Raw genomic sequence first — 136,055 nt, 5'->3', positions numbered from 1 at the left:
ACGCCTTCTTAAAAGACTAAATAGGAGCAGAGAATGTAGCTCAGTGGTAGAGTGTTTGCCTAGCATGTATGCAACCCTCAGTTCAATCCCCAGCACTATTAAAAAAAAAAGACTAAATAACATTCCATTGTATGTACATACCACATGTTGTTAATCTACTCATCCCTAGATGATATCCAGGTTATTTCATTGTTTTGGATGTTGTGAATAATGCTGCTACGAATATGGGTATATAAATGTCTGTTCAAGCCCCTGCTTTTAATTCTTTTGGAGATATACCCAGCAGTGGAACTGCTAAGGTATATATAACCATAATCAATACTCTCACTGTACCCTATGGTGGAGATACTGTATAGTGGCGTGCTATTCATATTTTTGTAGCTCTACATTCATGAAATCTTGTCAGTAGCTTGAAATGGGCCATGATGGGAGTATTTGCACCATGGAAATAGGAAAATGCTGCAAATTAGGCCCTGGTCTATACCCCCATCACAGAACTGGTTATACATTTGTCACCTGTGTATAGGACAGGTGATATACAACCTTGGGGTGTTACTAATAACTTCAAAATGTTCTTTGTTTTTTTTTTTTTTTTAAATATTTTTAATATTTATTTTAATACTTATTTTAGTTCTCGGCGGACACAACATCTTTGTTGGTATGTGGTGCTGAGGATCGAACCCGGGCCGCACGCATGCCAGGCGAGCACGCTACCGCTTGAGCCACATCCCCAGCCCTCAAAATGTTCTTTGTATATCCCACAACGAAAACCATAAACATCTGTGCAAAGCAATTCTCAGGAACCACTGAGATGAAATTCATCCATTCAGCCCTGGGGGCCTTGCCGAGTCTGGGACTAATTCATCTTTTTTTCTCCCAAAACAGTGAGTGTTAAATGAATGTCAACTGAAGAAATGAATCCAGGGTTTTATCAAGGGGAAAAGTTAAACCTAACCGGATGGAAAGCCTTTTGGATTGTACAATGTCTAGCACTTCTATTTTCTGTATAACTGTTATAATGAAAATTATTTCAATTTAATTCTTAATTTCAATCAATAGAAAATGTTTCCCAAATATTATCAATTACTATAGTTGTAATTATTACTATAGCCCACACTCAATCCAAGTCCACTGGTGTATCAGTAGCTGTTCTTTATTAGGTATCTTTTTCCTAGAGCAAAGTATGGGAGTTATTCACATTTTGAATAATACAATATTGTGAGAGGTTTTCTTGTCTTAGCTTTTTATAAAATTTCCAGCAATCACCAAACCAACTTAAAATTTTCATTAGCAATCAAAGACAGGTATTTTTCTGCCTTTTCTATATGACATTGAGAATTAATTGATAAAGGAGACATTTTTATAGAAACAGAGGGGATGATAGGATTTTTTACAACAACCTTTTTGTAATTTCTAGCAGTACAATTGATTCAAGGCAAAGGTCATACGAAACTGTTAGATGAATGGAGAGAGAATCAGGTCCTACTCCATGTACCTTTTGGTAAGTCTTAAAGTCTTTGTTTTCTTTGGTGGGGGGGGGTGTTTGTTTGTTTTGGTACTTGGAATTGAACGCAGAGGCATTTTACTGCTGAGCTACATTCCCAGTCCTTTTTAATCGTTTTATTTGTTTGTTTGTTTGTTTGTTTGTTTATTTTGAAACAGGCTGACCTCTTCCTGCCTCAGCCTACCCATTCGCTGGCTGTGATTATAAGCCCATGTCACTGCACTGTCTTAATTGAGGGAGACAGGGAGATCATGTCACCAACGTGCTTTCTGATAAGATATAAAAAACAATACATAGCACTATTTTTGAATCATACTTGCCAAAGTGCTTCACTTGGGTCTCATTCAGCGTTTATACCCACCTTCCAGTTTATTTTTAAAAAATTAAAAGATAAAAAACAGAGATTAGAGGAACAAGTTGAATGACACCACAAGAAAGCTGACAGATATTCGCAGAATCTCAGGCTATTGGGCAACGGAAAAAGTGGAAGAGTAAGGAGTGCATTAGATGAGAAGAGACTTAAGATTTTCTTACAATATTAAATTACACATACACTATGATTGGCTTGTTCTACTGGGTGTGGGGAGGGATTTTAACCTAGTGAAATAAAAACATATCCACACAAAAATTTTCACAGCAGCTTTATTCATAATGACCCCAACTGGAAACAATCCAGTCAGCAACAAGAGTATGAACAAGCAAACTCATGAACATTATGGTAAGCGTAGGAAGCCATACATACAAAAAAAGTGCACACTGTAAGTTTCCATTCTATATGACGTTCTGGTTGGGCAAAACTTATCTATGGTGAGAGACATCAGAGCAGCATTGACTCAAAGGTGCAGGAGGACTTACTTTCTGAGGTGGTAGAAATACATGTTCTTTATCTTTGTAAGGGTGTGTTATCAAAATCCATCCCACTGCATGCTTAATTCACTTATGTAAGGTTATCACAATTGAGAAGGAGGGAGGGAAAAGAGAGAGACACTTAAAGAGACATCACTAAACATAATATGTAGACTTCTAGGATCTACAAACAACTGCAAAAAGTTTTCAAGAAAACCTAAATGCAGACTGTATAGGCATTTGGAAGGGGCCAAGGAATTATGTGTCTTTTGATATGATAATGGCATGTATAAGAAAATCCATATATAATAAAATCCAGTTTTAACAAATGCATACTGCAGCATTTAGGGTAAAGGGACACGATGCTCAGATGACAATACTTAACAGGGGGAAGCAAAGACAGCAAGTGAGAAAATCTTGATACTCCAGAACCTGCGAGGAGGTACTGTGGTGGGTGGGGAGAGTGGGTAATTGTCATTTTGGCTATTTATGTATATTTGAAAATGTTCATAATAAAAAATTAATTGGTTTAGGTAGATAGAGAATATAATACCCACAGTGTCAAAGTTAACATTCTCTTAAGATATCAGAGACCACACTTGCCTTGTTGGTTTTTCTAAGTCTTTGGCTGCTTGTTTCTTATATATATATATTCAATGCATCTTTTATTTTATTTGTTTATATGTGGTGCTGAGGATTGAACCCAGGGCCTCACATATGCTAGGCAAGCACTCTACCACTGAGCCACAACTCCAGCCCTGATTGTTTCTTTTTACTAAAATTGACACATTCCAAGACCACAATTAAGGGTGTCTTATACTAATCAACTTTATTTATTTTATTTTATTTTATTTATTTATTTTATTTTATTTCATATTTCAGTCAACAAAATAGAGTTCTTTACTCTCCATTCTGGCGCTCCGCAGAACGGTTCTTTCTGCCTGCTTTAATCTTTCGCTGCCACCAGGGGGCGCGCCCTCCCTGAACTTGCTCCGCGGAGGACCGAGGAGCGAGAAAACCAGCACTACAATCGGAGGAGTAAGTGGTTACCAATCTTTTTGGCATGCCCGTGACCAGGGGCTGTAATTGTTTAGGCACGTCTCTGGTGACCTCATCCCACTACACCTGAGTCTTTTTAAAGAAACAATTAGCCTGTTTGAACAGAACAGGTAAGGCAAATTAGTAACTGGAAAATTACTAAGTCGTTCTACAGGACGTGTTGGGACATCCTGTACTCCCTTGAGGCTCAGTTAGGGTGTGGCCTCTTCTTCCTCTCTCGATGGCTGGGAAAGGCGGCAAGTCCCTTCTCTGCAGGGCGCAGTTCCCTCTTTGTCCTGGGTGCACTGGGCGGGCCGGAGTGCAGTTGGCCTTTAGGGACAGAGGAGGGGGGTGGGACAGACATTAAAAGTCCTAAGGGACTGCTGAATGCTGCCGCGTGCTCCACAGGCCCCAGAACTGATGCTCCAGCACTGCTCCTGGGCCCTCCTGTTCCTTCTGGCCACATGCGGAACGCCCCCTATGTTCCATGCCATGTTCCCACTCCATGAGTAAACCTTTTAGAAGAGGATGAAGAATGAAGGATCTCTCTCAACTGCAGTTTGATCCTGCGACTCCTGCTCAAGAAAACCCTTCGGAGGGGATTTTGTGAAAGAGAATGTCATACTTACAATGTCTGTGCCATGAGCCCCTTCCTGACACTGTGCCCCATGTTCCTTGCAACCAGTCACATGGTCTCCAGTCCTGGGATGCCCTGTGCTCACCAATAAGATGTTAGCTCCATCTGAAACCCTCCACACCCACATTCTCCTCATTCCCAGCTCAGGACGTCCTGTCAGTATTCTTCAGGGACCCTGAGCTACTTCTTCAAAATTTTTACCTTTGTTTCTGACTCCCTCGCTAGACTCTAAGTGGCATAGAAACTATTTCCATAAAAACTTTTGAGGTGCCAGGCACAGTGGCATGCCTGTAATTTCAGTGGCTCAGGAGGCTGAAGAAGGAGGATCGGGAGTTCAAAGCCACCCTCAGCCAAAGTGAGGCACTAAGCAGCTCAGTGAGACCCTGTCTCTAAAGAAAATACAAAATAGGGCTGGGGATGTGGCTCAGGGGTCGAGTGCCCCTGAGTTCAATCCCCAGTTACCAGCCCCACCCCCCAAAAAAATCCTTTTGAAAATCTGAAAACACTTCCCATCACTTTGTAAGAAAGTGGCACCAGGGTGAAGGGAGTATTTGAGAACAAGGAATCTTCCAGAAGCTCTTCACATCGCACGACAGAGGTCACTGTCTTCTCTCAGTGTGTAAAACTGACCCTGGGAAGGAGGGAAATGGGGACTTACGGGAGGCAGCAGTGAGGGTGTGGAGAGAAAGTTGGAGGAGCATAACAGAAATAAATAGTAACCAGCTTTTCCAAAGCTGCTTCCACACTCTGACTGTCGTTCTCTTCAAGAAACTCTCAATCCCTCCCTGCCTCAGTTCTTCTACCAGAGCCATCACCAGAGAGGCCTCCAGATGGGAAAAAGAATCAATTTGAGAATTAAATTCTGGTTACTGTTCTTTATACATGCATGGGTTCATTTGACAGACACCAGGGAGGTAGGGTGTGTGCCAGGCCCGAGGATGGGTGTTGGACATACCTTTGAAGAACTCACACCCAGCCATGAGAAAGGGGATGCCAACCATTGTGATACTTCAGCTCCATGTACAGAGAGGACTCTGTGCTAACTCGGAGGAACAGAACTCTGGACACAGTGTGGATGGAGAAGAGGAAGATGCAAAGTTTTTTTAAAAAATATTTATTTATTTATTTTAGTTTTAGGTGGACACATCTTTATTTTATATGTATGTGGTGCTAAGGATCGAACCCAGAGCCTCATGCATGCTAGGCAAGCACTCTACTGCTGAGCCACAACCCCAGCTCCAGAAGATGCAAAGTTTAAGGAAGGTTTACAGAAGAGGTGGGCATTGCAGGATTCTGCCAGCCAGTGGGTGTGCCAGGGCTGGGCCCTGAGACATGTGCACGAAGAAAACAGTGAAATCCCTACTTTCATGGAGACAGTATTCTGGTGAGGGCACAAAGCATTAGTAATAAATGCAATAAATATATTCTACAGCAGGTTAGAGTAACTACAGGGGAAATAGGACAGGGCAAGTGGCCAGGAGTTGGGAGGGGGTGGAATGTATGGAAGGGCCGTCATGTAAGCTCATTGAGAATTGACACTTGAAGGAGGACTTATAAGACAAGGAATAGGTAAAGCCTGGGGTGTGGGTATTTGGCAGACATGCTCCAGGCACAGGAAACAACAGGGCAAATGTCCCTAAAATAGAGTGTGCCCGCATATTTAGGGAAAAGAGATGAAGCCAGTGAGACTGGAAAGCAAATGGGAGATGAGGTCGGAGTACAGCAGACAGATTATAAAGATGTGGGCATTTACTGTGAGCAAAATGGGCCACCATTGGAGCAGGGGGGGGGGGCTGATAAACTGGGTCTCAAAAAAAAAGTAGATTGTAAAAACTTTCAGTGACAAACCTTGCATGATGGTGTACTCCTGTAATCCCAGCGACTCAGGAGGCTGAGGCAGGAGGATCCGAGACCAACCTGGCAATTTAGTGAAATCCTGTCTCAAAATAAAAAATAAAAAGAGCTGGGTGATACAGCTCAGTGGTAGAGTGTCCCTAGATTCAATTCCCAGCATCACGAGGGGGGAAAAGTTCCTAGTTTATAGCATTTGCCAATCTCTGTGGTGTAAATCTTACTGCCTTGGCCTATTTCAAACTATCAGTGTGACATCACCACACACAGATTAGGGAAGGGAGGTGCAGTGCAGGACTGGCTTCACTCCTGCTCACCACAGCTTTGGAGGGTTTTGAGAAGAATTGACATGATCTGAATTGTGCTCTAAGGCCCCTCTGGCTGCTGTGTGGAGAGTAACCCCTGGGGCTCCAGGAGAGCAAGGGCAGAAGCAGGGGTCATTTAAGAAGCTCTTGCGGTAATCCCAGGGCGAGAGGACCTAGCCATAGCCCAAGGGGTTACCAATAGTGGAGGCAGTGGGTTGCAGGCAGATTTGGGGGTATGTTCCGACCCAAATCTGTAGAAACCTACCCGGATTTCTTGGCAGACTGAAGAGAAAGTACAATTCACTGTGGCTTCAAGGTCAACTGGAAGTTTGGGGGAAAAATGAGAAGAAAGGCATTCCACATGTGAAAAGCCACCCTTGAAAGCACATATTGTAGTTGAGGAAAAGAAACAAGGGCCAGGGGCTGGTGAACCAGTGATAAGAAGAAGCAGACAGGGCTGGAGAAGAGGTTCTGCTCCACAGAGAGGAGCCAGGTCTTGGCTGCAGGCTAGGCAGAACCACTGATGGAGCTTTAGCTGAGAAGTAAGCAATTACATTCACACTATTAAAAAAATAACTGGAGAAACGGGAGGCTGGGAGACCAGTGAGGAGGCTATGGTGTCATCCAGGGGAGAGAGCAAGAGCCCCATCAGGGTGGAAGACAAAGACATGACAGAGTCCAAAGATCACAGCACCAGGATCACAGGCATCATAAAACCCTTGTCAGCCCCCCATCCCCTGCACCTTCCCTACAGGAAATTGACCTTTTCTGTCCTTCAAATCACTTGCTGCTCAGGAATGCCTTCTCTTATCCTCTGAGGCCAGGAGGATGGATGATCCCTTTCTACACACAGACCCATGGACTTTTCTTGATGCACCACAAAGTCCAAAACCCTCCTAGACCACCACAGTGGACAGTTATTACTTACTCAAATGCAGTTGTTTTTCATACTTGAGTTTTTATTTCCCCAGGTAGGCTGACTGTGAGTTGAGGGGCTGACCTAGCAAGTGCTGGGCTCGCATATATACTGTACTCAAATGACTCAAGTTCCAGACAACAACAAAATTCACATCCAGCTTTTCTGCTTAGTCTCTAAATCGAGTCTCCAGCCATCTCTGCCATAGTTGGGATTTCTGTAAAAATGGCCAGAAGTGTGCATATGCGTGTGTGCGTGTGCATAGATGTGTATCTCTACAGGTGTTGTGTTTCTAGTTTTGAGGGCATAAACTTATTAATAATAACTGTTACTTATTAGATGCCTACTGGCCACCCAAAACATGATATTCTTATTGAAGTTTCTCGACAGCACAGCATGGAATGTAATTCGGAAATTGCTGGTTGATAAATCAGCTACAAGCGAGTCATGAGAAGGACATGTGACTCCCTGATTCATTTTATCTTTGGAGAAATTTGATGATTTTTACAGCTTATTTATTTGCAAACTAAATTTCACAAATTTATTCCACTTAGCTTTTATGAGATTATAGGGTCTGTAATTTAGACTAAGCTATTCATGATGAACAAGCTTAATAAAAAATACATTTCTGGGGCTGGGGATGTGGCTCAAGCGGTAGCGCGCTTGCCTGACATGCGTGAGGCCCGGGTTCGATCCTCAGCACCACATACCAACAAAGATGTTGTGTCCGCCGAGAACTAAAAAATAAATATTAAAAAAAAAAAAAAAAAAGAGAAAGAGAGTTTTTAAAAAAAAAAAAAAATACATTTCTGCATTTAAGCATTTGTAATGAGTGGTAATATTACTAGATGGATAGCTCTAAGCCAAAGGATTTTACTAAAGGAAAATGTTCCTTTGAATAACTGCTGGATCATGAAGAATAAATCTCGAGCTAAAAGCAAAATAATAAAAATAATATTTTCAGTTACAAACATGTATTCAATGTGTTATGGCAATTTGCCATCAACTCTCCCTTAAGAGCACAATTTACAAAATGCCTGTATTGCTATGGTGATGCTCAGGGAGTAAAGAGACTTGCCCAGGGTCACATAAACTCAACCATTTGACTCCTTCTGTTTTCCTCTCATTGCAGAGAGAAAGTCACGCAGGAGTACCACTGTCTCCATTCTGCATGTGGATGAGAGCTGGGGCCAGGGTTCCTTGCAGGTCAGATGGTGATCCCCAGGAAACACCATCAGGAGGATGAAGCTTTCAAAGGAGATGCTCTTCCATAGCTGGTGTGTGAGCACACACGCACGCGCATATGAGTTGCTGTGGAAGAGGCATTGCAGACTGACCCTTGCTTCCTTCCTGGATCTGATCATAGTTCACAACAAAGGGTTTTCCAAGTATGAAGTTTCCAAAAAAGAGCTGGAAAAGCGCCTCTGACAATCATGCAGTTGGTCATCAGGCAAACACTTCCCTCACCACATCCTCAGAAATTGTGACAGCCCTGCTGGTGTTTGATGTCTGTTGTCTTGGCAATGGCCACCTCTGCACAGTCCCTCCCCTGGGGTTCCTCTGAAAAAAGTTGGGCAAAGAGCTGGGGGGGGGGAGGGGTAGGTTTGACCATGTGTCTCAACCCGAAGAGAAAGTGCTGGAGCTTAATCTGGGGAGAAGGTGGAGAGGTCAGCAGCCCTGCAGGGGTGTTTATTGTTAGTATTTGCTTGTTTCATCCCCCCTTCCTCCTCTAGGAGTCCATGCAGGGCATAAACCCAGGCAGGGCTGTATCCACGGAGGAGGCATTCAAGCAACACATTTGTGGATTGCATGGAGTGGAGTAACAAGATCGTAACATTCCGTGGGATGGGGTGCGCACGCCTGTAATCCTAGCTACTCCAGAGGCTGAAGCATGAGGATAACCAGTTTGAGGCCAGCCTCAGCAACTCAGTGAGGCTGTGTTTCAAAATAAAAAAATCAAAAGGACTGGAATGTAGCTCAGTGGCAGCATCCCTGGGCTCAAGCCCCAGTCCTGCAAAAATTAAGAAATAATAATGTATGGGTTTTGTTTTTTGTTTTGTTTTGTTTTGTTTTGTTTTTGCTTTTTCCTCATTTTACAAATGAACAAATGGACACGGAGAGGTTAAATTACATGCCCCAGATAAGGAAGCAGCTTCACCACAGAGCCCAGCCCTAGGGCTCCAGGCCATCGTCATCTGTTCCAGCCATCTTCCTCATCCTGCACACCGAGGTTCCTGAGGGGTACTGGTCGGTGGGCTTGCACAGAGCTCTTCATGCCCCTGCTCTGACCAGGCCAGGCTCCACAGGAGACACTGCCGCTTTGTGTTGCCCTCCTTGGCACCAAATGAAGTCAGGTGGTCCCCATTCTTCCTGTTCCACTTTGCCAAATCCATCTGAACACATTTCCTGTGCACAGAGCCAGCTCACCAATTATCTGCTCCAATTAAGGAGAGCGAGATGTGGTTAATTCAGTCCCTCCAGTGAGTTGACCAAGACGAAGGGTGAGGTTGGCAATGCTGGCTGTAGGTCCCCCGGTGGCCCTGGGCATGCTGTTTCCCTTGGCACTCCTTCCCTACCCCCAGATGGCCAGTGCAGTTTCTCCCTCGCCCCCTCCTTCCCCCTGAGCGTCCCTGGAGTTCCAGAGCTGTGTCTTGGCCCTGCCTCCCCTCTGTCGACAGAGTTCTGTACTGATCTGTGTCCCCTGATCAACAAACACGCAGGAGAATTAGTGATAGATCCTGGATTAGCACTAACTCTCAGAAAGAATTAGCTCTCAAATAACATTTGAGGCATCTTCTGTGTCTATGTCCAAATCTGGGGTTGACACAGACAAATGTAAAAATCATGCTTGTTTTGCTCTGAAGTACAGACCCCAAACACTCAATCCTTTCTGCCTCGAAGACTAAGGAAAAGAAGGCGGACAACGGCTGAATGTGTATTCACCTGTCCCATCAAGACCAATGTCCCCATCCCATAAATCTAGAGAGTAGATATGATCCTGAGATGAAATTTACAGGTAATATAACCTACACACACTCCTCAAAAATAAAATCAGTAGGCTAAAGATGTAGCTCAGTGGTAGAGCGTTTGTCTGGCATGCAAAGCCCTGGATTTCATCCCTAACACCACACACACACACACACAGAATAGAATCTGTAAAATGCCTTGCTTGGAAAGAAAGAAAGAAAGAAAAGGTAACTTACATTAAAGTAAAATGCATTTCAGTATGGAAATGCTGGGGCCAATTACACTACAAGACACAATGAAGGTGTCAAATGCTGTACTTATCCATACATTCTTCATGAATGGGACTATACACAGATTAATACAAGAGTGTTATATTGGATGCAACTGGTATTACTGATGGGTGATGAATCTTTGGAAATGGTAAACAAATCCTAATAAAGTTCCAAAAAGTAAAATACAGAATTTGTTTTATGTGGAAAAATTCCTGGAAAATTAGGAATGTATAATGCTGTGCAAAAAGAAAGAAAGAGAGAGAGTTGACTACATATAAATATAATTATGTTGAAGGCGTAGTTATTTGTAAATATTTTGCTGTCATTGTTTTAAATCTATAGGAACATCAGGACAGGATGTCCTATGTTCTTTCTACTAAAAATAGGTAGTATGCTCATTCATTGTAGCTACAGAAAAAAAAATTGTAACCTTTCTCCCAAGAAAATGTCAAAATGTCCTTAGTACTCTGCCTTTTACCCCATGGAAAGCCATTCGGTCAGCTGTTAGTTTTGGCCACTACAAATAGAGTTTCCAAGTGACAATAGCTTAAATAAGATAAGGGTTTGTTTTTCTCTCAAATTAAATAAATCTGGGAGTAGGTCTTGGGATGGATTGTCCAAGTTTTCTACCTTATCTTTTCCAACATTCCTAGCATTGATTTCCATCCTCAAGTTCGTGATCACAGAAGGATTGCTGAAGTTCCAGTCATTGTGTTTGTGATCTAGGTAGGAAGAAGAAAACAAAGGAAAGCAGGAAGAGCAAAGCCACCGAGTAGATGATTAACCCTCCTTTAACAGAACCTATGGAAGTCCCCCTAACAACTCTGCATATCTCTTTAGCTATCCTTGTCCTCAGGGTAGACCTGGAAACTATCTTTTAGTTAGACATATTGTAGTCTCTAATAATATTGAGTTCTGCAGTGAAGAAGAAGGAGTGATGGGATTGGAAATCAGCCACTTTTACCACATTGTTCCACCCACCGCAATGTCCAGGGATCCTGTCACAGCCCCAAATGCAGACTCAACACACAGGTCCTAAGAGAGGACCTTGTGTGCGCCTTGGCTGCCTTGGCTCAATGCGTGAGGGCTCCATTTTTGGCTGCTGCTCCAGGCAAGAAAGCAGAGGGAAGCCGGCAGTGGCACGCGCCTGTAATTCCAGCAGCTCCAGAAGCTGAGGCAGGAGGATTGCAAGTTCAAAGCCAGCCTCAGCAACTTAACGAGACCCTGTGTCAAAATAAAACATAATAAAAGGGCTGGAGATGTAGCTCAGTGGAAAAGCACCTCTAGGTTAAATCCCCAGTACCAAAAAGCAAGCAAGCAAGCAAGCAGAGGGAAGCCTCATCACAATGATTTGGTGTGACTAGATTCTGGTACCAAACAAATCTGGGGACACCAGATCCATGTTAGGTTGAGGGAATCCAAACCCCAAAACTGCTTGAATCGCTAGTTGAAGAAATCAAGATGACAGTGATTTAACAACTTCAACTACTTTTCCTCCTCCTCCTCCTTCTCCTCCTCCTCTTCCTCCTCCTCCTCCTCCTCCTCCTCCACCTCCTCTTCTTCCTCCTTCTTCTTCTTTTTCTTTGCCCAGGATTGAACCTAGGGATATATTTTTACATATTTTACAGGATGTCTCAATTCATACTAGTCATAATTCAACACCCATATATAGCTATTAGCTACTCTAATTAGACAGTGCAGTAATATATATTCATTTCTACATCTCTATCATCTACATATATCATACATACATATACATATATTTTATTGAACTTTTATTAGTTCCTTGTGTGTGTGTGTGTGTGTGTGGTAGCAGGGACTGACCCAGGGATACTTAACCACTGAGCCACATCCCCAGCCCTTTTAATTTTTCATTTTGATCTCATTAAGTTTGCTTAGGGTCTCACCAAGTTGCTGAGGCTGGCTTTAAACTTGTGATCCTCCCGCATCAGTTTCCAGAGCTGCTGAGATTATGCATGTGCACCACCACACCCAGCAGCTTCCTACCTTTGACATGAGTCATTCAAATGTATATGAGTGTGTGTTTCCAGAATTTATGCCAAACCTTTTGGAGTTCTCTTAGAGGAGTTCTGTTTAGTTCCACAAACATGAATTTCACCTATTATGTTTCTCCTGCTGTGTACCAAAGATGCAAGGAGAAATGAAGTTTTCTTCCTTGGAGAGCTGACCATCTGGGCATGGGGGAGAGACAGGCCACTGCACTCTGGTCAGTGCAGTGTGGAGGAATTCCACTCTGACAGCAGCACAGTGCCATACCTAGGAGATACTCAATATGGTCATATTGCTTAGCAATTTTCTGAGATGCCTAGAGAGGAATCTGTTGTCTTCTGGGCTGAGTTTTCTTGAACTAAGAAGTTACTCACAGCTGCTTCCACTGCTGAATGCTGTTTTCCCTTCCTTTTCATCCAGTCAACTATGTCTTAGAAAATATTTTATTTTCAACCTTGCAGAAATCCTTCTTGGGATAAAGCCATGCCAAACTTTTGGAACTGGAAGTATCCAGCGTTAGGGAAAGATAATAAAAATAATCTCTGTATTTGGAAATGTTTATTTCTTGCTTAGCCTCAAAATCTCTCTCCAGAGGGCAACTTGACAGCAATTTTCAAAGTTTCAGTAAAACCACCATGCCCTTTGACCTAGCAATTTCTGTCCTAAGAATTTATACCAAGAAAATAATTAAGGATCTACAGTACGCAGAGATGAAAAACTAAGAATGTTTGTTAGAGGCTTGTTTATACTCATGAAAGACTGGAAAGCATCTAGGTGTTGTTGTTTCTAATGTTTCTAATCAATAATAGAAGATCAGGGGCTGGGGCTATAGCTCAGTGGTATAGTGCTTGCCTAGCACATGTGAGGCCCTGGGTTCAATCCTCAGCACCTCATACAAATGAATAAATAGAATAAAGGTATTAAAAAATTTTAGTTTAAAAATAAAAAATAAATAAATAATAGAAGATCAATCAATAAATATGGTACGTGCCATATAACACATTGCTTCCACTAATAAATTCACTTAACAACTGTTTACTGATGATCTGCTACATAATATATTAGCAAGTAAAATTATGCAGCACTCACAGTCTAGTTATGTACCATAGTTATATTTATTTATTGACATGAAAATGTATTTAAGATACATTGGTTTCATTTGTTTATTTGTTTATTTTGGTGTTGGGGATTAAACTCGGGGTGTTTTACCACTGAGTTACATCCCCAGTTTTTTTTTGTTGTTGTTGTTTGTTTGTTTTTGAGACAGGGCCTTGCTAAGTTGCTGAGGATGGTCTCCAACTTAAAATCCTCTGGCTAGAGCCTCCCCAGTCTCTGGGATTGGAGGTATTTGCCATAGCATGGGATAAGATACATTGTTAAGTGAAAAAAAACAGATTAGGAAACAGTAGAAATGATGTTAATAATAGCTAACAATTCTATGAGCACTTATTATATGCCAAACATCATGCTAAGACACTTTATATCTACTAAGTCATTTCACTTATGTAAGAATCTAGTATGGTTCAATAATTTTTTAAAAATATTTTTTGTATTTGTTACTTTTTTACTGAGCAAAGTGGGTGGGCCCAAGTGTAATAATAAAACAACTCTTTTCTTTTTTCCCACATTTACTTCAACCCCACTGTGGAGATTCACCTTTTCCCATCCCTGAATGAAATCTCAGGCAGATCTCAAAGCTGGTTGGCCCTTTAGCCAGATGGATTGTCTTACTTCAATAAATGGAACCTAGTCCTAACTTCAGTTGAAAGGGACTGTCCTCCTTCAGGCCAAACTGCAGCAAGCATGAAGCAGCAGGGTCATAGGGTCAGTGGTTGCCAATTCCCCTCCACCAGATCCTCCTCTTCCTTGGCTCTGATCCTTCTAGGTTGGGTGCTGAGCACCTGGTCTGGTGGAAGGGTGTGGTCTTCCCTGCCAGGCACTGACATCAGCCACCGGTGGTGCCTTCGAGGGGCACCTTCACAGGCTCCCTCTGGAAGATGCTTTTTGTGAGATCCTTGGTTGAGGATGCTGCCTCTCCTCTGGCTGGAGCTCCCAGGTCTCCCTCAGATAGTTTGCAGCCATCTCCCTTACTCTATTCCTCTCCTTTGGTCCCTTTGCTCTCCCATTGAAGAGACTTCTTGTGCAGTTCTATAAAATGAGCCCAGAGGAGCCAGGCATGTTGACAACAGGCCTGTTTCAGGAGGCTGAAACAGGAGGATCAAGTTCAAAGTCAGCCTCAGCAAAATCGAGGCACTGAGCAACTCAGTGAGATCCTGTCTCTAAATAAAATCCAAAAATAAAAAAGGGCTGGGAGGGCTGGGGTTGTTGCTCAGTGGTAGAGCATTTGCCTAACATGTGTGAAGCACTGAGTTCGATTATCAGCACTGCATATAAATAAATAAATAAAGGTCCATTGACAACTAAACAATATTTTTAAATGAAATTTTAAAAAATGGACTGCGGATATGGCTCAGTGGTTGAGTGCCCCTGAGTTTAATCCCCAGTACCAAAAGAGAGAGAGAGAGAGAGAGAGAGAGAGAGAGAGAGAGAGAGAGAGAGAGAAAGACCCAGGCTTGCTGTCTCCTCAGTCCTGCTGTCCCCAAGGAAAAGTCAAACAGCTTGGACTGCCTGCCATTTTTTTTTTTTTCCTGTTGTGCAACTTTGATCCAGGCGTGATCTCTTACCTATAGAGACTTGTTTTGGCAAAAGCAGACACTAGTTGCCAAACCCCAGCTGCTCAGAGGAAGTCTCTGAAAGTCCCTCTCACTGGCTGGCAATGAGGGGGTACACTCTCTGTTCCTTCCCAGGGAGAGAGGTGAGACCACCCCTAACCCTTCTGTGGCTTTCCAAGAGCTCCAGACTCTTTGGCCCTCATTCTTTATAGACTGGAGGAGTGACTGCTTAGTGCCTGCAGGACCAGTTTCATCATCAATCTGCTCTGTCTGAAAATGAAGCTGGTTCCAAGTTCAAGGCCAACTTCAGCAAGTTAGAGACCCAGTGGTAGAGAGCCCCTGGGTCCAATGCTCCAGCACCAAAGGACAGGGGACAAAAAATAAATCTGAAAATGGCCTCCCTGGGCTAGGTATGAAGGTTTTGGCAGGGCCTCCAGAAGGTTTTATGCCTTCTAGAAATTCTAACAGAGAATCCGTTTCCTGCTCCTTTTCAGCTTCTACAGGTGCCACATTCCTTGGTTCTAGTTCCTTCCATCTTTAGTAATCCAGTAATGATGGGTTGAGTCTTTTTCATATTACACTCCTCTGACATTCACCCTCCTACTGCTCCCTTCCACACAAGGACTCTGTGATTACATTCAGCCCACCCAGATAATGTAGGAAAAATCTCATTACCATTAGTTGAGAGCTAATGATTCCATCCACTACCTTCATTTCCCCCTTGCCATTAACAGGAACATATTTGCAGGTTCCAGGAATTAGAACATGGCCATCTTTGAGGTCACATACCTGTGTTTCTTTACATACTCCCAGAGTCTCTGCATCACCAGTCTCTTTTACTGTTTCTACCAAAAACACGGAGTGAAAACTCTTCAACAAGGAAAGATTGTTGTTTTTAATCATTATTTTCAGAATTTTATTGTGTATACACATTATATTACACTTTATTATATTACATTATTATTATATTATTATATTACACTATATTATATTACACATTAGATTACTCATAATCTCAATAATCAACCATTTTCATCCAATATTTTTAGGTTTTTTTGTTTTTGCTTGTTTGTTTGTTTTAGTTTTTTTAAGGTGGACACAATATCTTTATTTTTTATTTTTTATGTGGTGTTGAGGATTGAACCCAGCGCCCTGCACATGCCAGGTGAGCGTGCTACCGCTTGAACCACATCCCTAGCCCCTATTTTTCAGTTTTAATGAATTTCAAATGAAGTAAAATAAGCCAATTTTGCTTTTTTAGCTTTGACTGAGATGATTCTTAAAAATAACTGCAAAAGAAGCCAACTTTGTGAACCAGTGTTTTTGTAGTGGTTATTAACAACTCCTTAAATTATCCAGGGCTTTGTCATCAGAATTAGAATCCATTCTAACTGGCATAAGCAAAAAGAATATATTGTGGGGTTTTTAATGACTTAAGAACCACTGGAAAAACTGAAAAAACAGGAAAAAAAATTCAGGAAGACTTTGAGGACAATGACTCAGAAATGAGACATCAGATGAGCTACTTCCTCTTCCTTTCTGTATCCCTAAGAAGAGGAATTAATGAAAGGAAGAGAGAAAGCCAGCAATATTGGTAATATGGAAATGAGTAAAATCGAGGCTGGGGATGTGGCTCAAGGGGTATCACGCTCACCTGGCATGCGTCTGGCCTGGGTTCGATCCTCAGCACCACATACAAAGATGTTGTGTCCACCGAGAATTAAAAATAAATAAATAAATAAAAATCTCTCTTTCTCTCTCTCTTAAAAAAAAAAAAAACTCTCTTCATCACTTTAAAGTTCAATTTCTCAAGGATTGTCTGTATTTAAAAAAAAAGAGAAAAAGAAATGAGTAAAATCTAAAATTCTGTTGATCTTAATGAGTAAGAGCAGAAGACAGGAAAACTTTAATAGCTTTATTTATTTACTCTTCTAGGTAACCATTTATTAATTTTTGTATCTACCCATCACCTACCTACTCATGTGTTTGCAAAACTGATAATCTAATCTTATGTTTATCTTTTATGCTCCTGTTTCTTCAGTTAAAATTCAAATCACACAGAATTATATCAAGTGCTTTCTGCCAGCTAACCTCATAAACCCCAAAGATAACCCCCCTCTCTATTTATATATACATGTGTGTGTATCTCTCCCTCTCTCTTCATTGTATTTATTTATTTATTTTTAGGAATAATGTCTCTTAACAATTTGTTTAGACTTTCAAATGTATAAACACACACATAAGCTTAACAGGTACATGCTGCATATTCTATTCTATAATCTCCTATATAACAATAAATAGTAGATCTTTTAAATGTCAATATTTTATATATCCTAATACTTCAAAAAATATATATCCCTCTTGATATTTTCATAATCTTTCATTATAATCAACATAATTTATCTTTTTAAAAACTTTTTATTTTACTTTTTATTTGTTCTTATTGGTTATATATGACAATAGAATATATTTTCACATATTATACATATATGTAGTATAACTTCCCATTCTTCTGGTTGTATAGGATTTATGATTACATTGATCATGTATTTATATATACACACAGGAAAATGTCCGATTCATTCTTTCTTTCCTATTCCAATTCCCCATTCCTTCCCTTTATTCCCCTTTATCTAATCTTATGTATTTCTATTCTTCCTCACCCCTTACCCTTATTTCTTTCTTTTTTTTTTTGATTAAAAAAATGACAGCAGAATGCATGTGGAATGTGATAAGACATCATTATCCAAAGTACATATATGAAGACACGAATTGGGTGTCAACATACTTTATATACAGAGATGAAAAATTGTGGTATATATGTGTAATAAGAATTGTAACATAATTTATCTTAACATTCCCAGTTGATGGATACTAGGGTTATCTTCATTTTTTTCTCTATTACAAACCACATCGTAGTGAACCTTTAAATTCTTCTATGATTTTGCACACATATTCTATTGTTTTCTTGGGACAGAATCCTTAAAATTGAATTTTAGGTTAAATAGGAACACTCCAAAAATTGTTGAGTGTGATGGCACACATTTGAAATCCCAACTACTCAGGAGGCTGAGGTAAGGAAAATAGCAAATTCTAGGTCAAACTGGGAAATTTGAAGAGACCCTGTCTGGAAATAAAAAAAAAAAAAAATTAAAAGAGCTAGGTATATAGCTCAGTGGTAGAGTCCCTGGTGGTTCTAATCCCAGTATCAAAAAAATAAAGAAAGAAAGAAAAGAAAAGAAAAAAGGAAGAAAGAAAGAAAAAATAAAAAGAAAGGAAAAAAAAAAAAATAGGGGCTGAGATGGTGGCTCAGTGGTAGAGTGCTTGTCTCGCATTCGTGAGGCACTGGGTTTGATTCTCAGCACCACATATAAATAAATGATTAAAATAAAAGTCCATCAACAACTAAAAAAAAAAAAAAAAAAAAAAAAAAAAAAAAAAAAAAAAAAAGAAAGGAAAAAATGACACCAACAAACAAAACAAAAATTGCATCATAGACATCCCTCCAGAAAGTTGTACCAACGTACCCACCTACATCACCAATATCAAGTGACATCAGCCTTGTAAATCTTCTGTTTTGTGATGTTCTGTTGGTTTTGGCATCAGGAGTTTCTTTCTTTTCTTTCTTTCTTTTTTTTTTTTTAAGGAATTTCTAAACTCATAAAATAAACTCTCCTCCCCTTCTCCCCACACATCCTTTAGAACAATTAAAACACAAAAGAAACTCTCTGTCCTGCTCCCAGAGACAGGTCACATTCCCCTGTTGAAACATTGGACTGGGGTTATGTTGAGAATGAAGGTGAGCAGGGCTTTGAGCAGACTTTTCCATTTGTCTATTGGAATTGATCTATTTGGATTTTTCAATTAAATTACTCATTTTATCTGCATAATTATATTATTCACATAAAGGTATGGATATATGTGTGTGAGTGAACCCACTTTTTTTTTTTTCAGTACTAGTGACTACACAGAGGCAATTTACCATGGAGCCACTTCCCAAGGACTTAATATTTATTTATTTATTTATTTATTTATTTATTTATTTATTGCCACAGGGCCTCAGTTGCCGAAGTTGGCCTGAGCCATGCAATCCTCCTTCCTGCTTCACTCTCCCAGTTGCTGGAATTACAGGTGTGTACCACCATGCCTGACTAGATTCTACTTTTATCCTTTAATTAATTCTTATTTCCTCCTTCATACTATTTTATTGTTCTTTCTACCTTCTTTCATTTATTTAACCTTTCATGTTTATTAATAAAAGAATTTAGCTTTATTATTTTTTCCTTGACTACATTTTCACTGAGAGTTTTTGTTTATTAATATTTCCTTTTTTTTAATTGGTTGTTCACAACATTACAAAGCTCTTGACATATCATATTTCATACATTAGATTGAAGTGGGTTATGAACTCCCAATTTTTACCCCAAATGCAGATTGCAGAATCACGTCGGTTACACATCCACAATTTTACATAATGCCCTATTAGTAATTGTTGTATTCTGCTACCTTTCCTATCCCCTACTATCCCCCTTCCCCTTCCCTCCCATCTTCTCTCTCTACCCCATCTACTGTAATTCATTTCTCTCCTTGTTTATTTTCCCATTCCCCTCACAACCTCTTATATGTAATTTTGTATAGCAATGAGGGTCTCCCTTCATTTCCATGCAATTTCCCTTTTCTCTCCCTTTCCCTCCCATCTCATGTCTCTGTTTAATGTTAATCTTTTCTTCCTGCTCTTCCTCCCTTCTCTGTTCTTAGTTGCTCTCATTATATCAAAGAAGACATTGTTTATTAATATTTCAATTATCTCTATTTCAGTTTTGTATTTCTCTCTGACAAATCTATATGACTATTTCCAAGTAATTTAATCTGGTGGGAGGGAACATTGCTTTTCTTCTTAATTTCTTGTATTATTTTACTATGGTCAGAGAATATGACAGTGTAATTTTTACCTTTTGAAATATATATTTAACAAGATATGTATTTTTGTAAGACACAAAATCTTACACATTTCTATTGATCCAAACTTACTAAGTAATCATAGTTTAAATTTTCTTTACTAAGTTATTTTTTTCTGTGTACTTAATAAATTCTGAGGGAAATTTTTTTTTCTATTCTGATTTTGATTTTGTCAAATTCTCTACATATAATCAAAATTTTGCTTTGCTTATTTTGTCCATGAATATTCACAACTATCATAACATCTTCTTGGTAGGCTAGACTTCTGTCAAAACAAAATCTTTCTCCTTATTGTAACTTATTGCCTTACATCTGGCTTGTTTGATTTAATTGCAATACCCACCTTTATTTTCTTGTTTGATATGTTAGCCCAGCCCTTGATTTTCAGTGTTTTTCTTTGTAAGAATGTCTTATTAATAACATAGTACCTAATTTTCCTCTTTAAAGAAATCCCTTGAACCTGGCACAGTGGTGCACACCTAAAATCTCAGTGACTAGGGAAGCTGAGGCAGCAGGATTGCAAGTTCAAAGTCAGCATCAGCAATTTAGCGAAGCCTTAGATAACTTAGTGACACCCTCTCTCAAAAAAAAAAAAAAAATTTAGAAGGGCTGGGGATGTGGCTCACTAGTAAAGTGCCTCTAGGTTTACAAAAAAAAGCTCTTTTAAATAAGTCATTTGAAAATCTTTAATGGGGAATTTAATTCATTCACACTTACCATAGTGATTTTACATTCTAAGTTCCTGTGTGGGGCTCTCCCTTCATGCAAGGATCTTCTGGCTCACTGGGGATACAAATAAGTAATGCAAATGATTTTAGCTCATGTAATGTTGGCCTTCAGAGTTCTCCTAATCCAATCTGCTCTTTGACAGATGAGGAAAGATGTGTCAGGTCACACTGATCAGTGGCAAGGCTTGAACTAGCAGTTAAATTTGAACACAAGACTGTAACTTCGAATGCAATTTCAGGAAAGTCTCATTAGGATCAAATGAAATCAGCCAGAATCAGTACTAGCTCGTCCCAGCCCTGTGGGACTACCCATAGCGATGGTTGGCACTTGATTATATTTCACTGCCATTTAAAATCACAGTATTAGACCATTTCCTTAGTAATGACATGTACTGCTAAAGATTTCTGAACCTTTTTTTTTTAAGAGAAGAAAAGGTTAATTTAGGGCCTGCTGTTTTAGGGGTCTCAATCCATAGATGACCAACACTGTTGCTCTAGGCCTGAGGTGGTGCAGAACATTATGGCAGAAGAGTATGGCTGAGAAAAGCAGCTCAGGATATGACACCAGGAAGCAGAAAGCCATACTTTTTTTTTTTTTAGATATTTAATATATTAACACTTCAAACATATGTTACTAAATATATATTTGTTTTAATGCACATTAGGAAAAATGTATATTTGGTATACCCATTAGGGGTAGTACAACTTAGACTGACACCACCACAATTAAAAGTGGATCAGGCTGGGTGAGGTGACACACCTGTAACCCTGGCTACTCAGAAGGCTGAGGCAGGAAAATCATTAGTTTGGGGCTAGCCTGGGCAAATATCAAGACCATGCCTCAAAAATTTTATACAAAAAGGGGTGAGGGCTGGGGAACATAGCTCAGTGGCAGAACACTTTCTGGATTCAATCAATCACCAGTATCACTTTTGAAAAAAAAGTTAATCAGTTTGGGCTGCGGATATGGCTCAGTGGTAGATTGCTTCCCTGGCACACGTGAGGCACTGGTTCAATCCTCAGCACCACATAAAAAAAATAAAAGTATTGTGTCCACCTACAACTAAAAGAATACATAAAAGTTAATCAGTTTAAAGAAACATGTTAAAGAAATAATAGTATAAGTAACAGTATAAAAATGTAAATGACTGAAATTTGGGAATATCTATTTTAAAATAAGAAAAGCTTTCAGAGTAAGATAATGGTGGTTTTAAATCCTAAATTAGCCCCTTGAAAGGATTAAATAGGTATGTAAAAACACCTGGCTGTGTTATTTCTCTAATTTATCTTGTGTTAGTCCTGTCTCCTTCAGTAGGTTTGATAAAAGCTTTAAGTGACAAAAAAAAAAAAAAAAAAAAAAACTTTGTAAAGCAAAAATCACTGTTAATAGCTGGACATAGTGGCACACACCTGTAATCCCAGCTACTCTTGAGCCTGAGGCAGGAGGATCACAAGTTTGAGACCAGCCTAGGCAACTGAGTGAGGCCCCGTCTCAAAAAAATATAAGAAAGCTGGAGATATAGCTTAGTGGTAGCTGGATTCACTCCCCATACCCCCCCCCAAAAAAAATAAAAAAAATAAAAAATTAAAAAATAAATAATAATAATAATAATAAATAAATTCACCATGAGATTCTTACATTTCAGAAGAAATGCAACCCCTGTGAGCCAAGTACAGCCTATTTACTTCTGAACTGTATTTGAGTTTTATTTTTTTGACCTCTAGAACAGGTTTAATGACACTAGATAAGGCATATAGCAAGGTTAATGGAAATGATCTTTGATCTCTGCATGATTGCAATCTAAATTAGTCTCCACATTGGCCTGGATATGGAGAAACCTTGCTATGCTTTTAACTAGATGTAAGAATTAGTTATTTGGGTTTCCATTTCCTCTGCTGCAAAATGAGTGTTGTACTACATAATCTGTACAGATCCTGACAGTTCTAATGTATTATATAACTCATTCCTGCTGGATCTCCTCCATGTGAATACCATTAATTAATTAACAAATTGATTGATTCATTCATGCAGAGAGAGCTGTGCATTTACTGTGCCACCAGGCACTGTCAGAGAAAACATGGCAACTGCTCTCCTCAAGGAGTTCACCTCATAGTGCCTGCTAATTGGCTTATGATCTGCATAAAATCCGGTGGAGACTTCTCTTACGGAAATCATACTGTGTAACTGCTTAAGGACAGAAAATAAGGTTAAATGTTATTTTAACTTTATTTTGTACTGTTTAAAGTGAAAGTTAAAACATACATAATGCTAAACTTAGATCTCTCAAATTGGCAAAAACTTTTGTTTCATGGGAAAATGTCTAAAAGACTCTCCCCTCCCCCATACAAACCAGAATGATCTGAATGCATTGATCCTGGAAATTCAGTTTGGAAACAATATTACAAGTCCACATCTGGGTCTGTCCAGTCCTGTATTAAATTCTATGGCAGAGTCATATGAAAGAGAAGGGACAATCTTGCAGGACTTTTGACTCGTTGGAAGAATAAGATGCATCTGCAGGATCCCCATCAATGAGCTCAATGCAGCCACTGCTCTAGGCAGGAGGAAGCAACTGCTCTAGGCAGATAAATTACAGAATGGTGCCCCATCAGGGCAACACACTAGATAAAGACTCCCATCTCCCCTCTGCCCTACCCAGTATGTATCTTGGTGAGAGAGGACAGACTGATTGTAGCTCCACTCCCTTTTTTTAGCATGACTTTGGATAGAGTCCACACTTTTGTGGCAGCCTGGTTTATGAGGAGCAATTAAATGACTTCAAACATACTGGAGAAGATACTCATGTGGCTTAAACAGTGACCCTTGTGAAAAAGAGGTTTTAAAAATTGCTAACTTCTCCAATCTTTTCAAACTGAGCAAGGCTCTTAGACCAAGAAGGAAGTTTCCTCCCATTGCCGGGGGAAGCACAGCTTTAGAAGCAAGCTGCATTATTCATATTAGACCTTTGTCCATTTCAGCAGCAAGAAGCCCTGACATCGTGAGGGTTAAATGTTTTCAAATTCTCTTCCACTGAAGGCTGGATCTTGTTGCCTAGTGACTGCTGGTTTGCTCGCTGCTGTCACTCACCTTGTCTCCATTCTCATGAGAGGTTATGATTGGACAAAGGTGACATCATAGCACATAAAGAAATAGCATCTCTTTGTCAAAATAACACCAATAAGATGACTCAAGAGTTGTTAGCAACATGTCTTGTTTCCTTTGCTTTGTTTCTTTCATGTAGAGCTAACAAATTTGGTGCACGTTTTCTCCATTTATTATAGAGTCAATATTGTGGGTGCTAGTAGTGGATTTTTTTGTGTGTCATAAAAATATTCCGTGACAGTATATGGATTATTTTCTCATCCACTGAGTCAATGCTAGCCCAGCCAAAGCCTTTCCCTGCCATGCACTTGGTCAGCACTTGAGAAGCTGAATAGATTACAGGCAGAAAATGACTGCCTGGTGGCTCATTATCACACCAGTGGTTTCAGAGTAGAGTTTCTCACAAGGCAGGTTCTTCTTGGTGCTTATCTGAGAAGTACCTAAAGTGGTTCCAAAGCATCAGTTTCAAGGACAGCCTCATAATAGGGCTCAAGGTACATAAAGGAGGCATCAAAAGAGTTAAAAAGAAAAAGAAAAAGAAAGAAAGAAAGAAAGAAAGAAAGAAAGAAAGAAAGAAAGAAAGAAAGAAAGAAAGAAAAAAAGAAAGAGAAGTAATTAAAGTTGAAAACATACCTACTTTTAAAAATCAAGCAGTTGGAGAGATCGCACACATTTTAGATAATAAACAAACATAAGCTCTCTGATTACTTTTGAAATTGACATCACACATGTTTGCACTGCTTTGAAAATTAAGCCTGATAGTCTTTTTGTTTTATATTTTTACTTGTGCCATGTACTTGAATATTTCAGCCATTGAAGACATCAGCTATGTGATTATAGTGTCGGTTGCAGATTCATTATGCCAGGCTGCTATATTAAATCTAAATGCTTTCTTTTCTTGGTAAATATTCAGTATACAGCCTAGTCACAGCTGGTATAATTGGCTAATTGCTTCCAATTAATGCTCTGTTTCAAAAGCTGCAACTGCATGTAAAGCTTAGAGTTGAGCTGCAACAAAGGCGAATCCCCATGGGAAACAGAAGGGTGTGAATTCCTCTCTGCTATTCTACTGGAAAGCCATTAGAGTGAGGGAACTAATAAATTATATATGGCCCTGCTTTTACCTTCATTGATAGGTACCTGCATTGTGTCAGCCAGAACATGTGAGTACTCTGCTGCCTCTCCCCAAAGCTGGCTGCAGTGTAGTTGAACATGATCTTTTTTCATTTGAACAATCAGCATTGTCTTAAAGTGAATTAAAGAGGATGATACTTTTCCTAGGCATAATTCATCAGAAAGAAGGGAGACAGAGTATTTATACAGAATCCAGTTATAAGAACACACTCTAAATTATTGAACATGTTCACTCAGGAAAAAAAAAAACTATTTTTAATGTGATTTCCTTTAAGAATTGAGATTGACAAGTGGGGCGAGGTGGCACACTGTAATCCCAGTGACTGGGGCAGGAGGCTCAGGAGTTCAAAGCCAGCCACAGCAACTTAGAGATGCCCTAAGCAACTTAATGAGACACTGTCTCAAAATAAAATATAAAAAGGGCTGGGGTGTGACTTAGTTGCTAAGCATCCTGGGTTCAATCTGTGGTACCAAAAAGAAGAAGAAAAAAAAAAAAACCAAGAATTGAGATATGTGTGCAAGAGGTGGCAGAAAGTGGGTGAGGGGTCATTTAAATGGAACCCAGGGTCGAGCAGGTGCTTTACCACTGGCTACACCTGGAGCTTGAGATAAAATCCTAATGTGAATAGAAGTTCTGCTGACATAGTTCTTACTTTATTCACTAGAAATATACAAACATCTGAGTTCTTAAAGGCGTTTAGTGCAGTTTCTGGATGGATTAGGATGATTGCAAAATCAAGCCCAGCCTGGGCAACTTAGCCAGACCTTGTCTCAAAAATAAGCAAATAAATAAGGCTGGGGTTATAGCTCATTAGTAGAGCGCCCTGAGTTCAATCCCCAGAACCCCAGGGGAAAAATTTATGTAACCACATGTGTGTGTGCTTTTGAGAATGGTTTCTTATACATTGTTGCAAGGTTCAGGAGTTTGTTTCTTTTTTCATTTCTGAGTAGTGACAGAGGGATTCACCATAATGGATTTATTTACTTGTTGATGGATAGACTGTTTTCAGTTTGGTGCTGTTATGAATAAGAGTACTATGAACATTTGCGTCTATAAATATTCAAGTACAGGCTTTCATTTCTTTTCAATAAATACTTAATATTGAAATTACTGGATGTTATATATTGAATGGTTTGCCTAAATCCATATATTGAAGCCCTAATTCCCAGTAGCTCAGAATGCGACTGTATTTAAAGGTTTGGGCCTTTACAGTGGTTATTAGGATAACATGAGACTATTAGGGTGGGTCCTCATGCAGTCTAACTGGTGTCCTTAGGAGATGTGAACACACACAAGAGACCAAGAATGTGCATACAGAGGAAAGAACTTGTGAGGAAACATAGCAACAGGTATTCCTCTGCAAGATAAGAAGAGAGATCTCAGAAGAAACCAAAACCTGAAGATAACTTGGTTTTAGATTTCTCAGCTTTCAGAACTGGGAGAAATAAAACTCTGTTGTTTTAAGTTACCCAGCCTGTAGTATTTTGTTTTGAGTGCCCTGGAAAACTAATCTACTGGGTCATAATGATTGTATGCTAAACTTTCTAAGAAACCACCAGACTGTTTTCCAAAGTGGTTGTGCTACCTGGTTCCACTAGCAACACATGAGCTTTCCAATTGCTCTACCTTCTTAAAAACAAACACCAGTATTGTTAATCTTTTTAATTTTTGACATTCTAATTGAGTACATATTAGTATCTCATTGAGCTTTTAATGGACATTTTCCTGATGACTTAGGATTTTCAGCCTCTTTCCTTTGTCTTTTTGTTTATTCAAATATCTTCTTTGGTTAATGGGCTGTTCAAATAGTTTACCCGTCCTTACTTAATTTGAGTTGTAGGAAGGAATTCTTTATATATTATGAATACAATCCTTTATTAGATGTGTGTACTGTGAATATCTTTGTACAGTATTTTATTTAACTTTTCACTTTCTGAATGTTTTTGGAGAGCAAATTTTAATTTTGATGAAATATATATATATATATATATATATATATATATATATTTTTTTTTTTTTTTCCTCTTATGGTTTGTGCTTTTTGTGTCCTAAGAAATCTTTGCTTGTCCCCACATCAGAAAGATTTTCTCCTGTGTTTTTGTCTAAAAGCCTTATACTGTTAGCTTTTTCATTTAGGCCTACGGTTGATTTCAAATACATTTTTATGTATGATGAGAGGCAGGGATTTAGGGTTATTTCCAATATGTATATTGTTTTGGCACCATTTAGTGGAAAAATCATCCTTACATTTTGCAAGACTCAAACTTCATGCATATTAAACAATTCCTCACATTTTTCTCCTCCTAGCTCCTGGCAACCACCCTTCTACTTTTTGTCTCTATTAATGTGACTACTCTTAGGTGCCTCGTTTAGGTAGAATAATATAGTATTTTTGTCCTCTTGTGCCTGGCTTATTTCACTTAATATATGTTCTCAAGGGTCATCTATGTTATAGCATGTGTCAGAGTATTTCATCGTATGTATGTATCTTTTTTTCAGTTCTGGGGATGAAAGTTGGGGCCTCCCACATGCTAGAAAGCCCTCTATCACTGAGCTACATGCCTACTCATCCCACTCCCATATTTTCTTTATGCATCCATTGATGAATATTTGGGCTGCTTCCACCTTTGGCCACTGTGAAGAATGCTACTATAAATGTGGGTATACAAATATCTCCTTGAGACCCTCCTTTCAATTCTTTTCTAAAATTTTACTTTATATCACCAAGCTACATCCCTGACCCATTTTTATTTTTTTGAGACAGGGTCTTGATGAATTACCTAGGCTGACCTTGAACCTGTGATCCTCCTGCCTCAGTCTTCAGAATCACTGAGATTACAGACATGGGCTACTACATCTAGATCTATTTTTAATTTTTGATGAATTTCATTGTTCTTTGTAGTGGCTGCAATCATTTTTTAATTTCCACTAATTTCAATTCCATACTGCTTTCCATAGCACTTGCATCATTTCAAATTGCACAGGGTTCCAATTTCCCTACATTTTCATCCCATAAATGATAATGTCATTTTGTTTTATTTTTTATAGGAGCCATCTTCATGGGTGTGAGTGGTTTCTCATTATTTTTAAAAACTTTTTAAATTATACATATTATGTGGTTTTGATTCACATTTTCCCAATCAAGTATCTTTTCATGTGCATCTTCTTTGGAGAAATGTCAATCCTTTTAAAAATTGATATTATTTATTATTGCTGAATAATAGTCTGTTGTCTGGATGTACCAGTTTATCTGTCCATCTACTGAAGGATGTCTTGGTGGCTCCCATGTTTGGTCAATTATGAATGGGGCTGCTATGACAATCGTCTACACCTTTTTTATGGAATGCTTTCAACTCATTTGAATACATTCTAAGGAGATGGATTGTATGGAGAGTATGTTCTGTTTTGTAAGAAACTGCCAAACTGTCAGTTTTTTTTTTTTTAGCCATTCTAATAGGGGTGTGGTAGTATTTTTTTTTTTTTAGTTGTCAATGGATCTTTTATTTATTTATATGTGGTGCAGAGGATTGAACCCAGGATCTCACACATGCCAGGCAAATGCTCTGCCACTGAGCCACAACTCCAGCTCCTTTATTGTTGTTGTAACTTGCAATTTCCTAATAATGTATGATGTTGAACATCAGTACATGTACTTATTTGCCATTTGTTTATCTACTCTGATAAATTTTCTCTTCAGATATTTTGCTCATTTTGTTGTTTGCTGGTATGTTGCTTGTATGTCTTTTAAGAAACTTCATTTTCTCTAAGTTGTAGACTTTATTCATATAAAATTCTTCATATTATTCATGTGCATCCTTTCAATATCTGTATAATCTGTCTATAGGTACTGTTTCGTTTGTGTCCTTTTTCTATTCATTAGTCTGGCTATAGGTAAAACATTCTTATGGATCTTGTTAAAAAATATTGTTTCAAATATTTTGTCCGCTTTTGTTGTTGTTAAAGACGCACTTAAATTTTGTCCTGCCACTCCATTATGGCTGCAAGTGAAAGTCTTAAGGTGATCTCTTAAATTGCATACAGTTTCAAAGTCTTTCCCAGATGCTGTGATCCCAGCCTGAACTCTTTGTACTCACACTAACCTTTAATTCACTAAAAGTTTCATGTTTTCTGGTATCACAAGGATCTTTCTGAAGCTACCCTTGCCCAGAACAATTCACCACGTTTTTATTCCCAGATTAACATGTATCTTTCAGATCCCAGTTTAAGTCACATTCTAGGGGAAACCACCACTAAAATCCCAGATTATATATTATATGTTCTAGGCCCTATTCTTGTGTAGCAATCACAATTCACAATTACATATTTACATGTTTCAGAGATTGTCTATTTTTGTTTCTTAGCACATATTGTATGTCACAGATTTAAAGCACAATGCTTGGGATTAGGCACACAAAAACTCAAAAGTGAAAAGAGGCTCTCAAGGTGTGAAATTTTTTCTCAACTCCTTTCTACAAATTAACATATGAATTTAGCTACATTGCAGTGTCTTTAGAATCCTCAACCAGTAGACAGCAATTGTGCTTCAGCTTCATAAATCTCCTCTAATTCGACTTCCTATGATCTCTTTTCTACCCAACTCTTGGTTTCCTCTTTTATTTTCAAAGACTGACTTGTAAATATTTACTGGAGTCCAAATCTGAAGGTTGAGGAAAATGTACAATGGAAGTAAATCCACTTACACAAAAATTTTGTGTGAGAATCACTAAGAAGGGATTATTGCTTTCCACATTAGGAAATAAGCCCTTTGAGCTTGCCTTGATGTTCCCTAGAAAAGGTTACTTTTTCAACAGATTTGTAAAGATACTTTTATAATTCAAACTTTCCATAAATATTCTGTGTAATACAGAGCTATTTTTCAGTGGAAAACGTATAAACTTTCTCTATTTCAAATTTCATGTAATATACTTATTTTTTGACAGCCTTTCACCATTTTGCCCAGGCTGACCTCAAATTCCTAGGCTCAAACAATCTTCCTGCCTCAGTTTCTCAAGTAGCTGGGACTACAAGGCATACACACGGTGTCCAGATAATTACTGTTATTTCTGAGATTAAAATTAATTTTTATTCCTGAAGATTTTTCAGTGATTTGAAATCTAAGTTATAGTACATTTTGACAGTCTTATTTCTATATTTTAAAATCACATCAAGTTAGTATGTCCTGAAATTTTTGAGAAAAAGATTTGTGTATTTCAAGTCCACTCTAATAATTTATTTTGCTAAAATATATTTCTCTATTTCAAGACTAGTATGAGCTAGAAAATGAATGCAATAATGAGAATAAAAGTATTTCAGAATACATCATGACCCCCGAATGGTTATTATTTTAATCATTTTCTATTTCAAGAGGATGCCTTAAAAGGCAAAGGACACAGAGTGGTAGTAGTTTAAAATCAATAGTTGTCTCATTTGACTCATTTCATATAAATAATTCCATGTAAAAAAGACTAAATTATCAGTACAGAAGTTAATGGGGGTTGAAAACTTAAGATCAAAACGTTGCTTGTAAATTAATCCATTTTATAATACATGTTCCAATTTTCAAACAGATGGTATTATTGATATTTTTGAAGTAACACCACTGCACTTAGTGTGTGTGTAGAAGTATGTGCCACCTTGCATCTACACTGTCCCTCCTCTCACCCCCCAAAGAACAGAGAAAGCACAAAAAATGTTACAAAACAAAGTTTACTCTGCAATACTTTATCATAATGAATTGTATCTCTTTGGTAAAAATAAACTTTATAAACATTTTAATTATCAGAGATTAGATACAAAAACTAAACATTTGTAAGTTGTTTTTAAAATGAGCAAAGACTGGCAACTAAGAAGTGGTTCACTTGTGACTGGTCATCTACTGGCAGTTACAATTCCAACTGAAGACAATTTTTATGCTACATCAAAAAAGAGAAAACAGTTTAATAACAAATTTCTTGAAACAGAAAGCATCTTTATACTTTCATTTAAAAATAAATAGTAGTTATAATGAATTGGCAATTATACATTTTTATATACTATCTGATGGCAACATAATACTTTAAAATCAAGCACTTAGTTTAATAAAAAAATGTACAACAATTTTAGAAACAAGTTTTGACAACGGCACTGGCAGTTAGATGCAAAGAATGTACTTTAAGAAAAAATGGCAGGTATAACATTAAAATATTCTATTTTCCCTTTCAATAAATATTTTGACTACATCTAACATACTGAAGTAAACTTTGTTTAAATCAAAGCTTACACATTTCAAACTAATAAAACTATAAAGTATATATAAACCAGAAAGCCTCAAAGTCTCTTAAATGAGTCTTCACAAAATGATGTTAAATTACTGTAGTATTTAAGACAAAAGTCTTTACACTTTGTGAAGTATTCACATCTGTTGCTTAAATTGCTGGGGAAGGCTTCCTGGCCTACCAAGACACACACATTCCCTCCTTAACACTTTCTCTAGCTTTGAATTTTTTGCTAACGTATATTTGACTGACCATCTAATATGAACCCTTTACATAATGCCTCAGAAAGTAGCAAAAGAAAAAATATATATATATACTAAACTTTACAATATACAAAGGAATCTAATTTAAGAGAAGTCATGCTGACTATGAGGACAGGAAAGGCTCAAAGGTGGAAAAAGGGAGGTATCCACCAATAGTTAGCTTTTCCACAAATGCAGGTAATCTGTTTTCTTCTGAATTTGTAAAGTAAAATATTAACTAATTTAGTAATATATTGCACAAACAAATGTCAAAAATACATATTCGGGAAACACAGATTCTTCATCTTCACAGATGAAGATTAATCATGCTGAGAAAAAACTCTCACTAGGGATCTAGTATAAACTGGAATAGGTTGCAACCAACTTTCTATTTTTTTGATGTAAGGCAAATTGTATGTTAATTTAAGTCACAGTTATTGAAAAATATGTAACTTCTCTGGGGTTTCCAAATTGTTCTGACTACAGCAAAATTAATTTATTATTGGGAATACAATTTCTAGTCCACAGGACTTGGAATGACTTTCCTTAATTGTATGGCTATGAGACATGTTTCTATCTCCACACACCTTAGGAGTGAGAACAGCGGGACCATAATTAAAAAGCTGCTCCCCTTGAAAATAACTGCTATGTTGTATTAGCAAATAGAACATGACACACTAATCCTGTACAAGACTTAGGTGTAAATAAAATGTCTAGCTTCTCCCTGGTAGATGTTAGTACAGTGTTTATTGTCCTTGCTAATGATGAATGTAGCTTAAACATTTAAATTTGTTGGATAAGTACAGAGGGAGAAAAAAAATCAAAGAAATTAAGGAGTTACATATATGAAGACATTTTGAAGATCCCTATTACAGCGGTGAATACATCCATTTTTGTAATCTCTTTACTATTTACACCGTGGTAAAAGGTTTTTTTGGTTTGTTTTTGGTGTTTTATTCACTGTCTATAGTAAAAGAGGTTAACCTGGCTTAGCTATTTGCTGGAGATGTGACATTTATGAAGGAAAAAGTCCAAATAACTCATCCTACATTATCAACAAATGAAAAAAATTACTGTATTTCAACAGCACCAATTGTATTAAGGTAGTTATCTATAATCAATGACAACTAACAGGGAAACAGGACAGAAAACATTAATGCTAGTATCCCTGGATAAAAATCTTATCAATTGAAAGATACATTTGTTATTATTCTTCTCTTTTGACAGTTTTGTCGAAATAAAATTTAGAAGCTAAAATAAAAACATTTATCTCTTTAAAAAAAATCCAAGAAAATGTTTTATAGTCATAAACACAGTTGAAAGCAGGAAATTAACATCTTGAGTTTGACTCTGCATATGTGTGTGTGTATCTACGTATAAAAATTATGGGGAAAAATGAAAATTAAGTCGTTGTCTATGACATAGAATGTATCATAAGAATGAACTTTTCCAAAGTTGTTCCCACCATTGTAAAAAAAAATGTAATAAATTATAGTATTAGTATCCCTGTTCCTTCTCCATAATGTAGTCAAACTATATAAATGATATTATGAAAAACTGTCTCATAAGCAGATTTGTTTAAATACTTAAAACATTTTAAGACAATGCTGGAATAGTAATATAAAAACCTTTTAGCATGGATTAATGGCACATATAAGTATTACACTGCCTCCTCAAAAAGTTTTGTGTATGATCTAATTTTATATGAGTGTTGAAATCCGATATTTTAGCTCTACAGTTAAGCCTTTTAAAATTTACTTCATATACATTCAATTTTAATTCATACAAAGTTTGAAAAGTTTTGTTCTTTTTTTTTTCCTAAATGACCTACTTTCATTTATGATAACATAAGTAATAAGTATTCCACTCCATCTGGTTATAAGACTCTTAGAATGCAGTGTATTTAGGAAAGCAAATGAAAGATTCTTATTGCAAAAGTATGTCAAAATTGGTGTTACTCCATAACACTCTATGGCTATATCCTCTGAGTGGACAATTTCCACTTCACATAGACAGCTGGTGGCTTAAACAGTGGTTGCAGAGCACTTTGGGAAAAAATAAAAGGCCCCAGTGAATGCTATGCGTCATCCATGATGTAAAAACACTTCAGATACTACTGTAATAGGAACTGTAGTCTTCTTAGATGAAATCACATCCCCGAATTTTCTTTTCTAAATCTTACAACACTCTGTTGGATTTTTTACCTATATTATTAACTGGAATTTTCTAGACATCTAGGATCTTTTCTGATTTATACTTGACTTTGCTCATGTTCAACAAATAATTTAAAACAAAAAATAAGACACAATTAAAATAATTCAAATCTTACCCTACTAGGTCATGTGGCAGGGAGGAGTATATGACAAAAATATCAGCAAAAATTTTAGTGGGATCAGTAACTATGGTTAGTTACAGATTGGAAAGGAAAATAAAATTAAGTTATATAAAGTTGCCAATGTTACATTTTTGACATATCAATAGAAAAGATTTTTTTCCTACAAGGTTAAGACAAAGGCTGGGGATTTCCATATATAACAATTTCCAAATCTTAAGAGACACTTATCACAAAAATTATGCTCTCAGGCTTTTTTATCACATGTTTACGATTGGGCATGATCCTTACAGCAATGGTTAAATTTTAAAAAATAAACAGAAATCAAAAATGTTTTGAAAGGAACAAGTAATTGGCACCCCTCCTCACCTTAAAACTAAAGTCGATTATGGCTTTGATATCCCTTGTAAAGAATTAAGTAGAAGAGTATTGCCACACTTTAAAATAATTTCACACTAAAAAGCATTTCTATTTTTTCCGTTGCTTTTGACTTTGTGTCTTTGCAGTACTTATCAGGGAACCCAGACATGTACGAATTCCAGCAAGGTGGAGCAGAGATCCAGCTGCCTCTTTGAGCTCCTCATCAATTTCTTGACATGACTGTTTTCGCATCTTTTTGCCTGGCTGCCCTTTCTGAGAGGTATCTGCACAAGCCTGTGATGCGTAGCCACTGTCTCCAAGAGGATCATCTTCATAATCAACATCTGTGTCTTCTTCACTATGAAATCCTTCACTGCCATCACTTCCCACATGGCTACTCTTTGGGATAAATTCATAGACCTCATCCACAGAAGACAAGGAAGACACACTAGATCTGGACGCACAGCGCTGTGCTGCCATGCTACTTGCACTGTAATTATGATCTTCTTTTGGATCAATGCTGGTGGTGGAAGAATCACTCTCTTGTAATCTTATAGCACTGGGATGATTAAATGCATTACCATAATTCCTCTTTTTCTGCAATGATGTTTTAAGAGGAAGAGGCTTTTCACCTGTGGAAAAGAGAACTTCTATCACTACTAGGTCAAAAGCATTTGATTGCAAAAACACACAACTAAAAACTGAGCAGTAAGTGCCTTAGACTAGTAATGTTTAGTAGTTTTTTTCTTTTTTAACCAGATCATACCATTCTATAAGCATTAATCTGAAACATTTTAAAACCATTTAATAGTATGTCTTGACCTTTCCATGGAATATACAATCATTTTTAACTACTTGCACAGAATGCCCCAATATAAATATACCACTGTTTAGCTAACCATTTCCTTGTCGATATGTAAGTTGTTCCTAGCTTTTCACCTGTACAGTACAAATAATGATGCAATGAAAGTTCTGAATAGTTTCCCTCATGCATATGCAAATAATTTACTAGGATTGAGACCAAGAGATAGAAGTGCTAAGTAAAAGGATATATACATGGGGCTGTGGCCATGACTCAGTGGTAGAATGCTCGCCTAGCGTGCATGAGGCACTGAGTTTGATGCTCAGCACCACATAAAAATAATAAAATAAAGATTAAAAACAAAGATATATATAAACACAAAGTTACAATTGGTATTCCTCAACTACCCTCTGAAATGGTAGTACCATTTAACATCCAACAGTATTTGACAAAGCCTATCAATCATTTTCATTTCTTACAATCTCCTAGACAAAAATAGAATCTTCATATTATTTTATTTTGCATTTCCTAATTTCTAGAGGAGTTATACATCCTTTTTACATGGGTATTGTCTATATTTCCTCATCTGAGACCTACCTATTCATATATTTTGATGACTTTTCTGTTAAACTGTTTTATTATTTCTTATTTAGAGGATCTTTTTATATAGACTGGATATTAACCCTTTGTCTATCACATAGTGAAAAAAATTGTCCCATTATTTTATTTGTTTATTGTTTTCTTTCTTTCAGTGGTGCTGGGGATCAAATTCAGGGTCTCACACATGCTAGGCAAGCACTCTACCACTGAGCTACAACCCTAACCATTCATGTTATTTTTCTTATAGGTATCTTTTGCTGTCAGAACTCAATATGCTTTCCTGTATTTTATTACATACACCTTTCATTTTTACTTTTAGCTCAAACTTATTTTCTAAATATAATATTTTTCTCCATTTCTTGTTTAATGCAAAAATCTTTCACAGCATTAACTTCAATCTTTCAATTACTCTAATAAATTAATGAAAATATAATAAAACAGAATAAGTTTTTCAGATTAAAAGAAAATTTAGTTGAAGAGAAATAATTTGTGTATTTCTAAATTAAATTTGAAAATGTTTCTTAAAAACAAAAGCATCATGACTTACATTCTAAAATCCCCTGCTCTATGGAAGTATTTAAAAGCATCATTGCAGCGGCAGCATCAATATCAGATTCTGAAAAGGGAAGAATGGTAACATTAATGTTCTTCATAAGAGAGGCTATTGTTAAATATTTGCACATACCTAAAGATTAAGGTTTTGGTGTATGTTCTCCTACTTAAAAAAACAGCTTCTACTATACACCAGATATTGGTTGGGATGCTTAATCAGCACAGAGAAAGTGATTGTCAATCTAAATGAGCAAATAGTTGCTTATGATAAACAAATGTAATCAGCAATTTTTTTCATAGGGTACAGACAATGTACTGACGGAGCTGAAAATACTTCATATAATGTTACTTTTCATTGATAAAGCATTTTGACTATTTTAAAGGAGGCTGTTTTTTAAAACAACAACACTGCCAGGTACAGTGTGGCATACCTGTGAGCCCGACAAACTGGGAGGCTGAGGGAGGATTGCAAGTTCAAGGCTAGCCTTAGCAATTTGGTGAAGCCCTAAGCAATTTAGTGAGACCCTGTCACAAAATAAAAAGAACTGAGGATGTTGTTCAGTGGTAAAGCACCCCAGGTTCAATCCCCAGTCTTCCCAGCCCCCCACTCCCCAAAAAAGGCAAACAACACTATTAGTTATATTATCTAACATATCCAGTTCACCAGGAACCAAAATTTGGCAGTTCAAAACATGCTATTAATTTCATAACTGTTCAAATGAAGATCTATCAAAATTGTTAATTTCCACCTCTTGATTTATATTTCCTTAGCTTTAATCCTGAGAAATTATTAACAATGATTGAAAAAAAAAATTAGGACACAAGTTTTAGCCCTATGAAAGTAAAGGTTATAAGACAAACATGATTCTATTGTCTGATTCTCGGTCCCCATGCTTAAAGGATGATATTAAGATTGTAGGAATAGAAGTCAAATTTGAAGACACATCCCTGTAATCCCAGTGACTCAGAAGGCACAGGCAGGAGAATCACAAGTTCAAGGCCAGTCTCAACAACTTAATGAGACTCTGTCTCAAAGTAAAAAGGCCTGGGAATATAACTCAGTGGTAGATTGACCTCAAATTAAATGTCAGTATCCACATCTAAATAAAGTAAAAAAAAAAAAAATGTAGAACAGAATTTGAAGGGTTATAAGTTCACTAATAAAATATATGAAAAGGGGGCTGGGGATGTGGCTCAAGTGGTAGCGTGCTCGCCTGGCATGCGTGTGGCCCGGGTTTGATCCTCAGCACCACATACAAACAAAGATGTTGTGTCTGCCGAAAACCATAAAAATAATAAATATTAAAAAATTATCTCTCTCTGTCTCTTTGTCTCTTTAAAAAGTGAGGCACTAAGTAACCCAGTGAGACCCTGCCTCTAAGTAAAATACAAAGTAACAAGGCTGGGGATGTGGCTCAGAGGTTGAGTGCCCCTGAGTTTAAACCCCAGTACCAAAACCAAAACCAAAACCAAAACAAACTAACATGCACATTTATAAGGCATCCAAATGAAGAGGCTGTCTCTTTCAGTAAGATAGCAATTTAAATAAACTACCAAAGCTTTAAGCTGTTTGGTCCATTGGTTTGGTCTGGACTCAGGTTAAGACAGAAATTATGCTAATTTTCAACATTAAATTTGAATTTCAATTTGTGCTGAGCCCCTAACATCATTTCCAACTGCCTCAATTTTATATTTGTTTGTAGTATACTAGGTGTTTCTAAAATTTACTAACCAGAATATGAGTTCCATTTTTATCTGTTTTGTTTACTGAGGTACCCTGTGCCTAAAACAGTGCCATAGCACAGCCCAGTAATATTCTAAAACAGATGAATTTACCCAAACCCACACCAAGCCAAAATCTTGACCAAAAAGTTTTGTTTTGCTATATCAGTATGACAGTCCTGTGTTTCCTGCTACCTATTATAACAACAATGTAATATAGATATTGGCACATAAAGTTAGCAAGTTGAACAAGAGACAACTATACTTCAAACAAAGTGCTATATCAGTTTTGGCTGATAGTGGTTCTAGAGTTCCTAAACCTAACCTCCATTAATCTTAAATGTTTAATGTTACAATGTAATGATCAGAAAAGATGATTCTATGAAGTGAGAGATGAATGTATAAGGTAATACTGCAGCCAACAGTAATACTAAAGTGATCTTTATAAAACCACAAAACGGGTAATGTCATCTCCATTATTTAAAGCTCTTCAGCAGCTCCTCCAATGGGTCATATCTGGTAGGAGGTGCAAGCTTTGAAGTGAACCTGGACCTGAATCCCTCTAAGTTTGTGTGACCTTGAAAAAGTTAGTCAACCTCTCCAAAATTTAGTTTCCTAATTTGTAAATAAGGGGTAAGAATACCTTAAAGGATGGTTGCAGGGAATGAATGAGATAATGCATGCAAAGCATAACAGTAAGTCACAGAATCCTTACTATTAGAAGTTCAAACTCTTCATCCTCTTAAAACTTCTGCCTCCTTTGTTTTTTGCCCATGCTAAAAGACCACATCTACCTGGTCCTCTCCTAGGTTTCAGTCACACCAATCAATCTGCCAGATTGATTTTCAGCAAGTGCCAGACCACTTTCTCTATTGCCATGATTCTGTCAAGTTGGCATGCCCTCCTCCAAACCTCTATTCATGGAAGTTAAGTATCTGCCCAACTTTTGAGGCCTGGTTGAAGTCTTACACTTTCTTTGCTAAGAGGCCATTCCTGCCCTACCTCTAAGTTTAATTTGCCACTCATTACCTTTCTCCACAGTGTACTCTGTATAAATCTAGTCAACCTTTTCTAATTAATCTGTATGCTTTCTAAGAACAGCCAGAGTCTCTCATCTCTGCATATCCCAAGCATCTTCTTCAATGCCTGGCAAGACATAGGAGATCAATAATTACTTGTTATGAAAATTCAATCTTCTCTCTAGAAATAATGTAAAGAGAGGAAGAGGAGCAAATTTTCTCAAAAATCTATGAATATCCTAAAGCATCCAGATTGAGATATAAATTTTATGAAGTTTTTGCAGGGTCTTATGTTTTTCTCTTTAAAACCTGTGAGACTTTACTATTCTATTCCAGAATGGACCCGCAGTTGTTTTAAAACCTAGAATACCAACTTCTGCACCTAGTTAATTATAATCAGGGGACCAGGCCCAAGATTTCTGAGTATAAAAAAGGAAGGAAGGAAGGTTAGCAGTACTGGAGAGGTGATGAATACTATGTGTAAGTCATCAGATGAAGAAGAAATACCTACTTATTGTTATGAAAAACTATAGCTAAAACTTAAGAGAAAATCGTGAAACTGTCTACTCCCCAAAGGAAGAAACTGAATTTAGATGGAATGGAACAAGTATAAGAAGAGATGTTAAGTAAGCCCAAGAATCCACAAAGAATATGTTCTCAACATGTATCTGTGAAATGAGCTTAAGAACAAAGGGTCAGCATTTATTGAGGCAATAAAAAAATAATGCAGTTTTAGCAGTATCTAAATGTAAAGAGAAACCACATTTACCCACAAAGTAAAAGAAAACTGAAGCCTGCCTTATGCAAAGGAAGAACATTATCCAAAACCAATTCCCTATCCACTAGACTTTTTGCAGAGTTCTCTAAAGCTTTTTCACTCTTTCCCTCCCATATTTTTACAGACATCAGTACAACACTACTGAGGTTCAGCTTAGTATATCATTTGAAAGAGCCAAAAATGTCTGTTACACAGAAAGGCTTTAGTCTGAGAATTTTATTTTCAAAGTTCATGGAAATGTCTCTAGGCATCAAAGCAACAATGTTAGAAAAACCTATTTTAAAAACCACTAATCTATAACATTAATTATGAGAAGGAAAGCAAATCCCTTATTCAAATTTTTAATTTGTTTTTAATAATTAATAAAAAATTTTTAAAAGTCAACTTAGCTTGCTCAACTAAAAAACTCTTCACATTTAAATAACCTATTAGAGAAATATTCTGAACTATATTCTAATCCAGGGAATGGCAAACTTCTTCAGTAAAGAGTCAGAAAGTAAATACTTTATGCTTTGCATAAAGCATAACCAAGGAGGAAAAACCAAGGAAATAATAGATCTCTTTTGCAACTACTCAACTCTGCTGTTACAGCAAATTCTGCATGCTTTGAAACAATATTGTTATTTTGATTTTTCCCCCAACCATTTTATAAATGTAAAGCCATCCTTAGGTAATTAAATGGACAAAAAAAAAAGATAAAGATAACTTTATTGAAGATGTTACTAGAAACTAAATCCAATTTTCAAAGAAAAATACATATAAAAGTAAATGAGGGCTGGGATTGTGGCTCAGCAGTAGAACACTTGTCTAGCAGGTGCAAGGCCCTGGGTGTTCAATCCTCAGCACTACATAAAATAAAATAAAGGTATTGTGTCCAACTAATTCTAAAAAAAAAAAAAAAAAAAAGGTAAATGAAAAAAGGACTTAAAACTATACACACATCAAGTCCACTGTTAGGAGGAAAAAAATGTGTGTGTATATGTGTGTATACACACACATAACATATATAAAAGACCGAAGGAATTATATCAAAACATTAACAATAAAGGGTGGCGTTTACCTTCTCTTTTATGTGTTTTAATTACTGAAACTTCTACAATTAACATATAATTTATAATCAGAAAAAAAAATGCTGAATTTTAACTTTTAAAATTTTTTTTTTAATTTAAAAGACTGATCTTTACACTTACCTTTGAGGGTTCGCACCTGGTTCTGCTTGAAAACAGAGCTTAGGTAGTGAGGTGATAAAGAACCACTGAAAAATAAAGACACAAACATGCTTAATTTATTTTGCTTTTCATAACTTTACTCACAAATAGAACTGATTTGTACCATAAAAAACACTGTTTTTACCTTGTAATTTTGCTAATAATACTCAATTTAGGAAGAGTCGGCCAGAGCATAGAGTACATACTACCAATATTGGCGCTCAACCAATATTAAATCACAATTATTTGGGTGCTCTTAGGCCAAATAATTAATTACACACAATTGTTGGGCAAATTAAATAAGAACAATACATTTAAAATGCCTGGAACAGGACTGGGGTTGTGGCTCAGTGGTAAAGCACTTGCCCAGCACTACATCAAACAAACAAACAAACAAGCAAACAAATAAGTAAGGTTATTATGTCCAATTACAACTAAAAATATATTTTTTAAATGCCTGCAACAGTAATAGTTATTGGTTTTGTGTTATATGTATTTTTTACATATATGTATATGTTTGATATAGTATTAACATAGTTATTACCACAGAAATCAAAGCATTTAAAAAACTAGTGTTTAATGAAGACTAATGATACCAGTTAAGTTCCTGATTTTATTAAGAATTATCAATATCAAATTAAACTTTCTTTGTGAAGAAAGACATACACAGGTGGGTTTCCACCCCTACCTCCCATTCCATAAATTTAAATATTTTTAGGGAAAAACATCTTCTGTTCTTTGGACTTTTTGCCAGTACAAAATAATCTGTTTTGTTAATGGAATGAAAAGTTTATTGCCTTCCTAATCAACTTTTACATACATTGCATTTTATCCATCCTTTCTCAGATTTGTAAATTATAACATGAGAGGGTTATACAAAAGTCTGTCAGATGAACCAAAAAGGGAGGAAATATTTCATTTTACATTAAGGTTTTAAAGTTAAAGATTTATAATCTCTTTGCTGTCAGTTAATCTATTTTTAAATCACAAAACCACCTTTGTTTAACATCTACAGTTATGATAGCGCTAAAAAACATAAACATGAAAATGCAACATATCAAAGGCCCAGTAAGATGCATTTGTGATGGTTTACAAAAAAGTAGTGCCAATTATCCCAGTTATTCTTATTTTTAAAAAGCACAGTTAGGGCTGGGGATGTGGCTCAAGCGCTCGCCTAGCATGCGTGTGGTCCGGGTTCGATCCTCAGCACCACATATAAACAAACAAAGATGTTGTGTCTGCCGAAAACTAAAAAATAAATATTAAAAAAAAATTCTATCTCTCTCTAAAAAAAAAAAACACAGTTAAATAAAACACACAAGTGAACATTAACTAGAACTTTTCACTAGTTTCTAATGTATAACTTAACTAGAACACCTCATAAACACCAACATTAACTAATACCGAAGAAAATAACTCCCAGATGAAGATACAAGTAAGGATAACTTCTTTTCTAGGTTTTACTTCACAAGGAGAAATCACTCTGTAGTTTTTTTTAAAAAATGATCCATCTAATCTTCCAATATGGTAAAGACTTAAATTCTCAATTGGTGTGCATATTATTAGCATTTCAATTCTAGTTTTCCTAGTTTTTTACAGTATTCAATTGTAACCATTCTTCTATATCTAATAATACCTTAAGAATTCAAATGAACCATTATATGAATATTAATAACTGTTGTATCTCAGAGTTCATTATAATGTACTCCCTTACATGTGTTTGAAAATTTTCATTTATTATATTATTAAAAACCTTTTTTTTTAAATTTTTTAATATTTATTTTTTAGTTTTCGGTGGACACAACATCTTTATTTTACTTTATATGGTGTTAAGGATCGAACCCAGCACCCCACGCATGCCAGGCGAGCGCGCTACTGCTTGAGCCACATCCCCAGCCCCTATTAAAAACCTTTTTACAGTTTTCAAAATACAAGTTAAGCATCACAGACTACCACTACAAGTATTTAAGGAGTTCACATTATTTTTAGATCTAACTTAAAAAGAGAAAGCTAGGAAAAAAAAAAAAAACATAGGAGTAGCTGGGTTTATTATTTGTTTTTCTTGCTGTACTGGGCATTAAGTATAGGGCTGCTCTACAATGAGCTACATCCTCAGCCCTTTTCCATTTTGTGAAGGTCTTGATAAATTGCCCAGGCTGTCCTCAAATTTGTCATCCTCCTGCCTCATCTCCAGAGTAGCTAGGATTATAGATGTGTGTCACAGTACTTGTCATAACTGGGTTTAAAAATAAAAGCCAAGGGAAATTATAGGAAAATACATTATAATTACTTTTACAAGGAAGGGGGAGCCTTCAAAAAAGTATTCTACTTGCTATTTAAACTTTTAGAACTAACAAAACTTTAAATATTAAAATTGCTATTAAAGAGGAAAAAAATAAAATAGGAACTCTAAAAATGTATTTAAAAATGTTATAATGACAAACTGTTAATAGTCTTATTTAAAATTTTAAAATATACTTTCACTTTCCTATGGTCTGAGTAGTATTGCAAACAATTAAAATGATTTAACCTTTCTGTGACTAAAATTATAACTTTCTTTAGCATTTACTCATCATATATTATACTGACTATATTTCTAATAATTTATTTGTTCTCAATTATCCAATTTCTTATTTCCTAGACATAAATTCAACCATAAGTAAACATAAATGCTTTAGGTTAATGTCATACACAGATACCTCTCTATACAATTAAAAAGTCGAACAACTTTGTTAAGTTTCTCCAACTCACACAATAAAACCATCTAACTCACCACTGACAGTTATGAGGCTCTGAGGAAAAAGGTTGCTTCTTCAGTGCCTGCATAAGATTGGGTTTATATTCTGGATCAACACACCATAAGGAACCTTTGCCATTAACCTACAAAAAAATGCATATGAATTAGTAACATGGAATTTTTAAACATACACAATCAGTGTCAGAATGTTTTTAATAAACGTTGTGGAGGGGAACCCTCCAGTATCTTTTGAGTACAATACAAAAGTTGAAGTGAATTAGTGATTGTAGTACCCATGTGATGTACAAAATTTCCTCCAACTCACAATACTAGAGAAGTTCAAACTAATTTTCTGTTTGGTTGTGTTTTTGCACTGTGGATTGAAGCCAGGGGCACAAACAACTGAGCCACATCCTCATCCCTTTTTATTTTCTATTTTGAGACAGGGTCTCCCTAAGTTGCATTAGGGCCTTGCTAAATTGATGAGGCTGGCTTTGAACTTGTGATCTTTCTGCTTCAGCCTCCAGAGTTGCTGGGATTACAGACGTACTTACGACATAATTTTTACAGAACAATGGCATAATAATAAAAAAAAAACCATGGTTCCACAAATTTAAAAACTGAGAAACTAAGAGCTGGAGTGTAGTTCAGTGATAGAGTGCTTGTTTGTGTGAGCCTTGGGTTCTAGCCCAATCGTCAGAATAAGAAAACAAACATAAAACACAAAACAAAAGACTGAGATCCCAATCATTGCTTATTGACTGGCTATGTGACACTGGACAAATATTTTAATCTCTGAGAATTAGACCTCCTAACACATTTTATCCACAAACAAAACACTAATCCACGCCACTTCACTAAGGTGGGATGAGATTCAAAAAGGTAATTTATATGTAGATGACACAGCTGCAAAATAAGTGGGTTATTCCAAACTTGGCACATAGAAAGGTTTATTGAATATTGGTAAATAACATTATATTCTTATTCCTTTACTCCTAAGAGATAAGAGAGTTTAACAAAACGAATAATAAGAACAAAAATAAATTAATTCTGACCATGAGACACAAGTTAGATAATAAATAGGGATAAAAAAATTTAGAAAGGAAACAAAAAACTCCTATCTGTGAAAAGATACAACAATTGAGTGTAAGGCATTTTTAAACATCCCAGCAATTTAAATGTAAAGGAAAAGAAAAACTATGGATATCCTATCACATTATCATATAGGAAGAATGTATTAGAATATCAGATCAATCTTTCTGGTATTTAGTAGCAAGATATCACATAAATTATACCAAGGAAGTATTCAACATTATGATTTTTGGTTTAAAAAAAGTTTTACAAATGTTTTTTGGATTAAGTGATGAAATTTAGATATATATTTGGTCATGTGAACCAAATGATAAATATGCTTTAAGGAAGGGAAATAAAACTTTGAAATGTTAGCAACTATAATACTCTTTGTCCCAAAGCCAATTCAATTGAAGAAGAAAGATGAAAGAAGAAAGAAGAAGAAGAAATAATAATAATGCAAGGAGCCAGGCACAGTGGTAGGTACCTATAGTTCTAGATACTTAGGAGATAGGTAGGAAGATCACTTGAACCCAAGGAGTTTGAGACCAGCCGAGGCAAGATAGGGAGACACTGCCTCAAAAAAAGAAAAAAAAAAAAGAAAGATATGCAGGCATTATTTTTCATACACTGAATGAAACAATTCTTTTAATAATTTTAGCCATATTCTACCTAGGTTTTCCACTCCTAGAAACAATTTAGTTCAAGTCTACTTTTCAAATTCTATTGTGAGAGTACTGCAAATTGTTTTTATCACAGTAGAATTACTATTTCCTTGAAATAGCAAATTGCAAGATCTAGTACTAAAAACTTGCAGTTTCAGGGCAGTAAAGTATCCTGAGTACTGCTGCAAATAACAGTCTGGCTTATGTTACCATGGCAGCATTTCCTCTCACTGGTTCTGTTCATGAACTATCACTAACAAAATAAAACTATGTATTTGCTAATCTATGTTTTGGAGTCTTTGTACAAAAAGCAACTAATTTTTAACTAACTCTCACTTAAAATTTTTGATTCTATATTATTGTGCTTGGATGATAGAACACAAGAGCCTTGGTTAAGTACTGCTTTTAAACTAAATTTGTCTATAAAAAATAATCTTTTGGGCAATGGAAACAGGAAATATGCATTCTCTCATTTACTGTTTTGCATACTGGAACTCTAAAGCTTCTGGACTTATTTGGTAGAAAACCACTAAAGTTTCTGAAGAAATGAGAAGTATATCAAAAGCTGAACTTAATACAATTTATCTTAATGGAAATTTTAAAGAATAAATTGAGAGAACATGCAATGTTTACTATTCCTGAAATGTTTTTATGTTCTTCCCTGACCTGTCTATCTCTTCAGTGGTTTTTATAAGTACTGAACTAAAAAGAATTAAGTAATTGACAAATGAGGCAAAATTTTAATTCCATGTTTCTGAACTAAAATCTCAGTTATAATGTTTTAGTTGGGCTTTATAAATTTTTAGAAATACCAATATATTATTTAAATGTGAATGTTTAACATATAAAGCCCAAATTAAACCAAACCAAAACACTACCATGTCTATCTTTTGTGATTTTAAAGTTCTGAGACAGAACACAAACTAATTAGATCTGTTTTTTGGCAAACTAACTATGGCATTGATGATATGAGAAAAAGTCTAATCAAGCACTTTTGTCAGATGGTTGAGTATGATCACTTTGGTTTGTTTTAGACCGTGCCATCTTGCCTTCCTTTAGGGACTACTATCTCTAGATAACAGTTAATTATCAGAAAAGTGCTGTCAAGATTTCCAAATTCAGGGCTGGGGATGTGGCTCAAGCGGTAGTGCGCTCGCCTGGCATGCGTGCGGCCCAGGTTTGATCCTCAGCACCACATACTGACAAAGATGTTGTGTTCGCCGAAAACTAAAAGATATTAAAAAAAAAAAATTCCAAATTCAATTTCAACATTTAAGGGAAGAAAGAATAACCTACTTGTCTTCCATGGATTAGGAAAAAAAACCAAAAAACTGTTACTTTGAGATACTAACTCAAAACGGAATTCATAAATTTTTTTAAAAAACCATATGAATTCCCCATTCTCTATGAATGTATCTCTCTTTTTTTTTTTTTAAACAAAGTGATCTATTGATTTTTAGGAACACCATCATCTATAAATTCCTTCTCTCCTACCCTAACTTGTGATAGCTTTCCAATTTTTGTTCCAATGTTATAATTTCTGTATTTATCCTTTTTTTTTTTTTTAATTGTAAGATTTCTCTTCCTTTCCTTGATCAAACTACCCATACTGTGGGCAAATATATCCCTTCCCATTCTCTACTTCTTACTTCCTGAATTCCTTTCTTTCTCTAAACACTCAAAAAAATGCTCAGATTATATAAATAATGTACACAGGACTAGGTTTTTTTTTAGCACAACCACAATATTACCACTGGATATATTGTTCTGTAAATTTTATTACAAATAATACCATAACGAATATATTCATCTTCTTGTGTGCAAGTAAGAATACCACCCCAAAGGAGAAATTAGAATCTGATTTGCTAGGTCGAAGGAAAGCACATTTCCAATTTTAATAACTACTGCCAGGATGTTCTCAAGAACAGTTACACTAATTTACACTCCTGTCAATGTGAGACTATCACTATTTCCCTCCATGTCCTCACCTAATTTGATATTATCAAACACTTTTGCATTCTAATGGATAAAAACAAAGGTTTTGTTGTTGTTAGTGTTATATTTTTTATTTGTATGTCCCTACTTACTAGTAAAATAAACATCTTTGCATATATATTGACCATTCATATTTCCCCTCTGTGAACTGCCTGTTCATATTCTTGCCCATATTTAGATTAGGTTTTCCTTTTCCTTATTGAATAACATGAATTTCTTATATGTAGTGGTACACTGCTGGTTGTAAACATCTCTTCTCTACTCCAGATCTAATGACAAGATGTTGGTAGCTTAAAATTAGCCATAATAAAAATATTTTTACCACAGAAATCTGGAAAAACTAAACCTCTGACCCCCAGCCAACTGTTAAATACCATTATGTGTGTGTGCATGTGTGTATTCCTAATTTTTTGGTTGCTAACTTGTCTCTTCTTAGCCAATCATTTAAGGCTTCTGCAACACTGAACACTGTTGGTCATTCACACTTAAAATACCTTCCTTGGTTTCCTTTATACCACACCTTTCCTAGATTCTCCTCAGTGCTTATGACCTTCAAATTTAACTCTTTAATCTCACTGTATAACCTTTATTCCAATCCCTTATTTTCAATTTTAAATACCCAATACTTAATGGGGTGGGGGAGTTACTAGAGATTAAACCTAGGGCCCTTGCACATACCAATCAAATGCTCTAACAAGGAGCTTTACTCCCCGGCTCTTTTTTGAATCAGGGTCTCACTAAGTTGCCCAAGCTGATCTTGAACTTTCAATCTTCCTGCCTCAGCCTTCCCAGTAGCTGGGATTACAGGCATGAGTTAACCATGCCTGGCATAAACAATTACCTGCTATAAGTGTAAATACAACAGTTTCAAAAGTAGAAAAGAATTAAGCAATATAATTCAATAACAAAATTTAACGGTGCACTTTGTAAAGTACATATCCAAAGTTTCTAACAATAAAATAAAATGTACACTAATCTCTAACTTCCTCCCCTACAATCCACTATTACAAGAAAATCCTTTCCCTTAGAAAATTGATTTTTTTTTTTACCATGGTGTTTTAAAATTACCACGGCAAGTTTTTAAAAACATTTTACTATATATATTTTTCTCCAATACTTTATATATAGAAACCATTTTTACCCAGTAGCATATTCTAAAATTGATTTTGTAAAAGGAAAAAGAAAGAGGAAAATTTTTAATCTAGTCGGAAATTAGGTAGACCACATATTGCAATTAGAATATTGCTAGAAACTTGGAAGAGGAAAATATTACAATAGTCCTTAAAATTTAAGTCGTGAAAGGCAGACAGACTGCTATGTCTATTATGAAATACCAGACATCTCCCATTAACCCCATCTAGGAATCTCACATAATGCACTTACTCATACATCCCACTAAATTATACATACGTTAACTGAGCCCTCCTGTGCATTAAGCTTGACGTTACATGCTAAAGGCATAAAAATGAGAACATGGATCTTATCCTCAAAGAAAATGTTCATAATCTAGCAAGAGAGAGACAGTAAGTACTTTGGTTGCTGTTGAACTTCTGGTTTTTAAAAATGTATTTAAATAAGATTTCTTCTTTTATATTTTTTCTTCACTTTTTTTTTAATCTAATGCTATAGCTTATTCCCTAGATTGTATGATTTTTGATAACAGATCTGGAAACTATGATTCTGTTTATATGATAGAGTAAACAATATGATGGACTCCCTAACAAAAAATCTAAAATCATGAAAAATAATTTTTAAAAGATTTTAATTATATCACTAGGTTTGCAGGAAAGGGAGTAAAAAAGCCAAAAATAAACAGAAATCAGGAATTTTAAGTGTCTGAAGCTTGCTTTGTCCTAGAGGTATCTGTTATAATATGATGAACGTGATCTTCCATGTTGACATCTCATAGGACAGAAAGACCATGAGACCAAGCAGAGAAACAGAAACAACAGATGCCTACCTAAATGGGTACAGACATTAGGATTATGAAATATTATGAAATATTTTTCAAAATTGAAGGATAAGTTTGAATATAATCAAGAAGACACTATTAAAAAGAACCAAAGAGAAGTACTACAAATAAAAGATAAATTAACTAAAATTAGAAGCTCAATGGATAGGGTAAACAACATATTAGACATAACTAAGGAAAGAACAGGTGAACAAGATTGAGCAAAAAACTAACACAAAACTCAGAAAGATTTTTTTTAAAAGTGAAGATACAGTGAAAAGGTTTAACATAACCTAAACGTGGTTCTAGATAATACAATGATAAAGACATTGTATTCAAAAAAACAATGGGTTGAAATTCTTCAGACATTATTGAAAGAAAAAAGACAAATTACTATTAAGAATAAAGCAATTATACCATGAATGCATATTCATAATTAAACTATCCTTTGAGAGCAAAATAAAAGTAATTTTTAAAAATTTTAATTGTAGATGGACACAATACCTTTATTTTCACTTATTTATTTTTATGTGATGCTGAGGATTGAACCCAGCTATATAAAAATAATAGAGAATTATATAGTGTTAAATAAGGCAAGTGTTAACATTCCCAAAGTCATAATGAAAAACAATGGAATGACTTAAGAAGTGAAGAGAATCTATTCAAAAGAAGTCAAAATGAAGGCTAGGCCGATGTTATAAACTAAACTGGGTCAACTTTTCTCCCTCCAATGTGACTATATTCGGAGATAGGGTCTGTCAGAAGGTAATTAAGATAAATTAATTGAATATGATTAACATACAATCATAGATCATAACAATTAAACTTGAAAAACGTACATTCTCCATTATACATGGAATATTTATGAAAACCAACTATATTCTAGGCCATAAAGGAAACTTCAATAAATTTCCAAAGATCAATATCTGTCATAGCCAACTAGACAATTAATGTTTGTTGTTTTAAGTCACTTATTTTATGGGTAATCTGTTACACAGCAATAGATAACTGATAATATCATAAATATCATTACAATGTTATTAGAAAGAATAGCAAAAAAATGCCTCAAAAAACCTATTCATTTAAAACTGTTTAAAGTATTTATTTTTGGGGGGGGAATTTTTTTTAATATTTATTTTTTAGTTATTGGCGGACACAACATCTTTGTATGTGGTGCTGAGAATCGAACCCGGGCCGCATACATGCCAGGCGAGCGCGCTACCGTTTGAGTCACATCCCAAGCCCCTAAAGTATTTCTTAACAACATATATATGCACACCAATGTTTATAGCACAATAGCTAAGCTATGGAACCAACCTAGGTGTTCTTCAACAGATGAATGGATAAAGAAAATGTGGTATACATGCAAAATGGACCGTTAACTCAGCCATAAAAAAGAATGAGTTTATGACTTTGGCCAGTAAATGAATGGATCTGGAGACTACCATGCTAAAATAAATAAGCCAATCACCAAAAAACCAAAGGTTGGATATTCTCTCTGCTATGCAGATGCTAACATACAACAAGGGTGGGGGGAGGGAAGAATAGAAGTTCAGTGGATTAGACATGAAGGGAAGAGAGAAGGGATGGGAATAGGAAAGACAATGGAATGAATTGGACTTAACTTTTCTATGTTCATATATGAAAACTCCACCAGTGAAACTCCATATCATGTAAAACAACAAGAATGGGATACTAATTAAAATAAGTTATACTCCATGTATATATGTCAAAATACACTCTACTGTCATATACATCTAAATAGAACAACAACAACAAAAACTTATGGATAAAGAGAAAAGCAATATAAAGTAGAAAGTATTTAGAATGAGTGATAATACAGAATACAACTTGTTGGTATACAGTTGCACCTATAAAAATATAGAGCTTTAAATAATTATATTAGGAAAAAAGCTGTGTCTACCTTATAAATTTTGAAAACAGAAAAGCAAGATGTATACTTAACGAGCATTCATATATACATATGATTTATTTCTGGCTCTCTATTCTACTCCACTGGCCTGTCTTGAATATCCTAACTTCATATTAACTCTTACAATCTTGTTCATCTTCACAAGTGTGTTGATAATTCTTTGTACTTCCATATAAATTTTAGAATCAGCTTGTTATTATACTAGTTTTCCAGCCTTCCATACCTCTCCCCCCAAAACCCCTCTTGAAATTGATTAGAACTACAGTGAATCTAAGATCAATTAAGGAAGAACTGCCTTCTTTTCATATAGCAGCTTTCTTCATTTACTTTAATTTTCTGTCTCTATAAAGGTCTTATACATCTTTTGTTAGTTATTCTTATTTAGTGCCATTACAAACACCATCTTTAAAATTCTTTCATTTTCTAACTACTGTTAATACAACTGAGTTTTAATTATTTTATTTTTTTGTAGTGCTGGGGATTGAACCCATGGCCTTGTGCAAGGCAAGCACTCTACCAACTGGGCTATCTCCCCAGCCCCTACAACTGAGTTCTTAGATGTTGATTTTGTATTGAGTAACCCTGTTAAATTTTACATCCACAATGATGACCATATGATTTTTCTCTTTTAATCTGAATTTCTGCTATTAAACCAACTTCACATTCCTGGTATAAATCAGTCTGGGAATGATATTATCTTGTACATGCATTGCTAGATTCTGTTTCTTAATATTTTGTTTAGGATTCTTACATTTATATCCATGAAGAAGACTAGCTGGTGATCTTCCAGTTTTACAGTCTGTATTGAATTTTGTTATCAAAATTAACTCAGTTCATTATCATTTGAAGAGTCAAGACTGGAACTCTTTGTTTTGTCATTGTGGGACAAAACTTAGCTATAAGACCATTTGGTACTAGGGGTAGTGGAGCACACCTGTAATTCCAGCTACCTGGGAGGCTAGGCAGGAGGAAGGCAAATATGAGGCCAGCCTGGGCGACTCAATCTGATCCTCAAAGGAAAAAAAAAAACACAATTTTTAACGTTGAGGGGTGTAACTCAGTGGAACTGAGTGTCCCTAATCCCCAGTACCACGGGGGGGGGGGTAACAATATGAAAAACATCTGGTTTTGATGAGTTCTTTGAAGGAGAGGGGAGAGTTTTGTTTATGTTTTATTTATTAAAGGATGATTTATATTTTCTACTTTTCCTTTAGTTTTGAAAAGTTGTATTTTCTTTGCTTTTATTAACTTCATTCTCTTTGCATTCCTACTATTATTTATCTCTAACTTTTGCTTTTATTCTTTTTCAGTTTTGGCAGAAGTTAACAATTTAGTTAGACCTTTTAAAAGAACAACTTTTTTTCTTTTTTGATCCTCTATGTTTGTATAGTATAATGGTCAAGACTCCAAACTGGCCATGGTGGCTCATTCCTGTAATCCCAGCAGCTCCAGAGACTGATGCTGGAGGATCACAAGTTTGAGACTGGCCTCAGCAACTTAGCAAACCTTGTATCAAAATAAAAAGAGCTGGAGCTGGGTGCAGTGGCACCTGCCTGTAATCCCAGCAGTTTGGAGGCTGAGGCAGGAGGGTTGCAAATTCAAAGCCAACCTCAGCAAAGGCAAGGTGCTAAGAACTCAGTGAGACCCTGTCTCTAAATAAAATACAAATACAAAATAAGGCTGGGGATGTGGCTCAGTGGTTGAATGCTCCTGAGTTCAATCCTCAATACCCACCCTCAAATTAAAAAAGAGAAAAGAAGGGCTGGGATGTAACCATATCCCCAAAAACACAAGAAAAGAAAAAAAGAAAAAAAAAAGGAATATTGGAAAACAGACTCTGATATAAGACTACCTGGGTTCAAATTCCAACTCTTGTACTTACCAGTTATATGAACCTGGGCAAAGTACATGACACTCTCTATTTAAATGTCTTCACTTTTAGAAGAATGATTACAACACTTATTACCTCAAAGAGTTATTCTGCATGTTGAGTTAATAAACAAAAGATATTTAAAACACTATACAGCTCATAGTTAACTATATGAATATTTGCTACTATTAGTACTAATAGTGCTATTGCTAAAAAGTGAATACATTGACAGATATTTAGTTAAGATGGCACAATAAAACAGTTAAGCACATGGATCTTGTTGGTGTGTTATATACTTCATAATGTAGCTGCTGTTGTTATTAGCAAATTTACTTACCCAGCAAATATGCTAAAAATGTTTTAATTTATATGACAAAGGAAGAATTAGATACCAATAGACAAAGATCTCTAACTAAAAAGAAAAAAGAAAAACAAAGCTGGGGTTGTAGCTCAGTGGTAGAGTGCTTTCCTAGCTCCTGAGACACTGGGTTCAATCCCCAGCACCACATTAAAACAAACAAACAAAAACTAAACAAAATAGAAATGTATTACTTTTCATCTAATTGAAAAAGACTGAAAGGCAAATGGATAATATGTATCAAAAATTTTAATGTGCATATTCACCACTGCAATAATTTGACTAGAAATTTAGCCTTAGGAAGAAATGAGACAAGCAAGCAAAAATCTATATGTAAGATTTTCACTGTTAGCACTATTACAAAAAAAAAAAAAAAAAAAAAAGAAAAGAAAGAAAGAAAAGAAACAAATGTCTGTCCACAGGTCACCATTAAATAACATGAAATAAAATTATTCATTAAAGCCAGGCACAGAGGCACACACTTGTAATCCCAGTGACTTGGGACACTGAGGTAGAAGGATAACAACTTTGAGGTCAGCCTTAGAAACCCAGTGAGATCCTAAGCAATGTAGTGAGACCCTGTTTCTAAATAAAATACAAAAGAGGGCTAGGGATGTGGCTCGATGGTTTAGTGCCCTTGAGTTCAATCCCAGGTACCAAAAAAAAAAAGGAAAGTCTGACTTTTTATTTATATTTAATGCCATATATTATTCACTAAAACTGAAATAAAAAGGGGCTAAGAGGTCAAGTCAAACCTGGGTCTAGGAACATCTGATTTTCTCCTTCATACAAACTCCTCAATTTATATTTATATAATAGTTCAATCTGATGAAAAATGAGGGAGATCTGATGTTATAGTTTATAGAAACTATAAAACAATGATCAGAATAAAAAGGAGGTTCTTAGGTATTTATAGGTGGTACTAAACACTGAATTTTTTAGACTCTAACCATGGCTTTGCAGACAAGGGTCAATTAACTTTACCTATCTGGATCTCATTTTCCCTGGTTATGAAATTAAGATGTTTATCAGGATAATTTCTAAATTCCTTCTAAATTTAACATTCAAAAAACTAGGCACAGTGAAGGGCAGATATACCAGATGACTGAGATTTCTAGATTAGAATATTAAACTGAAAAAAAAAAAGGAAAGAAAAAAAAAAGAAAAAAGCCATAAGCAGTGATACATGCTTAGAATCCCAGCAATTTGGGAAACTGAGGCAGGAAAATTACAAGTTCAAAGCCTGCCTCAGCAACTTGGCAAGACCATCTCAAAATAAAAATAAAAAGGGTTGGGGATGTGGCTCAGTGGTTACGCACTCCTGAGTTCAATCCCCAGTACCAAAAAATTTTTAAAAATCAATCAATCAATAAAAAGAATCCTAAACCAGCCTTAGAAGAAAGGAATTAAGTTCGGTTCTGTATAAACTGTAAAGATATCTCTAAATCTAATAATTAGCTACAAATTTAATTCTGGCCTTTAGAAGAGAAAACTGGGAGTCACTAGAATCCTGGTGAAATATGAAACCACTGATGAGATTACTGAAGAAAAGAAAACATGGGAAAAACAAAAGAGTGAACACTAAAGTTTAAAAGGTAAATGGTAGAAGAAAATGATGGATTCAAGGCAAACATGAACAAAGTAGAATATAAACAAATCAAGGAAAAAAAATAATTTCTAAAGCTAACCTTATGCTATCATGCAGTATCATATTGGAAAAGACAAAAGAAATCAATGGATTTAGATATAAGCCAGGCAATGATTACCAACAGATCAAATCCCACATGTTTATTGAAACTACCTGTTTGAATGGTACTAATTGTAACTTTCCTCTGGTAAGGAATTCAGATGTTGTGTAAGATAACTTGACTCTATCATTCACACCTTCACAAAAGTAAAATAAAGAAAAACCTCATCATAGTTTTGTTTCAAAATGATCTGGGGCTTGATATCAAAACTGAGTCCAAACAACTTAGTGTGACATTCATCTTTCATAATCTATCTTTCCACCCACTCTCCTACATTCCTCACCCACAGAGAATATGCCTACTCCCCCAAGCTGCAAGAAACATATACTATCGCCCTTACGTACCTTCTCTACCTGCAGAAAACCTATTCTTTTTTTAAAAAGCACATTTTAAAAGCAAACTTTTAAAAAGAACACATAAAATAAACACAAAACAAATATCAGGGTATAAGATTTCAACCCAATGCTATCATTTACATTAATGCAAATGGTCTATCCATTGACTATAAGGCAGATTATCATATTCAATAAATAACAATATATACTGATACAGTTATAAAAACACTACAGAAACTAAGAATTTAGAGAACAATCCAGGTACCTAAACAGTGAACATAATTCTGCTAGATTTCTTTCAATACTTAAAACTCCTAAATATCTCAAATGAAAGCAAATGATGATATAATTAACCTCAAAATGAAGCAATATGGCATTGTCTCCCTTAATTGTCCCATATTTTAAGAGTTCCATGTTAGTTCCTCCACCAAATAAATAAATTCCATAAACACTGACCTTGCCATGGCTTCTTTCCACTTTCTGAAAACACTTATTTAGGGACAGATTATGTCGAACAGAATTCTTCCAGCCTGTAGGTGCAGTAGCAAAATATGGAAAATGGTCCAGAATCCAGCTATAAATTTCTTTGACAGGCAAACATTTATTTGGAGAGTGTTCAATAGCCATATAAATGAGAAGACTAAAAGAGTATGGGGGCTTTGAAGTTGTTGATTTTTGTTCTGGGCTCTGGTAGCAAGATGGTCCAAAGATTGGTACATCATCTCCTTCTATGTCATACAATGGACTAACCATTGGAGGACCCTCACTTCCGAGGCTGAAGTTTGTTAGAAGATTAGTACTTTCATGAAGCCAGTTCAAGTTTGTGAGCTCATCATCTGCGGACTCATTGCCTACTAGAGTGGCCTTTGGCCTGGCAGCATCAACAGCTTCAGGCAAACTTCCCATTTTATAAATCTGACTTAGTGCCGCAACCTTTTCAGCTCCCGGGGTTTCAGCTGTCTTATCTGGAGTCATTCCAATTACTGGACCCATTTACTTTAATAGGTCTGAAACAAAGGAAAAAATGATCAGTCAATGTAATACTGACATTCTTAAACTTTGGAAAAAGCAAATACAGATTTAAATGTTCACAAATCAAAAAATTTATAATTATCCCTCCTAATATTTAAGACAATACTTATATAATAAAGAGTTATTATATAAGTAACAGATTTATATTATTTGAAACAACGGTTAAGTACATTTTTTCTTCTTGTGGTACTAGGGATTTAAGCCAGGAGCACTCTACCACAGACCTACAACCCCAACCCTTTTTTATTTTTGAGACATGAAATCTCTAAATTGCCAAGACTGGCCTGGAACTTATGATTCTTCTGCCTCAGTTTTCATAGTAGTTTGGGATTACAGGCATGAAGCCACCCCACACACCTAAAACCATAAATAAAATAATGAAAATAAATTAAAATACTGTTTAAATGATAGTTCCAAATAAATGCTTTCATCAGATCTGAAATATTTACTATAAGAAGATTAACCATTAATTATATTTTATAGCATCATATAAAAATGATTTTTAATTGAAAAATTATAAATATATATATTTGGAAGGTACAATGTGATATGGTACATGTATATACTGTGGTAGGATTAAATCAAGCTAATCAACATATCCATCAGCTCATTTTCATTGTAGTGAAAACACTTATCTACTGTTTTGGCAATTCTGAAATATATGGTATGCTATTATTATTAACCATAGTCATCATGCTGTGTGATAGATGCCTAGAACTTATTCTTCCTGTGTAACTGAAACTTTGTACCCATTGACTAATATCTGTCCTTTCCCTATCCACCTTCCCTCACACCCCCAATAGTAATTCATAACCACTGTTCTGCTTTCTGAGTTCAACATTTCCTATTCACCAAATTCCTTATCACCTAAGTTGAATTTACTATAAATTTATTGTCCTTTATAAACACTAGTATTTTAAATTTTGCATTCTGCTGGGTACAATGGTGTATGCCTGTAATACTGGTGACTTGAAGAGATTGAAACAGGAGGATTTAAAGTTCAAGGCCAGTCTTATAAACTAAGAATCTCAGCAACTTAATGAGACCTTGTCTTTAAAAATAAAAAATTACTGGGGATTTAGCTCAGTGATAAAATACCCTCAGTTCAATCCCCAGTATATACATACATACATAAATTTTGCATTCTCCCATCTCAAGTGCTGACATTCCCCTAGTGGTATACACTGTATTACCACCAAGAGAGGGGGAAAAGCTGTTTCTAAACTATCCTTTTTCATTTGTTTTGTCAAATGATTTGTTTTGCTTTTAAAACACATTTAAATTAAAAATAACACCATGGGATAATAACTAAACAGAGGAAAGTGATAGAACTAATGTGCTATTTCATTTTCTTTTCTTTTTTGGTACCTGGGATTGACCTCAGGAGCCTTCAACTACTGAGCCACATCCCCAGCCTATTTTTATTTTTAGATTTTATTTAGAGACGGGGTCTCATTGAGTTGCTTAGTGCCTTGATAAGTTGCTGAGGCTGGCTTTGAACTTGCAATCCTCCTGCTTCAGCGTCCAGAGCTGCTGGAATTATAGGCATGTCACCATGCCTCATAAAAAGACCTTATTTCTGAATGCAGTGAAAAAAATAGGGACAAGTACCTTCAGAGTTTTATTTTGGAATACAGCTGACATGTTACTTCAAGAATTATGCAAACTGTTCAAACTGGTAGCTACTAGCTACCAGAATTCCGATGGACATCTAAACTAGCAATAGCATCAGCTAAGATTTTTGAGGCCACACATTGTGCCAAACACTCTACATACCATCACTCAATTAATCATTAATTAAACCCTAAAAAATTGATACTATTATTAATAATCATCTTTTATAGATAAGGAAAACGACTCAGAAAGGTTAAACACACTGTTTAAAGTTTGTAGGGGCTAGTAAATGGAAATATCAGAATTTAAACCCAGGCAGATTAAAATCTTATCATCATTCTCTTCATATCTAGTTTCTATCTTTCTATGACTTGAAACATCAAGACACTGTAAAAAGGAAAAAAATCAAACTATAACAAATTAAGTTTTTATTTCAATCAATACACATACAAAAATCTACATTTATTGTGAACATGTTACAATAAATTTCAGAGCTGACCTCATGTTCGTTGTAACTCACTGAATTATTCTTTTTACCAAAGTCTCTAATAACAACAGAGACTTAATATGGTAAGAATTCATTGATTTCAAAGTCTTGCTTCCCTTTTAAAAAACAAAACTCTTTAGTGCATCCAGAGTCCAATTAAAAATAATTAATAAATAAAATAATTCTTTACCCCAGCCCCAAGAACTGGGGGTTGAACCCAGTGGTGCTCCAGCCCTTTAAAAATTTTAAGACAGGTTGTCAATAAATTGCTGAGGCTGCCTCAAACAATCTTCCCGCCTCAGCCTCTGGGGTCACTCCCACCACCACACCCAACAAAGTATTTTACTTTAGACATGAATTCTTAAATGGAAGGAAACCTTCTAAATGGTAACAATCCAAAACCAGAACTTCATTGTCATGAATAAGAAAATGGAAGTGAAATAAACCAGTTGCCTAAGGTTCAAAAGTTAATGAAAAATAAAGCCAAAATTATAACCCAACTGAATTCAAGTTTTTTTTAAAAGAGAGAGTTAGAGTTAGAGTTAGAGTTAGAGAGAGAGAGAGAGAGAGAGAGAGAGAGAGAGAGAGAGAAATTTTCAATATTTATTTTCTAGTTTTCGGCGGACACAACGTCTTTGTTGGTATGTGGTGCTGAGGACCACACGCATGCCAGGCGAGCACGCTACCGCTTGAGCACATCCCCAGCCCCTGAATTCAAGTTTTTGTCCATTAGAGTTGCACCCAATCTCCTAACCCATTAAGTCTCAATTTTTCAATTCTGAGAATATAATAAATATTCAAATATTATTTCAAAGGTACCATAAAGGTGTTTGGGGGTTTGTTTTGGGCTCAGTTTAAGTTTTTTTTTTTTAAAGGAGAGAGAGAGAGAGAGAGAGAGAATATTAATATTTATTTTTTAGCTTTCAGCGGACACAACATCTTTGTTTGTATGTGGTGCTGAGGACAGAACCCGGGCCGCACGCATGCCAGGCGAGCGCGCTACCGCTTGAGCCACATCCCCAGCCCCTCAGTTTAAGTTTTAAAGGTGTTGCACACCTAGGACAACTGGACAAAATGGGTTAAGGAAAGTATGTTTTTAGCAATATGGAATCAAAGCACTAAAGCATGCTAGGCAAGTGCTCTACCACTGAGCTACATCCCCAGCCTTCTTAGTAACTACTGGTTCAATATTCTCATCAGAAACTAATTTAGATGGTGGCAAATATGGTATTATTCTAAATTACAAGTTTATAATAAAATTCTATTGCTTTAATAATGCAATATGATGCCAGCAAATATTGTCACACAAACTGTGGATCCACACAAATTTTAAAAATCAAGTATGAACACTGAAAGGCTAACATTCTCTTAGTATACTACATCTGAACTGTCATTTTATTTTCAAGAAGAAAAAGAATCATTTCTAAAGTATCTTTTCTGAACACTGTAGAACACTAACTTTTAGAGCAGCAAGTCCACAAATGATAGACAAATGACTTTCTCTTACAAATTAAGTAAACATAAACATCAAATAAATACATTAGGATTACTCAAGTTCACTAATGATCAAGAAAATGAAAAACAGAAATGTGATATTATATATAGTGAACTAAACACAGTCTGGAATGTACTAAGATCAGATATCAGTAATATAAATAACTTTATTTTTGCAAATAATTAAAAATATACATAATGTACAACTTGGGGCACAGATCTATGACCATTTTGGAAAAGTTAACTGACAATAAGAATCATTAAAAATTTTACATTCTTTGACTAGTAACTTTTCCAGTCACTTTGATAATATAATCCTACATAGGGAAAAAATACTCCCCTTTCCCTCTCCCCACACATTGTCCTTCCTTCCTTACCCAACCTCATTGTCCACAGAATTTTTAAAGATGATGAAAAACTATTAATAACTACAATGAGAAATGGTAAGCACACATATATTCAATCTAATATTTAGCAGCCATTAAAAATGACTGTCTAGCTGGGTGTGGTGACACACGCCTGTAATCCCAGTGGCTCTGGGGGCTGAGGCAAAAGAATCAGGAGTTCAAAGCCAGCCTCAGGAATTTAGCCAGGCCCTAAGCAACTCAGTGAGACCCTGTCTCAAAATAAAATACAAAAAAGGGCTGGGGATGTGGCTTAGTGGTTAAGAGTTCAATCCCTGGTACAAAAAAAAAAAAAAAAAAAAGACAAGTTTTCAAACTTATATAAACTGTTAAAAAAAAACCTAATGGTTTCTTATGTTACTAACTGGGTAACTCTTTTCTTTGTTGTTTTATTTTCTAGTTTTTTTTAGTGTGTTTATATCTATTCATTAGACAACCTTTTTCTAACATGAATTAGTTCATCAGTGAATAAGGCAATAATTTTAGTATAATGCAAAAATAACATTGGTTTATTATTTTTTTCCTCAGCCTCTTGTTTGCACTACCAAATAAAAACAGCTAAACCCCAAATAGGTTAACACCATGGAAAGCATCAAGCTGCTGAAAATACAGTGCTGTACACAATTCTCATTCAACCCATGTTCTTCCTCTTGGCACAGCTTGGCCACATGGTCTTTCTTGGAAATGCTTAGTGAGCTTTTCTCCAAATCTTTATGCATTTTACCCTGGCCTCTTAAATGCTGTAGCTTCAACCATCCTTTCACACCTTTTTTTTTTAATCCCAAAATGACTGTAGTATTAAAATATTTAGTATTCTTACTAATGTATTTTTTCCTTAACATTCTGTTACAAAGTTGCAGTGTTTTAGGCAAGCTGATCCATCAATTAGGCACAATTTCAGTATTTTTAGGATAATATGTAATATTGCTACAAAACAATATGTTCACAATAAAAATCAAGAAAACTTAGTTTTAGTTATTTGGAAAATTCTAGTTTTATGCGAAACCATGTCTTAAAATGAACCGAAATTTTCCACTAGCAGAGTGTTAATAATATGCACGATCAGTTTCCTTCATAAAACAAAATGTGTAAAGAACAAAAGGGAAACCTGAGCTAGTGATGTAATACTTCCTTTTTCTAATCGTTTAAGAACAGTACTTCAACAAACCACATACAATCGATATATATAAAACATCACTCAAAATAATTATTTAAGGCCAAGAAAATATAATGGAGAATATTATGTAGGATTTGAAAAATATACTTCAAAATTTTTAGAGTATAATTAGCTTAATTCAAGTAATTAATACAACTACTAAGAAACCAATTTCTAAAGCCAAGTCATGGCTACCAAAAAAGTACATGAATGTTTTAGATAACTGAGGAAAGCAAATTTGTGTCAAGACCTTCAATCTTCTACAGTTAAGGAAGGAACAGACTTTGTTCTCACAAAGAGATTCAGAACTGAAGAATTTAATAATCCTGGTACACTCATTCATTGGTTGATATTAACACTGATCAAAGAGGAATACTTTGCAGAGATTAAATGAAAAAGGAAATTAAGTCACAGAATTTTATTATCTAAAACATTCATGCTGCAATACAGAGAATAAGGTGAATTACATTGACAGCCTTTTGACCCAATAGAACAAAGGAACCTACTAACCATAAATCTTTGATTTAACCACACACATTTATTAACCTATCTTATTTTCCCATATTTTTACCTCATTGTATTGAAGACTAAATAAAGAAAAGTTTCTTTTTCACACATGCTACATTCCCAAACCCCTTCAATATTTTTGGGGTGGGGGGTACTGGGGATTGAACTCAGGAATATTTTATCATTGAATTGCATCCCCAGTCCTTTTTTGAGATAGAGTTCTTATAAGAACTATTTACTGATACCCATTTTCTTTCCTTTCTTTCTTTCTTTCTTTTTTTTTTTTGGTACCAGGGATTGAACTTAGGGGCACTAAACCACTCAGCCACATCCCCAGCCCTTTTTTGTATTTTATTTAGAGACAGGGTCTCACTGTGTTGCTCAGTGCCTCACTAAATTAATGAGGCTGGCTTTGAACTTGTGATCTTCCTGTCTCAGCCTCCCAAGCCACTAGCATTATAGGCACGTGCCACCAGTACAGACCTGATTCCCATTTTTCTATAGGACTGCTTTTTGAAAAATTACTTGCAATATTTGGATATTAATTTTTTTTAAAGAGAGAGAGAGAATTTTTAATATTTATTTTTTAGTTTTCGGCGGACACAACATCTTTGTTTGTATGTGGTGCTGAGGATCGAACCCGGGCCGCACACATGCCAGGCCAGCACTCTACCGCTTGAGCCACATCCCCAGCCCCTGGATATTAATTTTTATGTCATGTAAATATCTTTCCCTAGTAGATGGCTTGTCTTTACTGATTGCCTTTTACTAAAATCTTTCCTTTTAGTACTGGAGATTGAACCCAGGGGTTCTTTACCATGGAGCCACATCCCCAACCCTTTTTATTATTACTTTTAAAAATCTTGAAACAGGGTTTAAGTTGCTTAGGGCCTTACTTAGTTGCTGAAGCTGGCTTTGAACTTGGTATCCTCCTGCCTCAGCCTCCAAAGTTGATTAGATTATAGACATCGACCACCACATGCAGTTTTTGACTATTTCTTAACTTCCATATGGCAGAATTTATTAACTTTTCCTTTATGGTCCACTGTTTCATAATTTTTGCCTTTTACCTTTAGTCTTCGATTCACCAAAAATGCACATTTATTCAATTCTTTGAAAATATATGGATATATATTATTCCAACACTAGTTATTAAAAATCTTACCCTTCCTGTTGAGAACCAATTTACCACTGGTCCTCAATATCCATGCACATGCTCACGCTGGATGTCAAGAAGGCAAAGCCTTTATCTAGTCCATTTCTCAGTTTTGTTTGCCATAAGCGAGCTTGAGGGATGATGACTTTGATGTTTTCCCCTAAACAAACATTTCTTCTTTCAATCTTAACTTATTTAGAATAAATTGTCTTAATTTATGTTATTTTTTCTTCAAAAGATTTTTGTTACTGACTTCTTAACAACTAAATTGGTATTACAATGGTTTGCAAGATAATATATCTCTGAAATCAGTACTTGGTTGCCCTTCATGATTCAGTTGATGTTTCTATGGTGACTAGATGAAATATATGTTCATTGGATCAAGATTGTTAAATTTCAACAAGCAGTTTTTAAATCAAGCACTGTTTAAATTTTCTACATTCCTACTGATTTGTTTTTGTTTTGGGGGGGTCTGCCTTCTTTATCAAATATTGAGTAAGATATATTACAATCTCACCATACTGGTGAGATTTGTCAATTTTCTCTTGTAGGTCTGTTTATTTTTGCTTTTTTAATTTCATGATTATGATCATTATTTGCATAAAAATTCAAATCTATATTTTCCTGGCAAAATGAGTCATTTACCATTTTTTAAAATTTTTTTTATTATTGTTCAAAACATTACAATGCTCTTGACATATCATATTTCATACATTTGATTCAAGTGGGCTATGAACTTCCATTTTTACCATGTGTACAGATTGCAGAATCACATTGTTTACACATCCACATTTATACATACTGCCATACTAGTGTCTGTTGTATTTTGCTGCCTTTCCTATCCCCTACTATCCCCCCTCCCCTCCCCTCCCTTCTTCTCTCTCAACCCCATCTACTGTAATTCATTTCTCTCTCGTTTTTTTTTCCCCTTTCCCCTCACCTCCTCTTATATGTAATTTCGTATACCAGTGCAGGTCTCCTTCCATTTCCATGCAATTCCCCTTCTCTCTCCCTTTCCCTCCCATCTCTCGTCCCTGTTTAATGGTAATCTTCTTCTCCTGCTCTTCCTCCCTGCTCTGAGTTGCCCTCCTTATATCAAAGAAGACATTCTGCATTTGTTTTTAAGGGATTGGCTAGTTTCACTTAGCATAATCTACTCTAATGCCATCCATTTCCCTGCAAATGCCATGATTTTGTTATTTTTTAGTGCTGAGTAATATTCCATTGTGTATAAATGCCACATTTTTTTTTCCATTCATCTATTGAAGGGCATCTAGGTTGGTTCCACAGTCTAGCTATTGTGAATTGTGCTGCTATGAACATCAATGTAGCTGTATCTCTATAGTATGCTCCTTTTAGGTCTTTGGGGAATAGTCCGAGAAGGGCAATAGCTGGGTCGAATGGTGGTTCCATTCCCAGCTTTCCAAGGAATCTCCATTCTGCTTTCCAGATTGGCTGCACCAATTTGCAGTCCCACCAGCAATGTATAAGTGTACCCTTTTCCCCCACATCCTCGCTAGCATTTGTTATTGTTTGACTTCATAACGGCTGCCATTCTTACTGGAGTGAGATGGTATCTTCGAGTGGTTTTAATTTGCATTTCTCTGATTGCTAGAGATGGTGAGCATTTTTTCGTGTATTTGTTGATTAATTGTATATCCATCTCTGAGAAGTGTCTGTTCAGGTCCTTGGCCCATTTGTTGATTGGGTTATTTGTTATCTTATTGTTTAATTTTTTTAGTTCTTTGTATACTCTGGATATTAGGGCTCTATCTGAAGTGTGAGGAGTAAAAATTTGTTCCCAGGATGTAGGCTCCCTATTTACCTCTCTTATTGTTTCTCTTGCTGAGAAAAAACTTTTTAGTTTGAGTATGTCCCATTTGTTGATTCTTGTTTTTAACTCTTGTGCTATGGGTGTCCATACTATATAAGGAATTTGGAGCCCGATGCCACGAGATGTAGATTTGAGCCAACTTTTTCTTCTATCTGACGAAAAACTGGTTTGATATCAAGCTCCTTGATCCATTTTGAGTTAACTTTTAGTTTCATTTTGTTGCATATGAATTTCCAGTTTTCCCAGCACCATTTGTTGAAGATGCTATCCTTTTTCCATTGCATGCTTTTAGCACCTTTGTCAAATATAAGGTAGTTGTAATTTTGTCATTTACCATTATGTATCAATTCTTTTTGTATCTAATGATTCTATTTGTCTAAAAGTCTATTTAAAATGATAGACTAGCTTTCTTTCTATTAAATTTGCCTGGTGCATCTTTTTCCATCATTTTAGTTTCAAAATTTTTTACCTTGTTTCCTTGCAGGCTCTGTTTTAGTCCATACATAACTGAACATTTTTTAAAATAAGGCATGCAAATATTTGGATTTACTTCTACCATCTTACTTAGGATCATGCTCTTACCACATCAATTTTTCTGTTTTCATTTTTTGACTTTTTTGGGGGTGGGGGGGATTTCTTTCTTGTTTCATTCTTTACTGCCTACTAGTATGGAAGTTATATACTTATTATTGTTGAATAGTTACCTTAAAGTGTTTATAAAAAAAAAACACTAAATCATGTTTATTTTGCTTCAGGACAATGAAAAGATCTTTCTAAACACTAGCTCCAATTATTACTTCCTGGTTTCTTTTTTCCTTTTTTTTTTTTTTTTTTTTTTGGTACTGGGAATTGAACCCAGGAGGGCATTTTATCCTTGAGTTATATCCCTAGCAATTTTTATTTTTTACTTTGAGAGGAGCTCATTAACTTCCTTAGGGTCTTTCTAGTTTGCTGAGTCTGGCCTTGAACCTGCAAATATGTGCTCCTCCTGCCTCAGCCTCCCAAGACTCTGGGATTATAGGCATGTACCAATATGCGCAGCTCCTTCCGGTTTCTATCATATTAACTGATGTTTCATTCTACCTTTTTTTTTCTAAAAAGAAAATTATAATAATATCTTAGCACCCCTAAACAAATATTTCTTCTTTCAATCTTAATTTATTTAGAAGAAGTTTTCTTAATTTATGTTATTTTTCTTCTAAAATGTTCTGTTACTGATTTCTAACTTAACTGAATTGATATTACAATGGTTTTCATCATAGGATACTATCATTATTTCTTCCAGTCAATTTTTATTAATTTACCCCTATACTTGCCATTCTCTTTGATCTTCATTCCTTCTTAAAGTTTCAGACTTTATGACTATGATCATTATCCTCCTACTTAAAAACTAGCCTGGAACTAGTATAGTTCAGTAGCAGAATCCATTTGAGAGGCCTTGGGTTTAAATCCCACCAGCACACACCTACACCTACACCTACACTTACACACACACACACACACACACACACACACACACACTTATTTTATTTGTCTGAGCATATATTTATTTTCTCCTTGTTCTTGAAAGAGATGTCTGTTAGCTATTGAATTATAGGTTGTTACTTTAGCTTAGTATGTCATTTCATGGTCTTCTACTTCAATTATTGTTATTGAAACTAGATATTCCTTTGAAGGTAATTGGTTTTCCCAGATTTTTCCCCAATCTTAATCTTTTATTTTCCATTTTCTTGTCTATGTTGCATTATGGATTTATTCAGATGTGCCTTTCATAACACCAATTTTTCTTCAATAGAGCCTATTTGTTTTATACTCTCCACTAAATTTTAATTTCAATGACAATTTTCATTTCTAGAGTTTGATTCTTTTTCCAAATATTTGTTCTTTTTTCTCATTAAGCCATTTATTGAACATATAAAGTGTACTTATTTCTATCTGATAATTTGAAATATGAACTCTTTGCAGGTCTGACTACTTATTCTCTTATACTGCCCTATTTCTTTGATTGGTTGGTAATTTTTATTAAAAGTTACTTATTTCCATTATAACTTTCAACAATGGGAATTGTTGGATAATAATGATTATATTAAGTTTCATTATTCCCATGGTAGTAGTAATAGAGCAGGATTATTTTATTTTAGGTATGATGGAATCCAGGGGCACTTAACTAAGCTACATTCCAGCCCTTTTTATTTTTCAGTTTGAGACAGGATCTAGCTAAATTGCTTAGGACTCAGTAAATTGCTGAAGCTAGCCTAGAATCTCCTGCCTCAGCCTCCTTAGTCACTGGGATTACAGGTATGCACTATCATGCCCAGCTCAGGTTCATTTTAAATTCTTAGCTTGGGATTTTACTGTGGACACATGCTGTAAATCAGTTTAAGGGCTGATTCGTGGTAGTAAATTTTCAGTGAGATTTTATTTTTCGAATTTGCAGCAATATTCTCAATTTTCTACTGACATGAAGGAAAAGAATCTGTAGAGAGCACAAAGCACTTGGAATGCTCTGCCCTATAGGGCTCCAAATTAATAAAGAAGACTATTCCTGCAGAATGTTCTACCTTGACTGAATCTGGACTTTGCTTCTTAACCCTTGAGCCCCATAAGGCCAACAAAATAGAAGCTCACCTGATTTGACAAACACCCTCAATGCAAAAACTAGTTTTAGAACTCAGCTTACCTCACTGGGTTTAGTTTCAGCCTAAGTATTCTTTACTTTTTGCTACAGCATTGACGCATCTAAATTATTTATCCAGTATTTTAGGAAGTTTTCAGCAGAAAGCTGGTCATCATGCTGCTGAAAACAGATGTTTACAGGGCTGTGGCTGTGGCTCAGTGGTAGCACACTTGCCTGGCATGTGTGAGGCACTGGGTTCTATTCTCAGCACTGCATATAAACAAATAAAACAAAGGTCTTTTAACAACATATACATACATACACACACATACACAGATGTTTACGTTAGTTTCTCATGGCAATGCAGGAGAGTACACTATTCTCTTTTTTAAACTCACCAGTTTTTAAGGGTTTTCTGCCTTAGCACCTTGGATAAATTTGACATAACTCCCATCCACCAATAACAGTTGCTTGTTATGATGGTACTTCCCAACTAGAAATATGTATAGGCCATAGTTGTGGAGGTCAAGGTAACCATACACATTTTTAAGAAAGTAAGACAGACCTCTGTCTCTTTTAAAAATCATATTATTTGAATATAAGAAATATTTTAACCTGTTAATTATTATTCAAGCTTGTGATTTTAATCAAAGTCTGCCTAAAGCATAATGCTTATAGAGACTGCTCTATTATGTGGGACTATTTGCCACTGTATCAGTGTTTCTCAAATCAGTCTGTTCCATGGATACATTCTGGGGGTTTATAAGTGTTATAAATTTTCATTTTGTGATTTCATTCCAATAACAAAATGAAAAATGTACTTCACCATTTACAAAAAAAACAAAATAAGTGACTTTTTAAAGAAAACTTTTTCAGAACTAAAGATGATGATATTCAAAATGATTTTTTTTTTAAGGGATTCATGCCTTATACAAGACTGAGAAACCGATTCACATTTAAAGGTCTCACAATGCTGTGTTCTTTTGTTAAAAAAAAAAGATATTTATTTTTTTAGCATTAGGTGGACACAATATCTTTATTTTATTTTTATATGGTGCTGAGGATCAAACCCAGTACCTCACTCATGCTAGGCGAGCGTGCTACTACTTGAGCCATATCCCCAGCCCCTGCTGTGTTCTTTACTGGATTAAAATGCTTAGTTCTCAATCTTAGACTTCATTTGTACTGTGGTCACTGTACCTGAATATATAGGTCTACAATCCTTTCTCTAAAATCCCCAGACTCAGATATATTTTAAAATTCAGAATATTTTGGATTTCAAGAAAGTAATACAATGTATTTATGAAATGTTATAACCCAGTGAGATCTGAAGCAATATTTCATAATAAAAATGTTAACTTGGGGGGGGGGGAATGTATACTTACACTAAGGCAGGTACAAATAAAGATCCTCAATAGCCTTATTAGCTTAGTTCATGATGTACCATTAAAAAGGTTAAGAAAACTTTCAGTTTTTAGCACATTTTCAACTTCTAAATCATAGACATAAACTTATAGATTATCTGCTACAGACTGGAAATCCAAATAAATTTCATTAGAATTTTATAAAACACCGAAGATCAGATTAAGATATACAAAGGCGGAAGAGCTCATCTTAAGATTTATGAACTTAATATACAAACTTTGTGATATTTTTCCAACTACTTCTGAGTATCTTTTTGTGTACTGTGGCTTGATAGCTTGGGATACAAAATAATAACTGCCTGATAAGAACTATGTCATGAAAAACTATAATATCACAAGTACCTAAATTTATAGAGAATTTTAAATACATTTCAAAGCTGACATATTACCTACATTGGACTATGATGTTAGTATCTCTACATCTATCAAGGTAGATAAAAAAAAAAAAAAGAAAAGTCTGAGAATTATGCACTTCAGGACATTGTCCTGATTTTTTTCCAAGGAGTTTCAAGCAGAAACCTTTTTGCTTGTCCTACAGTCACGTCTCTATTATGAGAGTTGTTAGATTCTATAGTAAATAATGCCCACCTATAAAATGAAAGGCTTCTTCCTTGAGAAAGGAATTAATATGCATAATACCAGGATATATGAAACAGAACTTTAAGGAAATTGTGAACTTGAAGTTAAAATGAAGAAGGATAAACAATTTCAATAATAAAAATATTACAAAGGTAAAATTTAAATCACTAGCATTTATGTTAATCTCTTCTGGAGATGATGAAGTTCAAGAGAAGGAGTTGTGAAGAGATACTGCCTGTGTTCAAACCCTAGTTCTGTCAGTCACCAAATTAGAATTACAATGATACTATACCTACTTTCATAAGATTTTAATAGAAAATAAATGAGAACCCTAAAAAAGCACTTAGAACAGAGATACAAAGTAAACACAATGAATACTAGTTGCAGACATGGTAATTATGCCAAGTTACCATTGTTATCAACTTTAAAATTATGACTTTTCTCCATATAAAGTAGATTCATACCTGTTATATTCTTTAATACAAAAATTAGGGTATAGAATCAGTAATAATATATTGGTGTTTTGAAGTTGTGAAATTATACAAGAATTTTCTATTAAGGATGGGTCTCCCTCATGACCAATAGCATCCACTGGCAAGGCAGCCAAACGTAATTAGGACTTCTCAGAAGAGTGCTGCAATCGCTATTTCATCATATATTTTTTTTTTAGGACACAACTTTCACTTCCTTATTCTATTTGTTTCCTTTGGCTATATTTTGCTATAATCACGCGATGTATTGGAATCCTGCTTCAAATATTTTTTAGTTTAAATAATATAAAACAACTGAGAACTTTTAATATTTTATTATTAATGACCCTGAAAGACATAAATTCCTTTATAAAGTGCTGTGCCTGATGCCAACATTCTCACACACAAAAGAATTTATAAAAAATAAAGAGAATAACTACAGTACCTCTGAAATTTGTTTAAATATTTATTTTAACAAAAAGACAGCAACAAGTGTAATGGTATAATATAAACAGGAATATAAGTACATACATATAGTTACATTAATTCATATACAACTATATAGAACCTACTATCCTATTTCAGAATTCTTATCAAGTTAAAATACTAAATATAATAATTTCCTATCTACTTCCTAGATATTACTTAGATCATGAATTTCAGCATAGTGTCTCTAGTACTTTTAGTTACTTACTATTTTCAAACCCAGGGTCTTGCTCATGCTCTATCCTCTGAGCTACATCCTCAGCTCAAAATAGTACTTTTAAAATATGTGTTCGGGGCTGGGGATATAGCTCAGTTGGTAGAGTGCTTGCATAAGGCCCTGGGTTCAATCCCCAGAACCATAAAAAAAATTAAAATAAAAATTAATAAATAAGTGCTCATTAATATAATGCTTATTTAATGGCCCTCAAATCAGCAATTCTCATCATAAAGGAGTACACTTTAATAAATTATAAAGATCCACAGCAAATAAAGAATAACTGCAACTAACTCAGTTCCATTTATATGTTCAATTTTTTACAAGATGGTTTTTAAATTATTGAATCTCTTCATGCTACATTTTCAATTTTAATTAAGCATCTATGTTACTTATATTACGGTTCTTACTTAGAGTTCTGTTATTGTTTCTCAGTAATTTTAATTGTTGAAAATTTATTTTTACTATACTAAGAATTCTTATTAGTAAACAAAATATAGCACTGAAAAAATTATTATTTTTTTTTAGTCATAGATGGACATAATACCTCTATTTTATTTATTTGTCTTCTTATGTGATGCTGAGGATGGAATCCATGACTCTACACTAAGCCCCATCCCCAGCCCCAATAGTCAGTCAATTCTTAAACACTACAAAGTAAACTTACTTAAATTTATTTTCTCCCTGTACTCTGGAGCCAGTCATTAAATACTCCTTTCCTCATTAACTTCTTTAGGTAAAATCAGTTTTGCTGAATCTAATAGGCTTTTACTACACTGAAGTGAAAGAACCATACCATCTGTTAACATTCTATAGAACTGTGAAAAAGTTGAAACCAACACTTGAGCAACTGTACCAAGAAGCTCTGAAGACCAAAGTCAGTCCTGTGCTTAAAGCAAAGGATGATTCAACTCAAACTATGACAGCGTTTAACCTACAGACAGTTGTTTCTCACCATTTGGACCTTACCATACTAGCATCCTACTAAAAATCTGTTCCATTAAATACTTAAACATCTGAAACCTGCAGTACCTGACAAATGAACAGCATTTTTTGGTTACAAATTTAAAGAATTTATAATTTCTAATTCCTTTTAGGTTGTCTTAATGTAAGGTCTTTGCTTAGCATCTGGACAGCCATCTTAAGTGACAGCCACCATTTTAAGAAAAATTTCACTTTACCTTCTCATTTTTGGTCATTCCACAGTGGCCTATTTCCTTTATGGGAAGGGACATCCTCAAAAGGTGGGGGGGCTATGCTTTCCTTCTCCCCTCATATATGCTTCCATCCAGACTAGCCTGCTGCTCCCCTGATCCTCACCCTTACTTAGAACCATCCCCTATTCTGTCTGCCAGTGCCTTCCCATTAACCCCTTCTGAGGTGGACCCTACTGTTTGAAATGTTTCAAGTCCTTTTATCACCTCACACCACATTCAAGTCCATTCACATTTGTCTCAATAACCCCCTCCATTTTCTGGCTCAATCCAATCCCTGGGTTCAATCTCAAAAGTAATAATTTTTTAAAATATAGTTCTGGTCGTTGATAGACCTTTATTTTATTTTTTTATTTATATGCAATGCTGAGAATTAAACCCAGTGCCTCACACATAGCTGGGCAAGTGCTCTACCATTGAATTACAACTCCAGCCCCTCCAGAAATTATTTTTAAAAAGAAAAAAAAATAATTTTAATAAAGGCAGATAATAAAATCTCACTAATAGTCCCTGAAAACAAGAGTAAAACTAAGGGCTCCATATTGACTAATTTATGTATTGATTTTTATGCACTTTTGAAACAAAAGCATGATTAATTTAACACAGAATTAAGTAGATTTAAAATAGGATTAATCTAACTTATACATATATCTAATTAAGAAAATAAAGTTATTTTGAATTAGTGTTGAAGACTTGGGGACAGGAGCACAGGACTATAGCCTGGCATGCATGTAGCCCGGGTTCGATCCTCAGCACCACATACAAACAAAGATGTTGTGTCCGCCGAAAACTAAAAAATAAATATTAAAATTAAATATTAAAATTCTCTCTCCCCCTCTCTCTTAAAAAAAAAAAAAAAAAAAAAGGTTTGGGAATGTAGTTCAGTGCCCCTTGGTTCAAACCTCAAGGCAAAAAAATAAAAGATAAAGTAGTACTGAAAGAAATCTAGAGTAAATCCATTTATATGACATTCTATGGGTTTGGAACAGCTACTTAGAAGCTTCTGCCAATTATTACTTGAAATCAACATTGCCACAATAAATTTTCCTTTTTTTATTGTACCAGGATTGAACCCAGGGACACTTAATCACTGAGTCACATCCCCAACCCTTTTTCATATTTTATTTAGAGACAGGGTCTTGCTGAGTTGCTTAAGGCTTAGCTAAATTGCTGAGGCTTGCTTTGAACAAAGGATCTTCTGCCTCAGCTTCCTGAGCCAGTGGGATTATAGGATTGCGTCACCACACCCTGCTCCTTTATTTATTTTTATTATAATTATTCAGTAATATTAATTATACAAATTAACGAGTTTCACTATGGCACTTCCATTTAGACATATATTGAGCTTTGATTCTATCTACACTCCCCATTCCTCTCCTTTGACTTCCCCTCTCCCCATGCCACTCCACTTTTTCAAGAAATAGAAGAACTCTATTATATAAAATGTAAGAATATTTTAAAGATAACAAAAAAATGCAAAATATGGGGAAGGGCGGAAGGTCACAAGTCAAAACATAGCTGTTGGTACAATATGCAAACTGGCTTACAGATGTTCTCAGAATTGAATAATAGTGATCTTCTCAATTCAAAGGAAAGGAAAACTTTTTTATTTATAAGGTTTTATTAAAACTTTATTATCTAGTGCCATTAGTCCACTAGCAATAATAGCATATGATAAATCATAAGGAAAAATAGAAAAGGAGCATTTGATAGTCACCTCTAAACAGCTTATCTGTTTTAGGATATAATTGTTTTCATGCACAGTTGTGCTCATGGTTACCATGTTATAATGCATACGTTATATGGTCAAGTTTTCTATCCCTAAAATTCTCCCTGGACTGTATGATGGAACCAAATACATATTTATCTGCTTTTTAGAAAAGAAACACCACTATGACTCCAGAAAAATCATCAGTCTAATAAAACCTAAAATCTTTGATATGTTGGCCTATAAATTCCCAAAAATACAGACATAAAAATACAGAATCCAGTTTGTTTCATACCACCCCAAGCTTCTTTAATATTCTAAGCTCTTTCAATCCTTGAGCTTTTTGGAGGGATTTAAGGTCCTTTATCCCATGCTTCAAAACTGCTCAAAGTTATCTCTCCAGATTTCTTTGAATTACACACAATGGAATATTACTCAGCATTAAAAGGCAATTGCAGATAAATGTATGGAGTTGGAGAATATCATGCCAAGCCAAGTAAGCCAATCCCAAAAAACCAAAGGCCAAATGTTCTCTCTGATAAGTGGATGCTGATCCATAATGGGGGCGGGAAATGGAGGAACAGTGATTGGGCGAAGGGGAGGGGAGGGGACGTGGGACATGGGGGCAGGAAAGAGGGTGGAATGAGATGAACATCATTACCCTAGGTACACGTGTGACTACACATATAGTGCAATACTGCATCGTGTACAACCAGAGAAATGAAAAGTTGTGCTGCAATTATGTACAATGAACCAAAATGCATTTTGCTATTATATATACCTAATAAGAATAAATAAATACATTTTAAAAATAAAATAAACGTCAATAAAATCAAGACCTGTGGTGAGGAGGTAAATACTATTTCATGTTTGAATGTGGCCAACTACAGAGAATAGAAATAATGTCTCTCACTTATCACTCTTCTCTTAGCACCTAAATACAGTAGATACGCAATAAATACCTGAGTTTAAATTTTTTTTATGGAAAAGAAAACTAAGTTGATGGAAGTTAAAAAAAACAAACAAACAAACAAACAAAAAAACCACGAACAAAATTAGGTCAGGGCCTTTAATTGCTTAGTGATTTGTTTCCAAAGAATACAGTACAGAAGGGGGAGGGTGGGTCAAACCTGGCAAAGATGACAATCATGTGATTAAAGGTATCAGTACTTCACCTCTTGGGTCTCCCTCCCTAAAATCCACCACCCAAGTTTCCTGATGGGAAAAATATCATACAAATCTCAGTTAAGGGGCATTCTATAAAATTTCTGACTAAGACTTAATACTGTTAGTCATCAAAAATGAAAAAAGTTAGTTGTGACAAATGTACCCTAGTAATGTAAGAAGTTAACAATAGGGGAAACTGGGTGAAGTATACTCTGTATACTGTCTTGCAATTTTCCCATAAATGTAAAACTATTTCTCTTGAGAATAAATGATGATATACATTATTTTATTTGGTGGCAAGACAGTATTCTCATATGATGGAAATAACGGTTATGAATACAATAGATAGACCCAGGTATCACACAAGTCTATAGCATTATGAAATTAGATAGACCAAAACAAATAAATGCCCCTAAATTCTAGTTTCCCAAAGCATTCTTATTTCTGAACACTTCAATTATGGACTCATAAAAATTAGTTAACTCTGTCACCTCTTCATTTCCCTACATCTTTACTACAGATCATGTTTACCTTAATATCTCCCACTCATCTTATATTCAACTAACTAAACTCACCATCTTCTTGATAATGAACACCTTCCAAATCTCCCTTGCAATTATTCATTTTCCCTTCAATAGTTCTCTTTCCAATTCCCCTCCATTCCAGTTAGTCCTACATATACTGCAGTCAAACAAGCCTTCCTCAAATAAGGATTTTATGCTAGGCATGGTGGCACATGCCTGCCATCCCAGCAACTCACAACTTGTAGAACTGACGAGGATGATTCCAAGTTCCAGGCCAGGCTGGGCAACTAATCAATGCCTTGACTCAAAATAAAGCTTAAAAATGGTTGGGATGTAGCTCAGTGGTAGAATGTCACTAGGTTCAATCCCAATACCACAAAAGGGGTGGGGTGTTTATGTCATTCTCCAGATGATGATGATGATGATGATGATGATGATGATGATTTTGGTACCAAACCAACGTTTGGTACCGAAGCAACGTTTTCAAGACCATCCATAGTTATTCATTTTTACCCTTCACTTGTAAACACAGTTTTTTTTAAGTCCTCACACCCTAAGTTCTATTATCCCTGTATACAGAAAATTATTACATTCTTACTAAGCATATAACATGTCTGAGAAAATAAGTCTCCTTTAAGTCATCAAAGACCTTATAATCCAGCTGGGGTGATAAAATTTAAAATATAACAAAGTATATGAGAATTTATTTTGTTAATACTATATTCTCAGTTCCTTATAACAGGGCCTGGCATATGATAAATCCTCAAAAATATTTATTAAATGAAAACAAAGCAGTATAGAATTCTATATTCCAAAAGAATTACATTCTATCAGAAAAGGGAAAGAATTTTCAGTTACACTGAGAGATGAATGTGGGTCTAAAAGTTCTATGATTCTAAGGTTCAGAGGGCAGTCAAGATTTCAGCCAGGCCTCAAAGATTAAGTAGATCTTCAGTAGTCAAGAGGATATATACATGTGGATTTGCAACAGAAAAATGTTACATCAGTTTAATTATAAAGAAGTAAGATTGTTATACCACCATGAGGTAGTGAATAATAAACAGTTTCTGTAGGTTAGTGGGAGAAGACTGGAAACAAAGTTTGAAAGGTCTTGAGAAGAAGCCTGATATTTATGCTTGATATAAGGGATGTGTTCGTTTGAATGATACAATCTGCAAGATTAATGGGGGTAACATGAAAGTTCTACTTGAGAAAGCAAAAAGCCTTCCCTTATCTACTCAAACCTTCTAAGGTCTTGCTCTCCTTTTAACTCATAACAGCACCTGACTGAATCACACAGTTCTACTTCTAACTATATCTTCTCACAGTGTAAACTTGTTTTCCAAGTGTACTAATGTTTTTTAACCTAAGAACAAGGATCAAATCTAGACCTCTTTTTTCTTCCATAAGTAATCAAGAAAGTATAGGGGTCTCAAGACTACTTTTGGAGTACCATTTTTGCATTTATACAAAACCCAGTCACTAACATAACAACAACCAAAAAGCTAAGGAAATTAAGTTGGGTTTGGTAATACCTATTCCCAGCAACTTGGAAAGCTGAGACAGGAGGACTGCAAATTGCCAAGCCTGAAACTGTCTCAAAATAAAATTTTAAAAGGCTGGGGATGTAGCTCAGAGGAAGAGCACTTCTTGGTTCAATTTTCAGTAACCAAGGGCCAGGATAGCCTACCAGCAGAGGGGTACGACCAACAAGTACTAAGCAATAAGGTGCCAAAAGAATAAGTCCTTTTTGGTTGGTATTTTTTTTTAAGTTTCATTTTGATAGTCAAATCTCATAAACTAATGATATAAATTAGTTACCCTACAGCATGATTTCAGGGCTCCCTACTGATCTCATCATCTCATTTACTTTTCTATCTCAACTAAGCACTGGTCTCAGTGGTCAGTATATACATTTATTTTTCAATTGTACTTTCTTTTCTGCACTGACACCTATGGTACCTTTTCAATATTTTCCCCTATTAACATGACTGAGTACAATTGTTAAGTAGCAATTAAAATTCAAATAAATAGTGTTGCTATGACTCTTGACACAATTCTTTTACAGATTTAAATATTTCCTGTTAATTAGCATTTTTTTTTTTTAGGAAGACTGATTCAAATAAAAACTTGTTACAGAAATAATACAAATCCATCAAAACATTCACAAAATGAAACCCCATGCATTAGTAAGTACTAAGGACTGTACTTAATTCAAAATTTTCCCCAATCTCCAAAAGTTAACTTCTGACTTTTTTGAAGGATGGGAGGTAATGGGAATTGGACCTTGGGAGCTACACCCCCAGGTCCTTTTTATTTTTATTTTTGTTTTGAGACAGGGTATCACTAAGTTCTTAGGGCCTGGCTAAATTGCTGGGAGCTAGCTTTGAAATTGCAATCCACCTGCCTCAGTTTTCCAGGTCACTGGGATTACAGGCATGCGCCACTGTGCCCAGCTATCTTCAACTCTTTGACCTTTCCCTTTTATATATTCTAAAAATCAAATTTCATTCCCTTGAAATAAAATCTGTTTATGTTAAGGTTCATATTAATATTTTTTTCAAAAGTTTAAGAAACTGCATATACACAAATCAAACTAGTATCTATTTTATCCCTAAAAAAAAAGTATTTTCGCTGTAATTTTATGCATTTCAGGTCATAATTTATATATAAAACGAGAAAAATTGATATTTTTCTAAAACCACACACACAAAAACCACCCAAATGTGATTATTTCTGATTACAAAGTCAGTCATTAAGGGTTTTGAAATTCAGATTTTTTTTTCTCAGAGTCGGGAAATTCCATAATGCACTATTACTTCCCATTACTCTGATACCTAACACTGCTAACATTTTAAAAGATAAATCATCAAAACGACGTAAGACGGCAAAAATGTCAACACACACCTTTTCAGGACTGCAAAAGAAACATTTAAGTCTTAAGAGTCGAATGATACTTATACAGACTTGAATGATTCCTCTTTTTCCTCTTCCCCAACTCAAAATGCACCAAGATAAATCTGTATGTGAAGCTACAGCAGTTTCAAAACCCCTTGGCTACCAGAGAAGCCTCAGCCCCTAGCGCCGCTAGGGCACTCTATAGCACTCAGCCGGCCACGTGGCTGTCACAATCGGAAGGAAGAGAGGAGAAACAGCATCAACTAACCTGAAAATAAATAACCTCACTCCTCCTCGCACATCAGAGTAGAGGTAGAAGGGGAAAAAAGTCTATTATTTATTTGCACGCTAAGACTTTTTTCCTCGTGAAGGGAAAACGAAGTACTAGGACTGTGTTAATGCGACTTTAAAGCAGAAATCAAGTGCAAGAAGATCCCTAGAATGCGGCTTTCCACGCAACTGGCTACCCTAACTCCCCGGAGCTGCAAAGGGAACAGAGGCATTTTGCAAGGGGGAAATGGGGGTGGAGTTAAAGAAGAGGCGAGCACCGAGGGCTACGCACCTGGACTGCTTTCCCTCAGCTCCCACTGTTCTGGGTTCCAAGCAGGCTGCTACTGCACAGGGGCAAACTCTTAAGGCTGATGGGCCTCTCCCACCACAGATCTCTTCCTCTGCCTGGAAAGAGTGGACCAAAGGGCAGAGGCAACCATGGCCCCAAAGGGGGCGGTGAACAGGAAGTGTGCATACTGCAGCGCTAAAACACTTAACTCCCAACACGCCAACAGTTGCCCTCGGAGGCGCCCCGGGCGCCCGCTGGAGGAGGGACAAGAGGGTGCCCGGGTCCAACATCCCGACATCCGGGACCCACGCCCGTCCATCCAACGCACCGAAGCCCGAAGTTCGCGCCCGGCCGCCTCCCGGGGCACTACTTCGCGTGGCCCAGCCAGTCCCGCCTGGGCCGGGCGAGGACTCCACGCCCGGCACGTCTCGTTCCACTCGGAGCCGGGAAACAGCGTTGCAAAGGCTCCCGAAGGGCTTGCGGTACTTCCCCAACAGCAGATCGCCCCGCGGAAGAGCCCTCGGCGTCCTCGGAGCTATCCCCCAGTCTGCTGGGAGCCGACACTCGTGTCGCGGTTTCCGCCGCGACACTCCCTCCGGGCGATCATTACCTCTCAGGAAAAACTCCTAACTCCTCACGGGGCCAGACTTCCCTCAGTTCGACACCCCCCGGGAGCCACATGCGATCCAAGCCGCGTGCTGGGGACACCCCCGCGCCGGCGCCAATTCTTCACGGGACGAAAATGTCCGGGCGCGTCACGGGACAGCCGCCTCCGCGACCCACGCCCGGCGCCGGCCGCACGCGCTGCCTCAGCGCCCGGGAGCCGCTCCGCTCCGCCCGGGACTCACCGTCAGCTCTGCCGCCGCAGCGGGGAAGCGAGGGATGGGCCGGGAAAGACACAATATGGCAGAGCACCGCAGCTGCTCCCTGTGGCTTCCAGCAGCCGCCTCCGGGAAGACGCGGCAACAAGCAGGCAGCGGCAGCTGCGGTGGCGGCCGCGGCAGCACCACATCCCCCTCCGGCTCGCTTCCTCCCCCTCCTCCCCCCGCCCCACTGCCATGGCAACGCGGCGCCTAGGCAATTGGCCCCGCCCCCTTTTCCGTCCCCGCCTCCCGCGACCCCCACAGAGAGGGCTTGGCCCTTCCCTCTCCGTCCCCTCCCACCTCCTACTGAAGGGACGACTCGGTGACCGGAGCGCAGGGTGACCAGAATGGCAGGTGGTGTTGGCATGAAATGCGGCGTCCACAAGGGCGGGGCTCGCAGGCAAGGAAGGGCGGAGAGGCTGTGGGCCGGTGCGGAATTCGGGCCGAACCCGGGCTGGGAAGGCGGGAAAATGGAAAGGTCTCGCCTGTCCCGGGAAGGACCTATAGGAGCGCAGCGGAGGCGCGGCGCGGCTGCTGAGTGGACGAGCGGGCGCGGGGCGGGGCGAGGGTGGCCGCCTGGGCTGGTCGACCCGGGATGCCAGTGCTCTGCTAGCGATGACTGCCCTGTACTGCCCGAGGTTCTGTCATTTCCCCAAGAGCTTTCCTCCATTGGCCAAGCCTCAAAAGCGCTTTAGGGACCATAAAGCATGGCTATAAATTTAAAGTAGCGTTACCCTCACTTGAGTAAAATTTTGTAGAAACTAAGCTCCGCGAGCTTGTGGTGGGGGAAAAAATGGACTCTGGAACCAGACCCAAAATTAGTAAGAATTGCATTTACTGAGCGCTCACTAAGTGCTACCGACAGTGATAGGAACTTTACATGCATTGTCATAACCTTAACGCAAACTTAACATTCTTCCAGATAAAACAGGAGTATGCAGTTAAAATTGAAATTCAGATAAATGTATCAAAAAATTCTAATATAGGAACTTTCCATTTGGGACATACTTTCTGGTGATTTTGGTTTTTATTAAGTCTACCAACCCTGTACTAACTCATGAATTCTCACTTTACAGATGAGGAATTAAAGCTTAGAAAAATAGCCGGTCAAATACATAATAAGAAGCAGACCAAAGCCGGGCGTTATTGCGCATGCCTGTAATAGGGGTGGGGAGACGACTGGGGAGGCTCGGGAGGGAGCATGGCAAGTTCAAGGCCACTCTCAGCAATTTAATGAGGCCCTAAGCAATATAGTGAGATCCTGTCTCAAAATTTAAAAAAAAAAAAAAAAAAAGACTGGTGAGGTAGCTCAGTGATAAAGCACCCCTGGGTTCACCCTCCAGTACAAAAAAAAAAAAAAAAACAGCAGCAGAACTAAAACTCCATTTACTGCTATCATTATGATTCTGATAATTAAATCTCTGAATTTCTATACCTACAACTTAAAACGCTTGAGTAGTGATAACCTCTCTCACAAAGGTATTGAGTAGATTAAAAGAAAAGGATATGACACCTAAGTAGATGTTCAATAGAGTTCATTTCCTTCCTGAACAAGATGTTAACTAGATATTCACTATGTGCCAGGCTTTGAGTATCAAGTGAGCTGAATATGAAACAAGCTGCCTGAAGAAAATAAAACAGGTCAAGCCTTAGGGATAATGAATATTGAAGAATTATAGGCATCAGGATATACAAAAATAAATGGGAGTATTTGATCCTTTCATTACATAGATGAATACACTTACATGATTTGTCCAAGGTCATCTACTAGTTCTGTGTATTTTCCCTTACACTGTCCTGGAGAGCTTCACAGCTGTGTTCACAGGGAGAGGCTACAAGGCACAGTGCACTTCAGTTGGAGCCAGAGTTGTTGCCAATTCTCCCTTCAGAGCAATTGCTATTGTCCCCTCATATGGACAAAATGATACCAGTTCCTGGAAGAAGAGTATAGAAGAGAGGGAACTGAGGAAAGAAGGAAGGAAAGATTGAGAGAACCCAGCTTCTAAAAGGCCACATGCTCCTCGTACCTGGTTTGTTTTATCTCTGCTGGTCATTGCTGTGGGGGCCACTAACATAATATAGGTCCTCATCTCCTTACAGATATATACTAATATATACCTGATATACAAAATTAGTATATATTTCCCTCAACTCGTACTTGATATACATTTCATGTATATCAGGTATATATTAGTATATATTTCCCTCAACTCGAACTCAAGTGGCTAAGTACTCTTCCTCAACTCTAAAAGAATCACAGAATTTCAGAGCTGAAATACATCATCCAGGATCTCAATCTATTATGGATTAGAAAATAAATCCAGAATTTGTAGAACTCATTAAAGGTCAATAGATGAATCTATTGTACCCTTACTAAATTCTCTCTGTTGGTCTTCTTCACTGACTAATCAATCAAACCCAGAGATGCTGGGCACTTTTATTTTATTTTGACTGAGGATTGAACACAAGGGTGCTTATACCAGTGAACTACATTCTCATTCTCTCTAAATTGCTGAATCTCTCCCTAAGTACCTGAGGCTAACCTTGAACTTTCAATCTTCCTTGCTCAGCCTCCTAAATAGCTGGGATTACACACAGCACCACTGTGCCTGGCTCATTGCACACATTTAAATACTATCTGTAGGTAAAGCTCAAGTCTCTACACCAATGTGTTACACTCTTAGTTTAAAGTCCAGGGATACTTGTATTCCTAGAAGCTATTTTAGAGGACTTTGAACATCTGTCAAGGAGAAGAGCCTATTAAAATTAATGATGATTCAGAGTTAAGTAACTTTCCAGGAGTTTATAAAAATAATAAGGCTAGGAAGACAGAACTTATCTCTTTAGGAAAAAGAGAATCCTGGCATTCAGGATCTCTTATGAAGCTTTATTCTTCTTTCTCCAAAAGACTTCAAAGAAACATATTCAATGGTAAATATTACTGAAAGACAAATACATTAGAAAATATATTATTTAAAATTCCCCCAAAAAAAAATAAAATAAAATAAAATAAAATTCCCTCATATTTAGGCTGAAAAGTAGTAAGAACTCAAATATGTGTCTATGTCTTCAGTGCATTTATCATTGGTAATGCTACATGTATTTAACAAAGACTGTTTTAACTAGAGTGTGATCATGAATGTATAGCTCTAAAAATAACCAGTTTATGAATAAGGAATCTAGACTTAAGCCCCATAAGGATAAGGACCATATTTTTCATCTGAATAGTCTAATTTCATAGGACAACTTCTTGATATAGAGGTGATATGCAATAATACTTGTCAATAAAAGAAATAACTTCCCTCAAATTATATGATACCAGGACGGGGATAAAATGTTCCTAAGTATTAGCCTACCACTTGTGCTAAAAAGTGAGAATTAAAAATAAAAGCCTAGGGGCTTGGGGATGTGGCTCAAGCGGTAGCGCGCCCATCTGGCATGCGCACGGCCCGGGTTGGATCCTCAGCACCACATACAAAGATGTTATGTCCGCCGATAACTAAAAAATAAATATTAAAATTCCCCCCCCTCTCCCCTCACTCTCTCTTTAAAAAAAAATTAAAAAATAAATAAATAAAAGTCTAATTTCCCCCTTAGGGGTCTTTTTCAATGTACTTCTTAAAAGCAACCACTTATATGTAATAATATCTACATTTCTATAAACCCTGGTATTGACAGTAATTTAGAGCAATCCTCCTGTTGAGAAACAGAAAAAGAAAAACTCAACAAAAATATTTAAAATGTCAGCTTAAAGGCATTGGAGAGCTAATAACTTAATGAGGAATTATGAGGCCATTACCTGAGGAATGGTGGAGATCCAAGGAAATGTACTTGTCTATTCCAAACAGTTGATGAGGGAATGAACAGAAATGAGGAACAGAGATTAATGTTCAGGGCATGTTATGGGGAAAGAAGAAGAACCCTATAGAATCTACTTTGTTTGGGGCTAGGAATCCAAACAACTACACTCTAAAAGTAAAGGGGCTACAGCTCAGTTTTGAATCTTCTCAACCCTGAATTTAGATAGGGTAATTCCTTTGAGCTAATGCCCAAGCACTTGGCAGAGCAAACTAAACTCCTCCTCTGTGCAATAAAATGCATATTCTAGACTTCAAATAACTTTTTTTTTCAAATAACTTCTTTTTTTTTTTTTTTTTTTTTTTGAGACTGGCTCTCACTAAATTGCTGAAGTTGGTCTGGAACTTGTGATCCTCCTGTCTCAGCCTCCTAAGTCACTGAGATTACAGGTATGTACCACCAGGCCTGGCTAGTAAACTTCAAATAATTTCTACAATTTTGCAAATACAATGTCTAGTACACAATAAAAAAAAATCAGTCATGCAAGGAAATAAAAATAACAGAGCCCTGCATGGTGGTGTACACCTGTAATCTCTGCAACATTGGAAGCTGAGGCAGGAGGATTGAGGCCAGCTAGGGCAATTTAGTGAGACCCTGTTCAAAATAAAAAAAGGGTTAGGGATGTAGCTCAGGGATAAAGTACCCCTGGATTCAATTCCCAATACATGGAGTGGGAGGAGAAAGAATGAAAGAGAAAAGAAGGAGAAATAGCAGAGAACAAGAACAGACACTAAAAGTGATTCAGATAGTGAAATTGTCATGCCTAGGTTTTGTTTTGTTTTGGTTTGGTACCAGGGATTGAACCCAGGGCATTTAACCACTGAGCAACATCCCTAACACCTTTTATTTTTTATTTTGAGACAGGATCTTGCTAAGTTGCTTAGGGCCTCTCTAAATTGCTGAGGCCAGTTTTGAACTTGTGATCCTCCTGCATCAGCCTGCTGAGCTGCTGGGATTATAGGCATGTCCTGCTCATGCCCAGATTTTAAAATGACAATGCTCACTATGTTCAAATAAGTAAAACACAAGATTAAACATTTAGTCAAACAAATAGAAATATGAAAAAAAATCACTAACTGAAAATAAGGACTCAATAATATGTATAACAGCATATTAGGCACAGATAAAGACAGAATTAGTGAACTAAAAGATAAGTCAAAAGAAAACATTCAAAATGAAGCACAAAAAGGGAAAAGGATAGAAAATACAGAACACAGGGAAAATATGTAGAAGGTACAGTGAGAAAATTTAAGGTGCGTGAAAATAAGTAGAGTTCCAGAAGTGAAGAATATTTGCACCAGCGAATCCCCAGAAGGATGATTTTTTTTTATTCCATACAATTGACACAGACACATGATGAAACACCTGCTACAAATCTTAAACATAGTCAGAGAAAGCAAAGAAGATGACTTTTAAAGAAAGCATTAGACTTAATACTGATTTTTTAACAGAAATAACTGAAGTCAAAAAATGATAGGATGACTAAAGAGCTGAAAGCAAATACATTTTAAGAATGAAGGTGAAATAAAGGTGGCACACACCTGTAATCCCAGTGGCTCAGGAGGCTGAGACAGGAGGATGGCAAGTTCAAAGCCAGCCTCAGCAATTTATTGAGGCTCTAAAGAAACTCAGTAAGACCCTGTCTCAAAATTTAAAAAATTAAAAAGGGTAGGGCTGGGGTGCTTAACCACTGAGCCACATTTTGTACCAGGGTTTGAACAAATCCTGGTTAAAAAAAAAAAAAAAAAGAAGGAAGATGAAATGAAGAAGTTTTCAAAAAAACTAAATGGAGAATTTGTCCCCAGTAGGCTCACAATGGCATTCTATAGGCAGAAAGAAAATGTTTCCCGTCATAAGGTCTGAAATACAGAAGGAAATAAAGATCAATAAAAACAATAAATATGTGGGCAAATATAGACAAATATCAATATAAGTTATATAGGACAGTAATATTAATGTCTTCTGTAGGTAAAATATACAACAATTCCCAGGCGTGATGGCACATGCCTGTAATCCCAGCAGCTCAGGAGGCTGAGACAGGAGGATTGTGAGTGAGTTCAAAGCCAGCCTCAGCAACAGCAAGGTGCTAAGCAACTCAGTGAGACCCTGTCTCTAATAAAAAATACAAAGTTGGCCTGGGGCTGTGGGTCAGTGGTTGAGTGCTCCTGAGTTCAATTCCCAATACTAAAAAAAAAAAAAAAAAAAAAAAAAAAAAAATACACACACACACACACAAACAATGTCAGAAGATAAATGGACTCATTCTTTAGGAGGATTAAAAAACTTAAATTAATAAGTTTGACTTATTAATCCACTCTGGTAAATCAAGAATACACATTGCAATCCATAGAATAATCACTAGGAGAATTATAAAATACTATGTATGTCAGTCAGGGTTCTTCAGAGAAATAGAAGTGAAGGCTTGGTAAATCCAAACCCTATAAGGTGAACCAGCAGGGTGGAGACCCAAAGGAGAGTTAGTTCAAGTTCAAAGGTGGATTTCTGGCGCTCGCTTCGGCAGCACATATACAAAGGTGGATTTCTGGCAGAACTCCTTTTTACTCATGGGAGGCCAGGCTGTTCTATTAACACGCTAAACTGGTTGGATAAGACCCACACACCTTATGGAGAGTATCTGCTTTACATAAAGTCTACTGATTTTTAAATTTTTTTCAGGGATGGAATCCATGGCCTTGCACATGCTAGACAAATGCTCTACCACTGAGCTGTATCCCCTCTTCACCAAAGACTACTGATATAAATGTTAATCTCATTTTAAAAAATGATTTTATATAAACATCTAGACTAACATTTAACCAAACACCTGGTCATCATACATATCAAAATTGCCACAATGAAAAATGGGGTGATTCTAACAGGAAATATACAAATTGTAAATTAACCATTATGCTAAGCAATTTTGAATCTAAAAGGGAGATAAGAGGAAATGAAAAAATAAAAAATAATTAATCTAAATGCAAGATAAGGGGGAAAAAATGAGAACAAAGTGACAACCAAATAGAAACTACTAGCTGGGCATAGTGGCACATGCCTGTAATCCCAGCAGTTTAGGAGGCTGAGCCAGGAGGGTCTCAAGTTCAAAGCCAGCCTCAGCAATTTAGCAAGACACTGTCTCAAAATAAAATATTAAAAAGGTCTAGGGATTTGACTCCATAGTTAAGTGCCCCTGGATTCAATCCCTGGTACCACACCCCACCCCCAGCCCCCCCCAAACCCCCCTGAAAAAAAGTACTACTTACAGAAGGTGGGAGTAAGGGACAGTTCTATAGTTCAGTAGTAAAGTGCTTGGTAGCATGTGCAAGGCCCACAGTTTGATCCCCAAACTCTTGACATGAAAAGAGACAGACAGAATAATTTATAAGATGATATTTATTTATTTAGTGGTGCTAGGGATGTAACCCAGGGCCTTTTGCATGCTGGGCAAAAACTTTACCAGAGCTACACTCCCAACCAGATGACAGACTTAAAACCAAATATATCGTTAATTATACTAAGTGAAAACAGATCCTTATTTAATAATAGACTGTTTTGGTTATCTATTGCTTTGTAACAAATTACCTAAAAATTTAGTAGCTTAAAACTATATTTTGTAGCTTGGTACAGTGGCTGGCACACACTTCTAATCCCAGCAACTCCAGTGGCTGAAGCAGGATTTTGTGATCCTCCTGCTTTGTCCAGTGATAACAATTTGTGATAGTTGGTTACATTAATTTGTGACCATGGGCTTATCTCACTTCTTAGCATTTATACCCTTATGTATAAGTCCTTCCTCTCGACTCAGGGAGGAGACTATAATATACTCAAGGCTAGCCTCAGCAATTATTGAGACTCTATCTTAAAGTAAGAAATAAAAAGGGGTAGGGATATAGCTAAGTGGTAAAGTGTTACTGGAATCAATCCCCAGTACTGGGAGAAAAAAAATAGCAACAACTAGACTTTGATACTTTTCATGAGTCTGTGGGTCAGGACATTGGATAGGACAAAATGGAGATGACACCTCTCTCCTCTAGGTGATATCTGCTGTGGTCAGTGTGTTCCAGATGGCATCTTCTCTCACTCAGTGGCCCCTCAGCAAGGATGACTTCCATGACTGGGTGGAGGGCTCCCTGAAATAGTCTGACTGAGACTATATTTATAGGGCCTTGTTTCTCACTGTTGATTGGTTTCTTTAATTTTTCTACAGGTAGTTCCAAGACTTCTTTTCCATATGGCCTTTCATTGCAGTCTCTCAAAGCAAATTGGAAAACCTTTTATACATACACACACACACACACACACACACACACACACACACACACACAGGGCTCTCAGATAAAGTACATTATAGTCTCCTCCCTGAGTCAAGAGGAGGGACTTATACATAAGGGTATAAATGCTAAGAAGTGAGATAAGCCCATGGTCACAAATTAATGTAACCAACTACCACAAATTGTTATGACTGGACAAAAAAAATCAAAACCTAACTATATGCTATTTGCAAAAGACATACCTAGAACATAAAAAAGAGGAAAGTTTGAAAGTAAAAGGATGGAAAAACTAACCCATGCAATACTATCCAAAACATGAGGCTGAAATAGCTGTTATTATCAGATTAAGTAGACTCCTCGGTACCATTAGTGATAAAGGGAGACTCGTCATAATGATAAAGATTTAATCTGTCAACTTTTTTTAAATTGTAAGCTTTCATGCCCCCCCTCAAAGTATAATAAGGTGAACATTGTAGAAATACAGAAGGAATAAAAAATTTACATTTTTTAAAATATTTTTTTTCAGTTGTAGTTGGAACACAATACCTTTATTTTATTTATTTATTTTTATGTGGTGCTGAGGATTGAGCCCAGGGCCCCACACCTGTGAGCTGAGCGCTCTACCACTGAGCCACAACCCCAGCCCCGCCAAAATTTACAATTTCAATAGGGAAAGTGAACACATTCAGTTACCGATAGGCAACAAAAAATTTAGTAAGAATAAAGGTTTGGGGCTGGGGATGTGGCTCAAGCGGTAGCGCGCTCGCCTGGCATGCGTGCGGCCCGGGTTCTATCCTCAGCACCACATACCAACAAAGATGTTGTGTCCGCCAAGAACTAAAAAATAAATATTAAAAATTCTCTCTCTCACTCTCTCTCCTCTCTCATTCTCTCTTTAAAAAAAAAAAGAATAAAGGTTTGAACAACACTGTTAGCATATTTGAGTGTAAATCATAAAGAGTACATTTCTATAGTCCTTTACTTATGAACAAATGCAGTAGTGAAAGGGTTTGCTTGATGCTTTGACTATATCCCTTGTTGCTTTGAAACTTACATGTTTTTTTTTCTTTTTTCCCAACCTCCTTCTACCTGACCTTCTCCTCCCTGATCTTTTCCTGATCTTCTTTTCCCTAAACTTCTCCTTCCTGATCTCTCCTCCCTAATCTCATTTTCTCTGAATCACCTCTTTAAAAACCCCCTGTACCTGCTGATGGGCAGAATCACAGCCTTTGAGACAGGAGTCCCTGTGTTTCTCCTTTGCTAGCAAAGCAGTAAACCTTCTTTTTCCTTTTTCTCAAAACTGTGTCCTCATTATTGAATTGGAATTGGAGACAAGAACCAAGCTTTTGGCAACAGTAATTTATTTATTTCTGTTGTCTCATAAAACTGGAGGGGCGGGGGCGGGAAATCAGAGAATCCTGAGCCTTTTAGTTGGTTACAGTTTATTTCTAGTTATTACCAGGATATATATTTTGCAGGTATATTTAACATTGTGTACCTTTACCTCATTCACAAATAAACACATTAAGTTCTTACTATGTTTCAGGCCATGTTCAGAGGTGAAAGCTGTAATTAAAACTAGAGGTAATCCCAGCTACTCAGTAAGATGAGGTAGAAGGATTGCAAGTTTGAGGCCAACCTCAGCAACTTAGTGAGACCCTATCTCAAACTAAAAAATAAAAAGGACTAGGGAAATGGCTCAGTGGCTAAGCACCCCTGAATCCAATATGCAGTACTGAAAGAAGAAGTAGAGGAAGAGGAGGAAGAGGAAGGGGAGGAGAGGGGAAAAGGGAAAAGAGGAGAAGGAGCAGGAACTAAACAGCACATAGTCATATATGTGTTCCCTGTCTTGTACCATGTGATGCTGTGGGTAGCCTTGGGTCTCTGCCAAAAGGCAATCATCAAATGTAGCCCCTTGACCTTTTTTTTTTTTCTTTTTTTTTTTATTGGTTGTTCACAACATTACAAAGCTCATGACATATCATATTTCATACATTAGATTGAAGTGGGTTATGAACTCCCAATTTTACCCCAAATGCAGATTGCAGAATCACATCAGTTACACATCCACAATTTTACATAATGCCTAATTAGTAATTGTTGTATTCTGCTACTTTTCCTATCCCCTACTATCCCCCCTCCCCTCCCCTCCCATCTTCTCTCTCTACCCCATCTATTATAATTCATTTCTCTCCTTGTTAATTTTCCCATTCCCCTCACAACCTCTTATATGTAATATTGTATAGCAATGAGGGTCTCCCTTCATTTCCATGCAATTTCCCTTTTCTCTCCCTTTCCCTCCCATCTCATGTCTCTGTTTAATGTTAATCTTTTCTTCCTGCTCTTCCTCCCTGCTCTGTTCATAGTTGCTCTCATTATATCAAAGAAGACATTTGGTATTTGTTTTTTAGGGATTGACTAGCTTCACTAAGCATAATCTGCTCTAGTGCCATCCATTTCCCTGCAAATTCTATGATTTTGTCATTTTTTTATTGCTGCATAGTACTCCATTGTGTATAGATGCCACATTTTTTTTATCCATTCATCTATTGAAGGGCATCTGGGTTGGTTCCACAGTCTAGCTATTGTGAATTCTGCTGCTATGAACATCGATGTGGCAGCATCCCTGTAGCATGCTCTTTTAAGGTCTTCAGGGAATAGTCCGAGAAGGGCAATAGCAGGGTCAAATGGTGGTTCTATTCCCAGCTTTCCCAGGAATCTCCAAACTGCTTTCCAAATTGGCCGCACCAATTTGCAGTCCCACCAGCAATGTACAAGAGTACCCTTTTCTCCACATCCTCGCCAGCACTTGTTGTTGTTTGACTTCATAGTGGCTGCCAATCTTACTGGAGTGAGATGGTATCTTAGGGTGGTTTTGATTTGCATTTCTCTGACTGCTAGAGATGGTGAGCATTTTTTCATGTACTTGTTGATTGATTGTATATCCTCCTCTGAGAAGTGTCTGTTCAGGTCCTTGGCCCATTTGTTGATTGGGTTATTTGCTATCTTATTGTCTAATTTTTTGAGTTCTTTGTATACTCTGGATATTAGGGCTCTATCTGAAGTGTGAGGAGTAAAAATTTGTTCCCAGGATGTAGGCTCCCTATTTACCTCTCTTATTGTTTCTCTTGCTGAGAAAAAACTTTTTAGTTTAAGTAAGTCCCATTTGTTGATTCTTGTTATTAACTCTTGTGCTATGGGTGTCCTATTAAGGAATTTGGAGCCCGACCCCACAATATGTAAATCATAGCCAACTTTTTCTTCTATCAGATGCCGTGTCTCTGATTTTATATCAAGCTCCTTGATCCATTTTGAGTTAACTTTTGTGCATGGCGAGAGAAAGGGATTCAGTTTCATTTTGTTGCATATGGATTTCCAGTTTTCCCAACACCATTTGTTGAAGATGCTATCCTTCCTCCATTGCATGCTTTTAGCCCCTTTATCAAATATAAGATAGTTGTAACTTTGTGGATTAGTCTCTGTGTCCTCTATTCTATACCATTGGTCCACCCGCCTGTTTTGGTACCAGTACCATGCTGTTTTGGTCACTATTGCTCTGTAATATAGTTTGAAATCTGGTATCGCTATACCGCCTGATTCACAATTCCTGCTTAGAATTGCTTTTGCTATTCTGGGTCTTTTATTTTTCCATATGAATTTCATGATTGCTTTATCTATTTCTTCAAGAAATGCCGTTGGGATTTTGATTGGCATTGCATTAAACCTGTAGAGAACTTTTGGTAATATCGCCATTTTGATAATGTTAGTTCGGCCTATCCATGAACAGGGTATATTTTTCCATCTTCTAAGGTCTTCTTCTACTTCTCTCTTTAGGGTTCTGTAGTTTTCATTGTATAAATCTTTCACCTCTTTTGTTAGGTTGATTCCCAAGTATTTTATTTTTTTTGAGGATATTGTGAATGGAGTGTTTTTCCTCATTTCCATTTCAGAAGTTTTGTCGCTGATATACAGAAATGCCTTTGATTTGTGAGTGTTGATTTTATATCCTGCCACTTTGCTGAATTCATTTATTAGTTCTAGTAGTTTCTTTGTAGATCCTTTTGGGTCTTCTAGGTATAGAATCATGTCATCTGCAAATAGTGATAATTTAAGTTCTTCTTTTCCTATTGTTATGCCTTTAATTTCCTTAGTCTGTCTAATTGCTCTGGCCAGTGTTTCGAGAACTATATTGAATAGAAGTGGTGATAGAGGGCATCCCTGTCTTGTTCCAGATTTTAGAGGGAGCCCCTTGACCTTGTATCTCCAGAACTACATGTCAAAATCAACCTCTTTTCTTTAAAAAGTAGCCTATGCTGGAGGTATAGCTCAGTATTATAGCATTTGCTTAACATGTATCAGGTCCTGGGTTTGATACCCAGCACAAATATCCAGCACAAATAAATACATAATAAAATAAAAAAAACTAACCAGACGCAATGGCTCACACCTGTAATCCTAGCAGATGGGAGGCTGAGGCAGGAGGATCATGAGTTCAAAGCCAGCCTCAGCAAAAGTAAGGTGATAAGCAACTCAGTGAAACTCTGTCTCTAAATAAAATACAAAATAAGGCTGAGGATGTGGTTGAGTGCCCCTGAGTTCAATCCCTGGGTACCAAATAAAATAAAAAGACTAGCCAGGCACGGTGGCACATACCTGTAATCCCAGGGGTTTAGGAAGCTGAAACAGGAGAACTCAAGTTCAAGGCCAGCCTCAGTAATTTAATGAGGTCATAAGCAACTTAGTGAGACTGTGTCTCAAAATGTTATGGTTTACATGTGGTGTCTCCCAAAAGCTCACATGGAAGACAATGCAAGAAGGTTCAGAGAAGAAATTATTTTTCTCAAGCAGTGAATTAATCCCCTAATAGGGATTAACTGAGTGGTAACTGAAGTGGTAGGGTGTGGCTGGAGGAGGTGGAAATTGGGGCGTGGCTTTGGGTTATATATTTGTAGCTGGCCAGTGCAGACATCTCTCTCTGCTTCTGATCATGATGTGAGCTGCTTCCCTCCACCACACTCTCTCTCCTCAAGGAATGGAACTGGCCTCCTATGGACCTCTGAAACCGTGAGCCCTTAAATAAACTTTTCCCCTTCTACAATTGTTCTGGTCAGGTCTTTTAGTCACAGCAGCAAAAAAGCTAAGACACAAAATAAAAAATAAAAAGGGATGGGATATGACTCAGTGGTTAATTGCTTCTGGGTTCAATCCCCAATACCAAAAATAAATTAATAAAAATAAGAAAGACTGCCTTGGCCATTTGTTGTAGTAATGAAGAGTTAACTAATGCAGAAACCAAATCCTAACTCGGGCATAGGAGATAATGTCTGAGCAAAAGCTGAAGAAAAAACAGAACTTGGGGGTTAGGGCTACAACTCAGTGGTAGAATGCTTGCCTTGCAGGTGTGAGGCCCTGGGTTCCATCCTCAGCACCACATAAAAAAATATATATATATATATTATATGTTATATATACATACATATGTGTGTATATGTGTGTAGATAGATAGATAGATAGATAGATAGACAGACAGATAGATAGATAGAGACAGAGAGACAGAGAACACTCTTGGAGTAGAACTGAAAAAGGGTAGGTCACAGGTGAAATCAGACCCAGCAAAGCCTAGTAGTACAAATGCATGGCTATTTAAGTTAGAAAGCTGCCAGTCATTTGGGAAGTCCAGAGTATAAAAGGCTGCTCAAGTTAAGGGTTATCTGGTGACAAGAAACAGACATTCATGCCAGTTGGCTAAAGTAAAGGAGAAATTAATATAAAAATAGGCAAGGGATTATGTGAGACCCAACTGTGGAAAGCACAGCTAAAATGACAAGAACTCCTCTCTCCTTCCTCTTTCCCGTTATCTGGTCTCCAGTCTTGGCTTTTCTGTGTGTGTGTGTGTGTGTGTGTGTGTGTGTGTGTGTGTGTGTTTCCCTCTCCACAGACTGGCTTCTCTGCTCACTTATTTGTTCACATGTGGCCTCCTATAGCTGTCTCAAATAGCAGTCTTGGCTCTCTGTTTCTGTCCCCCTCCCACTCTACCCCATTCACCTGCTTAGCAACCAGCAGTTAATACCTGCCTCAGTCTCTAGGTCCCAATTCCAAATTCCTAGGAACTATAGTCACTCTGATACAGCTCCCACATGCTTGTAGATCAGGAGTCAGCAACCTATGGCCTGGAGGGCCAAATCTGGCTTCTTCTGCCTTTGTAAATAAAGTTTTGTTGTTGCTTTTTTCAGTACTGGGGATTGAACCCAGGGCCTAGCATATGCTAGCTTCTACCACTGAGCTATTCCCCCCCAGCTTTTTTAATCTTAAAAGTTTGAATCAGGGTCTCTTCTGTTGCCCAGGGTAGCCTTGAAATTTTGATCCTCCCTTCGCCTCCAGAGTAGCTAGGATTACAGGCACGTGCCACGTGCTTGGCATGAATGAAGTTTTAATGGAACACCACAGCACACATTTATTTACATATTGTCTGTGGCTTCTTTTGCATTACAAGGACAGAGCTGAGTAATTGCAACAGAGACCCTACTGACCAAAAAACTGAAAATGTTTACTTACCTAGACCTTTAGAGAAAAAATAAAAATTGCTGATCTTGCATTAGACAGCTGGGTATGGAGATGTGAGGGGGAAGTCAACTCTGCAATCTCAGCTCTGAGAGTGGATAGCCCCTCCCACTTTCTGCAGAAAAAGGATAATGTGGGAAAGGCAGCTGACAACATATTTTGAGAAAGGAACTGTTTGAAAATTCTAACACAGGAAAGAAAATAATCAATCTCAAGTATGTGCCAAATTTTTCACACAAAGGGTAGAAGAATGCAAGACAGTAACTCCTTAATCTAGAGAAGTTCATTAAGATGCTAAATTTAGTAGAGTGTGTCACCCTAACCACCTTTAAATAACTCACTTATGGCAAATTTCCCAGACTCTCCATAGATAACTCTTGCTAAGCTGAAATGGCTGAGGCACAATGTTCAGTATATATACATTGAGTTTTAAACATCCAGAAGTTTATTACTTAACAGACAGACAGACAAAAAGAGTAAGGCAGATGGAAAAACAGGCTGAGATCTCCAGGTGGAAGGATACAATGAAATCTAGAATTTACCATTTTGGTAAACTTAAGACTTTTTGGGGGGTGAGGGCAAGAAATCTTTCATAAACAAGGTTTTTTTGTGGTGAGTAACAAAGATATTAGAATTTTAAAAATTTAGAGCTGGTTGCAGTGGAGTACCCCTTGAGAGGAGAGAGACTGAGGGGGAGGAGGGCTGAGGCAGGAGGATCACAAGTTTGACCAGCCTGGGCAACTTAGTGGTTGTCCTTTTGCATTACAAGGACTCTGTCTTTCAATTAAAAAAATAAATAAATAAAAAGGGCTGGAGATGTAGCAACTCAGAAGTAGACCACCTCTGGGTTCAATTCCAGTACCAAAGAAGCAACAACAACAAAACCTCATTATCTAAATGTCTTCTCTTGATTTAAAAATAGGGAAGTTAAGGTTCAGAAGATGACCAGGGAGACTTCATTAAACCACAGCTATATTTAAAATTATGCTGGAACTGGGGGTGTAATTCAGTAGCAGGGCACTTACCTAGCAGGTGTAAGGCCCTAGGCTTGACCCCCCCCCAACTCCAGCATGGCAAAATAAATAAATATATCATACTTATCTCTAACAAAAGAGACAAACCTTATCCTTTATTAAATCTTAGAGACAAAAAGGGGAAGGGGTGACTAAAAGCTATATTCCTTCCCTACTGTCTCCTAGGGACGTCAAGTAGAGGGACAGAATATACAGTTCTTTAAAGCCCTAGGTCTGGAGGTCTGGAGGTGTAGCTCAGGGGTAGAGTCCTGGCTTCGCATGTGTGAGATCTTGAGTTTGATCCCAGCACTATAAAAAGAAAATAAATAAATAAGTAAATAATAGAACATAATAAAAGCCCTCAACCTAGGCAAATGAGTCTGAATCCTAGCTCTGGTACTTACTAGCCCAGAAAAAAAAAAAAAATTAGATATTTTCTAACCCTCTTCATGCCTAAAATGGAGATAATAATTCCAGCCTCAGAGCAGTGCTATAAGGTAAATGATTGTGAATATTTAGCCTGGAAACTAAGTGTTCAATAAATGTTAGCTGCTATTAATATTATTTTTGTTTATTTATTTTGCTTTTATTGGTACATTATATTTGTACATTATAGTTGGGTTCATTTTGACATAACCTTACATGTATGGAATTTAATTGCTGTGTTTCAGTCCCCAGTGCCCGCCCCCCATTATTATTATTATTAGTAGTAGTATGTGTGTGTGTACTGGGGATTGAACCCAGGGGGTGCTCTAACACTCATCCCCAGTCCTTTTTGTATTTTTATTTTGAGACAGGATCTCAATTGCCTAGGGCCTAAATTGCTGAAGTTGGACTCAATTTGTTATTCTCCTGCCTCAGCCTCCTAAACCACTGGGATTACAAGTGTGTGCTACCTCTCCTGGCTTCAATATTATTTTAAAATAAACAACGACTAGAAATGCAACCTACTGCTTTTGTTGTTGTTATTGTTGTTGTTGTTAGACATGGAGGTCTAGTTACGTTTGTTGCTGATTTTGAACTCCAAGTTCAAGTCATCCTCTTGCTTCAGCCTCCAAGTGCTGGGATTACAAGCATGCACAACCACACCTAGAAACCTATTATGATTTTTAAAAATATCACCCAAAAGGATTGCATGTATGAAGCTAGAGAAGACTGTTTTCTTCCTTATTGCTAAGAGAGTGAAACAAATTCTATCTGCAGGAATCCACTATATAACAAATAGAATTTATTTGAAACTAAATACTGCAGTTGTGAAAATAGCTTTTGATAAATGAGATAAATGTTCAGGGAAGTGCAAAAAGGGCAACTTTTTGCTTGAACAGTCATGGAAAGGAAAGTGAGGAACTGGGAAATAGGCGATCAAGAAATTAAAGACAGAGACCAGGCAGAGATACATTCAAGAGTTTATTTGTCAGAGCTGACAAATTAAGGCACATCTCTCCATAGACAAACAGAGGCAATGCAGGCTTGAGTTCTGGGACTTTTATGGTGCAGGCTCAGGGATTAGAGCAGGGCAGTTCCTAATGGGGGAGATGAAGGGTTGGGTTGGTATGAGGGAGTGGTGAGCCTTTCTATTCCCGCCTTTGGGTGGGAAAGCGGAAATTTGTCTTAAAACGATGGCTGTCACTTAAGATGACCATCCAGATGCTAAGCAAGGACCTTATAGTCATGTTGCACTTAGATTCACTCTGTGGTTGTGCAAGCCCCCAAACTTGGAATCATCTTTGGCTCCACTTATTCTCTCATATTCTCAAAATATTTCTAGAATCTGATCCTCTCTCTTCACCTCTACTGCCACCATTCTGCCCAAAGCCACGATCATCTCTGATCTGAATGACTCTAATAACTTTCTTACTCTCGGCTTCTAGTCTTGAATTTGTCAATATTTTTCTTTTTCTTTTCTGGGGATTGAACCCAGAGCCTTGCACATGCTGGGCAAGCGCTTTACCACTGAGCTACACCTCCTACCTCTGGGGCAGTATTTTCTTAACATAGCAGCCAGAGTGGTTCTCTTAAAATTTGTCCGTTTATGTCCTTCCTCAGCTCAAAATTGGTCAACAGCTCCCCATTTTACTCAGAATAATGCCAAAATATTTAAAATTACCCACAAGTCCTACAAGATCCAACTTCCCCTGCGCCTGCCCCCACTGGCCTCGAAGCTCTTTCTTGACAATACCAGACACACCCTGCCCAATGACCTTTGCTCTTTGCCTGGAATGTCCTTTCTCCAGATATCTACTTAGGTAAGGCTCTTATCTCCTCAAATTTTGCTTCCGGAGGCTTGCCTTTGCCTCCTTACTTAATAATGCAAATAACCCCATCCTAGGAATCCCACTTTCCGTTCCTTGTTCTTTATTTTCTTTTCTCGCAGAAACCATCTTCTAACACTAGATAGCTTATTTATCATGTTTTTGTTAAATTTGTCTCCTCCACTAAGATGAGGGCTTCACGGGAGCAGCAGTCTTTGTTTTATTTACTCCTGTTTTCTAAGCATCCAACACTGTTGGTATATAATACATACTCAACAAATATTTGTTGAATTAATTACCATTGTGGTTACAGTTTTGTATTTGCTGCAGGGTCTTACTTGGACAAACACTAAACCAAATTGACAATCATTTAACAATGCAAATAACTGCATGAGTTGGGAATTTTCCATTTTCTTTTTGTTTCTCTTTGTTTCTAATTTCTCCTCCACGTTACAATAAAAACTCTTATAAATACGTGTCCTAAATGCAATTGTACTAAAAACTCTTATAAATAAGTGTCCTAAATGCAATTCTACTTTAAGCTTATGTTCACATTTCCTCACCTAAGAGTTCATGCTCCCCATAGTATTTATACCATTTCCACTCCAATTACGGTCTTCAGCCATACCCCATACGCACAGAACCGAATTTTTATGTCCAGATACCTGCTTGGTCTAATATGTTGGCAGAGAGGCAGAACTCCTGCTTAGACCAGTGGCCTGGTTTGGGACTAGTGCATTACAGCCAAGAAAGGAGAAAACAGGAGTAATGGTGTAAACAGGAAGATCTGAGAGTTTCCCTCTCTGGGAAAAAATGTTGAAACGCTGTCCCTGCCCTACCCCACTGGTGGGAGAGGGGAAGAAAGAAAAAGTAAAGGGAGGATTAATAATGTGATGTGCTGTAGGGTGTGGTTTATAAAATCCTCTCTTACCTCTTTTACATACTCTGTAAAATCTACATTGCTTATAAATATTTGAAGGGTGGATTTTCTTTTGAAGGGATTTGAGTGTGCTGATTCTTACTTCAGTGTTGGCCTGGGGCGAAAAGGGAAGCTTCCCACAGCAGAGTTATGCAAGAGAGTTTTAGGTGTAGGATCAGTACAACTAGACCTGTTCAAATAAGCAAGAGAATTGTTGGGAAAGGGACCCTAAATGTAACAAAAATTCAGAGTTCTCCTTTTGAGTTAGGAATCTGATTGCCCAAAGCATTTTTTTAAATGTATAAATATCACCCAACCATCTCTCACTAACATACTTGTTAGTTGAGGTTTATTAGCTTCTTTAATAAACCATAACCAAAATCTTGGGGGCAGGGGAAGGCCAAAGGGTGACAAAAGAAAAGTATTCATGCTTATCATGGAAGAGGAGTTTTGGAAATCTTTGGAGGCAAAGTATACTGCCAACAGAGGTAAACAGGCATGGGCATCACAGTACATGCCCTGGGCAATGGGCACAGGATGCAGTTGAAAGTGTTGATTTTCATGTGAGAGATTGGATCAAGTTCTATTCAATTGCATCACATTTCCCCACAGATCATTTCTGGCCAAAGGTCTTTTTCTTTTCTTTCTTTTTTTTTAATAAAATTGTTGTTTTTTTTAGTTGTAGATGGACACAATACCTTTATTTTATTTATTTTTATGTGGTGCTGAGTATGGAACCTAGTGCCTCACATAAGATAGGAAAACACCCCACCATTGAGCTACAACCACAGCTGGCCAAAGGTCTCAAAGTTCATGTCTTATGGAAATTGTGCTCAGCAAGAGACCAAGCAGCACTCTGGGGACTGGAGAACCCAGTCAGATGAGATTGTTCTCAGAAATTCTGGGCCCCTAGAGAGGCTGGGAGTGGGGTTGGGAGGGGTCGGTGCAGATTAACCCTTTCCCCAGGCATTGGTTCTTTATCATACTGTTCTTATAATTTCATTTTATAATCAGGTCTTGTATCTCCATCCCAATGGATATCCTCATTTCTTGGTGGCCTCTTATTTCCAATAAAGATTTTGCTATCATTGAAGCAAATTCTTAACAACAAAGACAATTTGGAGCCCTGTTTTTAAAATGTGATTAGGTATGCATAATATAAGACAAAGTATTACCCCATTCACTTCAATCAAGTCCTGAGTAGAGAAGTAACCAAATAAGGAATGCAGAAAATACTGAAGGATCTGAGTATTCTCTTTAAGGAAAGTCAGGTTCTGGTTTGGAAACACAACAGTTTTGGGCAGATAACGCACAATAAAACAATAGCTAAAGCTGGTGCCTGTTATACTAGCAACTCTCTAGGCTGAGGCAGGAGGGATCACAAGTTTGAGGCCAGCCTGTGCAATTTAGTGAGGCCCTGTCTCAAAAAATAAAAAGAAAGGACTGGGGATGCAGCTCAGCAGAAAAACACTCCTGAGTTCAACCCTTAGTACCACCAAACCCTCCAAAAAAAACAAAATAAGCAACAAAAATAAGAAAAAAACAATGATAAAAAGAGAAACAAGCAAACCATAGTTAACCACTGGGATAGTTGAGGAAGGTCTTAAGGAAAAGGTGAAATTTGATTGTGCATCGAAGTGAGTAAGAATTACCAAATGGAGTGTGAAGGAAAGAAAGAATTAACATTCCAAGTATAGATGATTTCCCATTACTAAATGCCAGAGAGCTTCTAAACATTAGACATGTTATTTCTAAAATATACTTATTTATCAGTACTGGGGGTTGAACCTATGATCATTCTATTTTAGAATGTCCTTTTTAATTTTTTAATTTTATTTCATTTATTTATTTATTTATTTTTGAGAGAGAGAATTTTCAATATTTATTTTTTAGTTTTTTCAGTGGACACAACATCTTTGTTTGTATGTGGTGCTGAGGATCGAACCCAGGCCGCACGCATGCCAGGCCAGCACGCTACCACTTGAGCCACATCCCCAGCCCAATTTTTTTTTATTTTATATTGACCTCAAACTCACAATCTTCTTGCCTCAAACTCCCAAGTTGCTGGGATTACAGGCATGTGCCACTGTGCCTGGCTAGACACATTGAATTTCATAGGGTGACTAAAAATCCTTAAAAATTTAAAAGTTTTTTGTACCCAATGTTTTCCCATATGTTTGTTTGTTGGTTGGTAGTGAGGATTGAACCCAGGGACATTTTACCACCAATCTAAATCCCCAGTTCTTACTTATTTATTTATTTTGAGATGGGGTTTCACTAAGTTGCTTAGGGTCTCACTACATTGCTGAGGTTGGCCTGGAATTTGCTATCCTCCTGCTTCAGCCTCCTGAGTCTCTAGGATCATCAGAGTGTATCATCCTGCTTGGCTCCCATATGTTTCTTTAACAAAACTATATGTAATGTTTTTGGAAAAATTACCTTCATTATTTTGACTGCTTGGCACCATAACTTGATTTGAATCCTGCCATCAATACTATTTTCATCTATAAAGATATTTCAACATAGATATAAACATGTGCTCATAAATACACACAGATATTTGTGATTTCATTTTTGGCATGCTGTAGAAATAACTATAGTTTTGTATGCAGGCTGGCTTGAATATGACCAGAAAAATCCAATAGGGCCTGGTACTCAAATGGACTGTTTTTAGGGTTCAGTGCCTGCAGTCTCCTCTTTAGTATCTTACTTTCTCTTTGAACTTGTGTTTTGCAAGTGAAGTTTGATGGGACAATGCTGGCACACTGGGGCTTGGAACCTTGGCTCCCACATGATTCTATCACTTGCCATCTCTCTTGCTTTCCAAGACCAGTTCTCAGCTGTTGGCACTATCATGCACTAGCATTTCAAACTCTGCCTGGCCTCTCCCTTTTTTGCCTTGCCAGGGACTGCTTCTGCCTGGGGAGGCAATGAGTCTTGGTGGGTGGATGGTGATTGTGGTGGTTCTGCCCGTAAGTGGAACCTGTGTATGGTGTGGGGGGAAAATCCAGATTGGACATGGTGATATTATAATACCTTGGGTCAGGGCACAGTGTAGTGCCCTGGGCTGTCAGTGTGCTGTCAGACATTTAGTGTATATTTTGGTACAAGTGAGGCTCTTTTCCATCTGTGATCCCAGGTACCAACATGGAGGTTGCAGTCTTAGGGGACCAAGGTGAGGAGTGCCTTTCTGACATGCATTGGGGTGACAGGCCATTGTAAGGGGAGATTGACTTCTTGTAAGGGGAGGTTGACTTCTTGCTCCTTATAGGGTCCAGTGGCTGGCAAGAGAGTGAATCTGGTGGAGGGTAAGTGCAACACCAGTTTTGAAATGAGACTCTAGGGTATCTGGGAGCAGCTGCACTTACCTTGCAAATACCCCCCTTGGGAGAGAGCATGACAGTAAGTAGCCAAGGAATCTACACTGGCTAGAAAGAGAGGTGTATCTGAAGAAAAAAGCTTTTTTAAAAAAATATTTTTTATTAAAGAAAAGCTTTAAGCCAGATGTGATGAAGCACACTTGTAATCCCAGCTACTCAGGAGATTGAGGCAGGAAAATCACAAGGCTAACCTCAGCAACTTAACTACATACACCCTGTCTCAGAAAAACAAACAAAAGGATCGGGGGATGTAGCTCAGTGGTAAAGTGCCCTTGGGTTCAATACCAGTACCGCTTCTCCCCCTAAATCTTTAAATTTTAGAAGCTTTAACAGCATTTCCCTCTATTCCCACTTTTTGAACAAGGTGGCCACATTTTTATTTTTCAATAGGCCCTGCAAATTATCTAGCCAGTGCTGTCTGTAGGTATTCTACTTCTTTTTCCTTTCTAAGTAACAGACTATCACATCAGAAGCAGTGATGTCTTCCATTAGTGAAAATAAGCCAATTTTTACAACACATAGTATTATTAATCTTCAATTACATTTGATGGGTTTGGCAAAGGGGAAGCAATTTTTCCCATACCCATAAGACTAGCTGTATCAGTAAATTCATTTTATTATATGATTTAAAATTAATAAGCAAGGAAGAAAATTTAGTAGTTGTCAGTAAAATTCCATTTTAAATTGCAGTAATTTATTTTCTTGATATCTAGCAATCATGATATAAAATGTTGCTTATGTGTAGATATTATATTACATGAAATAATTTATTTTCAGCACAGAGGCAGTCAAGTCTTCTAAGAATAAAATAAACATTAAAAATAATTGAATCTTTGAAATATGCATTTCTTGCTGACATGATTGCTGTCTCTTGTGTTAGGGAAATGATACAGCTTGATGGACAGAACCCAGGATTCTGAGTTAGCTCTCAATTTTCTCTTTGTAAAATAAAAATCTTCAACTCATTAGAAATTTTCTAAGATTTCTTCTAATCCTGGTGTTCAATGACATTTGCATAGCCTTCTTTAAGCACATATGTATGTGCTCACACACAGCCCTTTATTTTTTGAATGAATACTACTACTAAGCTACCTTTAATAACTATGATTTTGGAATATGTTTGCGTGAAAGGAACAGAAATTTACTAAATTAGCTCAAGTTAAACATCTTTTTCCTTTTGAGAGAGTTTCGTATACAACAAGAGTATATAAAACACATATGTATAAATTTTTAAAATAACTATAACTGTAACCACTACCCAGGCTAAGAATACACCACTATACCTTAGAAGTCACTTAATTGCCCCTTCTGAAAACATGTCCCTATCTGTCATCTGGGGATCATACTGTTTCCCCCACTCTACCCTCTGCTGGGGATTGAACCCAGGGCCTCAAGCATGGAAGGCCAGGACTCTTATCACTGAGCTGCACTCCTAGCACTAATATATTTTATGAGATAATTATTCTTGTTATTCTTTATAAATTTTGTCATTTTGTCTGTGTCCTTACACAATATGCTGTTTTAAAAATAATTGTACTATTGAAATATCAACTCACAGTCTATGAGGAAATGAAGAACCTCAGGAAGGGCAGGAAACAATTTAGTTCTCAACCTTCAGGATCGTGAGTCAAGTGCTCCATCATTAATGTGGCTCAGGGTCCAAAGTACTGAGAAAGATAATCTGATTGGATGAATGGGTTTGTGTCTCCTTGGTCAGGTATCTACCTTTGATATGGTCAACTATGGCTGGCAAGAATGCTGGGGGCAGTCAGGACAGTAAGGCCCAGGTAGGATTTATTCAAAGGTTGTTCAGGAAACAGCTTGATACAGTATGTAATTCAGCACCTTGAACAAATCTGAAGTATGATTTCATATTCTTGTCAGCAAATACCACATATCATTTTTTTTTTCTTTTTTGGGACCAGGGATGCTTAACCACTGAACCACATTCCACATTCCCAGCCCTTATTATTTTTTATTATGGGACAGGGTCTCGCTAAGTTGCTTAGGGCCTTGCAAAATTGCTGAGGCTGGCTTTGAACTTGCAATCTTCTTGCCTCAGCCTCCTGAGCTTCTGGGATTGTAGGCGTGAGCCACCAGGCCCAGCTCATTTCACTTTCTTTTAAAATACACCATCATCTTTCACTCTAGAGAAGATCCCCATTCTCCCTTGAATGCGTTTTCCTTGCTTTATCCTCACAGGCATCTCTGTCAAGATTGTCCTCATTCTCTCTTGAATAGGTATCTGCTTTCCTAAATAAATCTCTATGTATCTGAAAAAATAAAATAAAATATACCTTCACATCCTTAAAAGAAAAAAGTATTAATCTTAATTCAGTTAATCTGGCAAATAAAATAATGTACCCCTTTTATTTTCTATGCCTTTCTTGGGTATCTGTGTTGCCATTTAATAGAGAAATATATTGACTATCTCACTAATAGTGATCCACATTGAACTTCTGGTGTCTGGCCAGGCTTACATCTTCTCCCTTTCCCTATCCAATTTAGAAGCTCGAATGCTACATATTAAATGGCAAATATGCGATGGAATGAAATACATTGTCTATTTATTGTTTCACAATTTAAAACACAAATTGTGTATTAGAGATGCATTAATTCTACCCATCCTCTCTTCTAAAAGATTTGAACTCTAGTTTTCATCACGACAGAACCCTTACTGGTCCATTTGTAAGTAGTATGAGTCCCTACCAAGACTAAACAAATTTATCTATCCCATTTAATTCTCTCAGCAACCATAAGGCACTGATTTCCCTACCTAATAAATGGTGGAATCTTAGTAAATTGTAAATTTACTAAAAAAAAAAAAAAAAAAAAAAAAAAAAAAAGGTATGGGATTCAAAACAACTGGTCTGTCTTAAAAAAAAAATTAAATGTCAGGCCAGATGTTGTGGTGTACATCTGTAATCTCAGAGGCTGAGACAGGAGGATTGCAAATTCAAAGCAGCCTCAGCCACTTAGGGAGGCTGTAAGCAACTCACCAAGACTGTGTCTCTACTGTCTATAAATAAAATATAGAAAAGGGCTGGGGATGTGGCTCAGTGCTTAAGTGCCTCTGGGTTCAATCCCCAGTATCAACACACACACACACACCACACACACAATGTCAGTATCATGAAAGAGGAATTAATTATGCTAGATTAAAAACAACAACAACAAACAAATAATTTGGCATGGAGGTGAATGCCTGTAATCCCAGAAACTGGAGGCTGAGGCAGGAGGATCACAAGTTTGAGGTCAGCCTGGGCAATAAAGAAAGAGAGAGGGAGAGGGAGAGGGAGAGGGAGAGGGAGAGGGAGAGGGAGAGGGAGGGAGGGAGGGAGAGAGAGAGAGAGAGAGAGAGAGAGAGAGAGAGAGAATGAATCTGGGTGAAGCTTGTATAGGAATTCTTCTTTGTACTGTTCTTCCAACTTTTTAGCAAGTTTAAAATTATTTCAAGATAAAATGTTTAAAAATAAAACAAATCTTTGAACAAAATTCTCCCCCTGTTCCTTAGCTTCCTGCTAGAATCAAACACAACTACCAACACAAATAGGAAAAGTAACTGCAGATAGAAGAAAACAATGATTTCTTATCTCCTACTACTTATCAGCTCCCCACCTCCTTATTTAATTTAATTCTCATAGTACTCTTTAGAACACTGGTTCTCAACCTGGACTGCACATTACAAGCCCCAGAGGAGCTTTAATATTCCCCAAGCCCTGGCAACAACCTTCCTGATAAATTTAGAAGCTCTGGCATAGGACTCAGTCATTAGTACTCTATCAAGTTCCCCAGGAGACTCCAACGTTAGGACTGCTGCCTAGGACCTAACACTTTATGATCTCTATTTTACAAATGTCAAAGATGAGACCCAAGAAGATTCAGTAACTTGCACATAATCACGAAGCTTGTGGGAGTGTCAGCAAGGGTAGGGATGGGAGACAGGGGCACACAGAAAGAGGGAGGGAGTCTGTGTGCCCCCCATCTGCAGACTTTCTCCACCCACATCCGGGCCACTTTCAGTCTTCACCTGGTTTTCCAGAATGTGCCCTGCAGGCAACAGCTAAATGATGCTGAAAAATACAGTCAAACCTGTTCCTGAATTTTAAGAAACTTATAAGATGAGCATAAGGATATAAAAGCTAGTGAATATGAAAAAAATCCTACGAAAGTACAAAGGTGCTTGGTGAGAAGGTGAGATCAGGGTATAGGTTCAATTCACAAAGCATTTTATATTTTTATTATTTTAGTACCAGGGATTAAACCCAGGGGCGTTCAATCACTGAGCCACATTTTTAAATTTTTTCTTATTTTGAGACAGGGTCTCATTAAGTTAGTCCGGGCCTCATTAAATTGCTGACACTGGTTTGAACTTTCAATCTTCCTGCCTCAGCCTCCGGAACCACAGGGATTACAGGTGGACACCACCGTGCCTAGCTCAAAAAGCCTCTTAGGTAAGTGGTCAAGAAATAGAAATTTATATCTCTAAACATGTCTTTCACTTCCTTCTCATGAAAATATATTTTTCTTCAATCTTTTCTCTACTATTTTTCTCCTTGGCTATTCCTTAAATTTTCTTCAACAAGACAAAATAAACTTAATTTTAAAAAAATTGCAAAGTAAGAAATTTCTGAAAGACTTCATTCCAAATTAGAATGGTTAAATGTGTCTCCTTTAAGCTATGTTTCTCCATAACTTCTAAATCATTAGGAAGAATTATGTCTCAGTTTAGTCCCGTCTCTTAATTCTTCACATTGCTGAACAGATAATGCACAGATAATATTCACGTAATAAACCTTAATTGCTGCTGCTCCTAGGTTTCCCAAACATTTAGAAATAAGCCCTTTTCAAGTGCTATTTAAGCTGAAGAAGGGGAAATTTGACCCACAGTTTATCACTTAGCTCATTAGCATACTAATATGACTACAATTTGCATTTGACTAGGGGGTTGTTCTTTCACCCCTGTAATCTTGTTGGCAGAATATCACAGTTTTTGGTTGATTTTTAAAGCAAATTGTCTATCTACACTAGGGAAATAAGGTAGTGTTAATACAAGAAGCTTGGAAGTGAATTAAGTGAATTAATTGCTCTGAAAGAATCCCATGTTGGTTTAGCCCCTTAGGTGGTGTTATTTGCACGGCTCTCGCAAATGCTAATGATCAATTCACACTGGCATTTAAACAAAATCAACCCTAAGACATTTCTCACACTTCTTAATGAATGATCCTTTTTTTTCTTTGTCTCAAGTTACCTAAGTCCTGTAGTGATTTAGGATAGCTCCAGTTTGATCATTTAAAATGTGGCAAGGCTTTCCAATAACTTCTTCAGTTAAGTTGTTCAGGAGAACTAGCTCTTTTCTAAAAGCTTTACCATTCAAAGCATCTGCCTTGATGTGAATATATATAAGAGGGAAATTGTCAGTGGATCTTTTGATGGCAATCTTACTGGCATCAAGATTTTTACTATAAAATATAATTACATATTTTACATAATAATATGCTATTCTAAAATAGTCTAAACATATTTTAGATAGCTGGGCATGGTGGTAATCCCAGGAATCAGGAAGCTGAGGAAGGAGTTTCACAAGTTTGAGGCCAGCCTGAACAAATTAGCAAGACCCAGTCTGAAAATAAAAACAAATTATTATTTTTAATAATTTAAATAATTTATTGTTTTAATAATTTAGAAAGGTCTGGGGATGTAGGGAAGTAACTAATGGTAAAGCACCCCTGGTTCAATCCCCACTACAGAAAAAAAAAACAAAACAAAAAACAATTAAGAAACATATGGTAAAAAGCATATTCATTTGGCCGGGCATGGTGGCACATGCCTGTAATAATCCCAGCAGCTCGGGAGACTGAGATTGCAGGAGGATTGCAAGTTCAAAGCCAGCCTCAACAATTTAGTGAGGCCCTACGCAATTTAAGCCAGATCCTGTCTTGAAATTAAAAATGAAAAGGACTGGGAATGTGGCTCAGTGGTTAAGTGCCCCTGGGTTCAATCCCCAAACCAAACCAAATCAAACCAAAATTAAATTGAAGGATATTCACTGTTTATAGAGGTAGATACCTCTGGTGCAATGATGCCATTTATTTCTCTTTGTATATAAGTACAAGGATAGATACATAATTGTCCAAGAGAAACATCCCTGTTTTGGGAGCAGTAGGTCCCTCTGCCAGGTTGGTTAAGATTATTTTGGTTAGAAGAAAGAATGTCCCCACCATGTACTTTGGCAAAAGGTTCATATCACATTTCTCTGTCTTGGAACAAAGTACCTGATAAACTCATTTACACTGGAGAAGGGACTTACAATACCTCTCAGTTGGGAGCCCCAAATAATTGATAATGGCAGAATTTCTGGAATGCAAACAGGAAAAGAGATTTTGTGGGGTTTATGGTGGAGTCTTAAACAGTCACTTAGGTGACTTTCTACTCCATCTCTACTCAAGAAATAATATGGGGGAGGAAGAGAGAAATGACACTACTCATTATTAAGTGCCTACTACATGCAAGACACTATAATAAACAAATTTAACCTATTATATCCTGTTAAAGTCTCTCAGCAACCATAAGACAGGCACAGATTTCCCTGCCTAACAAACAGTAGGCTTAAATTACCTAACACAATACAGTAAAGTGATAGTAGAGATTCAACCCTTTCTGCTCTAAAAATCTGCTTTCTTTTCACAATACCATTCTGCTATTAAAATGAAAGAAGATTCAGTATCTGATAAGAAAATATATCTGAATATTTGATAGCCTGGTGAGGGAAACATAACAAAGTTTATGATTATATATGCCAGAAAGGGTATATTGTTCAAGCAGAAGACTAAAAGATAGCTAGAAATTGAAAACAGTAGATTCCAGACTCCTCAGGGATCAGGAATAGAGTGTATGTGGGTAATTGAGCAGACGGAGGCTGTCAGTAATGGATTTCTTCCACATTGAGCATAGATGCACTGTGAGCCTCTATTGCTGACCTATACGTGACTATGATTTTCAAAGAATGGTTTTATCACTTGTAGTGGCTTCAAGAAGATTAGCCTAAGTGCATGTTGCTGTCACTGGGAATTTACTGAAAGGAGAGTGTGAGAGTAAAGCAGGGGCACACACCCAAGAAGTTTCTCTAGTATACATACAGAGGAATGAGACTGTTGGAGAAAGAGCGTGCAGACTTGCATCTGAACTAGATATTACCTAAGTGAGAGAGGACAGCTGTTGGTAGGAAGTTGCCCCAAGAATGACCTTGTCACAGGAAAGCAGGGAGCTGAAACTCCAAACCTCAATTCTTGTGTTCCTAAGAAAAAAAATTGGAAGTCAGACACCAAAAGCCACGCAAGAGAACTTTATTATAAGTGAAAGTGAAGTAAAAGCAGAGTGAGGCTTAAGCAGAGAGCACTCTCAAGAAAGAGAGAGGGTGGGCTGTCTCTGAGCAGAGAACAAAAAGAAGACAATGCTGCCTCCAAATTGATTACTGTTTAATGTTGTCAGGAGAGCTGGGGACCCTCTTCTGTACTCTTTGGTCAATCAGGTGTTCAACTCTTCCTTCATATTGAGTGGTGGAGTTTTTGATCTTAGTTGGTCCTCTTTGGAACTGTCATGGTGGCCACCCTATTTAGGGGGCTTCATCTGCAAGTCAATTCCATGTTAATGTGGGCACTGGGGTCAGTAGCTGGTCAGAAGTTATCTTAGTGAGCATGCGCTACTAAAGGAATCTTCCTTCCCAGACAACTGGAGACACCTATAGCTATAATTCCTAGCTTCACATCAACCTCAGTGGATCCTGTCAAGAGTTAGTCTCATTAATCCTTTTCTTTTGACATATTTTCCCATTGGCTTCCTTGCTTCTGTTTATTTGATTTATTTATTTTTATTCCAGTATGATTTCAAACTCCTTTCTCATAAGAGGAATGTCAATTTTATTAAAATTACAGATTCATAAGAACATCTAAAAACACATGGTATCACTAAGAGCTGTGCCATTTCCAAAGGTTGTTATTGCTACTCTGTCCTCAATTGCCATTGCTCCGTACATCTTTATGTAACCCATTTCCATTTCCCATTGAAAATTAAAAGAGGCATCTGGTGGGTAGTTTTCTAATGTTAAGTACTTCCTTGACTTCATTGATCTTCATGGATAGAGAAGTATGACAACATGATTTCAAGCATTTGAAATGGCATTGGAAGTATTTTTGGAAAATTGGAGAAGCCAGTGATTTGCTCTGCATTGGGTGGATGAATAAACTGCAGGTCATGATGAGGGTTGGCCTTGGTGAAGAGTGCATGAGTCAGGAATGATTTCTTATTTTGGTGATGTTTTCAAGATAAATGTTAGGATTATTAAAAATAATCCTTCCCTTTGCAATCTGAGTTTGGATGCCATAGTCACTTGTAGGGTATAAAAACATGAAAATATCCTGCTGCATGTTGGTTACAGGACATCCATACCCAGAAACCCCTCATTAGGAAGCAAATACCAATTGCCATTTGTCAGTGCTTTAAGATCAACTTGAAGTCAAGTGAGACCACAGTAGAGCTTCATGATTGCTGGTACCCTGTATCCAAACAAAGTCACAGCAACAGGGGGATGAACTAAAGCTAGCTTCAAGGGAGCCTCCATGACACCAAACCAGAGGGTACAGCCTCAGGACGCAGAAACCTTCTGTTTATTTTCTACAAATTAATAACCACCCTTTGCTCTCTCGTCCGCTTTGAGAATAGTTAAAGAAGACTCTGGAGTACTTTAAAGAACACTTGTGTCTTACCATGTATTTCACTGCTCATTCATAGCTACTACCTAACAACCTGAACTCTATATGGGAGAAAAAGGAAATTGCTTTCCCTCCTTCAACAGTTCATCAATCTCAACAAGAACTCATAATGCCAGGCACAGTGGTGCACACCTGTAATCCCAGAGACTCAGGAGGCTGAGGCAGGAGGATCACAGTTCAAAGCCAGCCTCAGGGGCTGGGGATGTGGCTCAAGCGGTGGCGCGCTCGCCTGGCATGCGTGCGGCCCGGGTTCGATCCTCAGCACCACATACAAACAAAGATGTTGTGTCCGCTGAAAACTAAAAAATAAATAAATATTAAAATTAAAAAAAAAGCCAGCCTCAGCAATATAATAGCAAGATACTAGAAACAACTTACCTGCCAATACATAGAAGAATGAATAAATTGATTATGGCATATTCATTCATTTTAACAATGACACAACAGTTAAAATCAATGAAGTATGGCTATAGATATCAATGGATACATTTTAAACAATAATGAAAAACAAAACTAAATTGCAAAAGAATGTGTTCAAAATTATATTCATATCAAATTAAAAAAAGAAAAACAACACAAATCAGGTCTGGTGGGTAGCTCAGTGGTAGAGTACATGCTTTGCATGTCTGAGGCCCTGGGTTCAGTCCCCAGCACCACAACACACACACACACACACACACACACACACACCACATACATACACACACAGAATTCTATATATCATGGATACATAGTAAACATATGCTACATATCACATGTAATAGGACAAAAAAATAAAATGCATGCTAATGGTAGATCAGTAGTGACACAGTTAAATACAGCTAAGAAGACACTTCATCAATTTGTACAGTATTTTAACATGGATAATGTACATGTGGGATTTTTAAATTGATCTCTAATATTTTGTGTATCTTAAATATTTCAACTTAAAAACATTAGAAGAGGCAAGAAAGAAGAACAAAAAGATGCACAACGGAATATTTAATAGTATTTGTTGGGATTATATGTGGGTTAAAATTTCTTCTTTACATATTTCCAAGTAAATGTATCATTTTTATTTAAAATTTTATAAATTAACAAATTAAGAAAAAGTGTACATTATAGAGACATGCTATACTGCAAGGACTTTGAACAGTAATGAGAACATGTTAAAGTCTCAATAAATATTTAGCGGATGAATGAACCAACGACCTGTCACCACACAGGCCAGCCGAGAGGAAGAGGAAGCTAGGGATGGTGGAAGTCGGCTAGTATCTGAGGCAGATGGTCCTGTGGGGGTACACAATGCACAATGCAGAGCCCCCATGCTCCTGTTTCTAAGGACTAACTCAGGTATAATCAGATTCATTCTGGCAGGTGGAGTTGATTAGAGGCAGAAATGCTGATGTGCTCACTTTTCTCCTTCCTTACCCAACCTATCTCTACCTTCCTTCTCTTTCCTACTTGCCTGTATTTCTGGGATTTTGTCACTCTGACCACTTAAGCCTGCCTGCTACCATTAGTAGGACAAAGGGAAATCTGTAGAACTAGCCCACATATAAATGGCATCTTGGTCTAAACAGCTAAACTGAGTAACTTGGTGTTAGTTGGGTGTCTAGATGTAAAGAAGACAAAAGCTACCTAAACTGTATGAGTATCAAGTCCCAAAACATCCAACTAGCCATCATTTCAGAAAGCTGAGTCATCATAGACAGAGGATATAGACTGGGTAACACATTCATTTTCTTTAAGTGAGTCCATGTTTGTATTTTTACTGAAGTTTTTATACTTCCAAGCTGAATTATATACCACTTGGTAAGATTCTGCTTTGTTAAATTGACTAACAAGGTAATTCTTTGGGCTCAGGCGATTTGAGGAAGATACAACAAGAATCTGTGCAGAAAATAGCAGTAATTTTCTAAATACAGCCAAGTCAATTGAATCTGTTGTGCACTAACAGAAAGACTCCTGGGTTTTAGTAGATAGCCCACTATGTAATCATCCTGGCTGAATAGCCACAGACACTTTGTTTTGAAGGGAGTGCAGAAATCCTGCAGGTTTAATTGCCAATAAATCAGCATGACCTCCAAACCCTGGCAGGCCTTTTCTACAATGATCTTTTCAACCAGAAAATGAAGAGATGGATTTTACAGTGTGTGCATACTGCCTGTGGTAAGATAACAGAATTACACTTGCCATTTTCTCTATTACAGGCTATGCTAGATAATGAAGGACTCTATTAATGACATGTTCTGTTTGCTTTTAGGTTATTTTCATCTTGTATTATAGTTATTTATTTTTGTTATTAGAGAGAGCTATCTTTTTTAGTCCTATCTTTTGTTAGTCCAATATTTTGTTAATTCAATATTTTACCAAAGATTTTATTCCCTAGTTAATTCATAAAAATTTGCGTTAAAATATTCTGGATCACTCAATAACCTATTTACAAACTGGCTGGACTGGGTGTTGCTTTTAGCTGATTTTCAAAAGTAGCTATTTCAAATTAATATTTCCATTTTTTAAAGAATTTAACCTTTATTTTTATTTATTTGTTTTTATGTGGTGCTGAGGATTGAACCCAGTACCTCAACCATGCTAGGCAAGCCCTCTACCACTGAGCTACAATCCCAGCCCCTAATATTTTCAATTCTTAACTATATTAACTATTATAGAAATTTTAACACTCATCCATACCCATATGTTACCTAAAACTAAGGTTGGACTTTTGAACTATTTGAGTATTTATTTTAATTTCAATGAGTAATATTCTGGGGTGTTGTAGGGACAAACAAGGCAAGGCACCGAAGATAGCAGGAAATAGTTTTATATGGCTGCAGCCAGGTTCAGAGGGCACAGCTTTTGCTGTAATCAATTAATCCCCTGAACCCCAAGTTCAGGGAGTTTCAGAGTTTTATACCCAGCATGTAAGGGGAGGGGCTCAGAAATTCACAGTCTGCAGAAGTTCACATAAAAGCAGCTTTTTCTTTCACTGTTCTGGGCAAGTTAACTCTTCAAGGACAACACCTGAGAAGGGGAGAGCTTCTTCTCCCCTCTCTTTCCTTCTCCTGCCAGCTGTTACCATGGAGCCCATTTGTAACTTATCTTAAAAATGTAGACATCTCTGTGAAACCCCAGCTCAAGGCCAGAAGCCTTGTTTGCCCATTTCTTCAAAGTACTATACTGGATATGTTTGTGAAAAACTAGTAAGGGGGTGTCCAGCACCTGGAGTGCTGGTATCTTCTTGGCCAGTGGCCAAGTAAAACACGGCAACCCGAAAATAGGAAGTTTATCTACATTGGACTCTTTTGCAGAGACTCTTTTGCTGACAGTCCTAAAATCAGCCATGGTGAAGAGGGCTTTTCTGTGGAGAAAGGGGGTGCCACTTCAGGGGTATATATTTATACATTTAGATGTTTAATTATCTGATCACTATGAGAAAACATCAACATTTAAAACTATTAAATAAGAGGTTCTTCTTCCTACTTAATGTGTGAGGGTTCCTGATACCTATTCTGAATTTAGGATGGTGCTTTTTCTGCCTGACCGCAGGGAGCTGGACCAGAGACTTAACTTTAAGATCTATGATGTAATATGCAATGTCAGGAGGCTGTCTTCTTGTTGCTGTGTGAGGACAATACTATTACACTTTAAATGAACATTTTATTTTTTATTTTTATTTTTTAAGAGAGAGTGAGAGGAGAGAGAGAGAGAGAGAGAGAGAGAGAGAGAGAGAGAGAGAGAATTTTTAATATTTTTATTTTTTAGTTCTCGGCAGACACAACATCTTTGTTGGTATGTGGTGCTGAGGATCGAACCCAGACCGCACGCATGTCAGGCGAGCACGCTACCGCTTGAGCCACATCCCCAGCCCTAAATGAACATTTCAAATGTATTATTAGGATTTGGAAGATGCTGAGATCAAAGCACCAGTGACATAGTTTTTAAATCTCTCCAAATCCCCACATAACACCAACAAAATGAGGTGACAAGATATCCCCATTAAGACCCAAATACAAGCACATGAGAACAATCTACTAATATCTAGAAGATCTGCCATTTGTGTGGGAGAAAGCAGAAGGAAACAATAGGGCCTCTGATGAACCTGAGAACATGGAAAAAATAGCAAGAGGTATTTATCGAATGCAAAGTACAGCAGACTAATTCAAGAATTGCAACCAAACTTGGGAGAACTTTGCCTCCACTCCAATAGCAAGAGGCCCTCAGTGAGGGTGAAAGGAATTAGGACAGTTTGGTTCTGATAAAGTCATGAAAATAGTTCAGCCAAGACTCCCTTCCAGAATAGAGCATAACCCAGACTTCTGGGAGTGAAATCAAAATTGACCATGATAAAGACAATAGAAACAAAGGAAGAGAAAACCCATAGCCACAGAATCTCAGCAAGCAAGCAGTTAATTTTTTTTTTTTTTTGTACCAGGGACTGAACCCAATGGGGCTTCATCATTAAGCCATATCCCCACCCTTTTTATTATTTAAAAATTATTTTTAATATTAATTAAAAAATTTTTTTTGGTACCAGAGATTGAACCCATGTTTGTTCAACCACTGAGCCACATCCCCAGCCCTTTTTATTTTTTATTTTGAGACAGGGTGTTGCTAAGTTGCTTAGGGCCTCACTAAATTACTGAGGCTGGTTTTGCATTTGAGCTCCTCCTGCCCCAGCCTCCTGAGCCACTGGCATTATAGGTGTGTGCCACCATGCCCAACAACAGTTAATTTTTAAATACCTCCTGAAAATAATAGAAGAAAGAGCAAGACTACTCTCAACAAAGGCTTCCTCTAAAAGTTCAGAAAGGATAGGAGCAGTGGTGCATGTCTATAATCTCAGACCAAGGCAGAAGGTGGCAAGTTCAAGGTCAGCCTGGCAATGTAGAGAGACCCTGTCTCCAAAAAATTTAAATAAATAAAAAAGATCTAAGGATATAGTTCAGTGGGAGTACATCTCTGGGTGCTCAGTACCCAGGACCACAATCCATGAATCAATCAATCAATCAATCAATCAATAAAAGTTTAGAAAAACTTGCCAGGTGTGATGGTGCACTCCTATAATCCCAACTACTGCAGATGGTGAGGCAGGAGAATCTCAAGTTTGAGGTCTCAAAATAAAAAATAAAAATAACTGGGTTCTTTTTTGGTTTAATTCCTAGTTCCAAGAAAAGAAAAGAAAGTACAGAAAAACTCTTTTCACATGAGAATGTACAAAAAGTTAATTTCTATGCAAAAACATAACAAAGCAAAACAAAACAAGAATAAAGAGCCAAGGGCTGGGGATGTGGCTCAAGCGGTAGCGCGCTGGCCTTGCATGCGTGCGGCCCCGGTTCAGTCCTCAGCACCTTGTACAAAGATGTTGTGTCCGCCAAAAACTAAATATATATATATATATATATATATATATATATATATATATATATATATATATATATAAATTCTCTCTCTCTCTCTCTCTCTCTTTAAAAAAAAATAATAATAAAGAGCCAAAAGACATAACTTCAGACAAATGAGAGCACATCAGAAACATGTTCAGAGAACACATTAAGACTAACTTTCAATTGCAAAATAAACTGAAAGAAAGATATTGACATGATACAAAACATAGAAAAAACCCAGAAGTCAAACTTTTTTTTTTTTTAATTGAGAAATGGTGTTACAGAACCCAGAGAATTAGAAATAAAAGTAAAACCATTTCATAAAAAAAAAAGTCTGTTTTTTTTTTTTTTTTCCTTTTTGGGAGGATGTGAGTACTGGGGTTTGAACCCAGAGCCTTTACCATTAAGCTACATCCCCAGTCCGTTTTTATTTTTTATTTTGAGACAGGGTCTCACTAAATTGCTGAGGGCTTCATAAGTTGCTGAGACTGGACTCAAATGTGTAATCCTCCTGCCTCAGCTTCCTGAGTCACTGGAATTATAGGCATGCACCTGGTAATAAATTCTTAACTAGAAAGAACACAGAGAATAAATATACAGATAATATCTTAAGAGAAAGATGAGGCAAAAATAATAACTTTTTAAGAATAATAATTTTAAAAATAAAAAAGAAATTAAGAGAATAATTCAAGAGAATATAACAATTTGAAGGCAAAGAAAATCTGACATACAGATAATAAGTGTCCTCCAAAGAAATCCAGTGAACAAAGCAAATACTAATACTATAATTCAGAAAAACTTTCCTGAAACAAAAAGAAGTAATAATTTAAATTACAAACTAATGGAGTACCCCATATATATGAAAATATTTCCCCAGAATAATTAAAAACAAAGCATAATTTTGTAAAATTATTAGATTTAAAAACAAAAAGTCTTCTTATTCTTGAGATAGACTACATCCTTTCTATTTTCCTTCAAGTACTTAATCCCTGCTTTCCTATATAAATCTCTGCAACTCAAAAAAAAAAAAAAAAAAAGAAAGAAAGAAAAGAAAAAGGGAAAAAAAATTCTTTAGGCATCTAAGCACACAGACCACGTGGTTTTATAGACAGATTACAATCAGATTTGTCAACAGTTAGACAAAAATGGAATAGCACATTTAAGCCACTCAAAGAAAACAAATGTGAGCCAAAGATTTTATATTCAACAAAACTGACCTTCAGGTATAAAAAAACACAAACATTTATCAGCATGCAAACACTCAGGGAATATTGCTCTCACTTTCTCGCCCCGAGGAATCTACTAGAGAAGGCGCTTTAGACAACCAAAGTGACTATAGATATCAGCATAAGGACGGCTCCTGAGCGTTCACCAAATAATTACTTGTAGGACCTAAGACTAAATAAGGGTTACAGGGAAGTGTATGTTAGGTCATGGCTGTCTGACAATGTCAATACAGTACAACTAATAAAGCAGAGGGCATAGCTCAGTGGTAGTATAGTACACATGAGGTCCTTGGTTCAATCCCCAGGGCCCTCCTCAAAAAAAAAAGATGGAGAAAATAGGGAAAGAATACATGAAAAAATTTTAACTCTACTCAGTAATTATGTTTGTATGTTTCTAAACATACCATATATGTAATACAGGATATAGTAAGCAGCAATTATGAGATATCTTAATTCTATTTTACCATCTGCCTTGAGAATCAGAATTTTCTGGTATGGAACACGGAATACAAAAAATTCTACAGTCTTAAATATAAAATTAGAAATATCACTATTAACTAGAGTTTGTATTTAAAATGTGTGCTTTTCTAATAAAAACATGTGTTTTATAATAAAAAGTTTGTGTATGTGTTTTAAAGGCAATTTTCTTTCTTTCTTTTTCTTTTTTTTTTCTTTCTTTTAAGTAATAGGGATTGAACCCAGGGGTGCTTTTACAACTGAGCTACATTTCCAGTTCTTTTTATTTTATTTTGAGACAGGGTCTCACTAAGTTGTTCCAGCTGGCTGACAATCCTCCTGCCTCAGCCTCCCAAGTCACTGGGATTATAGGTGTGAGTACAATGCCTGGATAGAAGCAGTTTTCTTTTTAACTTTCATATCTCTGTCCACTGAAGAGACCTCGAGAAAGTGACCATCCCTGTTGTCATACGCATCCCTGAAAGCCAGTTTGTGGTTTTGAAATCCTCTAATACTATTTCTCACTAAGAGAAACGAGGGCTCCTTGGAGAAAGGCTGATTTCCATGGAAAATATATGCATTTACTAGGGCTATTGTAATCAAATACTACAAACTAAGCAGCTGAAACAACAAAAATTGATTCTTTTACAGTTCAGGGGAATAGAAAAGAAGTCCAAAATCAAGGTGTTGGCAGGGTTGGTCCCTTTTACAGGCTCTGAATGGGAGGATCTGTACCAGGCCTTTCTCCTTGGCTTTCAGATGGCTGCCATATCTAGCCATAGGTATTTCAGTGCCCCGATTCCCCCTTTTGATAAGGTCACCAGTCATATTAGATTAGGACCCATTCTAATGACCCCACCTTAACTTGGTTACCTTTGTAAAGATCCTATTTTCCTAATAAGGTCAGATCTTAAGATATCAGTGGTTAGAATTTCAACATATAAATTTTGGGGGATAGAATTCATCCCATAACAGGCACGAACTATTCAAATATCTCATCATACTAGATACTAGATAGTGTTATACTAGATGGTGAAGAAGCTGACAAGACCTACGAAGGTCATGTTCTAAGACCCAGAGCAATCTAAAGAGGCTCCCACTGGCCAAAGGTAGAACAATTATAACTTGAGTTTAAAAGTTGATAATAATTGAATAAACCCATCAATTATTTTAAATTCATGTGTTCAAAATTATATATACACACATAAAAATTTATATATATATATATATATATATATATATATATATATATATATTTTATTGGTTGTTTCTTTTCTTTCTTTCTTTCTTGTCTTTCTTTTTTGGCAGTGCCGGAGATCAAATCCAGGCCCTCATGCATGCTAGGCAAGCGTTCTACCACCAAGCAACATCCTATTCTATTTGTTTCTCTGAAATTGGGTTCCTTTGGAGGATGATAGGAAGCTAATTTATTGTCTTCAGTCCTATACTGGGAAAGAATCAAGTGATTTTTGTACCTTTCTTGCATGAACAATGCCATTATGTCACTAAATAGTAAATGAGGGAAGTATCTTTATATAAAACTATTTCATCTAATAAAAAGAATAATAGAATTAGAGTATGACCACTTTTCAACCCCTGATGAATTAATGGATATTATGACTAAACCAAAAGCTGCTGATGTCACAAAAAGGGAGAATCAGACATATGTTTCAGGCACGTGTGACATGTGTAAAAGAAAACGCCATCACCTTGTCTTCCCAAAGGGATCAGTGTTGAGTCTGATCCTACCTCTGGGTCTAGCTGCCCATATGCAGAAAATAAAGATCCAGAGGAACTTGTATGCAGGTCACATGGTCTGGTTTCTTTCACCGATAAGGTGTTAAAAGAACTACAGAAGGAGTCAAGTGTGGTGGCAGACACCAGTGGCTTGGGAGGCTGAGGCAGAAGGATCACAAGTAAGATTACCCCTCTCAAAATAAAAAGGGCTGGGGATGTGGCTCAGTGGTTAAGCACCCCTGGGTTCAACATCTATTACCAAACCAAAAAAAAAAAAAAAAAGGAATCTTAGCTTAAAAGAGATTTAAAATTTAAAAAAATTTTAAATAAAATAGGGTTAAATTATAATTTAGGGATATACATTTGGAAGTTTTGTAATACTGTAAAGAAAATAAGGATGGATTTAGTACTCAGAAAGTAGTTACTCTGGGGGCTGTGGGGACCATCATTAAAACAAGCATATGAAAAGGCTTCTGTGTGGGTTTTGAGTTTGCAGAGTTCTGTTTCTTGGCCTTGATGATGGTTACAAAGTTGTCTGCCTTATAATGATACGTTAAACTATACGCTTGCTTTGTGTATTTTTAATCTGTTTTTTAAAAGCGTTTCTTGTTTGTTTTGGTTTTTGTGTTTCCGGTAGTACTGGGGATTGCACCCAGGGTTTTGCATATGCTACACAAGTGCTATACAGCTAAGCTATATCCCTAGTACTTTTTATATTATTTTGAGACAGGCACTTGCTAAGTTGTTACCAAACTGGCCTCAAAATTACAAGCCTACTGCCTTAGCCACCTAAATTGTTGGAATTACAGGTGTACACTACTAAACCCAGTTAGTTTGCTGTTCTTTTTTGAAAGCAGTGCAAACCCCAAAATGCTTAGAAAGCTATATGTTGTTTTCTTTTAGGACACTAGTCAATGTCTTCCAAATGTCCTCAGGTGACCCCATTTCTCCGTTAAATTTCATAAAGCCCCTTCTTGGAATAACAAACATTTATTTTGTTTTATTTACTTTTCAACTTCTTTTTTAATTTCTTATCTTTAGATATACATGACAGTAGAGTATATTTTAACATATCACACATACATGGAGTATAACTTCCTATCCTTCTGGTTGTACATGATGTGGAGATTCATACACGAACATAGGAAAGTTATGTCTGATTCATTCTACTATCTTTCCTATTCCCATCCCCCTCCCTTTCCCATCCTTCCCTTTGTCTAATCCAATGAACTTCTATTCTTACCTCCCCAACTTATTGTGTGTTAGCATCTGCATATCAGAGAACATTCAAGCTTTGATTTTTGGGGATTGGCTTCTTTTACTTAGCATGACAGTCTCCAGTTCCATTCATTTACAGGCAAATGCCATATTTTATTCTTCTTTATGGCTGACTAATATTCCATACAAATATTCATTTTAAATGCAACCTGGCTTAAGAACAGTTTGGGAAGAAAACAAGCAAGGTGCCAGAAATGTAGAAAATAAAAATATTTTGCCATTCAAGCATATTTCTGCTCAAAAAAAAAACAAACACCTTACATTCAGCAAAACTCCTATATAGGTATGGTAGCATTAGTATGGTGACATTACCAAATATGAGAAGCAAGAGAATCCCTCACTATCTGATCAGGTCTACAGCCTTGCTCCATTCAGATTAGACAAACAAAAGAGCTTTGATCCATCTAATCCATTGATCTTTGGACTTTATACTGCTAAGGCTTACCTTGAGATCAATTTGAAACCCCAGTATGTAAGCCTCCAGCAAAGCACTCTATGAAGACTGACTTTCTTGAAGTATTCAAAAAAGCAAAGAACTGAAGTCTACCATGTGTCCCAATAACTGGTCACCTGTTAAATGAACATCAAGAGGGCTGCAGGCTGGGCACAGTGGCACAAGCCTATAATCGTAGAGACTCAGGGGGCTGAGGCAGGAGGATTGCAAGTTCAAAGCCGGCCTCTGTAAATAGTGAGAGCTCAAGTAACTTAGTGAGATTCTGTCTCAAATAAAAAAATAAAATAAAAAGGGCCGGGAATGTTGCTCGGTAGTTAAGCCCCCTTAATAAGAATCCCCCAAACCCCTAACTTTCTAGCAGTATCCAGAGCTAAACTACTCTTTGTCTAAAGAGAGTTCCCAGTGCATGCATTCTGCTGTTTAGTGGGGGAAAAACAAAAAACAAACAAAAACAGGCTCACAGGTATGAATTCTTTCCCTTTAGAGAGGCACTTACTTCAAAAGGCCACACAGAACCTTTCAAAATCCTGAGGTGGGAGGAGCTTCACACAAAGCTTCCCTTTGGTTCCGGGCTTCCTCCCATTACCTTCCCTCAGATGGAAGGTATACTATCTAAGTATAAGGATTTGGGGATAGTGACTAAAAGGAGAGAATGTTATATAAGGTTATATAACATGGGCATTTGTGTGCACCTATTGTGCATATGTAGGTGTGGATATGTGTATGTGTGGGTGGGCTTACTAAGGCCTGTTTCTCTTCCCTGCATTCATACTAGTTCTAGGAGGAATTTTATTTAAAGCAGTAGTCGCCCCAGTGTCTTTACCCCCAAGGGAGATTCCTCAAAGGCAGGGCAGAGCCGAAGCTGTAAACCTTTGCCTTTGTAATTCTCTTTTTTGATGTTGAAACTTTCTCACCACTTGCTCTTTTTGTTTAAGCAATCATAGTATGTGCAAGCCTGGGAATCTGGCTCCTTCTCATGGGTTGTTCTCACTTTCACCAATAGTGTTGAAATGGAAAATTTTATAGTACTATGACAACAGTAGTGTTGGTTCTCTAAGTACCATGTTTTTCTGGTTTTATTTGTTTTGACAACATAATCTTTGACAGAAAGGAGAACTAAGAAGAATAATATAAACCAGCCACAGTGGCACATGCCTATAATCTCAGCTACTTGGAAGGCTGAGGCAGGAAAGTCACTTGAGCCCAGGAGTTCAAGACCAGCTAGAGCAACATAATGAAATCCCATGTCAAAAAAAAGAAAAAAAAAAAAAAGGATCATATTTGCTTTAGACTAATTGTCCAAACTTTAAAATGTACATATAGAAGAATTATAAAACTTTTGGCTTAAAATGTAATTATAGTGCAAATTGGTATAAGGCTGCATATAATGTTAGAATTAATGGCAGGGGAGATAGAAGTTCATTGGATTAGACAAAGGGGAATGAAGGGAAGGGAGCGGGAATGGGAATAGGAAAGACAGTAGAATGAATCAGACATTATTTTCCTATGTTCATATGTAAATAGACAATCAGTGTAACTCCACATCATGTTCAACCACAAAATAAGATCCTAATACAATAAGTCATACTCTACGTATATATAATATGTCAAAATACTTTCTACTGTCATGTATATCTAAAAAGAATAAATTTAAAATAAAGAAGGCAATTGATAGATGCATAGCTGCAGGTACCTTCTGAATGAGGAAGAAAGTGTAAAAGTTACAGGATTGCTTTCAAAGAGTATAAAATTATGCTGAACATGTAGTGCATGCCTGTAATCCCAGTGACTCAGACAAGCTCAGGCAGAAGGATTGCAAATTCAAGGTCACCTGAGCAATTTATGGAGACCTTGTTTCAGAATAAAAAATTTAAAAAGACTGGAGATGTAGCTCAGTGATAAAGCTTCCCAGGACCCCCCCTCCACACACACACAAAACAAAACAAAAACTTACAAAATCACCTCTGATACCACTGTTGGTACTAAGCCAATATCTAGCACGTATAATAATGCTTTCTGAATAAATGGATTTGATTCTCTCCTTTTAGTCACTATCCCCAAATCCTTATACTTAGATAGTGGATTATCTGTGAAGATAAGAAAACATATCATGACTATAAATAGAGGATTATAGCAAATCATACAGCATTTTAAACCAGGATTAGTATGGTCAAAATTTAGTGTTTTAAGCCAATGTTCATGTAAATAATTGTTCACCCACTCTTTGTGCATCTTATGAGTAATCCGATTACAGACAGATGGGAAGATAAAAGTTTCCAAAAATGATGATCAGGATGTTTTTTCATGTTAGAAACACACAAACATTTCCAATACTTCTGAGGTGTGCTCATCATGGTCTATTCTTGATATCCAAAGAATTGCAGTGAGAGGGGTTATTGCTCTGAGTTGGGCTGAGTGTCTTGGAAGGATTACTAATTAATGGGTTTCATGTGGGGTGATTGTTTTGTTTGTTCAAATAAAAAGGGCACATGGCAAGCAGATGGCTGTCATTCTGCGCAAAATGGCTTCAGATGACAGTACTACTCCCAAATCAAGCTCTGAAGAAACTCAGACCAACTCAACTGTGGACAGACAGTGGAGGACTGACTCCTTCTCACAAGGATTCTGATGCAAACTTTCTATTGTGGTATCTCCTTGTGTGGAGAGATTTGTTTACGCAGCAAGAGACTTTTGAAATGATTCAAAATCCTAAGGATAGAGTTTAAAGGATTCTAGTCAAACGGAGTTCACGTATGTCTCTCTTCTTTACCAGGAATAGCAGAGGAAAGATATTACAATTGCTTAGATTTCTGCTTTATTCAGACAAATGAAACAACAGCTATGGAGCAATCTGGTTGAATCTTTGCCTGAGTTAGAGTTGGTCTTCTCAAAGCAGTTTCTGAAAAGATGGTAAATCATTTGAGGGCCCATGTGTTAGACTATGAGCTCAATATTTCTATCCTTAAAAATAGGGTACCTTACAATCCCAAGGGATAATTAATTCTATGTTGATACTGACCTATGAGTTCAAACTATAATTTTCTCATAAAACGTTTTAGAAATAGCCAGTTTGTTTCTCTCTTCTATTTCTACAACCCACAAAACTAGAATACTCTCTCTAATTCTTTAATAAGTGAGTGGATCTCAAAGTTTTGAAACAAGAAAACTTGAAACCCAAGTCTTCAAGTGGAATACATAATACACATTTGACTCTTGAATTATATGGGAGATGGCATAATCTAGAATAAATCTGTTCATACCCTTGCATATTAGGTTTTTTGATGGGTACAGTGGTACACTTACAATCATAGCAACTAGGAGGCTTAGGCAGAAGGATTGTAAATTTGAGGCCAGCCCCAACAACTTAGCAAAACCCTGTTTCAAAATGATACTATTACTACTACTACTGCTACTACTATTACTACTAGTAACTACAAAGTGCTGATGATGTAGTTCAGTGGTAGAGTGCTCCTTAGTTCAATCCCCAGCAGTGAAAAAATAATAGTAATAGGTTTTCTGAAATTTACCCCTACTGATCTTGAGCTATGTTAAGTCACAAATTCATTAATTTCTTCAACAAATATTTACCAAACACCTATTATGTGCCAAGCTCTGATTTTGGGCATCAGGAACACAATGGTGAGGAAAACAGAAAAAAAAAATTGTGATGCTTCTTCTAGTGTAGTTAAGAATAGTGCTTCAAGCCAGGTGTAGTGATGCACACCTCCAGGAGCAGAGACAGGAGAATCTCAAGTTAGAGGCCAGCCTCCGCAGCTTAGTGAGGCCCTGAGCAACTTAGTGAGACCCTGCCTCAAAATAAAAAAATAAAAAGGGCTGGGGATGTGGCTCAGTGGTTAAATACCCTCAGTCCAATCCCTGGTTCCAAAAAAAAAAAAAAAAAAAAGCTTCACATTCACCAAATTAGTTCCAATATTGCTCCAACAGACCTGTTTTACTTAGTTGTCTGCCACTCTGGGCTCTTGTTCTTCAGTTTCTCTCCTCTCTAATCACTTTAGTTTGTTACACTAATTGACAAACTTTCAGATCAGGTCCTTTACTGTGTGTGTGTGTGTGTGTGTGTGTGTGTGTGTCTAAAACTCCCTTCTGGTGTGGTTCCCCTGAGTATGAACGGCCTGATAATCATCCTCCTAGCTTGCAACCCCCAAAGCTTACCACATTTCCGTGTAGATTGTATCTGGTGGACTAGGCTACAAGCAGATACTAGACCATATCTTTGTGCTTTGTACTGAGCTGCAAAGTGCACGGCTGTGTACAAAAGGAGTGTTTCTCAGCACGCCTTCTAATTGGCCCAATAGAAGCTGCAAATAAGCAAGGTAGACCCAGGACAAAAGTAAGCAGATAAAGAAGCTTTCCACCACTTTAATTTCCTGTTTCTTTTCTTTACTTAGTACAAAATTTTCTACATTTTTTGATACTGTTTAATAATTTAGGACCAAGAAAAGGGAATGTTCCTCCTCCATACCGTTCCTCCTCCATATCGTTCCTCTTGCTCCCATGGAAGGGAGCCCTGCTTCGCAGCTAGGCACTTGCTCCCTGTAAGCTATTTAGAGTAGAAAGATGCCATAGGATTTCCTTTTCCATTCCCTTTCCTCTAAGTCTTCACTCTTTATGCTGTGCCCTAAGACTTCCAGGCACCAAGATCCAGAGCAACTCCTCACAACTGCCCACAGGCCTATACTTCTTTGTAGTAGTGGTAAGTGGCATTGGCTGAATGCTGACCATGTATTAGGCTCAACTAAGCCCTTTGCATGTAGATTCTGCTTAGTCTTCCCAGAGAGTAATCTCTGAGTAGGTAGTTCTGCTGCTACTGGTCAATAATACAGGAGAGTTGGCTCTGGAGGCTGAGGCTTAAGAGTGAGAAAACATTTTATACTAGGTGTCTATTGCTGTTACCTCCTAAAAACTACAAATATTCATTATCTTATAGTTTCTGGGGGTTGGGAATCTGGACGTAGGTCTTCTGCATGTTTTAGGCTCAAGGTTTCTCATTAGGTTGCTTTCAAGATGTCAGCCAAGGCCATAGTCATCAGAAGGTTTGACGGTGCTGCAGGAGTGGCTTTCAAGAAGGCTGACCCTTGTGGCTTTTGGCAAGAGCCTCAGTTACTTCCTAGATGTTGGCAAAGACCTCAGGTCTCATAGGTCTCTTTCCCAAGCCTGCAGCTATGGAATCCTCCAGAAAGAGTAGTCCAAGAGAAAGCAGGGAGAAGCCACACTGTCTTTATTACTTAGCTCAGAAATGACATCCATCATTTTTGCCATTGTCTAGCCATCATATAGACCAACTCTGATACTAAGTGGGAGAGGACTCTCCAAGGGCATAAACATCTGGAAGTGTGGATTGTTGAGGGGCCAGCTTGGGGTTAACTACCACATCTTTAAAAGCTGAAAACCACAAACCAGCTCTCTTCTGTATTAAGAAAACAGTCTTAAGGTGTTTCTTATGAGTTGCCAATATTTGGCTTTATCCACTAGGTATTATATAAGTGCTGAGCTGTCTGCAAATGGTATCTGCCCACTCAGGATTAGGCCTGTCAATTGTCTTTGCTATGTAAGTGATGTGCCCAATTTGGATTATTATATTTGTTGTTATTTTAGCAGCAGTCAGTTCTTTACTGCTCTTAGTCTGGCCATGTCAAGGGTTTATAATCCTCCTTGTACAGGCTTAGGGAATTTAGATATTTGCTCAAGATAACACTATATTAAGTGAAGGAGGCATGGATTCTAACACAGGCAGACTGCAGAAGCCACCCTCATAACCACAACTCTGTAGAGCTCAGGAACCCACACTGAAGTCATTAATGTAAAGTGTTTGCCATTTATGCTTGGTGAATAGAATCACCCTTGGGAATAAATGCAAGGAAATCAAGGGTTCTGAAGTGGATCTAGCAGACTCTAAAACATTCTTCCACTTGTTATGTCTCTTGGGAAAGGCTCTGCCCTACCTTCTTCCAAGAATGAAATACAAAGTAGCTATTCCTTTTGGAAAATGATGCTTGCCCTGAGATCCCATGGAGACTGACCAGGCTCCATGGCTGATGTAAAGGCATCATACAAGTGTTCGATTAGATGTGATGCCAAATTTAAAAGCTGTTAGGCAAATCCCTCCTCTGTGAAACCTTCCTCAGTTCTCTCATGGTGTTCCAGGCACTCTCTCTTCCCATTTTGTTCAAGCTTGGATTAGAGGTAAGGAAGGAGAATTAATTTAAAATCATGGAGCTCTGGGGGATGAGGATGTACTGCTCTCAAAATTGGTGCAGAACTCTAAAACTCTTCCTAGTTAAACTCTTGAGTTCCTAGCTCTCATTTTCCTCCAAGAATGGATGTGGATTGGGCTATATCTCCTCTTTCTGTGCATTTAAATAAACACACAGGCCCTCTCAAAAAAATGTGTGTGGTTTTTAAAAAATTTTTATTTTGGTACCAAGGATTGAATCCAGGAGCATTCAACCACTGAGCCACATCCCCAGCCCTTTTTATGTTTATTTTGAGACAGGGTCTCACTGAGTTGCTTAGGGACTTACTGAGTTGCTGAGGCTGATCTCCAAATTACATGGGGAAACAGAGAGGGGAGGCAAAAATAATAACATCAGGAAGTTACCAAGTTTCCAAAAGGCTTACCTGGTGCCCAACTTTATCTTTATCTGGTAGCCAGAAATACAGATGGCTCCTTTTCTGCTCCCAAAGGCACACAGCTCTCAGCAGAGATCCTCTGCTACGGAACCTCTTTGCTCACTTATCTTGTTCCCACAGGCTCCTTTCTCCTTTCCTAAGGGCCTTTCTTTCAAGATGTGTAAGAACAGTCTGGGTGTGGATGCATGGACATTCTGTGCTCCCAGGCAGGATGATTAATTGTCAGAGTCACTCCAAGACAGTTCTTTTCATCTCTCTCCCCATGCCTCCCTCCAAAGGAGTTTTTCACTAGAGCTAGGAGCATAAACACGGGGGTTGAGAAGAAGACACATGGGAGAGGCAAAGATGTGGGCTTCAAACAGACAAACCATACCTACTTTGCATCTTTGCTGAGGATCCTAGGTAGTTGTTCTGGATACTCCTGGACTTGATCTCTAGGTGAAGCCTTTAATAGGCTGCTTCAAGGGGGTATCTTTTGGAAATGCGAATTGAGACAGGGCAAATATTAAACCTGTGACTTAAAAGAATCTAACCTGATATTATCAGAAAGCTGGTGCTTTGTGGGATAGTCCATTGACTCATCACAAGTTGGTGATATCACATATAAAGACAAATCTTGGCATCCTTGGTTTGCTAAATGGGAATAAAAAATATAAGTCGTTTTTAAAGTAGAAGAGAGAGTAATCCAAAGTCAACTGTTAAAAATGTCTCCAACTGTTGTTGTCCTTAATGCATTCAGCAGGAAGAGGTGAACTCTAAGTTGGAGGTGTCTTATGACACTAAATTGTTTGGAGAAGTTAAAAAATAAAAACTCACTGGAGGAGTCTGAGAAAGTCCAGATGGACTGGAACATGATGGGAGGGCTTGCAGGCTTCAGTATGACAGCAGGTTGGACTTGAGTCTCCATAATTTTCAAAAGCAAGTTTAAAATCCTCAGATAAGCTAAACTTGCTGAAAGAGGGAAAGAACTCTAGAATTCATAATTCTCTGTCCAGGGGTTGAAGAGTTATTTATAAGCATGGAACATGCCTGAGGGTAAAATTAGAGCAATGGACTTCTTACCCTGTCCAAGACATTTAGAGCTTCTGTTCTTATCTGGCCATTAGTTTGGAACTGTCTGGTTCCTTGAATACACCATGTGATGACCCCTTCCCCCCAAATACTCCTACTTCTTTATTACTTTCCTTCCATGACAGTTATCACAGTTTGTGATTGGATATTTGTTTGATAATGTGGTTGTCTGATTTCATCATACTACAAACTTAATAAAACAGGGATTTTTGTTTTGTTCAGAATTACATCCCTAATGCCTACTTAGTGCCAGGTTTCTGATAGTGCTCAATAAATATTTTTTGAACAAGCAAATACAAAAGACTTCTCCCTCTGCTTAGAGTGTTTTCCCTCTTCCCAATCGTCTGGTGAACTCATATTTATGTTTTTTAAAACTCAGCTTGTATCACCACTCCAAAATACTTTCCCACAGAGGAGAGTACAGTTTCCTTTCTCTCTGTCCTCTGGTCATCTGGATTGTGGCACTCAGTCTGTTGCAGGCTCTCTTACAATTACACTGTGAGTTCCTGGAGGTCAAGGATAGGGTTTTATTTGTCTTTTAGTTCCCAGTACCCAGTGACATACAGTAGATGCTCATTGGTATTTGGGAAGTGAGTAGTAACTGAACCTTATATTTTCCAGCCATCTTGTCCAATGAAAAGTTCATTTAGGGTCAATGCTGAGCTGTCAGTCAACGATGCAATAAATATGCAGGACATAGATGATGTCCCCAGGTAGCATTTGTATTAACTGCTTCCCCTTCTTTTGGGGACTTGCCACTTTTCTTTTTCTCTTGTAGTCCAAATGGAACTTACAAAGGGCCCAGAAGGGTGAACCTATGTTATAAGCTTAGGCAGTCAAAAAACTTCCCTTGGTTATTTCCTTGGATAGCAGAGTGACAGTGACGACAGTTCTTTCCTCTCTGATAGTGCTAGTGTAACGGTGTCAGCCCAAGTCATTCCCCACCAGTTAGAGAATGGAACCATCTCTAGAAAAAGTCCTGACAGGAGGAAGAGCCTTGTTCTCTCGTAAGACCTAGCCCTGTCCTTTCAGTGGTTTAGTTATATAAGTCACTCCACTCCCCTTTGGCCTAAGTTTGTTCAAGCTGTAAGGTTTACTAACAGAGGCAGAGCTCACTCCTCTAACATGTCTGTTCCTTGTCGCCACCATTTCTCCAGGCAGCACCCAAAGACTTTTTCTAATAGCTTTTAAACAGCCAGGCATGGTGGGGCACCCTTAAAATCTCAGGGCACTGCCCTTGAAATTCCCCACTGCCCTCCATCAAGCAATGCCCTATTCATTAGGCCAAGGAAAAAGGATCATAAGTTCAAGTCTAGCCTGGGCAATTTAGCAACACTTTGTCTCAAAATAAAAATAAATAAATAAATAAATAAATGAAAAGAATGGGGATATGGCTGAGTGGCAGAGCACCCCTGGGTTCAATCTTTACTACCAAAAATCAAAACAAAAACAAATACTTTCTTGAACAAAAAAATTTAAAAATCATGGACATGGTGGTGCATGCTTATGATTCCAGTGACTTCGAGAGGCTAAGGCAGGTCAAGTTCAAGATCATCCTGGACAACTTAGTGAGACCCAGTCTCAAAATGAAAAATAAAAATAGGTTGGGGATGTAGCTCAGTGGTAGAGCACCCCTGGGTTCAGTGCCTAGTATGGGTGTGGGGGGGACACACAACATATAATAAAGAATATCTATTTGGATAGAAGACTTCCAGTTATAAGACAAGAGAGTAAAGCTGGTCCTCTCCCCCACTGCCCTCCATAAAGCAGTACCCTAAAACAACAATAAAAATCGGAGTTTATCTTTAGCAAATAATTGTGGGGACAATTGTGACTCTAAAGCAAGAAAAAGAAAGCCAAACTAAAGTCCCTGCCCAGGATCATGTTAATCTAAAGGAGCTGATTCTCTTCCCTGAACTCAAAGGTTCAGGAATTGGTAGCACCATGCACCTGGAAAGCAGAGGCCAGACAAGGGAGTAAAAACAGACATAAATAAAGATTGTATATGGAAGCCAGACCTGGTGGCACATGCTTGTAATTGTTATGCTCAAATTCGGGACCCCCAAAAGACCACCAGAGACCAAGATCCATGTAAACAGCAAAGAGCTGTTTATTGCGAGCTAGGTCGGTCCTCTGCGCGCGCACACAGCAACTGGTGACGCTGAGAGGCCCCGAGCCCAGGGCCCGCAGCAGTCCTACACATTCCTTGGAGAAGGCAGGGACCCCCACACATACCATAGCATCTCTTAGCAAATCATCACACACAGTGGGAAAATCAAATAACAACTCTAAAACATGATTAGCACATTCACTGGCGGAAACAAGTTGGGTAGGGGTGATTGGTCACTACAAGAGGGGGATTCCTTTGAACTGATTGGTTTAAGCCAAGAGGGGTGTTCATGCTGAACTACATGGTTTCCCAACAAGTTATCAACCACCATAAACCACTGGGAGGGTTATCTGGCATCCCAAGTATTTCCCTGTCTCATGCTGATTGGTGGCTACTAGGGGGTTGCTATGGATCCCCACCTAGCCTGACTGAGTCAGGGACACCTGGTGCAGCAGATCTCTCCTGTTATTTGTAGATAAACAACTTAGCAGGGTGGGAATGTGCTTAGGAGTGCTCTGTGGGTCTTTCCAAGGACAAAGGTGATGTCCCTTCCTTGGACAGGCTTTGTTCTGAGGTAGAGGCTGGTTTTTCATAATCATAGTCACTTAGGAGGCTGAGACAAGAGGATCATAAATTCTAGGCCAGCCTTGGCAACTTAGAGAGACCCTGTCTCAAAATACAATTTGTCATTGTATTTCTGCCTCAGTGGCCAAGTACTTGCCTGGCATGTGCAAGGCTCTGGGTTCAATTCTCAGCACTGAAACAATAAAAGTATGTAAGGATCAGCTAGATCTCTAGGTTCCCATCCACTCTATATGGCAGGAAGATGAAAATCTCTGAAGAATATCAGCTAGAAATCTTGGGAAAGAAGTCTAGAAAGCTGGCAGTGAAGTCCTAGAGTCTGTAAAGAGGGAAGTAAGAACCTGAATTAGTCAGCTTTTCATTGCTGTGACAAAATACCTGAGAAAATAAACTTATAAGAAGAAAGATTTATTTTGGTTCATGGTTTCAGAGATTTCAGTCTACACTTACTTGACTCCTTTGTTTCTGGTCCTGTGGTGAAGCCAAACATCATGGAACAGAGTGTATGGAAGAGCAAAGATGGTCACCTTGTGACAATCAGGAAGGAGAGAGACAGAAAAACAGAGAGAAAGGGCCAGGGACAAAATACACCCTTCAAGGGCACACACCTAATGACCTACTCCCTCCAAATAGGCCCCCCTTCCAGTTTCCACCAAGTTCCAACAGCCTGTTATGAATCTAAGAGTGGATTAATCTATTAATGATATCAGAGCCCACATGAGCCTATTCACCTCCTAAAAGCCCTACCTCTGGACACTGCCACTTTGAGTATCAAGCCTTAAACATGTGAGTTTTGGAGGACATTTAAGAGCCAAACCATAATACTGCTTCAGTGTTCTTCACTGTCAGGTTCAATGACACCCTCTCCCTCCCCTTCTTTCACAGGACATTGGGTGATCCTTCCGTAGAGAAACTGAACTCCAGGGATAAGACCTTCTCTGAACACTGGAGAAGAGACCTACCTACACTAAAACTTGAGGATACTAAACGAAGAAGCTGGCTAAGCTACCTGCTTATGTCACCATGAAGGCCACCAGAAGACAAAGCCACCCCCACACAAATAGCTTCCAAATGGCTTATAACTACCTTATTTTAACTTCTAACTGTATGAACAAAGATCACTGGAGGTGTGAATGACTCCTCCAATAAGGCAATTAGAAACTAGAACAGTAACAACCACAACTTGGGTGGTGGGAGGAAGCAAAACTTTCGGAGAAAGAAAAAAAGAATAATTCCCACTGGCTGAGGGAAAGAAAGGTTCTGGACTCCTCAGCAACTGAAGCCAGAATTAGACAAGCAGATAGGCAAGGGTTGGATCCAGAGAATGGAGGAATTGAAATGTTAATTCCTTTGGAGCCCTTCCTCCACTCGGATCAAGATAACCTGCTCCAACCAGTTGCTAAGGTAACCTGTCCCACAGATTGTCTCCCTACAGGGAGTTGTTAATTACGCCCCCTTCCTGCCCAGATAACTCCAGCTTGCCCCCTCTAGCCCATCTGCTTCTCACCTTTTGGCCATCCACCGAGCATCCCCTGGGCCTAGTGGAGTAAACAGGAAGGAGAGAGATCAGGGGAAGAGAGCAGGAGAAAGGAAGCTTAAGACCTATAAAGAGGCCGAACACCTTCACTTCTTGGGGTACCAGGATACCAGCTATGGCCCTTTGCTCCCTCCTGGACGAAGTCTGTTACCCCTTTTTAAATAAACCTTGCCTCAGAGTGTTTCTCTAATGTTATACTTCAACATGTGAAGAAGCAGGACTTGTTACTGGTAACTGGAGTTATCACAACCAGAATGAGAGCTAGAGGCTAATGAAGTAATGCCACTTAAAAGATGTGTAAATTGATTTTCAACCTATAAATCTATATTCATTCACCAAAACAAACTATTGATTATGGGTGAGGATAGGAATATATATATATATATATATATATATATATATATATATATATATTTTTTTTTTTTTAAACTGGGGATTGAAATCAGGGGCATTCAACCACTGAGCCACATCCCCAGCCCTATTTTGTATTTTATTTTGAGACAGGGTTTCACTGAGTTGCTTAGTGCCTCACAGTTGCTGAGCCTGGCTTTGAACTTTTGATCTTCCTGCCTCAGTCTCCCAAGCTGCTGGGATTACAGGTGTGCACCACCAAACCTAGCTTGAGTATATGTATTTTCATACATATAAAATCACAAAAAGATGTTCTTTTCACATATACTTTCTCAGAAAGTTACTAGATGATAAGATCTGGCAGAGAGGAAATAAATCAAGAAAGAACATAGTGGATCCAGGGAACAGGGGGATCCAATTCAGGAGTCGGGTGAAGCGTATCGCCAGAATGATGACAAAAGGAAGTCTCAGAAGATACAGGACAGAAAAGACTAGGCTATGTGGCGGGCCTAGAAAGCAACTAGGTGAATTAAGTGGGATAGAGGGCTCTGAGAAGGATGCTACCAACAAGAAAAAAAAATCTGTACTGAGAAGTGTTTTAAAGAATCATTGGTGTGTATGGGAAGACTTATAATTAGTTTAATCAAATCTAAACAACAACAACAACAACAAAATCCAAGGCAATTATCAACTTTCAGAGAAAATAAAAGGCACATGAGAAAGAAAATGTAGTCACAATATGCTTTTTTATTCTTTTGTTGTGGTCATGGTGGTACTGAGGACTGAATCCATGGACACTCTATCAGTAAACTACATTCCCAACCCTTTTTATTTGTATTTTGATACATGGTATCACTAAGTTGCCCAGGCTGGGCTCTAACTTGTGATCCTTCTGCCTTAGCCTCCCAAGTAGCTGGGATTATAGGCATGTTCCACTGTACCTTCCATAATATACTTTTTGTGTGTGTGTACTGGGGATTGAACTCAGGGGTATTTGACCACTGAGCCACATCCCCAGCCCTATTTTATATTTTATTTAGAGACAGGGTCTCACTGAGTTGCTTAATACCTCGCCATTGCTGAGGCTGTCTTTGAACTCACCATCCTCTTGTCTCAGCCTCCTGAGCCACTGGGATTACAGGCATGCACCACAGCCACAATATACTTTTTGATTCATCAGCAAACCGAATTAACAGTCATATTAGTTATACCAAATTTTTGGATTTAAACTGAAGAATGGTACAATTATGTTGGAAGAATATGGGATGGGGCAGGGAAAGAGTAAGAACACTACTAGCCTCACCTACACTAAGAGGACCTCAATAGATAATAGCTAACTTGATGAATAAAGAGAGAATCACAAACTCAGAAACATGAAAGGAAATAGAAATAGCTTTAAAAACTGGACGTAATTGTCTCTGGATAATAGGGTGGTGATGGTGGGGCAGGACTGCATGAAAATACTGTTGTGTTTTGTTATAAGCCTGTTGGCATTATTTGACCTTTTAAACTATGTACATATATTGCTTTGATAAGTAAAAATTAGTTCAAAATACAATTGTATTGAAAGAGCACCAAATTATTGGCCTGTGTGTTTCATTACAGCTCCGTTCTTTTGCTTAGAGGATTAAACATGTGGTCAGAGGACAGGTTATGAAGTGCTTTGTGTGACAAGCCAAAGAGCTTGGATTTTATTGTAAAGGGAATTGGGAACCTTCAGGGATCTTGAAGAGTGGAATAATAGGATCAGACATGCTCTCTGAGCATTAGTTTCCTCATCTATAAAATAACCCAGTTGGCCTGGAAGAACCATTCTGCCACTTTTACCCTTTAGCATTTAATTATGAAAACTTTTAAATGTTTTATTAGTTACTAGGTTAAAAAAATATATTATACATTTGTTTGTTACTAGTACTTATTATATATTAATTAATCAGTATGAATTATTTCAGTTCATTATTAATATTTTTTAGAAAAATTGAAAGAATTATATAGCAAACATATAACTGCCTACATTCTGTAATTCACATTTTACCATATTTATGTTCTTAAATGTCTCCATCTATCTATCTTTCTGTCTTCCATCAGTTTATGTGATATTTTTGTGTGTATGTGGTACTGGGGATGAAACCCAGGGTGCTTTACTACTGAGCTATACCCACAGCCCTTTTTCCTAATTTTATTTTGAGACAAGGTCTCACTAAATTACCCAGGCTGACCTCAAATTGGCAATCCTCCCACCTCATCCTCCCAAGTAGTTGGGATTACAGGTGTGCACCACCATACCTGCTTCCCCCCACCTTTTTTAAAATGGTGGGCAAAGCTAACCTACATT

At 37.2% G+C, this 136,055-nt stretch overlaps 1 protein-coding gene across 3 annotated transcripts; it reads right to left on the bottom strand.

Moving 5' to 3' along the window:
* Positions 1-30,596: 30,596 nt before the first annotated feature.
* On the bottom strand, positions 30,597-80,205 carry Foxn2 (forkhead box N2). 3 transcript variants are annotated; one of them, XR_003300493.2, is made up of 7 exons: positions 79,868-80,015; positions 55,932-56,482; positions 43,586-43,692; positions 40,795-40,859; positions 36,081-36,149; positions 34,141-34,763; positions 30,597-30,855 (listed from the first exon to the last, which is right to left on the bottom strand). XR_003300493.2 is itself a non-coding variant. In XM_077791767.1 (6 exons), exons 2-6 carry the CDS (start codon positions 56,466-56,468, stop codon positions 34,240-34,242), a joined length of 1,302 nt encoding a protein of 433 aa, XP_077647893.1. In that variant the 5' UTR covers positions 56,469-56,482; positions 80,183-80,205; the 3' UTR covers positions 30,597-34,239. The 3 variants fall into 3 exon arrangements, 2 of the variants coding, with proteins under 2 accessions (XP_077647893.1, XP_026241541.1); XM_077791767.1 differs by lacking the exon at positions 79,868-80,015 and adding an exon at positions 80,183-80,205 and having other exon boundaries at positions 30,597-34,763; XM_026385756.2 differs by having other exon boundaries at positions 30,597-34,763.
* Between the last annotated feature and the right edge of the window lie 55,850 nt (positions 80,206-136,055).

Source organism: Urocitellus parryii, chromosome 12 (genome assembly GCF_045843805.1).
Source record: "Urocitellus parryii isolate mUroPar1 chromosome 12, mUroPar1.hap1, whole genome shotgun sequence".
NCBI lineage: Eukaryota > Metazoa > Chordata > Mammalia > Rodentia > Sciuridae > Urocitellus > Urocitellus parryii.
This window is presented reverse-complemented; position numbering and strand designations above follow the sequence as displayed.

Excerpts from the sequence above, each read along its gene's own strand:
- Foxn2 (XM_077791767.1), bottom strand. The coding sequence starts at position 56,468 with ATGGGTCCAGTAATTGGAATGACTCCAGATAAGACAGCTGAAACCCCG. Across the intron at positions 43,693-55,931 it reads TGGAAAGAAGCCATGGCAAG|GTTAATGGCAAAGGTTCCTT; the intron begins GTCAGTGTTTAT and ends ATTTTTTTGTAG. Across the intron at positions 40,860-43,585 it reads GAGCCTCATAACTGTCAGTG|TGGTTCTTTATCACCTCACT; the intron begins GTGAGTTAGATG and ends TTTATTTTTCAG.